This window comes from Trachypithecus francoisi, unplaced genomic scaffold (genome assembly GCF_009764315.1).
Source record: "Trachypithecus francoisi isolate TF-2019V2 unplaced genomic scaffold, Tfra_2.0 Lachesis_group5, whole genome shotgun sequence".
Lineage (NCBI taxonomy): Eukaryota > Metazoa > Chordata > Mammalia > Primates > Cercopithecidae > Trachypithecus > Trachypithecus francoisi.
The window spans coordinates 60,526,981-60,669,435 of NW_022681470.1; the positions used below are offsets into that span (position 1 = coordinate 60,526,981).

At 47.0% G+C, this 142,455-nt stretch overlaps 1 protein-coding gene, 1 long non-coding RNA gene, 1 other non-coding gene and 1 pseudogene across 11 annotated transcripts; 2 read left to right on the top strand and 2 right to left on the bottom strand.

Moving 5' to 3' along the window:
• Window positions 1–4,257: 4,257 nt before the first annotated feature.
• On the top strand, window positions 4,258–117,728 carry ATP2B4 (ATPase plasma membrane Ca2+ transporting 4). 9 transcript variants are annotated; one of them, XM_033197760.1, is made up of 22 exons: window positions 4,258–4,724; window positions 61,864–62,523; window positions 77,687–77,884; window positions 79,000–79,257; window positions 79,747–79,872; window positions 80,342–80,467; window positions 81,580–81,615; window positions 83,177–83,338; window positions 86,534–86,748; window positions 87,376–87,618; window positions 89,168–89,409; window positions 90,750–90,981; window positions 92,140–92,319; window positions 93,332–93,419; window positions 94,336–94,442; window positions 97,545–97,736; window positions 98,521–98,734; window positions 99,779–99,990; window positions 101,490–101,597; window positions 104,644–104,820; window positions 110,734–110,841; window positions 117,037–117,728. In XM_033197760.1, the coding sequence occupies exons 2-22, from the start codon at window positions 62,331–62,333 to the stop codon at window positions 117,343–117,345; spliced, it is 3,726 nt and encodes a 1,241-aa protein (XP_033053651.1). In that variant the 5' UTR covers window positions 4,258–4,724; window positions 61,864–62,330; the 3' UTR covers window positions 117,346–117,728. The 9 variants fall into 9 exon arrangements, with proteins under 9 accessions (XP_033053651.1, XP_033053649.1, XP_033053645.1 ...); XM_033197758.1 differs by having other exon boundaries at window positions 4,259–4,724; window positions 110,734–110,911; XM_033197754.1 differs by lacking the exon at window positions 110,734–110,841 and adding an exon at window positions 53,343–53,635 and having other exon boundaries at window positions 4,261–4,724.
• On the bottom strand, window positions 35,053–35,917 carry LOC117075420 (annotated as a pseudogene).
• Window positions 55,166–61,877, bottom strand: LOC117075421. Its single transcript, XR_004433994.1, has 3 exons — window positions 61,786–61,877; window positions 55,853–55,967; window positions 55,166–55,257 (listed from the first exon to the last, which is right to left on the bottom strand). It is a non-coding gene; the product is annotated as an uncharacterized LOC117075421 (long non-coding RNA).
• LOC117077072 lies at window positions 107,409–107,533 on the top strand. Its single transcript, XR_004434658.1, has one exon. It is a non-coding gene; the product is annotated as a small nucleolar RNA SNORA77 (small nucleolar RNA).
• Window positions 117,729–142,455: the final 24,727 nt, after the last annotated feature.

A 142,455-nucleotide genomic window follows, 5' to 3' on the forward strand; every position in this document is an offset into this window, starting at 1 on the left:
ACCATGCCTGGCCCAGCTTCCATCTTAACAGTGAGAAGAAAGGACATCCCAAAGAACTGGGTTCGGGCATGGGGAAAATGGCTGCTGTTCTAGCCAAGGCAAAACTGTAGATATTCACAACAGGGAGTCATGAAGTCTGCATTTGGGGAAGGTGCAGGAAATGGTGAGGAAGATTTGGAAAACTCAAGGTGGAGCCATCGAGAGGCAGAGGAACACATTCTGTTAAACACCTAAGCGAGTGACAGTGCTGACTGCATTTTCCTCAAGTGAGAGATGAGGTAGCGACAGCGTCCACAGTGATGTAAGTCCTGTAGAGACTGACCTGCTATGGGGAGGACAGGAGGCTGAGGAGAGCCAGGCTAGACCTAAAGAACAGGAACCTGTGAAGTCAAGAGGATGGCTGGGAGAAGAGGGAAACAGGACTGCTCAGAGCTGAGCAGAACATGCAGACTATGAACTTCTGATGCCAGAGGCAGTGTCCTCCTTCTTGCCCCAGCGGGGCCAACTCCATTTTCCCACATCTAGTGGTTATTTTTATGGATAGGTTTATTTTTACCCGTTCTAGACCTCAAACCTGCCGCTGCAAGAAGCGAAGCACCGAGGCTTCTAACTTTCCAGAAAACACAGGCCTTAGTGGTCAGCTCAGTGACAGAGATCAGGCTACGGTCCACTCGGCTCCTCTGGGGTCACATTGTCCTCTGGGGACAACATACCTCCCTCCTGTCTGCAGCAGAGCTGGGGTGGGAATGGAGTGGGAAGGAGGTTCCTTTTTTCTCATCCCACAACCCCACAGTCGGTCAAGGGGAGGATCTGCAGCCACCCTGAAAGTCATCATCCTGGCCTGCCCCTGAATCCTCGCCAGCCAGAGGTGGGATAGCCATCAGAGCCTCTTTTGACAGTACCTCCCAGGCAGAGCCTGTCTCGCTGGAATCCAGGAAGCTTGAGGGGAAGATCTTACCTTTCCAATAATAACCAGCTATGAAAAGGTATCATTTCCCAGTCCCCACAAAACAGGCAGCCAAAGCAGACTTCTTCTTTGATGGGACCATACATCTGGCCTAAATTGTTATTCCCCCAAGACAAGTTTACTGAACAGTTAGGCAATGCCTCCACACACAGCCACTGCAGACGAGCTTAAAATATACTTTAATACGTTTAAAGAGTCATTTCAGAGACTGGCGTTCTTATGATAAAGATGCAACTGACACTCATTGGTGCTAAAATGTCATGTTGGTGCCATCCAGCAGGGAGCCTGACAAGCCGTTAAATCTGCAGCTCTGTTCGGCTGATTCATTTCTTTTCCTTTCTTTCTCATGTCTTCCCCAACAATTGATTTGGGCTCCTGAAGCTGACATTTTTATAGGGTCTACCAAATCTAACAAAGGCACTGTGCATTGTGGGGTATGCCCGTAGTCCCAGTTTCCAGGAAGGCTGAGGTGAGAGGATCACTTGAGGTCAGGAGTTTAAGACCAACTTGGGCAACACAGGGAGATCTATAATGAAAAAAAGAAAGAAGGAAGGAAGGAAGGGAGGAAGGAAGGGAGGAAGGAAGGGAGGGAGGGAGGGAGGGAGGAGGAAGGAAGGAAGGAAGGAAGGAAGGGAGGGAGGGAGGGAGGGAGGGAAGAAGGAGGGAGGGAAGGAGGGACGGAAGGGTGAGAGAAAGGAAGAGAGGAAGGAAGGAAGGAAGGAGGGAAGGAGGGAGGGAGGAAGGAAGGAGGGAAGGGGGGAGAAAGGAAGAGAGGAAGGAAGGAAGGAAAAAAGAGAGAAAGAAAAGAAAAAGAGACAGAGAGAGGGAGGGAGGGACGGAAAGAAAGGAAGGGAAGGGAAGGGAAGGAGGGAAGGGAGATGGAAGGAAGGAAGGAAGAAAGGAAGGAAGGAAAGAAGGAAGGAAGAAAGGAAGGGAAGGGAAGGAGGGAAGGGAGATGGAAGGAAGGAAGGAAGGAAGGGAAGGGAAGGGGAGGGGAGGGAAGAGGAGGGAAGGGGAGGGGAGGGGAGGGGAGGGAAGAGGAGGGAAGGGGAGGGAAGAGAAGGGAAGGGGAGAGGGAGGGAAGAGGGAGGGAGGAAGGAAGGACTCTAACAAGGTACCAACTCTGTTCTTGAAATGCCCTGGGAAGGTGAGAGTGACCAGTGGAGTTGCAAGAGGCTGAAATGAGAACAAAGGTCACCTTTGGTCCTGTAAGTGCCTTGAGGGTGGGAGGGTCAATCACTAGGCAAAAAGGACTAAACAACCCACAGTTTCCATGGAGGGTGTCCCTAAAATCTCCCCCTACCCCTGCAACTTTCTTTGGCTGCTGGCAGGGAGAGGCACAAGCACAGGCAGGGGCTTATTTTTTTTCTCTTACTTTTTTTGTAAAGATGGGGTGGGTCTTGCTATGTTGCCCAGGCTGGTCTTGAAATCTGGCCTCAAGTGATCCTCCCGCCTCAGCCTCCCAAAGTACTGGAATTACACGGATGAGCCACTGACCCTAGCCAGGGTTATTTTGGATTGTGTTTTCAGATGACAGCAGGCAATCTCCAGCCTCACATTGAGGAACTCTGAGTTCTGAACCCAGCCCAACCAGTCTAAAAACATTACTGGCTGGGTGCGGTGACTCACACCTGTAATCCCAGTACTTTGGGTGGCCGAAGCAGGCGGATCACGAGGTCAGGAGATCGAGACCATCCTGGCTAACACGGTGAAACCCCGTCTCTACTAAAAGTACAAAAACAAAATTAGCCGGGCGTGGTGGCAGGCGTCTGTAGTCCCAGCTACTCAGGAGGCTGAGGCAGGAGAATGGCGTGAACCCGGGAGGCGGAGCTTGCAGTGAGCCGACATCATGCCACTGCACTCCAGCCTGGGCGACAGAGCAAGACTCCGTCTCAAAAAAAAAAAGAAAAAAGAAATAACAGGGTAAGAAAATGAAGAGGAAAAAGAGGACCCAAATGACAGAACACTGGGGAGGGTGCTAATTGGACACGGGGGAAACTGAACCCCTGGGTCTAATTCACAACTCTGTTTCTCCATGTGCGTGTGGCTCTGTTTCTTGGGGGCAGGGATGACAGCAAAGAAGGACAGGGGTGGTGTGAGGTGTTGGGTTAGAATGATAGGATCAAAGAGGCCTTTTCCCAACCCTCTGTTTAAAAGTTTGGGAAGTAGTGGCCAGTCACCTTCTTCACAGCATAGCTCATAGCTATAACCTGTGAGATATATGTCAATGTGCCTTCCACAAGCATATAAACATGAGTGTGTTTGCTGAGGTAGGTGTGGGAATCTGTCAGTCAATGAAGATGTGTTGTTGTGTGAACCAGCTGATGGTGCATGTTTGTGCTTGAAAGCCATAAAGTTCTATGCAAAATCTATGGGTGGCACTGTTGCACAATGCTAGTGGGTGTGTGGGTATGGGGGTGTGATTAACAGTTTACAGGCTGTGTATAAGTGTGCATGGATGTCTGAGTGTGTCCAAATTGAAAAGGAAATGTGTGCCGGAGTATGATACAAGTACAGGAAAGTACTTGGGCTTTGGAGTCCGTCTCACTTGGCCTTGAATTGTTGGCTCTGGCATGAACCAGATGTATAACCTTGGGCCAGACACTCAATCTTCAATTTCCTCAGCTAGGAAATGAGGCTAATAACAGGTACCTTTCAAGATTGCCATGAGGACTAGAAATGATATCGTATAGACAAAGCTTTTGGTGTTATAGCCCATGCATAGCAGGACTCAAAAGTAGGCAGCTATTTTCATGCACTGTCAGTATACCTCTGGTGGGTACAGGGGCAAGAGGGAACAAAATGTGACCTGTATATAAGGTGTCGGGGAGGAGGTGTGTGTGTGTGTGTATGCGTTTACAAAACAATTTATTCTCCTTCTCCAAGGAACCCCCTATTCAGACAGGAGCAGGAAGGTGGGAGGGGACATACAAGTGTCCACAGACACCGTGGGTTTCTGGGTCCTGGATGTAAGTGAGTAAGGGGTTGAGTTGAGAGGCCCATAGGAGCTGCAGGAAGCCAACCGCCTGCTGAAGCTTCCTTTTTTTTCCCCCTCCGCCCAGCAACCGTTGAATACCGCCACCCACATCCACTCCCCACCTCCACCCTCACCCCTCCTCCACCCCTACTCAGCTTTCTATTCAACAAGTGAGAGCAAGGGTGGGGAAGAAAGCCGACAGGGGAGAGGATTTCTTCCCTTTCTTTCCCCATTCCCCCTTAAGACGAACCAGGAAGCAACCGCAGGAATCGGGCCACCTTAACAGTAGAGTAATGGTTTGGCCTCATGCCAAGTCCCACCTCTGTTCCAGCTCCTGCTCCTCCCCTCTCTCTTCCCGCACTGCTTGGGGAGAGCTGGTGAGCCAGTCTGGCCCGAGTTAGCTAGAGCTGTTGCCATGACAAGCATTTTCTTAAGAAAGCTCTGCTGTTGAGATTGTCCAACGCTGGGGGCTGGGAGGGGGGCACGAACTTCCTGGGGAACCATCCTCTGAAGAGAGCAAGATCAGAGACACCCGTCCAGCTCTCCTGCACCCTTTTTCTTTCAGGAACCTGAGAGGTCCTTCCCATTGGAAGGGCAGGGGGAGGAGACCCAGCCCACTCCCCGGCCTTAGCCGGAGAGGCAAGAGAGCAAAGCCAGCGTCTCCAGCTTGGTTGCCACACTGGGGAGTCTGGTGGTTGGTCACCCCACCCAACCCCCATCCATGGAAACCCAGAGGGAGAGTCCCGCTTGGAGAAACCTGGATCTTTGCTAGAAAGAGAGGTAGGCTTGCAGAGAATGAATTGACTTGTGATTTGCAAACTTTGTTTCTTTCTTTTCTCTCAGTGGCTTCCAAAACTCCCCAATTTTCCTCTTTCTAGCATATTTCATGCGACTGGGTTTGGAGGATTTTTAAAAATATGTGTGTGTGCACAGATTTGTCAAATACTGTTTTCTGAGAAACTGTATAGTCGAGTAAGTGATTTATCTCTCTTTTCCTAGTTCTTGTCATTCCTGGGCTATGGGGTAGGGGAATGGAGGGACTCTCTTTTTGACATCAAAATTGAGCTCTTGGAAAAAACATTTATCTCCCCTCCCTCAACCCATTCCATTCCTGCCCTCCCCTTCCCCCTTGGCTTGGGAATGAGACGCAGGATGGAAAACTGTTGCAAAAATATTTTCCGTGTCTGTTCCCTTTCTCAAAAGCCCAAAAGAGAGATGGAAAAAAAAAAGGAACCAAAGAAATCTTCAGCAGGAAAGGGGGGCTGCAGCGGGAACTAGGAGAGGGGCACTTTGGGGCCATGGGGTAGAGGTGGGCTGGGAGAAGTTGGGAGGAGTGGGGAAAGGAGAGTGCACAAATTAAATTTCTTTAGCTTTGCAGAGAAACCTCAGCAGTTTCTCTGTGCTGCTTGCAAAACATCCTCAGACTTTCACATCTATAATTAGCTGTGGAAAAAGCTGGGAGTTCCCTCGTACCGCTGTTGTTTGAGAGTGTGTGAGCGTCCAGAACCAACTGTATGAGTGTCTCCGAGGGCACCGCCCCACACATCTCTGGTCCCAAAGGGGAGGAAGGAGAAGGGTGAATTGAAAAGTTTCCGATTTCAAGGCTGGAGACTGTGGGGCTGGTGAGTGTTTGGCAGATGGTGTGGGCCACAGGCATCTGTGGAAGGGTCCCTGAGCGTCTTGGGTCACTTCCTTGGTTTGCTGAAGAGCTAGGAATTAAGACTGGGATTGTCCTTCCTGCTCTCCCTTCTCTCTTTCTCTTACATACTTGGTTCGCTCTTGGTAGAGGGGGCTGCTGGCATCCTTCCCCGAGTCCAGTCTGGCCTCATACACTCCTCCACCTCCCTGAGGGTACCCGCTGCTCTTCTCCAACTGGGTGTGGAGGGTGCAGGAGTGGCAGCCACATCTTGGGAGGGGAGTGGGCACTCTGCTGGCCAGAGGCACCTCCCTCCTGGGCATTCCTGCCGGACTTACAATAACTTGCAGACATGATGCCGGCGCCTGCTGGCCGGGCAGGGGGAATGTCAGATGAAGAAATAGGCCGACACTCAACTAAGGCCCCTGTGGAGAGGGGAAAAGAGTTGGGGAGGGAAGGGAAACAAAATCCCATTCTGTAGTGCTCCCTCCTCTGGGTGAGGAGTCTGGCAGGGAGTCTAGAGACCCTCACCCTGCTCCTTAAGCCCCTCCCCAAGCTGCCCTGTCTCCAGGGCTTCTCATTGGAGGCCCTCCTGTGCCCCCTTCACTCTGGGTCCTCTACCTGGAGGAGGGAGACCAGGCTTATTCCAGGCTGGGCCAGGCCCAGGAAAGGAGCCTGGGGGTGAGGAGGGGCTGGGCCAGGAGCTTTTATGAAGAAGGGGACTGAAAGAGGCCTCCTAGCCCATGAGCTGAGTTACCCTCCTTGGCTGAGGGTGGTGGCTTGGGGAGCAGACTCTGGGAGGGGCAGGAAGGATGGTGGCAGCTTGGTAAGGCGTGTTCTGGAAGGTGGGCCCTAAACCCTGAAGCAGACAGATCTGTGGGAATCAGGCTGGGGGAGAGGAAACACCTGCCTTCAGCCCCAGGGCTTGGAGGAGTGGTAAAGGCTACAGCTGAGAAACTGGGGGAGAAGGAAGCAAAACACTTAGAGGAGAGCTCATCCCGGGGCTGAGGAAGCAACAGGAACCGATTTTCATTTTGAAGTGTTAATTGATCTGACTGCACCCCATTGGCTAGACTCTTCCCTACCTGTATTCTGGTCGATAAAGGAATGAGGCCTTCCCCAGTGGGCAGGGACCCCAAGACAGAATCAATGCCCGTGTCCTGGAGGGAGGGGATCCATTTCTTTGCTCCTCCTCGGGAGTCCCATCCTCCCTGCCACCATCTTGCTGAGGTGCAACCCCGAAAATCACGCCGCTTCCGCCGCGGCCTCCCATCGTGGGGGCCCAGAGTGTCACTGTTCCTGCAGCCGGCCTTCCTATTTTCAGTAATCTGATTAGGGGTCGATGTTGACGGGCTCAGGGACTGCCTCTCCGTGAGGTCGTTATTTAGCGCGCACTGGGTTGCCTGCTCCCGCGGCTTTGAGCCTGGGGTCGCGGCCAAAGGGGGGAATCGGCTCCCGCAGTCTCAGCCCTTCCCCCGGGGCTCCGGGCGGGATCGACTGCGCAACCCCGCGGCCCCTCTGCTTTCCGCGGCCTCTGCGACCCCGCCCCGTCAGCCTCTCCGCTGCTGGGCTCCACCCTCCCGGGCTCTGCCGTAGTCTGAGAACTCCGTGGAGAATGAGAACTGAGCTGCCAACGGAGGCTTCCTGCCTCCCAGGTCGTGCCGAGCCTCAGACCCTTCTCCCTTCCATTTACCACCAAGTCTCTGGATTGAAGGTCAAGTCAAAGGAGCACAGCCCGTCTTACCCCTGGGACTCCCAGCGCCCAGCACAGAGCCTGGGACGTTAAAGCGCTGGGTCAACGCGCATTGAGAGAAGTACGGGCAGTTTGGGGGCCCTGGAATCAGCCTGATGCCAGCGAGTTCCTAACACGCCGTCTGGCCTCCAGTTTCCCTTCTGCACAATGGAAAGCCTGCTCTCCACGGTAGAGGTGACAGGGCGTGGCTAGGCAGATTTGTCACATTGCTGTGGTCTTTGTCAGAAGAAAATCAAAATGAGAGGACCCAGTTAGGGGCAGAAGGAGAGCGGTTAGAATTTGCCGAAGGTGTGGGTGCTGGAAGAGGTAAGGTGGTGTGTAGGGGCTGGACGTCCTGGGCCAGGATATCGGGAGGCTTTACTCTTACCCACTCCCACTGACCCGAGGTCCTGAGAGGAACAGGGGCTGGACTGCTCCCTGCCACCTGTCAGCAGGTCAAGCCTTCCACTGCAAACTGCCTCTTGAAGAATTTAGCTTCTCTCCAAAACTCCGAAACCCCGATGGGCACTTTTCTCTCTCTCTCTCTTTTTTTTTTTTTTTGAGGTGGAGTCTCGCTCTGTCGCCCGGACTGGAGTGCAGTGGCCAGATCTCAGCTCACTGCAAGCTCCGCCTCCCGGGTTTTCGCCATTCTCCTGCCTCAGCCTCCGGAGTAGCTGGGACTACAGGCGCCCGCCACCTCGCCGGCTAGTTTTTTTTGTATTTTTAGTAGAGACGGGGTTTCACCGTGTTAGCCAGGATGGTCTTGATCTCCTGACCTCGTGATCCGCCTGTCTCGGCCTCCCAAAGCGCTGGGATTACAGGCTTGAGCCACCGCGCCCGGCCCTCTCTCTCTTTTTTTTTTTCAATGCTCCTGGCCTTGGACCCAGCACCCAAAGACGTGGATCAGCCCTGCCCACTAGGACAGAGCATTGCAGACCCACTAAACCTTGGAGAGAGGAAAGGATCTTGTTCATTCTTAGTCCCCAGAATGACCAAGACAAACCCTGTTAGCCACACCCCTAAAAAACTGTTTGATTTAGGTTAGATTAGCTCCAAACTCCAAGGTTAGATTAGCAATCTGACTTTGAAGGGGAACACCCCACCCAGAGTCTTAACTATCCTTCTCTGGAAGGATTCTTCAGGCAATCTGAATTCTTCCAGGCTCCCTACCCAGTCCAGCTCCCTGCTTCTTAGACATTGATTCCTGTCATCCCAGTCGGTATTTGGTGGGTAGGGCTGAGAAGGAAAGAACGATGAGAAAAGCAAGGCCTCTGCCTTGTCAGACTGGGATGACAACCTTTCTCCACTCATTTCCCCTTTTCTGTAGGTCATAGGATTAGAGCAGGCCCTGGGGCTGGAGTCCAAAATGCTTGTGTGGAATGTTTTGCCCTTGGCTTCCTCTGCCAGTATCTCTCTTTGTGTCCTCTTTCCTCTTTCCCTTGTGTGAGCCATTCTTGTTCCACTGACTTATTTCCTCTGCACATGTTAAAACAGAAATGACAGGGACTTTCTATTTCTGCCTCTACCTTAAGCCAGTCCTCTGTGTTCAGCCTACAGGAACTTGGATTGAGGAGGGAAACCAGGCAGGATCTAGTAAGAACCAGAGCCAAGGGCCCCAGGTCAGAGAAGAGGCTGTTGAGAGGCAGTCTATGTGTGAAGGGATAGTGGAGAGGCCAAAGGAAAGAAAAGGATTGAGAACATAGGTGCCAAGGGGCAGAGCCCCCATTTCTACCTTTCCTCACCCCAGTTCCTGTCTGCCTGAGATCCTCAGCCTCATCACTCACCTCTGCTCTAGTTTCCCAAGTTGCATGCACAAACCCCTGGGACAATGAACTGGGATGGGATTAATAAGACCCCCTTCCTCTTGCCTTTCTGCCACTTCACTTGGGGTGTGGCAAAGGGAGTTTGGAGCAGTGTGTTTATTGGTAGGAAGGTCAAGGACTCTCAGCTAGGTTCAAGGAAAGTCTTAGCTTAGAACACCTCATAGCAAGGTCTACCTAGGTTGCATAATCAATGCCAGGAGTACAAACCAGTAGTACACCCTCAATGGAGAGGAAGTTAGCAGTATCTAACAAAGCTACATACACATTTACCCAGCAACCCTACTTCTAGGAATTTATCCAGAAGATGCTCATTGACAAATATGAAAAGATACTTACAAGGTGTTTTTTTTTTTTTTTTTTTTTTCTTTTTGAGACAGAGTCTCGCTCTGTCGTCCAGGCTGGAGTGCAGTGGCGCGATCTTGGCTCACTTCAAGCTCCACCTTCCCAGTTCAAGCAATTCTGTCTCAGCCTCGTGAGTAGTTGGGATTACAAGTGCACGCCACCACACCAGCCAATTTTTTGTATTTTAGTAGAGATGGGATTTCACCGTGTTGCCCAGGCTGGTCTCAAACTCCTGAGCTCAGGTAGTCCACCTGCCTCAGCTTCCCAAAGTGCTGGGATTACAGGCGTGAGCCACCAAGACCAGCCACAAGGTGTTTTTTAAAGGCATATTTACAATAGGAAATCATTGGAAACTATCCAAATGCCCATTCTTAAGAAAATGGTTGAACAAACAATGGTACATCCATGCAATAGAATACTAGGCAGCCAAAAAAAAAAAAAAAAAGAATGACTAGGAGCCCTGTGAACTTACATGACATGATTGTTAGGATATATTATTAAGTGAAAAAACCAAGACATAGTACAGTATGTAGTATGCCACCTTTGGGATAAGAAAGCAGGAGAAGTAAGAAGTTTTTTTTTTTTTTCTTTTTTTTTGAGATGGAGCCTGTCGCCCAGGCTGGAGTGGGGTGGCGGGATCTCGGCTCATTGCAAGCTCCGCCTGCCAGGTTCACGCCGTTCTCCTGCCTCAGCTTCCCAAGTAGCTGGGACTACAGGCACCCGCCACCACACCTGGCTAATTTTTTGTATTTTTAGTAGAGACGGGGTTTCACTGTGTTAGCCAGGATGGTCTTGATCTCCTGACCTCATAAATCCACCCACCTCGGCCTCCTGACGTGCTGGGATTACAGGCTTGAGCCACCATGCCCGGCCTAATTCAAGTACTTTTTAAGCTTAAAACCCTGATTCTATATTCTTTGTGGAATTCATATTTTAAGTAAGAAAAAAAAACTACAAAGAAATCTTGACCTTTACTTTGTAGACATGTTATTGGTTGTAGTATTTGTGTCATAAATTGGAAACTATGTTTTGTTTATTGTATGATAGATGAAATGAGTAACTATGGTGATATTTCTGGAAATCAGGGTCTCACTATGGAAAAAGAGAGATATAAGTATGGAACCAGGGAAGGGGAAAAAGAATCTTGTGGGTTTTTTGTATATCTTGTGGGTCTGTCCACTGAAAGGACTATGGACAGGAACACACCTAGTACCTGGATTTTTATTTCTAAGTACAACTTCCCACGGGGGAGGTTGTAAGGAGCAGTGCTCCCTGAAGAAATGAGTAATTCCAAGTCTGAGACCAGGAAAGTATAAGTGAACTATGTTGTTCCAGAAACTAGAGCGTGCTCATGTCATGACATGTTGGCACAGGAGCTGGCTTAAAGGGTCTCCCGCCAGCCAGATGTGAAACGCATTGAGCATTCAAAAGGATAATGGTAATAGATTATAACACATTGAATATTAAAAGTTCCTTGAGTTTATTTTGACAGTTGACCTGGATGGGGAGGAGCAGGGAGGGAAAATTCTTACCAGAAATGCCAACGAGGTTAGACACAAGGCCTCACTCTGTAATCCTACCACATTGGGAGGCCAAGACAGGAGGATCACTGGAGCCCAGGAGTTTGAGGCTCCCATGAGCTCTGATCATGACACTGCACTCCAGAATGGGTGATAAAGCAAGACTTGGTCTCAAAAAATTAAAAAGTAAATGCCAGTTGGGCACGGTGGTGCCAGTTGGGCACGCCTGTAATCCCAGCACTTTGGGAGGCCCAGGCAGGTGCATTACTTGAGGTCAGGAGTTTGAGACCAACCTGGCTAACATGGTGAAACCCTGTCTCTACTAAAAATATAAAAATTAGCCAGAAATTGATTGAACTCAGGAGGCGGAGGTTGCAATGAGCCAAGATCATGCCACTGCACTTCCAGCCTGGGAGACAGAGCAAGACTCCGTATCAAATAAATAAATAAATAAGTAAATTCCAACTAATAAAATCTAGTGGTAATGACAACATTTTTCTTTAAATTTAATTTAATTTTATGGGAGGCTGAGGTGGGTAGATCATCTGAGATTGGGAGTTTTAGACTAGCCTGACCAACATGGAGAAACGCCATCTCTACTAAAAATAGAAAATTAGCCGGGCGTGGTGGTGCATACCTGTAATCCCAGCTACTTGGGAGGCTGAGGCAGGATAATCACTTGAACCCAGGAGGCGAAGGTTGCAGTAAGCCAAGATCACGCTATTGCAGTCCAGCGTAGGCAAGAAGAGTGAAACTCTATCTCAAAAAAAAAATTTTTTTTTAATTTTTAATAGACAAATACTAGTTTCATATATGTATGGGATGTAATGTGATGTTTTGATGTATGTATACATTATGGAATGATTCAGTCAAACTATCAACATATCCATCACCTCACACATTTATCATTGTTTTTGTAGTGTAAACATTTAAAATCTTAGCAATTCTGAAACATGCATTACATTAACTATAGTCACCATGTTGTGCAGTAAATCTCAGAAACATTCCTTCTGTCTAACTGAAACTTTGCATCTTTTAGCCAACATTATCTTTATTTATTTACCTATTTTTAGAGATAGGGTCTCACTCTGTCAGCCATGTCGGAGTGCAGTGGCCCATAGCCTTGAACTCCTAGGCTCAAGCAATGCTCTTGCCTCAGCCTCCCAAAGCACCAGAATAATGAGTGAGCCACTGTGCCAGGTTGGAACTTTAAATTGACCAGTTTGCAGCCTCTACTCTAATAGCTGATTTAGTCTAGCGTTTAATGGATACTAAATCTTTCACCCAATGGGGTGAAAGATTGGTCTTAGCATATCTTAGTTTGGGCTGCTGAAACATCATAGACTGGGTGGCTTAAGCAACAGACATGTATCTGTTTGTTTGTTTGTTTGTTTTTGAGACTGGGTCTTGCTTTGTCATCCAGCTGGAGCGCAGGGACACTGTTACAACTCACAGCAGCCTTGATCTCCTGGGCTCGAGCTATCCTCCCACCTCAGCCTCCCAAGTGGCTAGGACTACAGGCGCATGCCATCATGCCTTGCTAATTTTCATATATTTTGTAGAGACGGGGTTTCACCATGTTGTCCAGATTGGTCTCGAACTCCTGGGCTCAAGCAATCCACCTGCTTCAGCTTCCCAAAGTGTGGGGATTACAAGAATGAGCCACCATACCCGGCCCCATTTATTTATTTAATATTATTATTATTATTATTATTATTATTATTATTATTATTTTGAGATGGAGTTTTGCTCTTCTTGCCCAGGCTGGAGTGCAATGGCACGATCTCAGCTTACCGCAACCTCCACCTCCTGGGTTCAAACGATTCTCCTGCCTCAGTCTCCTGAGTAGCTGGGATTACAGGCGTGCACCACTACACCCAGCTAATTTTGTATTTTTAGTAGAGATGGGGTTTCTCCATGTTGATCAGGCTGGTCTGAAACTCCTGACCTCAGGTGATCCACCCTCCTCAGCCTCCCAAAGTGCTGGGATTACAGGTATGAGCTACCACACTCAGCCCCCATTTATTTTTGAAACAGGGCCTTGTTCTGTCACCCAGGCTGAAGTGCAGTGGTGCAGTCATAGCTCACTGCAGCCTAAAACTCCTAGGTTCAAGCAATCCTCCCACCTCAGCCTCCCAAGTAGCTGGAGCAGGTGCGTGTCACCATGGCTGGCTAATTTTGTTATTGTTGTTATTTTGTAGAGATGAATAACATAGCAAGACTCCACCTCTACAAAATAAAAAATTAGCTGGGCATGGTGGCTGTGCGCCTGTCTGTAGTCCTAGCTACTCAGCAGGCTGAGGCAGGAGGATAACTTGAACCCAACAGGTCGAGATTGCAGTGAGCTGTGATCATGACACTGTACTCCAGCCTGGTTGACAGAGTGAGACCTTGTGTCAAAAAAAAAAAAAAGATGAAACTAAGTAAAGGGTCTGCAGTTGTTTATTGTGCTATTTTTTTCAACCTTTCAGGTTTGACATTTTTCCAAACACTTAGCCAGAGAGAGAAGTCCATGCCAGAGGCACTCCTAGATTCCTGGTTTCTTCTCACCTTATCTGCAAAACTCCTGACCAATAGGAGTGTCTTTTCTAAGCTCTTGAGTGCTGCGAGTCCCCATCCACACAGAGGGATCTTCTGAGACAGTAAGGTCCCTTAGGAAGCCTTCCTTCCCACCCTCACTGCTCCCCACCCACAGCCTCTTCTGTCCAGACAGGAGCAGCTGTGCCCTGATGGGTGGGCCACAAAGGGAGGCAGGATGACAGGCATCCTCCCACCATGCCATGCGGCCAGCTGAGGGAACCTGGGGACTGAGGGCTTCCAGAGTCACCCACCTAACTTTTGAGGAAGGCAGTCCCAGGCTGTAAGAGAAGAAATTGACCAAACAGCCCAGAGATTGTTGCTGACCAACCTTTAACATCCCTTAGAATTCTCTAATTAGGTGATTGTGAAAGAAACCAGCAAGCAGGCCGGGTGCAGTGGCTCAAGCCTGTAATCCCAGCACTTTGGGAGGCCGAGACGGGTGGTTCACGAGGTCAGGAGATCGACACCATCCTGGCTAACACGGTGAAACCCCATCTCTACTAAAAAATACAAAAAACTAGCCGGGTGAGGTGGCGGGTGCCTGTAGTCCCAGCTACTCGGGAGGCTGAGGCAGGAGAATGGCGTAAACCCGGGAGGCGGAGCTTGCAGTGAGCTGAGATCCGGCCACTGCACTCCAGCCTGGGCTACAGAGCGAGACTCCGTCTCAAAAAAAAAAAAAAAAAAAAAAACCAGCAAGCAGTGCCTGCCCAGAGCCTTCATGCCTGAGCTAAGCAAGGCCTTCTAGGCAATCCCTTGGCAAGGACAGCACACCTGACTGTCCTGTCATTGACCCAAATCATTGTGCTACCCACCGCCACCTCCCCATCCTGATCCTCGCTCTGGAGAGAGATTGAGTTTCCAGGATGGCTTCTCTCTCTTTTTCTCTCCCTCTCTTCTCCTGGAAACCCCGGGGCTAGGCCCTACATGACTCAGGACTCTTTTTACGTAGGCTTATGTAGGCGAGGGCTATTAATCCTTTAGTCAATTCCCCTTCTGTGTTGGTGAGGGAGCCTGAAAGAGCGGGAGCCAGGAAGTTGGAAGGGGGCAGACAGGGAGGAGTTTGTTCTAGTGGGCTGCCAGGCTTGCCAGAAGAGCACGAGACTGGGAGTCAGAAAACTGGTAATCTAGACTCTTGTCTGCTGGGTAACCTTGATTGAAGCAGGGGATATCTCTGAGCCTTCATCAACTGCACTGTTACATGAAACCAAGTTTGAACATACAGACATTCCTGATTCAAGACCCTCCTCTTCTATAGAAGACAAAGGAGTAAAACTCTCAATGCCCAAACCAAACTCTTTTATCACAGATAGAATCTAGCACAATGTAACAACTTGCAGACATGTCCCACCCTTCTGCCCAGGATGACCAGGGGAAAAAAGGCCAAAAAGCGTATGTCTTTGGACTGCCATCATTGAGGTTTGGGAGTAGAACAGGCTCTAAGATTTCCCACCTCCACCTGCCAGGAACTTCAATTAGGAAGTACCTTCCAAGGCCATAATTCTGCTATGTCCTAGGCCAGAAACTAAGGAATATTAGCTAGAGGTAGAGAAATTCAAACTTTCACAAAGTTTCCTAGGGCACATAATCCCTCAAAAGTTATTAGACTGAACCGTATGAAAATGCCAATATACAACCGCTTTTGACCTACAAAGGCAATTCATGTAGCTCACCTACAATATTATTCAACGTTGGAATAATGTCAGTGGGATTGTAGTCAGTGTTGTGAGCTGGAGAGATTAGGTTTTCATGTGAACTATGGGTTGGATTAGAAATTCAGGCAAAGTCGCCAGCTGCTAGGCCAGCTTACCCTCCTTGCCAATCCAGACTTTCAGCCCTAGAGGTAGACATGTTGGCAGAGCCCTTGTTTGGACTCTGCCTGAGATTCTAGCATTAGCCTTCCTGGCAACTGGCCAGGGAAACTGCCCAAGGTAGAGAGGAATGTATCATCCATCTATAGTCCGCTCTTCTTGCGTCCTGAATGCCCTGCTTCCTATCTTGGGAGCTGAAGATGGAGGAAAATTTAAGAAAGGAGGAAATGGGAAATACTGGCCCTATTCGTCCTCTGTCTAGGGGGATACAAGAGCGGGAACACACACTTGAAATCTCATCTGGCATAGGGACACATGACCTAGTGATGGCTGGTAGCTGCTAATAGGATGGCTGGGGGCTGAAGGGGTGTTAGTAGGAATGGGGAGACTAGAATTTGGCAGGGCTCAACTGGAAATTATTCATGGAGGAGGTGACTGCCAAACAGGATTTTAAAGAGAAAGAATAGATTTGATGGAGGAGGGGAGGGGAGACGGGGAGGAAGGGGCATGCTGCTGCATCCCAACTGAGGACACTCAGAGCATCCTGGAGAATCGGTCTGGCAGGTAAGGGAGGCTGTCTGATCCCACTCGCTGGAAGGCCTCCAGCCTTTGTCTGAGCCAGCGCCGGTACCGTGGGCAGGATGGCATCTGGCAGCAGCAGCCTGCTGCCTGTCTGCTCTCCTGGCACTCATGGACCATTAGGATGATTTTTTGATGTTTCCTCCCTGCCATCCATGTTACAGCCTTCTTTGTGGGGAGCACTCATACGACATCTGTTAGGATGCAAGGATAGGCACAGCAAGCATCCATTCCAGGGGCTTTCTGACCTTGTACAGGGGAGGGCGGTCACCAGGCTTTGGGCTGGTCACCAGTCTCATTTTATTGAGACAGAGCATTTGAGATAGACAGAGAACTGGAACCTCGAGACTTGCCCAAAGACGCTGGGTTAGTTTGAGGCAGAGCTGGGGATACAGCCCAATTCTCCCCACTCCAAGAGTGGACCCTCGACCCCATCACTGCAACACTGTGTGACCAGATCAACACCAAACTTCCTTGGTACCCAACGTCTCTACCCACATGGCAGGGAGAACTATCCCTGTCCCTCCAAGGATGGTGTGAGGTCATGTGCTAGGAGCAATTTGGAAGACAAATTCTAGAAACCATAAAGGTGTGGTGGCATGATTGTTATTGTTGCTGTTATTATTAACAATTAAGGTCGTTAGCACTACAGAAAATGCAAAGAAGAATTTGGCACTGCCCGCATCACCGTGCAGCTCCTAATGGTCCCTCCACAGCTCCTCCTTGCACACTGGGCCTTGAGCTGAGAGAGGCAGGGTAATTGAGAGGGGAGGCAGAACTCCTGGAAAGAGGTGGGTAGAGACCTCCTCCTGCCAGGGTATTCTTGGCCCTACCCTTTCCTCAGGGTGTGGCTCCTCCAAAAGGTCAGAGGAAGTGCAGAGGGGAAGCAGTATTAACTCCATCCTTCCTTAGCAGCTGATTAAGTCAGGTTGGCCGCTGATCTCTGATTTGGGGTCTAAGAGTCAAGAGGGCGGGGTCACCATAATGTGACAGCCCAGGCTGATTTGATTGCCAGAGCCAATCTGTCATTCATTTGCTTTTTCACTTACCCATTTATTTATCCAACAGACATGAAGTGAGCACAGACCATATGCGAAGCACTATGTTAAGGGTTTGGGAAGAAGTGGTATCCAGGAGGCAAAGGAAGGGCTAAGCAGCACTGACCTTAAGCTCAGGGATGATTGTCCCGAGCCTAGGAACTCACAGCAAGCCCTGCTTGTTGGTAGTGCTCCAGGGAATTTGCATTTGTTTCCCTGGAGAGCACATTTAACCCTTGACTTCAGGGAGGTAAGATCTAGACCTGACACACAACTGAGCTGGGAGGGGCTTTAGATATAATTGCAGGGCAGCCCCTGGTGTTAGCAGTGAGACCATGGCCTGAATGGTTAAGGGCTTGCTCTTGTCCTTTGCTAAAGAAAGCCTTCTCCTGGACCGGGGCACGGTGACGAAGCTGGGTGTGGGGCCAGCCTGATTTATTCAGCCGCTCCATTGGCCTCCTGGTGTTACCTGACTTTACCATCTCCTGCTTATACCTGGAGCCTCTGCCGCTGATGGGGTGGAGATATTCTGTTGCTGGGATGCCCAGAGGAATCCAAATGGTACTGAGAAATAAAACAATACCTCTCCAGAGAAGCCCTCCAGTTTCTTCTCCAGTCTTTACCTCTCATTTCAGCCTCTTAATCCCTATTTTCAGAGGCAATGTGGTATAAAGGATAAAGGAGTGGATTTAGCTTCAATTGGTACATGCTGTACACATCTGCACCTAGCCTGAGTTTTGCCCTCTTTTTCCTTTTTCTTTTTTTGAGACGGAGTCTTGCTCTGTCGCCCAGGCTGGAGTGCAGTGGCATGATCTCGGCTCACTGCAAGCTCCGCCTCCAGGGTTCACGCCATTGTCCTGCCTCAGCCTCCCGAGTAGCTGGGACTACAGGTGCCCGCCGCCACGCCTGGCTAATTTTTGTACACTTTTAGTAGAGATGGGGTTTCACCGTGTTAGCCAGGATGGTCTCGGTCTCCTGACCTTGTGATCCACCCGCCTCGGCCTCCCAAAGTGCTGGGATTACAGGCGTGAGCCACCGCGGCCAGCCGAGTTTTGCCCTCTTTAAAGTTTGTATATCACCTTTCGTTATGTACCCCATAGAGTGTTATGACAGACAAATAAGGTATTGTAGGTAAAAGCATCCCATTAACATTAAAGTGCTAGATATACGTAAAGCTTATTATTCCAGTGACCCCCCTCTTCCTATTCCCCTTCTCCATCTCAGTTCCTTCTCTTGACTGCCCAACCCCTTGACCCCACTCCCCAGAATATCCTCCTGTTCTCTGTGTGCTCCCACTCCTGCTCTCACTGCATCCTCCCTCCTTGCCTAGATCAAGACCTAAAACAACGCTTGTTGCATCTTTTTTTGAGACAGGGTCTCACTCGCGTCACCCAGGCTGGAGTACAGCGGTGCAGGCATGGCTCACTGCAACCTTGACTTCCTGGGGTCAGGTGATTCTCCCACTTCAGCTTCCCTTGTAACTGGGACTACAGGTGCATGCCACCATGCCCAGCTTATGTATATATATATTTTTTGTATTTTTAGTAGAGATGGGGTTTCACTATGTTGCCCAGACTGGTCTCAAACTCCTGGTCTCAAGCAATCTGCCCACCTTGGCCTCCCAGAGTGCTGGGATTAGAGGTGTGAGCCACTGCACCCAGCTCTTGTCACATCTTAAATAACTATGACAATGGTAGAAGTAATAATCTGAGCTAACATTTATTATTTATTTGATAGGTATTAAACTTGAATCATCTCATTTAATATTCTCAGCGAACAGTGAGGTCGATACTAGCATTGTCTTCATTTTCCACATTGATAAAGATGTTCATAAACCATAAGGCTAAGATGCACCCTTAGTTTAGCCCATTGATAGATTTCCTCTTTCCATGGCTGAGTGACTGACTGGTTGTCAAGAACATGGGGAGTTTCAACAGCATTTATTGAATGTCGACTAAATGCCAGATGCTTCCAAATTATGTCACAACAACCACCTTCTGAGACAGGTACAGGCTTTGTCTTGGAGATCATCTGGTTGTGAGAACAGAAGCCTACTCAAAGCAGCAAAAGTAAAAGGGAGCTTTATGAGAACATTACGGGGAAATAGCACAGAACTTAGGTGTGGGAAGTGTAGCCCCTCTGTGGGCCACGCCTACATCCTGGAGCTGTAGCACTCTCTTCTTCACAGATGGGCTCCTGCTGTTTCACCCACAAGCACAGGACCCGTTGCGGGTGAACCAGGCAGTAGGTTCCATCTCTCAGCCCATGTGGCCTTCCCACTTAGCGCTCCAAAGTAAATTAACTTGGTCTCTCAGTCCAAATGCCAACAGATGCTGATTCCAGCTTAGATCTGATGTCCACTGCACTCCAGTGATCTGTGGCTTGTGGCAGGGGAGGGAGACTAATCAGGCCTATCTTTTCCATTAGGTCTAGGGGTGGGAGCAGACATTTCTAGAGGGAGAATTCACTGGCCTGAGGTTGATTCAAACCCAACTACGTTGTTCAGCACACCAGACTCTCTCTAGGATATCTTAAAGATAATGCTCTGGTTGAAGCCCTTAAATAACAGGGCATGCGAGTTGTCCCAGAATCTGTGGATTCAGCTGGGACTGGAAAAATAGTATTAACCATTTTTGAACCCTGCTCTGTGCCAGGCAATTAACATGCATTATCTGTAATCCTTACAACACTCCTACAACATGCTATGGTTCCCATTTTACAGATAAGAAAGCTAACACTCAGTGAGTTAAATAGCTTGCCCAGAGATCATCTGGCTCATTAGGGTTGGGGCTGATATCTGACCCAGGCCTGACACCAAAGCTCATGGCCTTTCTAATACACAAAGAAAGGTTATTTACTCTCCTGGAAGATATGCTCCGTGAGAGCAAGGATATTCGTCTTGCTCATTGATATATCCCAAGTGCCTAGAACAGTATTTGGCACATAGTAAGTACTCAATAAAAAAATCATCGAGTGGATTTTGCTTTGGTAACTTTTGTACTCCTAGGCTTCCCAATGTCAGAGGGAAAAAGGACTCAGACAGTGGGCCACTGAGACCAGCGGGGTAACCCTCAGGGTATGCTTCTGGTCTAACCCCCACAGCCTACTATGTTTTGTTTGTTTTTGTTTTTGTTTTTGTTTTTAGAGACAGGATTTCACTTTGTCGCCCAGGCTGGAGTGTAGTGGTGTCATCATGGCTCACCATAGCCTCCAACTCCTAGGCTCAAGGGATCCTCCCAACTCAACCTCCTGAGTAGCTGGGACTACAGGTGTGCATCACCACACCCAGCTAATTAAAAAAAATTTTTTTTTAGGAATGGGTCTTGCTGTGTTGCTCAAGCTGGTCTCAAATTTCTGGACTCAAGCAATCCACCTGCCTCTGCCTCTCAAAGTGCTGGGATTACAGGCATGAATCACTGCACCTGACCTCACAGTCTAATCTGATGGGGGACATTAGGAGCAATATAAAAAGTCTGAAAGAAAGTATGACCCTGGATTTATCTGTTTTCTGTTTGTATATCTCACCTAAGCCATTTAGCCCTGTAAGAGGAACAGTTGAAAAGAGATTTCCTTAACACTGGAAAATCCATTTACTGGGACTAGGAAACAGGATGCTGAGGTCCTATATTGATAGAGAAAAGAATGCAAATTTCCACTGGGTTTTCCGCCCTAGGGGTCAGAGCTTACCAAATGCTGAATCCATTCCTGTTCCTTTCTGTATAACAATGCTCTGTGTCCTAACTCACCCAACTGGCCTTCCAATCCCAGCAGGTGGTGTTATATAAAAGTGCAGATTTGAGGGAGTGTGATGGAACTGGGTTCAAGTCTGGCCGGCCAGCTATGTGACCATGGACCAATTATTTAGGCTGTCACACTCAATTTCCTCTGGAAAATGTGAACACACACAAATGAAGAGTGATACATGTTCTGAGTGCCTGGCTCACTGCATGAGCCAGGGTAGTCATTGAATTTTAATTTTTCCTCTTTTGTCCCTCCATTTCTCCCTTCCTTTTCCATGGAGTCTGGCACCAGCCTGCCCACCTGCTCCCTGCTAACCTTTGGACTCAGTACATTTATAAAAGGGTCATAGCCCATTGTCTCCCAGTAACAAAAGGCCCAGAGGCCTCAGCCTCCTGCAACTCTCCATCAAAGGGCTGACCAGGGGCCCCATCATTTCCATGAGACAGGTTACCCTCTTGGTGCCAGCTCTAGGGCTTTACTTGATATTTGAGCAAGAAGAGTCCTGGTGAAATAAGGCAGAGTGGAGGGTGGACAGCTGCAACCACCTCACCTTGTTTATTATTGCCCTGCGTTCCTCCCCTAGGAGTAGATGCTGTAGAAGTCAATGCTGGGAAATCTCTTGTTGATGGAGGGAGTCAGACTGGGTGACAACACTACTTGTTCTTGTAGAAGCTGTAGCCCAAGGGTGCTGTCACTATTTGGTCACCCAGATCAACTGTCAGCTGCACTGGAATTGAGCTGCCCCTGGATAAACAGGCGAGAGAGTCTCAGACTGGAATCTCCCTGCTTTTCCCAGCACACACCCACACAGAGACTTTAGCTGGCAAGAAGTGGCAGCTTGGCCAAGATAATGCGTGAACCAGAACTTGCCTTTCCTGGCTGGAAGTTGCTTGGCATTAAGTGCAGTTCTTGCTCCTGCTTCCTATAGATCACTTAAGTGCTCCAGGCTCTCTTGGAACAGGGAGAATTCTCTGGTCCCCTCCCAGTTTCTCAGGGATAGCATCCAATGATGGGAGATGGTTTCAGAGGCAGTGACTTACAGACAAGGGTGTGAATATTAGCTGAGAGTTCATGTGAACAGGCTTATGGCAGCATGGTTTCTGAGATGCAGCGACTTGTTGGTTTTGGCTGCAGCATTTTCACTGAGCCCACTCACCAGCCTGCAAGCTACTTAAAAGGAGAGTGATGCTTTAGTCATTCCTATATACTCAGTGTTTAGCACAGTCCTTGGCTCATAGAATGAGGATCAGTAACGAATGGATGGATAGGCTGGGCATGGTGGCTTATGCCTATAATCTCAGCATTTTGAAAGGCCGAGGAGGGTGGATCACCTAACGTCAGGGGTTCGAGACCAGCTTGGCCAACATGATGAAAACCCATCTCTACTAAAAGTACAAAAATCAGCCAGGTGATGTGGCATGTGCCTATAGTCTCAGCTACTCAGGAGGCTGAGGCAAGAGAATTGCTTGAACCCTGCAGGCAGAGGTTGCAGTAAGCCAAGATCGTGCCATGGTGCTCCAGCCTGGGCAGCAGAGCAAGACTCCATCTTAAAAAGGAAAAAAAAAAAAAGAATGGTTGGATGGATGGACGGATGGATGGATGGATGGATATAAAGAAATAGAAAATTGTCTCTAAACAAATAGACCACGGTGAACTTTACCTTCTTCCTTCCCAGGGCCGCCTTCCCTGCTCAAAACCTCATCTCATGCCTGAACAATTGCAAAGGTTTCTTAATGACAGGCAGGGTAGTTCTAGAGAAGTGAGTTTCAGACTGGAAATTGGGAGACCTGGAATTTGAGCCACTTAAGTTGTTCTATCACTTTTGAAAAATCACTGAACCTTTCTGGGCTTCAATTTGTTGAGATGTAAAATGAATAGTTTGGGCTAAATGTACTTCTAGGATGTTTCAACTCTAACATTCTCTGCTTCCTCCTACCCAAACAATGCTGCAGATTAATTATAGTTGGGTACCAACATTTAAAAGTAAGATCTCACTGCTGTCTTGCTCAGCTGGGCTTCGGTGACAGAGACTGGGGACATCTTCCTAGGAAGTTGGTGACTAGAATGTGGAAAGAAACAATGGCCAGTTCCCCAGGAGACTTGGCTTAAGGAACTGGTCTCCTAGAATTATTGAGCCCTTGTCTAAGGAAGTTCCACCTTTCCCTCTCCCTCTTCAAACTCATGCTAGAAGCTTGTGAGGCTCCCTGCAGCCCCACTCTGTGTGACTCTATGGGGCCACTATGCCAAGGTGGAGAGGAGGTCTGGACACCATTTGGCATCCTAGTAATGGTGGTGATTCTCTTTTTACTTCTTTCTGGTGTCCAGCATCCTCTAGTGTCACTGGCACAAAACAGGTCAGGCTGTTGGAAGGCCACACTGCTTAAGAACAATGTCAGAAGATCCAGGCTCCCAGTTATATTCAGATTAGTGAAGTGCACCTTCTCCTAACTTACTCAGCTTGTGTCCTGCACCTAGTGCTATAAGCAGTTGTGTTTCAGAGCTCCCCAGGCTGGCCAAATCCATAGTTCCAATCCCCAAAGTCCCTTGTCTAAATGCAGTCTAAATTCTGCCCCAGTTTAACCCAGGGCTGTTTCTGACTCAGCCCCTGTCATCCTGCCTGGGCCCTAGGCAACACTGCCTCTCTAACGCCCTAGCTAGACAGAGCATTCCTGCTTACCCAACCCACAGACTCTCCCTACTTTCTGGGTTACATGCTTTTCTTCTGCTTGTTGCTTTATAGCTCAGTCCATTATACTGTGATCTAATCTAGCTAGTTTCGTGAGTTTTTGTTTGTTTGTTTTTTCATTTAAAAAGCATCTATATTTTCTTTCATCAACTTTGCATTCATCACAGTCATCACTCCTCATTCAAAACCCTTCCCACCTTATATTCCCCTTTCTTTCTTTCTTCTTTTTTTTTTTTTTTTTTTCTGGAGATGGAGTCTCACTCTGTCACCCAGGCTGGAGTGCAGTGGTGCAATCTCGGCTCACTGCAACTCCGCCTCCTGAGTTCAAGTGATTTTTCTGCCTCAGCCTCCCAAGTAGCTGGAATTACAAGCACCTGCCACTGTGCCTGGCTAATTTTTGTATTTTTAGTAGCAACAGGGTTTCACCATCTTAGTCAGGATGGTCTTGAACTCCTGACCTTGTGATCCATCCGCCTCAGCCTCCCAAATTGCTGGGATTATAGGCGTGAGCCACTGCACCCAGCCGTGTATTCCCTTTTCACAGGAACGTTGACATAGTTAAACCCCTACCTTATTGTATGATCATTCTTGTTTCAGTCACTTTTAGAGACACCACATCTCCAGGAGGGCTTTTGTTTTCTTGGTGTTCTTTAATCCAAATGGCAATTTTTTAGCCAAGTGGTTATTTTTTAAGAACATTTACTTTTTTTTCCTGAGTATAAAAGTAATATGTAAAAAGGATCTCACACATACTGAGCACTTACTATATTTCAGGCACCAAAACACATGCTAAAACTGCGTGACCTCATTCCCTCCTCATGACAATCCTAATAAGGAAGGAGTCATTCTTATCTTCCCTTTCAAATAAAGAAACTAAGGCTCAGAGAGATAAAATACTTTTATCCAAGTTCCCACAACTACCAAGTGGTGGATGTGGAATTCAAACCATGGCTCTCAAACTTCAGAGTCCAAGGGTGTGGTGGCATGTGCCTGTACTCCAGCACTTTGGGAGGCTGAGGCAGAAGAATTGCTTGAGTCCAGGAGTTTGAATCCATCTTGGGTGATATAACGAGACCCTATCTCTAAAAAATTTTAAAAAATAAAAGTAAAAAAAGACTCAACCAGGTGCGGTGGCTCCCGCCTGTAATCCCAGCACCTTAGTAGGCCAAGGCGGGTGGATCATCTGAGGTCAGGTGTTCAAGACCAGCCTGGTTAACGTGCTGAAACTCCATCTCTACTAAAAGTACAAAAATTAGCTGGGCGTGGTGACAGGTGCCTGTAATCCCAGCTACTTGGGAGGCTGAGGCAGGAGAATCACTTGAACCTGGGAGGGGGAGGTTGCAGTTAGCCGAGATTGTGCCACTGCACTCCAGCCTGGCAACAGAGCGAGACTCCATCTCAAAAAAAATAAAAAATAAAAAAAGATTCTGAGCTATGCACTGCCTCTACACAGGATCATCCTAGAAAGTGTGGAATATTCAGAAATACATGAAGAGAAAACTAAAACTTTCACAAGTCCAGACATAACTGCTAACATTTTGGTGTAGTCTCTTTTAGTCTTTTATATACGCGGGTGAGTATATACATTTTTTAAACGAAATTGGGAACACATTGCATAATAAGATTTTGATTTAATTTTTTTTCCTACCTGATACTAGATCATGAGCATTTTCCCACATCATAAAGAACTGGTCACAAGTCAGCCCCAAACATAGTCCAGTGGAATCCAATGACAGCAGGCAACCAGAGGCAAAGTGTCTGTGGTTTTAGAAGGGAAGTAAAGAAGCTGAAGGACCGGGCATGGTGGCTCATGCCTGTAATCCCAGCACTTTGGGAGGCTGAGGCTTGAGGCCGGGGTTTTAAGACCAGCCTGGGCAACTTAGTGAGACTCCATCACTTAAAAAAATAAAAAATAAAAAAATTAGGCAGGTGTGGTGATGCACACCTGTAGTCCCAGCTACTCAGGAGACTGAGGCGGGAGGATCCCTTGAGTCCAGGGCTTTGAGGCTGCAGCGAGCTCTGATTGCACCACTGCACTCCAGCCTGGGTGACAGGGCAAGAGCTTCTCTCTAAAGAAACAGAAAACAAACAAAAAAAACAAATGGCTGGACACAGTGGCTCAGGTCTATAATCCCAACACTTTGGGAGGCAAAGCGGGAGACTTGATCCCAAGAGTTCGAGACCAGCCTGGGCAACCTAGACAGACCCCATCTCTACAAAATGTGTGAAAATTAGCTGAGCATAGTAGTGCATGTCTGTGGTCCCAGCTATTCGGGAGGCTGAGGTGGGAGGCTTGCTTGAGTCCAGGAGGTTGAGGCTGCAGAGAGCCAAGACTGTGCGTCTGCACTCCAGCCTACGCAACAGAGGACGACTCTGTCCCAAAAAATTTAAATATATGAATAAATGATTAGGGGGAAAAAAAGTGCTGATGGCCATAGCCTTTGCTTTGGAAGATGACCACCTGGAGCCAGCCTGGGTGGTGCACAGGGTCTGATCCTGGGATGAGAAATCAGAGAGGGGAGAAGGCTTGGAACTCTTGGGTCGCCTTTGGGAAGTACCTTCCTCTATGTGTCTGGATCGCACATGAAGGTGTGAGAAGATGGGCAGGCCAACTTGTGTTTGAAGTGGGAGTCAAAATGTAAAGTGGCTTTTACGCAGGCTCAGCTAAAGGCCAGGCTTCTAGAATAAGATGTGGAACACCCTAAATAAAGCCCCCTATAAATGTGTGAGTGGGATTACTCATTCATGGTGGAGAGGCTGGCTTCTCCTGGTGGTTTGGGTTCTCATGCTGGCCTGTGATTGGAGAGAACCATAAAGATTTCCTGCCTTCATTCTCTTAAATGTATATGTGTGAAAGAGAAGCTAAGTATATTTTATCTGCAGCTATATTTTTAAAGAAAAGAAGCCTTAAAAAAAAAAATCTAAGAATAGAGCAAGAAGGGGCAGAGAGAAAGAAAGATCTGGAGGCTGTCACCAGCCAAAAGATAATTAGCAACCGTGGGGCTGGGGACAAAGAAAATGTCTAGTGTCTGTGATGGGACACTAGATGGGAAAGTCTCTGTGCTTGTGGTGGGCCACTCGACACCCCTTGGCAGTTAGGCAGCTTTGGAGTGACAGCCCGAGGTGCCAGCCTCTTGGAGGTTGTACAGCTGACTGCTACAAGTTCAAGAGTGATAAAGAGTCCTGGTGGCCTCCAATGACAGATACAGGCTGGTCCAAGGCACCTGTTCGGTGCAGGATCCAGGGCCAGGACATGGAGTCTTGGGTTCACCCATGAGCTGGTACCACCTTTTGCCATATGACTCTGGGGAAGCCTTGGGCTACTCTGTGCTCACAGTTTGTCCCCCGGCCCATACCAAGGTTTCACCCCTCCACCTTCCTCCTACCTGGGCATCTTAAGGACAGAGATGAGAAAAATGGAGGGAGATGCTTTGGGTTTCCATTATGAATATAGAGAGTTTTTCATCATTACATTGGTTATCTCAGAACCTCAGGGGTAACCAATGTAATGCAACACATGGGAAGGAAACGGTGTATTATTGTTGAACATGCCACTTAACTGCTGCAGCCTTTTCACTCTCCTTAAAATATCAGATAATATCCTCTTGAATACCTTGCAGGGTAAGGTAAGTGACAAGAATCACTTGAGATAATGGATGTGAAAGTGCTTTGTATACCATGGAGTACCTACAAATATACAGATTCGTATTTTTGGAGATTGTTGCATGGGAAAGTCCTTCCTTAATCCCCTGAGGTTGGAGAGACCATTCATTTCTCCAGCTCCTATAAAATTTGAGTCCTCTTTCTTGAGTAGGGTGGCTTCTCTCCATGCTGTAGAGTGGGAGAGTTCCAGCAAATGTGAATGATGTGTTCAAAGTGGGCGAAAAATCTTGGAATCTTGGGGCATTAAAAAGAATTCCTTAATTTATTTCCACTCTTGACCAAGCCAGTAGCTAACAGTGTGACCTTAACCTCTTAACCTCTGAGCGAGTCACTTAACCTCTGAGCCTTACTTGTCTCGTTCATCATTTGTTTGTATCCACAAATTATAGTTATGATAATCTAAGGAGAGAGGATGGAATCTAAATGGAAGTGCTTTGAAAAGTTCAAAGTGCTGCACTTTAGGGTGGGCATGGTGGTTCACACCTATAATCCCAGTTCTTTGGGAGACTGAGGATAGCTTGAGCCCAGGAGTAACATGGGGGAAACCCCATCTCTACCAAAACCAAACCAAACCAAAACAAAACAAAATTAGCCAGGCATGGCTGTGCATACCTGTAGTCCCAGATACTCAGGAGGCTGAGGTGGGAGGATTACTGAGCCCAGGAAGATTGAGGCTGCAGTGAGCCTTGATCATGCCACTGCACTCCAGCCTGGGAAACAGAGACCCTGACTAAAGAACAAACACAAAACAAAACAAAAAAAAGTCCTGTACTTTACAGACCAGAAAAATTGAGGTCACGGAAACTCCACTGTCCCCACTCATACCCAGCTAGGCAAGTCACACTCTCCACTCTGGGGCCCACAGTCCCCATATGCTAAGTGGGGTGTGCTCCAAGTTACCTCCCCTTCTTCCAGAGCTGCGGCGCACTAATGAGAACTCTCACTTGTAGATGCTGTAATAGCCTGCGTTGAAGCATCTCAGATTTACCCCAGCCTTCCCTTCCACGGTGATGAAAACAGAGTGGCTTTCACGCACACATCCGAGAACCAGCCCAGTTTTTGCTCTTGTCCTCTGACATAATGCATGCATTGATCAATAGACATTTATTAAGCATGCCTGCCCCGTAAAGCTTGGAGCGAGGCCCTGTTCCCCTGGGTTTTGGCAGCTCAAGGACGGGAGCTCCCGGGGAAGCTGTGCTGAGAAGTCGGCTGAGCCACTGAAGCCACAAGGTTTGGTTTCAGGGAGGCCAGGTGAGGGGCGGGGTGAGAACTGGGAGGATTCCCCAGGTGTGTTTCCCAGGGTGTGGTGTGGTGTGGTGGGGGACAGGACGAGGGTCCCCGGGGAGGAAGAGAGGTGCTTGGCTGGCTGGGTCGAGTGAGTCATCGGCCCCCTCTGAGCAATCGCTGCTGCCCGGGTGGAGTCGGCCCGCCTTATTTGGCGCTTCTGTGCTGAGCCAGGCCTCCAGGGCTAAGGCGTTTGTTTCCCCAGCTGCTCCCCGGGCCGCGCTGGGAGCCAGCTGAGCCTGGCGCCTGCGGCTGAGTCGCTCCGCTCAGAGGGCGGTGGAGCTGCAGGTCCGAACTCGGCCGGCCCAGGGCGAGGGCGGGCGGGGAGCGGGGCTGGCTGGGGCGAGCGACGGCGGCAAGGCTGCCGCACCCCCGGGACTCGCTGGTGCGAGGCTCCGCGTGCGGGCCACGGAGGTCCTGCACGGGGCAGCTCCCAGGCCTCCTGTCCCTAGAGCAGTAAATGCAGATCAGCACCTCTGCCCTTCACTGTACACCCACTCTCATCTCCCTCCTCCCTCTACCACCACCAAAAAGCCAAAATTTTTAAGTTGATTGATATTTTTTTATTAGGCTAATAAAATCAGATGCAGTATATTGACTATGTTTTTTTTGTTTGTTTGTTTTGTGTTGTGTTTTTGTAGAGATGTGGTCTCACTGTGTTGCCCAGGTTACTCTCTTAATTCCTGGGCTCCAGTGATCCTCCTGCCTTAGCGTCCCAAAGTGCTGGCATTACAGGCATGAGCCACTGTGCCTGGCCTTGACTGTGTTGTTAAATGGCTATTTTAGACCATGAAATTGTCAACAAAAGTTCTTATTTAAAAGAGTCTTGATACCTTTAGGTATCTTTGATGGCTGTCTTTGATCATACGAGTTAAAAAAGGTTGCTGGTAAAAATAGGAACCTTTTTTTTTTTTCTTCTCTCTCTCTGTCTCTGCCTTTCATTTCTAGTTCTATCTCTTGTTTATTTCTCAGGTGCACAAAATTGGATGAAAAATCTATAGTTCATGACACTTTCTTGACTGGTTTATGCATGCCTCTCTTTTTCTACTTATTTATATATGCTATTAATGTTTTTTCTTAACGTAATGAACACACTTGAACCCACCACACAAAAATGAGATCACTACCATTTATTTGCATCCACCTATGAGCCCTTCCTATCCTATCCCCCACCTCATCACCCATCCCAACCACTGCCTTGTGCTATAATGTTGTATTTACCATTCTCTTGATAAACATATGTATGCCTAAAGAAACATATTATTTGTACTTGCTTTATATGCTTTATCTAAAAAATATACTAGCTGGGCACAGCAGCACACACCTGCAGTCCCAGCTACTCAGGAGGCTGAGGCAAGAAAATCACTTGAGTCCAGGAGTTCGAGGCTGCAGTGAGCTTTGATTAAACCACTGCACTCCAGCCTGGGTGACAGAGTGAGCCTGTATCTAAATATATGAACACACAGCTAGGCACGGTGGCTCATGCCTGTAATCCCAGCACTTTGAAATGCCGAGGCAGGGGGATCACCTGAGGTCAGGAGTTCGAGACCAGCTTGGCCAACATGGTGAAACCCCGTCTCTACTAAAAATAAAAAAAATTAGCCGAACATGGTGACAGGACGCCTGTAGTTCTAGCTACTCAGGAGGCTGAGGCAGGAGAATCGCTTGAACCTGGGAGGCGGACGTTGCAGTGAGCCGAGATCATGCCACTGCACTCCAGCCTGAGTGACGGAGCGAGACTCTGTCTCAAAACAAAAAAATGGGCAAAACAAAACCCTTTACCGACAAACAACAACAGAGGTTTCTACCAACAGACTCCTCCACTAAAGCAACTTCTTTTTTTTTGGACACAGAGTCTCACTCTGTCCCCCAAGCTGGAGTACAGTGGCACAATCTCAGCTCACTGCAGCCTCCATTTCCTAGGTTCAAGCGATTCTCCTGCCTCAGCCTCCCAAGTAGTTGAAATTACAGGCATGCGCCTTCACACCCAGCTAATTTTTTTTTGTATGTTTAGTAGAGACGGGGTTTCACCATGCTGGCCAGGCTAGTCTTGAACTCCTGACCTCAAGTGATCCTCCCACCTCGGCCTCCCAAAGTGCTGGGATTACAGGCATGAGCCACTGTGCCAGGCCTACTAAAGCAACTTCTAAAAGAAATAATTCAAAAGAAGAAAAATTATAGGCATACCTTATTTTATTGCACTTCAGACACTGCCTTTTTTTTTTTTAATTATTAAACAAATTGAAGGTTTGTGGCAACCCTGTGTTGAGCAAGTCTATTAACACCATTTTACCATCAGCGTGTGCTCATTTCATGTCTCTGTGTCACATCTTGGTAATTCTCATGATGTTTCAAAGTTTTTCATTATTATTATATGTGTTGTGATGGTTTGTGATCAGTGATTTTTTTGGTGTTACTAATATAATTGTTTTGGGGTGCTACAAATGGTGCCCATATAAGGCAGCAAACTTAATCAACAAATGTGTATGTTCTGACTGCCTCACTGACCAGCTGTTCTTCACCTCTCTCTTTCTCCTGCAGACTCCCTATTCCCTAAGACACAACAATATTGAAAGTAGGCCAGTTAATAACCCTACAATGGCCTCTAAGTGTTTATGTGAAAGAAAGAGTCACAGGTCTCTCACTATAAATCAAAAGCTAGAAATGATTAGGCCTACTGAGGAAGTCATGTTGAAAGCTGAGATAGGCCCAAAACTAGGCCTCTTGTGCCAGTTAGCCAAGTTGTAAATAAAGGAAAATGTTCTTGAAGGAAATTAAAAGTGCTACTCCAGTTAACACGCAAGTAATAAGAAAGCAAAACAGCTTTATTTGCTGACAGGAAGAAAGTTCAAGTGGTCTGCTTAGAAGATCAAACCAGCCACAACATTCTCTTAAGTTGAAGCCTAATCCAAGGCAAGATCCTAAATCTCTTCAATGTTGTGAAGGTTGACAGAGGGGAGGAAGCTGCAGAAGAAAAGTTAGAAGCTAGCAGAGCTTGGTTCTTGAGGTTTTACGAGAGAAGCTGTCTCCACAACATAAAGGTGAAGCAGCAAGTGCTGAAATAGAAACCACAGCAAGTTAGTCGGAAGATCTGGCTAAGATAATTGGTGACAGTGGCTATGCTAAATAACAGATTTTAATGTAGATAAAACAGCCTTCTCTTGGAAAAAGATCTAGGACTTTCATAGCTAGAGAGGAGAAGTCAATGCCTGGCTTCAAAGTTTCAAAGAACAAGCTGACTTTCTCATTAGGGGCCAGTGCAGCTGGTGACTTCAAGTTAAAGTCAATGTTTACCATTCTGAAAATCCTAGGGTCTTTATTTATTTAATGTTTACCATTCTGAAAATCCTAGGGTCTTTATTTATTTAATTGTTTGCCATTCTGAAAATCCTAGGGTCTTTATTTATTTTCCACCCCTCCAGGTTCAAATGATTCTTCTGCCTTAGCCTCCTAACTAGCTGGGATTACAGTCACCTGCCACCACGCCCTGCTAACTTTTATATTTTTAGTAGAGACGGTTTCACCATATTGGCCAGGCTGGTTTCAAACTCCTGACCTCAAGTGATCCGCCCTCCTCGGCCTCACAAAGTGTTGGGATTACAGATGTGAGCCACTGCACCAGGCCTCTAGGGTGATAATTATGCTAAATCTGTTCTGCCTGTGGTCTATCAGAGAAACAACAAAGCTTGGATGACAGCTCCTCATCTATTTACAGCATGGTTTACTGTGTATATATATATATATATATTTTTTTTTGAGACGGAGTTTCAATCTTGTTGCCCATGCTGGAGTGCAATTGTGCGGTCTCACTGCTCACTGCTCACTGCTACCTCTGCCTCCCAGGTTCAAGCAATTCTCCTGTCTCAGCCTCCCAAGTAGCTGAGATTACAGGCGCCTGCCACCATGCCTGGCTAATTTTTGTGTTTTTAATAAAGACAGGGTTACATCATATTGGTCAGGCTGGTCTCAAACTCCTGATCTCATGTGATCCGCCCACCTCAGCCTTCCAAAGTGTTGGGATTACAGGCATGAGCCACTGTGCCTGGCCAGTTTACCGAATATTTTAAGCCCACTGTTGAAACCTACTCCTTTCAAAATACTACTGCTCATTGACAATGCACCTGTTCACCCAAGAGCTCTGATGGAGACATACAAGGAGATGAATGTTGTTTTCATGCTTGCTAACACAAAATCTGTTCTGCAGCTCATGGAACAAGGAACAAATCTGACTTTCAAGTCTTATCATTTAAGAAATATATTTTGTAAAGCTATAGCTGCCATAGACAATGATTCCTCTGATGGATCTGGGCAAAATGAATTGAAAACCTCTGGAAAGAATCCACCATTCTAGATGCCATTAAGAACATTCAAGGGCTGGGAATGGTGGCTCATGCCTGTAATCGTAGCATTTTGGGAGGCTGAGGCAGGAGGATCACTTAAGCCTAGGAGTTTCAGACCAGCCTGGCAACACAGGGAGACCCTGTCTCTACAAAAAGTGAAAAAATTAGTCAGGCATGGTGGTGTTCTCTTGTGCTCTCAGTTACTCAGGGGGCTGAAGTGAGAGGATTGTTTGGACCTGAGAGGTCGAGGCTGCAGTGAGCCATGATTGTGCCACTGCACTTCAGCCTGGGTGACAGAGTGAGACCTTGTCTGGAAAAAAAACAAAAAAAAAAAAAAAGGAAAGAAACAGAATGTTCACGATTCATGGAGGAAGTCAGAATATCAACATTAACAGGAGTTTGGAAGACGTTGATTCCAACCCTCATGGCTGACTTGGAGGGGTTCAGGATTTCAGTGGAGGAAGTAACTGCAGATGTGGTGGAAATAGCAAGAGAACTAGAATTATAAGTAGAACCTGAGGATATGACTGTATTGCTACCATCTCATGTTAAAACTTGAACAGATGAGGAGTCGCTTTTTAGGAATGAGCAAAGAAAGTGGTTTCTTGAGATGAAATCTACTCCTGGTGAAGACGCTGTAAATACTGTTGAAGTGACAACAAAGGATTTAGAATATTACATAAACATAGTTGATAAAGCAGCTGCAGGGTTTGAGAGGATTGACTCCAATTTTGAAAGAAGTTCTATTGTGGGTAAAATGCTATCAAATATCAGTCCTTCATGAGGATGTAAAAAAAGAGTCTGGGCTCACACCTGTAATCCCAGCACTTTGGGAGGCCCAGGCAGGTGGATCACCTGAGGTCAAGAGTTCGAGACCAGCCTGGCCAACATGGAGAAACCCTGTCTCTACTAAAAATACAAAAATTAACCAAGTGTGGTGGTGCATTCCTGTAATCCCAACTACTTGGAAGGTTGAGGCAGGAGAATAGCTTGAACCTGGGAGGTGGAGGTTGCAGTGAGCTCAGATCATGTCACTTCACTCCAGCCTGGGCAACATAGTAAGACTCCATCTCAAATAATAATAATAATAAAATAAGAAAAGAAAGAAAAGGAAAAAATGCTGTCAAATAGCATCACATGCTATAGAGAAGTCTCACTAAAGAGTCAGTCAATGCAGCAAACTTTGTTGTTGTCTTATTTAAAGAAATTGTCACAGCTACCCCACCCATCAGTAAGCAGCCATCCACATTGAGACAAGACTCTCCACCAGCAAAAAGATTATCACTTCCTGAAGGCTCAGATGTTCATTAGCATTGGTTTTTTTGTTTTTGTTTTTTGAGACAGAGTCTCACTCTGTTGCTCAGGCTGGAGTGCAGTGGTGTGATCTCGGCTTACTGCAACCTTCGCCTCCTGGGTTCAAGCGACTCTCTCACCTCAGCCTCCCGAGTGGCTGGGATTACATGTGCCACCATGCCCGGCTTTTTTTTTTTTTTTTTTTTTTGGTGATTAATACATTAATGTAATATACAGCCATCCTTAAAGCCACAACATATCACAGATCACAAAAGTGCTTTCACCAGTAAAAAAAAACCTTACTTTTTTACATCATCTAAGTAACTACAAATAAATTTCTCCTCAGAGAATCAGTGCAGTCTTCTTTTTCCTTTGAAAACTTAGCTGGAGTTGCTTAAACTAATTCTTAATACCATTCTGAAAGTAGAAATATACTGTTTACAATACAGAAAATGCTAACAAAGTACAATGACTTTAGTATTTTTTTTCATTTTCATGATTCGAGTAGAAAATAGTGCCAAGTAGGTATTATTATACATGGTAAATGAGAGGAAAAAAATGTTTAGAATGTGAATTCACTGAACCTTTGCTGTATTCAGAAGTTAAGGATTTCACAGGTGAAAAGATTTCTCTAAGAGTTCTGAACTTTGTGTCTCCTCACATACTTTTAATATAAATATTGTAAACTTAACATCTGTATTAATGTTACCTTTTTTAGGATTAATGATTAATTAATCATTAATCATTATGGTAGAAGATACTTCAGTTAAATTCTCAGGCACATAATTAAGTGTGTATTAACTTTTTTGAAAGGCATTTTCAACGGACACTGGTGGTTTTTCAGGAAATTGCTGAATACCCACTCATAAATGCAGATATTGATGAAGTAGGATATTTGTATATTTGCTTTTTTTCAATTCAATTTTATGAACATTCAATTCAATCATTCAATTTAATGAACATGGGGTCTAAGCAGATTTCAAAATAAAGACCGTTTATAAAACTGGACCATTTGAATGTTTACAATGTAATAAATCTCTTGATTGTAGACATGTATGACTGTTTGGTAGAAACATTACAGTAATGGCAGTTTTTTCAGTTGGTGTGTAGTCCTCAATAATTATATATGAAATTGCTGTCAAACCAGTAAGACTGTATTTATGCATCCATCATTTTTAGGATTGTTGTTAACCTGAGCATATTTTCCCGAAATAACTTTGCCTCCTTGTGTCACAAGGTCCAATTCGCTCACATTTACCTCAATGACAGTACCTTTGGTAGTAACACCCAAAGCTGTGTACAGTGGGGATAAGGGATTCTTCTTTACACCAAATATTGGTAGGCAAAAGGTGGCCTTCAGTTCAGGATGTGTTACATGGGCTTTCTTGAAACGCAGATTGGCCTGATGAATCTTTCATATTTAGGTGGTTTTCTTGTAAAGCCGTCTCCAAGAAAGCAGACTTTAGTAACCATCCTCTTCCATGCCTTCTTCTTTCTCTTTCCTGTTCGAATAACTTTTAATACTTCTGTTTCTCCCTGGGCACGTACTTTAGGCAGAGGGACTTCCCATTTTCCCACCTTCTCTTTTCGTTTCTGTTTAATCATATTGGAAAGTACTTTGGCTCGAGATTGTCCCTCTCTGTCCAGCAGACAAAGCTCCCTGTGGAGTCTTTTCATCCTTCTTTTGTTTGGTGTTTCTCTTTTCATGCATCTTGATAGTCTTTTTCGTTTGTATTTTCTCAGCATGATGCTGTTTATGGTAAAGCTTAGCCTGCAGACCAATCATTTTCTTTGCCTTCTTTGAACATTCATGAGCCTCTCGACTTTCCTTCTTTCTCTTTTTCTCATGGTATTTCAAACGGTATCCATAGTGTTTACGGTGTAATTCAATATATTTGTTCTGTGGCATCCACAGAGCCACCAGGAGCAGCCCCTAGAGTGCAAAAACGCTCTCAATTTTAAGGTCTCAGAGACCCACGAACCCACACTGCAGGCCAGGACAAGAAAGGGTCACCCTTTTTAAAATATATATATACATATATATAAAACTTTCTTTTTTTTTTTTTTTTTTGAGATGGAGTCTCACTCTGTCACCCAGCCTGGAGTGCAGTGGCGCGATCTCGGCTCACTGCAAGCTCCGCCTCCCGGGTTCACGCCATCCTCCTGCCTCAGCCTCCTGAGTAGCTGGGACTACAGGTGCCCGCCACCGCGCCCGGCTAATTTTTTGTTTGGTATTTTTTTAGTAGAGATGGGGTTTCACCGTGTTAGCCAGGATGGTCTCGATCTCCTGACCTCGTGATTCGCCCGTGTTGGCCTCCCAAAGTGCTGAGATTACAAGCGTGAGCCACCGCGTCCAGCCTTAAAAAATATTTTTAGTAGAGACAGGGTTTCACCATGTTGGCCAGGCTGGCCTTGAACTCCTGACCTCAAGTGATCTGCCCCGCTCAACCTCCCAAAGTGCTAGGATTACAGGCGTGAGCCATGGCTGATCATTAGCATTTTTAACACAAAATATATTTTAATTAAGGTAGTCACATTGTGTTTTTTAACCATAAAAACACTTAATAGACTATAGTATTATGTAGACATAACTTTTATATGCATTGACAAACCAAAAAAGTAATAAATAACCAGGAACTTGCCTTATTGCAGTGGTTCTGGAACCTGCAATGTCTCTGAGGTATGTCTGTACTAAAAGGAAAGTCTAAGATTCAAGAAGGGATGATGGACTGGGCACTGTGGCTCATGCCTTATAGTCCTAGCATTCTGGGAAACCAAGATGAAAGGATCTTTTGGGCTCAGGAGTTCAAGAACAGCCTGGGCCAAATAGACCTCATCTCTAATAAAAATTTAAAAATAAATAGATAAATAAAAGCCTGGCATGATGATACAGGCCTGTAGTCCCAGCTACTTGGGAGACTGAGGTGGGAGGATCACTTGAGCCCAGGAGATTCAGTCTGCAGTGAGCTATGATGGCACCACTGCCCTCCACCCTGGGCAACAGAGGAAGACCCTGTCTCAAAAAAAAAAAAAAAAAGAAAAGATAATAATAAAATGAAGAAGGGATGATGAGCAAATAAAATGGTAAACATGGAGTGAAATCTAAATATTGATGTCAAAGACAAGAAATATAAAAATGTCTAATAGATATGAATAAAATGAAGATATAATTAAAATCCTCAGTAACTATAGCATATATATTGGAAGGCGAGGCCAGGTGCGGTGGCTCATGCCTGTAGTCCCAGCACTTTGGGAGGCTGAGGCGGGCAGATCACGAGGTCAGGAGACTGAGACCATTCTGGCTAACATGGTGAAACCCCGTCTCTACTAAAAGTATAAAAGTTAGCTGGGCGTGGTGGCGCGTGCCTGTAATCCCAGCTACTCAGGAGGCTGAGGCAGGAGAATCGCTTGAACCCAGGAGGCAGAGGTTGCAGTGAGCCTAGATGGTGCCACTGCACCACTCCAGCCTGGGTGACAGAGCGATCCTGCGTCTGAAAAGAAAAAAAAATTGGAAGGTGAATATAGTAATTGGAGTTTAAGTGTTCCAAGATCCTTATATTTTCTACAGAAAAAATTAAAGATATTGGTTATTAGAAGTCTTTATGTTAAGATTTCTAGGCTAATACATGTTAAGATTTCTAGGCTAATACTCAAAAACTTGGTATAATGTAACTTCCAAACTAGCAGAGGGGAAGAAAAATGAAAAGGAAATACACATGAAAATGACAGGAAGTGTGTCAGTTAAAAAAAAAAAAATGTTGTGATATAGAAGAAAATAATATTACCATTTCTTGAGTAGCTCTTGTATTAATCTCTTTGAATCATCAGTCTTTATAATTTCATGTAATATATGTCAGAATGACAAGCCCAAAGCAGGCATTTAAAATTATAGTTTCTGGACAGGTGCAGTGGCTCACACCCGTAATCCCAGCACTTTGGGAGGCAGAGGTGGGAGGATCACTTGAGCCCAGGAGTTTGAGACCAGCCTGGACCATATAGCAAAACCTTGTCTCTACAAAAACATTAAAAAATTAGCCAGGCATGGTGGCACACCCTGTAGTCTACAAAGGAGGCTGAGGTAGGAGGATCACTTGAGCCCAGGAGTTTGAGACAAGCCTGGACTACATAGCAAAACCTTGTCTCTACAAAAACATTTAAAAATTAGCCAGGCATGGTGGCACACCCCTGAGGTCTACAAAGGAGGCTGAGGTGTGAGGATCACTTAAGCCCAGAGTTCAAGGCTTCAGTGAGTTCTGATCATGCCACTGCATTCCAGCCTGAGTAACAGAGCAAGACCCTGGCTCAAAAAATAAAAATAAAAATTAGCTAGGCATAGTGGTGCATGCCTGTAGTTCTAGCTACTGGGGAGGCTGAAGCAGGAAGATTGCGCCATCCAGCCTGGGTGGCAGGGTGAGACCCTGTAGCTAAAAAACATATATAAATAGCAGGGCGTGGTGGCTCATGCCTGTAATCCCAGCACTTTGGGGAGGGCAAGGCGAGTGGATCACGAGGTCAGGAGTTCAAGACCAGCCTGGCCAAAATGGTGAAACCCTGTTTCTACTAAAAATACAAAAAATTAGCCAGGCGTGGTGGTGAGTGCCTGTAATCTCAGCTACTCAGGAGGCTGAGACAGGAGAATCGCTTGAACCTGGGAGGCGGAGGGTTCAGTGAGCCAAGATCATGCCACTGCACTCCAGCTTGGGTGGCAGAGCAAGACTCCATCTCAAAACAAAAAAAAAAACAGAAACTTGTCCAAGGTCACAAAGCTTGGATTCCAATCCAAATATTTGAAATTCAACCCAACCTACTTTCCCCTTTACCATGTGGTAGATTTTTTCTCTCTAATGCCAAAACGTCATGTAACAGCCAAGAACATGGGTTTTTTGGACCTGGGTTTATGGTCCAGTTTCACCACAAGTTAACTGTAGGGCTTTAGGTCTCAGTTCCTTCAATTCTTGAAAGGGGATAAAAATAGCTATCACAAAAGGTAGTAGGTTGGAAGCTTGTGAGAATGCATGCCATTGGGGTAAGAATGCATCACTTGGGGTGGTGGAAATAAAAAATGAGGTCCCAGTTCAATGTAACAGCAGATGAATAGGCTCCTAGGGAGCAGTAAGAAGAGAATGGAGGTGGAGGTGGAGGTGGGGGTGGGGGGGAGGGCTGGGCACGGTGGCTCACACCTGTAATCCCAGCACTTTGTGAGACTGAGGTGGGCAGAGCATGAGGTCAAGAGATCGAGACCAGCCTGGCCAACATGGTGAAACCCCGTCTCTACTGAAAATACAAAAATTAGCTGGGCATGGTAGTGAGCACCTATAGTCCCAGCTACTTGGGAGGCTGAGGCAGCAGAATCGCTTGAACTGGGAGACGGAGGTTGCAGTGAGCCAAGATCGCGCCACTGCACTCCAGCCTAGCAAGAGTGAGACTTTGTCTCAAAAAAAAAATAAAGAAGAAGAAGAGCATGGGGACTGGGCGCAGTGCTTCATGCCAGCACTTTGGGAGGCCGAGGTGGGCGGATCACTTGAGGTCAGGCGTTTGAGACCAACCTGGCAACATAGTGAAACCCTCTCTCTACTAAAAATACAAAAATTAGCTGGGCGTGTTGGGGTGGCCCTCTAGTTCCAGCTACTTGGGAGGCCAAGGCAGGAGAATTGCTTGAACCCAGGAGGCAGAGATTGCAGTGAGCTGAGATCACGCCACTGCACTCCAGCCAGGGCAACAAAAGAGAAACTTGGTCTTAAAAAAAAAAAAAACTTTCCCAAGGTCAAATGGATAGTGATGATGGTGGTGGATCTGGGATTTGGGCCAGATCCACAGAGCTTATGCTCTTAATCACTGTACCATACTTTAAGAGATGAATGATCACTGAGAAGGAGAGCTCTCATGTCTGGAAAGCAACTCAAAGGCAATATTGTGAAAAAAGTGTGGCTTCTGCCAAAGTTGGGTTTGGATTCTGGCTTGTCTTCGTACTGTGTGAGCCTAGACAAATTATGTAGCCAGTTTTCTCCTCTGTGGAATGGGAGTGATATGACCCATTTCCCAAGGTCGTTGAGAGGATCAGATGAGATACTAATACAGAGTGATCAAAAAGCCTGGAGACTTACTTCCCCACCTTGGGTCAGGAAAGCCTTAGCTGTACCTGCTCTAACCAGGTGCCTGTGTTCTCTGAGCTGATGATAGGGTGACTTTGGGAGAGGAGGGGATGAACACAGATGCCTCTCTCCTGCTCTTTGAAAAGATGATTTGTCTACCGTATGCCCACTACCCTCAGTGCACTCCCACCGTTGTCCCCCACCACACACAAACACACTGCATGGTATTCAGAAAGCCCAGTCTGTTTCTCTGCCCCTTTGCCTTGTCACTCAGCTTTGCCAGGTCCCTTGAGTTCTTTGATGTTGTGCCAGGCTCTCTGTGGGCTTCCAGCCCTGGGCATGTCTGTGGTGACTGACCTGTGCCCCACTGGCCTGCACCTCCATTACCACAATGGATCTGAGCCCCGCTGACAGCAGCTGCTGGTCCCACGTCTGGAACTTAGCTCTGCTCTTCCGTTCTCCACCCTTCTCACCTGTCTATACCAGCATGAGTCTTCCATCTGCTCTTCTTTCTTCTCCTATTTTTATTTATTTATTTATTTACTGTGATAAAATATACAGAACATAAAATTTGCCATCTTAACCTTTTGTTGTTGTTGTTGTTGTTGTTGAGAGAGTCTCACGCAGTCGCCCAGGCTGAAGTGATCTTGGCTCACTGCAACCTCCATCTCCCAGGTTCAAGTGATTCTTCTGCCTCAGCCTCCCGTGCAGCTAGGACTACAGTCACACTCCACCATGCCCAGCTAATATTTTTTGTTTGTTTGTTTGGAGATGGAGTCTCGCTCTGTCGCTCAGGCTGGAGTGCAGTGGCACAATCTCGGCTCACTGCAAGCTCTGCCTCCCAGGTTCATGCCATTCTCCTGCCTCAGCCTCCCGAGTAGCTGGGACTACAGGTGCCTGCCACAATGCCCAGCTAATATCTTTTTCTATTATTAGTATAGACAAGGTTTCACCGTGTTAGCCAGGATGGTCTCGATCTCCTGACCTTGTGATCTGCCCACCTCAGCCTCCCAAAGTGCTGGGATTACAGGCGTGAGCCAACATGCCCGGCCTAATTTTTATATTTTTAGTAGAGATGGGGTTTCACCATATTGGCCAGGCTGGTCTTGAACTCCTGACCTCGTGCTCCACCCGCCTCAGCCTCCCAAAGTGTTGGGATTACAGGTATGAGCCACTGCACCCAGCTTATCTTAACCATTTTTAAGTAGACCGTTCAGTGGTACTAACTACATTCCCAGTGTAGGGTTCCCATCACCATCATCCATGTCTAGAACTTCTCCTTCATCCCAAACTGAAACTCTGTACCCATTAAACAATAATGCCCATTCCTCACTCCATCCAGCCCCTGGGAACCTCCACTCTACTTCCTGTCTCTATGAATTTGCCTATTCTACATACTTCATATGAATAGAATTATACCCTATTTATTTGTGTGTGTGCAACTGGCTTATTTCACTTAGCACAATGTTTTCAAGGTTCATCCGTGTGGCAGCATGTGTCAGAACGTCCTTCCTTGAATAATAATTCCATTGTATGTCCATTCATCTGCCCATGGAGGCCCTCCTTTTTTTAATCACATTTTTGGGTATATCATCATATGCAGTAATATGAAGAGAATAGCCTACTCTTTCTTTGTAGCAGCAAACTGAGGAGGGTCACTCTCCTAGATGGTGGAAGACAGGTGGAGTTGAGTGTGCTGTTTATAAACTCTGTCCTGAGGTTTTACCCTTCCAGAGGTCTCTTTTCTCGACAAATACTTAATGCGCATGACATCATCCGAACCCAGAAGTGCTAGCTAGAGAGAAGGGATTATCTGGGGCCACAATCTTGCATTTGCTTGCCTTCCTAGGGAAAGACCCTATTGTTGACCCTAAAGATTCCCTTCTCTCAATACTGAAGGCCTTTTAAGGGTCTAAAGACTCTAGAGCAACATTTTGTTTCCCGTTTATATTTTTCGGTTTTGTGTTTGCTTTTGTTTTTTGCATTTCTTCCCCTTGTCAGTCTTTGTCCTTCCTGGTCCCGATGCGCTTCAATATTTCTGGATGTGCTGTACTATAGTCATAGGCCGCCTTAATATGGGTGTGTCCTGTCTTCTTTATTTAGAATTGTGCGGACTGGGAATTCCCTAAGGGAAAAAGCCCTCTTCCTTTCTTTCTCTAATCTCCCTCCACCCTTTTTTGTTCTCCTCCCTTTTGTACCTCAGCACCACACCAGGAGATGTACCGCCTCCATCTAGACCACAAACTGTACCCTCAAGGTGTCCATGGTCAAGAAGAATGACACACACAGACATCACGCATACGTTCAGCATGTCTCACTGTTACCTCTGAGAGGAAGTAGGAGAACCTGTGTTAATCCTCTGAGCTCATCAGGACACGAATCCCCAGCTCCAATGTCCTGGGTTGAGCCTAGAATTATCCCACTATTTTATACAGGCTACTCTCTCTCTCTCTCTCGTTTTTTTTTTTTTTTTTTTAAACCAGGTCTTGTTCTGTCACCATGCTAGAGTGCAGTGGTATGATCATAGCTTACTGCAGCTTCAAACTCCTGGGCTCAAGCAATCCTCCCTCCTCAGCCTCCTAAGTAGTGGGGACTACAGGCACATGCTACCACGCCCAGCTACTTTTTTATTTTTTGTAGAGATGGTGTCTCACTGTATTACCCAGGCTGGTCTCAAATTCCTGTCCTCAAGTGATCCTCCTGCCTCACCCTCCTGAGTCTCTGGGATTACAGGCATGAGCCACCGTGCCCAGCCTCTTCTCTCCACTTTCTTTTAGGACCTTACAGTATGGAGTAAACCTTAGCTTCTTCTATGCTCTTCCTGTGGTTGCATGGCCTTAATTGAGTGAGTCACTTCACCTTTAAGACCATATGTTATAAAATCTGTCAAAGAACAATATTGTCAGTCCTGTCTAGCTGAAAAGATTGTCGCCAAGATCAAATGTCAGAGTGCTTTGAAAACTGTGAAGCATTACCCACATGTGGGTTCTTAACACAGAGTTCTTTTACTGTCATGAACTTTTTCTGTCTTTTTACTCAGTCTTGCTGACACCACTTAAAAAGGAACCTCAGACAGATAGATTCCCCAGGTATAGCTTCAAAAATTAGAGATCCTGGAGAAGTCTGTGAATGGGGAGTACCAATGTCCTCCTGGTACACAGATCCAAGGGTCTAGACCCGGGACTGGAAAGTCCAGGAACACGGTGACCAGAGGCACGGGGAGGCTCTGGCAGAGGGGCACAGGCAGCGTGCTTCACTGTTCAATGGTTTCTTAAGATACGTGATCTTCATCCAAGGGCAAGGGCCATGGCACATGAAAAAAGGAATAATCCTTTTTTTTTTTTTTCCCCCCGCTGCTTCCCCTATTGGACTTCAGCTGTGGGCTGTCCCCAAAAGGAATAATCCTTTCAACTTTGGTATGGGGTAGATGACTTTTTGATCCCCATTTTTTTAGATGAGGAAACAAAGGCTCAGGGAGAATGGATTTGGAGGAGGATTGGCTGAGAGGCACTGGTGCTACTTGGGAAGGACTGTCATGGGAGAGCCTGTGAGCTGGGAGGGGCAGGAGACCCCACAGGGCTGCCTGCTTTGGCATCTTCAGCCCTGCCTCTGGTGCATCCCCAGGTCAAACTGGATTCACTTCTGATTTTCTTCCTGAGATATTTTTCAGGATTTGGTGACCCAAGGGAATGCCAGGTTGATGGGTAACTGCACCTGCTAGTCCTTAAGGTACTTTTAAAGATTTTAGAAAGGTGAATATAGCCCACAGGTGCAAGGCCCATCTGGCAAAACTTAGGGTGGATTTCATCTCCCAAACCACCTCCTTACCTGGTGCCCATGTTCAGGGCACATGCTACCTGACTGTATGTAGCAGCTCTGCAAAGAGAAGGTTCCCTTCTGCTCAGGCTGAAGGGGAGGCCCACGCCGCGATGAGCTCTCTCCTGTAGCAGCTTGATGACCACAAGCTGGTGGCAGGGGAAAACTTAGAGGTTTTGGGTAGGCACAGGCAAGCAGGCATGGGAGATGTTTTTGCCCTTACCTTTGACACCCAATACAGACTTCTTTGCCTCAGGTGTCTCTTCCCCTGTCCTGCTTTCCCATCAAGATTGTGTAGCCTTGGCCTGGCTCGGTGGCTCACGCCTGTAATCCCAACACTTTGGGAGGCCGAGGCAGGCGGATCGTGAGGTCAGGAGTTCGAGACCAGCCTGGCCAATATGGTGAAACCCTGTCTCTACTAAAAATACAGAAATTAGCCAAGCATAGTGGTGCATGCCTGTAGTCCCAGCTACTCAGGAGGCTGAGGCAGGAGAATCACTTGAACCTTGCAGGCGGAGGTTGCAGTGAGCCAAGATCACAGCAGTGCACTCCAACCTGGCGACAGAGCTAGACTCCATCTAAAAAAAAAGATTGTGTAGCCTTTTTATCCAGTGCTCAGCACAATATTTGACTCGTATGTGCTTAAATGTAAAATGAGGGGATTTGTTTAGACTTTTCCATCTACGTTGCTATGATTATGGGATTCTTGTTTGACGTAGTTGGTGGGTAAAGTAGGGGACCTGCTCCCTGAAAAGACCAGGAACTTATTGGCTAGTATTGTTACTGGTGATAAAATTGTGACAGGTCTGACCTGCCTCCTAGCTTGTGGTCAGCCCACCTCGGCCCCTGTCTGCTTTGAGAAGGTAGTGGAGCATACGTGGTAATTAACCTACAGTGGTGCCACAGTTGCTGCTTCTGGGTATAGCAGAGCGGTGAGCAACTCTGTCTCCTTTCCAAGCTGGCACCAGCTCAGGAGGAAGCATCCAAGGGGATTCTCATAAGCCGCAGAGAGCTGCCCATGAGTCTGAAAGGGAATTCCTGGGCCAGGTGGCCGCACTCAGCTGACAGCTCCTGCTGGGAGGAATGGTAGCATTTTGGTTTCTTACAATGTTCTCCTCCTCTGGCTCCTTTGAAATGAGAGTTGAAAGAGTCCTGACCAGGGGACCTGCAGGGGGTTGACAGCAAGGCAGGCCTCAATTCTGGAAACAGCACCTCCACACATCACTTCTGGGGATAATTTTCTCATCTGCCCTCTTGCAGGCAAAATTCAGAGTCTTTGGAGGGCCTTCGCTTTCCCAAAGCAGCTTAATTTTGGCCTCCATTCTTCCTGCCTCCTAGGTTTGGTTGGGTGGACATTTAATATAGTTGAAAGCTGACTCCTCTTCCTATTAACCTCCTAGGCTTATCTCACCCTCTGAATAGGGCCTTATAATCCTACAAATGAGGCCTCTCTCCCTATGCTCACCAGGAAAAATTGAACTCTCAAGACTGTCCATTTTCTTTGCCCTGTTATGGAAACTTCTCTTCCTTTTGCCATATCCCCCTCTCATCTTGGCTCTAGAAACTATTCCCTTAGGGAGAAAAAGGCAGTTCCCTTCCTGCCCTTCTTTTGAACCAAACTTCTGTTTGTGGTCTTGGAAACCATGACAACCTGGCCTAAGAAGCCACCTTGAGCATCTTGGAAATTAATATTTCAGAGCTGTGTACTCACAACTGTGAGCTCTCTAGCACCTTTTTGTTTGTGTTTGTTTTGTTTTGTTTTAAGATAGGGTCTCACTTTGTCATCCAGGCTGGAGTGCAGTGGTGCCATCTCCACTCACTGCAACTTCTGCCTCCAGGGTTCAGGAGATCCTCCCACCTCAGCCTTCGGAGTAGCTGGGACTGTAGGTGTGCACCACCATGCCTGGCTAATTTTTGTATATTTTGTAGAGATGGGGTTTCACCATGTTGCTCCGGCTGGTCTCGAACTCCTGGATTCAAGTGATCTGCCCACCTCAGCCTCCCACAATGCTGGGATTACACGCGTGAGTCACCGTGCCCGGCCTCTAGCACTTTTTTCCAAAGTGGGACAGAAGCCGGTGATCTGCCGAGAGGAGAAAGTTTCAAACAAAGCAACCCTAGGTAATCCTTCTACAAGTACATTAGCAAAGGAACAATGTTCTGTGTAGGTTCTAGAGAGTGGATCTGGGCAGCATTCGCTGGGAATCTGGAGTGATGTTCTGGAGTGTGGTCTATACTTATTTTTCGTGTGCTCTTTTCTTCTCTCCGCTTCTCGCAATTACTCAGTTACTCAGTAGACTAGTGTTGGAGGTAGTTATCTTTTCGCTTACACCAATTTTTTTTTCTTTCTTCTCCTCGATATGTTTGTCCTTCTTGCTTGGGTGCTACCTTTTAAAGCCCAAAGTTGGGAATCCAGGGAGCTGCGATGATTAACTGCAGGAGCCCAGTGGAAGAATTCCACAGCCTTAGACGGCAAAGTTTCCATAGCCTCACTGCCGTGGGACTTCCCCCGCATGAAGGAGAGCTCTCTTTCTTGGGCTGGCCATTGGAGGAGGGAGGGAAGAGAGCTGGCTGGCGTGTCCTCAGCTTCTCTGAGGATCTGGCTGCTTACAGAGAGAGGGCCCAGTGACAGGAACCCTAAAGGGAGGAAAGCGACCCCCTCCACCCACACTGAAAAAGATCCTTCTCCGGTAATGAAGATCTTGCTTATTTGGAACAGCTGGCCAGGGCGTGTTAGACTGGAGGAACTGGGGGAAAGCTTGCTCTGGCAGTCTTCTGCAGAAGCAAATGTTAGGCAAATAGCATGAGATGCCTACGAAAGTTTCACTTTGCTTGGATAGGATGCGTGATGCTACTCCTCCTCTGTGAATCCTTGTGTAGTGATGGGGAAAGAGAGAAGAAAGCAGCCTGTCACCAGGGGTTGGATTTTAGCGTCCATATGCCTGTTCCCCACCACGCTCTGTAGGCTCAGAGTGGAACGGAGGTGGAACAGTGGAGCCATCTTGCAGCTTGTAGTTGGGTAGGATTAGCTTATTGTGTTTTGTTCTTGAGTTGTCAGCTTCCTTGGGAACCCTGAAAGGAGCCAGGGTCAGATTGTAGCCCCAGGTGCCTTTTCAATCTGTCTAGTCTCCTGGCCACTTCCTTCAACAAGCCATTCCTCTATTCATGCTAGATTGGGAGCTTGGCTGAGCATACTACATCCTGACTTTGGTGGTTTGTTTTGTTTTTTCATTTTTTAGAAGGCTGTAGTTACTGTAACTGACTTTTGTATTTAATCCATGGGAATATTCTCCTATCCCTCCCCTTCCCCTACCTAGAGTCTTCAATGTTAGCTGTTTATCTCTACCTCCAGCGTAGTTAGTTCCTGCATAAATGTTTGACTTAGACAAGCAAGCTCCAGATGGATTGGGGAGAATGCAGATTGGCTCATGGAATCTGGTCCCACATGCCTTTGACCCATCATCTGTGACCCCAGTGACACAGAGGGGCCCTGGGTTGGTGCTGGCTGTGACAGCCCCACAAGTAACTGACTTGCTTCTCAGCACATTCCTGCTCCTTCCACTTTGTGAGCCACTGTGGACTGGGACAGGACTGATTGGTTTCAGAAAGTATCCAGGCAAGGAGAGTTAAATTCCATCCAATTAGGCTGTCCCTGGAGATGTGGGAAAAGAGAATGAGAGAGACTGAGAGACTGAAATAGACAGATAGATTGGGGAGGAAGAGGTAGGGGAAGGGATACACATAAGTACGGGATAATAAAGTTAGAAGTTTGGGAATGAAGTATAGAGAAAAATGGGGACGTGGAAATAGTTTGGTGCTAGGTATTCTTCTTATGATCTTGGTAGCTCAAGGCTTTAGAAATGAAATAATCCAGAAAATATCTTATTCTGTTACTTCCTACAAACCTCCCACCACCATCCCACCATTCTTCTAGGTTTTGCCTTGGAGGTTGAAGTGGTGTTTAAAGCGGTGTATATGGGAGTTTAGAATCAGCTGGGTTGTGTTCACCTTTGCCTCCCCCTGGAGATTAGATGGATTCCTTCAGTGATGGCTCATCCCCCTTCTATCTGGACCAGAACCTCTCTGACTGTGTCCTGGAGATCAAGGGAGATGTGCCCTCAACCATTCACTCAGTCCGCCAATTTTAAGGTGCAAAGAATGCAGGGAGATGGAGGGAGTGCTGAAGGAATGGTGCCTGGGTCTTGCTGATTATCTGTGGAGACTGGATCCCTTTCCAGGACTTTTTGTTGTTGTTGTTTGTTTGTTTGTCTTTTTTGAGATGGAATCTCGCTCTTGTTGCCCAGGCTGGAGTGCAATGGCGCAATCTCAGCTCACCACAACCTCTGCCTCCCGGGTTCAAGCGATTCTCTTGCCTCAGCCTCCAGAGTATCTGGGATTACAGGCACATGCTACCACGCCGGCTAATTTTTTTTTTCTTTTTTTTTTTTTTTGAGACGGAGTCTCACTCTGTTGCCCAGGCTGGAGTGCAGTGGCGCAATTTTGGCTCACGGCAAGCTCCGCCTCCTGGGTTCATGCCATTCTCCTGCCTCAGCCTCCCGAGTAGCTGGGACTATAGGCGCCTGCCACCACGCACAGCTAATTTTTTGTATTTTTAGTAGAGACGAGGTTTCACCGTGTTAGTCAGGGTGGTCTTGATCTCCTGACCTCATGATCTGCCTGCCTCTGCCTCCCAGAGTGCTGGGATTCCAGGCATGAGCCACTGCACCCGGCCAATTTTTTTATATTTCGTACAGACGGGGTTTTTCCATATTGGTCAGGCTGGTCTGGAACTCCTGACCTCAGGTGATCTGCCTGCCTCAGCCTCCCAAAGCGCTGGGATTACAGGCATGAGCCACCGTGCCCAGCCCCTTTCTGGGACTTTCATACTTTCCCTTCCCTTGGAAACGGAAGCACGCTGTATGGAACAGAGAGAGGTGGCTCATTCATTAATTGCACAGGTTAGGCCAGGCTCTGGAGCTGAGGTTGGGATAGAGAGGTGATGACACAACCTTTCTGCTCACTTGTAAGAAAAATACACAATACTCTCCACTTTCTCTCCCCTGAGAGACTTCCATCAACAATCACCAGCTGGGGCTGAGTCACCTATTTGCCTGCCCTTTGTCTCTTTCAACAATGAGCCCTGTGTCCATCACTGTGGATGTGAGCCCTTTGAATAGATGTTCTTTCTAGTCCATGAGTTTTGGAAGCTCACTCTACCTTGGGACACTAAAACATGTCTGCATCTCTCTTTGTCTTTTTATGTCTTCCCAAGTAATGGCCACTCTGCTTGAGTTCATACTCTTTCTTATTTTTTAATTTTTTTTTTGAAATTGAGTCTCACTCTGTCACCTAGGCTGGAGTGCAGTGGCACAATCTCAGCTCACTGCAACCTCCATCTCCCTGATTCAAGTGATTCTCCTGCCTCAGCCTCCCAAGTAGCTGGGATTACAGGCGTGTGCCACCACATCTGGCTAATTTTTGCATTTTTGGTAGAGACGGGGTTTTGCCATGTTGGCCAGGCTAGTCTCTAACTCCTGACCTCAGGTGATCCACCCGCCTTGGCCTCCCACAGTGCTGAGATTACAGGTGTGAGCCACCGTGCCCAGCCAAGTTCATACTCAAGCTTAGGAAGAGAAGCACAGCTTATCTGGAACCTTAATTCATGGTTATTGTGCCTTTCCATCAGCCTATACCCAACAGTCCAGGACTATACCTTTTTTATCTCTGAACCCTTTCCTCACCTCTCCCTTCTCTCTTCCTAACCTATAGGAACTAGGATACTGATGATAGTTGGTTTGACAGGTTTAGAAATGGTGCCTGCTCTGCTCTTTTGACCTCAAGGTGCTGCCAAGACTGATTTTTATCCCAAGTTCTGATTACTCCAACAAGAGCTTATGAGCTAATCAGGGCTGTCAGTTAGGACTTTGACCTCTCCTGGGGCACCAGAAGGATGCTTCCCTGATGGGAACATCAGTGTCTTCCCCCTTCTCCTGCCCTCTCTCCTCCCTGTGGGGAGTGTTCTCATCTATATCCTTTCTGAGCCATGGTGGCATCTGGGAGACATTCAGTTATCTTATGAGATGGAAGGAAATGGAACAGTCTATTCTATTTGTTCTTTTTAACACTGCCCTAACTTTATTTTTATCTGGTTAATATGCCTGTCAGCAGTAAGAGGTTTTTAATCTCCTAATAAGTGTATACCCATCCAAAAGAAGCTGAAATAAGGTGGGGAAAAGGGATTGATAAATTCCTGCAGCATCTTTATATTCCAACTAGCTGTTTCTGAAAGGTGACTCTTTCTCTTACTCACATGCTGTTTAGTGATTGACGACCTATAGCATATTTATTAGTCAGTTCACGCTTTCAGCTCAGTTGTGTGTGAGTGTGTGCATGCCTGTGATTAATTACCACATGGACTTGTGACTCCCACTTTCTTGACCTTCATTTTTTTTCTTTATTTTGTTTAGATTAAAAAAATAGGTCTCGCTGTGTTGCCAGTGCTGAACTCAAACTCCTGAGTTCAAGCAATCCTCCCTCCTCAGCCTCCCAAAGAGCTGGGGTTATAGGCGTAAGCCACCATGCCTGCCTCTCCTGCCCATCTTGAGCCATCTATGGCCCTTATTTCTTTTCTTCTCTGCTATTTTATTTTTGGTTGAGGGAGTCAAGGCAGAGGGCCATAGTGCTTCCATCCAATAGATGCAGACTGACCTCTGATCACTCCCTAACACCCCTCGGCCAAAAGCCTTTCCCTTGTCTCGGGTGCCTGAGACACATGTGTCTAGGGAGGAATCAGCCGCACTGTTGCTCATCCATCAGCATCTGAACCTCGCATGCTGACTCCGACTCCGTGGTGCTAAGGGTCCTCACCACCTTCACTAAAATCTTGAGTCTTGCTATGCAGAAGTAGCCCTTCACCCCAAAGCTAAGGAGAAAGGATTGGATGAAAGTTCTCTGTAGAAGTGGAGGAAACATGTGTCTCCTCAGAGGCACCTTTAGAGGTTGTTCTCTGCAGCCCTCCAGCTAGAGTGAGCAGGCTCCTTGCCTGGGTGGTGCTGCCACTCACACAGGGGTGGGGGCTTCGAAGCTCTCCTCCCACCATCCCTGGTGAATCCTCCGCATCTTCCTCCCTTGATACTGGCAGCTGGTGGGGACCGGGGGAATGGAGGAGTGCTGCTGTTAGAGCAAGAAGACAAAGTGGCTTTGTCTCTTCTCGGTAATATGAGTGCAGTGAGGTGAGAAGACTCTTGGGGTTTGGCATTTCTCCTTGAGGAGCTGAGCCAGAGGCAGGGCTTTGGTTCCTAAGTGATTAGAGGCCTGTGTGGCCAGAGGCCGCGCATTCCCTTTTGGAAGGGAGCTCTCCCATACTCCTTGCTTGCATCTTCCCCTTCCTGGCTCAAGTCATAGGCTCTATTTTCTGGCTGTCCTCTTTTTGTTCCTGAGAAAGTTGTGGTGGCTCTTTTTTTTTTTTTTTTTTAAGCTGACTTAGGGGGTTGGGAAAGGAAAACTTTAAAAGTAAAATAATAAAAAACAGACCACTCTGCCATTACAGGCACATAAATAGCTTTGCCGTCGCTGGGCTGCACACTCGCTTTGCCATAGCAACCTAAAGTGACTGTTTATAACAGCCTGTCAACTGGCCTGGAAACCAGCAGCTGCTGCTGGCCGCCTTGGCCTCGGAGCAGCAGGCAGGTACTCCCTGAGAGGTGTTATGGAGGCAGTGGGTCTGGCGCTTCTTCTGGAACCGTGGGCAGGGGAAAGGCAGCCTGGGTTCCAGAGGCGACCGGGACAGTAATGTCTTAGGAGCCAAAGTGAGCAGCGGGTGTCTTTTGTCTTCGTTTTCCCCTCACCTGCGTATGGGCCCCAGCATAGCTCATCTCCTGTGAAGATAGAAGACAGGGCTGGGAGGGCATTTGCTCCACCGGAACCTGAAAGGAGCCTGGGTGTCCCTCTGAACCTTACGAGGTGGCTTGTTTTAACTTTTGTTTTAACTTTTTTTTTTTTTTTTTGGAGATGGAGTCTCGCTCTGTCACCCAGGCTGGAGTGCAGTGGCACGATCTCGGCTCACTGCAAGCTCCGCCTCCCGGGTTTACGCCATTCTCCTGCCTCAGCCTCCCGAGTAGCTGGGACTACAGGCGCCCGCCATCTCGCCCGGCTAGTTTTTTGTATTTTTTAGTAGAGACGGGGTTTCACCGTGTTAGCCAGGATGGTCTCGATCTCCTGACCTCGTGATCCACCCGTCTCGGCCTCCCAAAGTGCTGGGATTACAGGCTTGAGCCACCGCGCCCGGCCTGTTTTAACTTTTCAAATAGACTTTGGCTTCTGTTGTAGCCTGTTGAGTGACATCCTTTCAAGTCTGTTTTCTCAAAGACTTTAAAAAAGTGGGCTTTTTTGGGGTTCTATCTGGGAAAGGGGGCTGTCTGGAGATGAATGGAAGCAGAGATTAGCAACCTGGAAGGACTAGCGGAGGGAGAGGGAAGAGCGAAGGAGATACATGGCAAGACCTTCCGGTGCCTTCCCATGTCAGCCTTGAGCTGAAGGGGTTCATGGAAATGCTTTGGAACCTCGCAGCATTTTCAAAGTGTGGTCCCCAGACCAGAAGCATCAGCTCACCCTGTTAAGGAACTTGTTAGGAATGCACCTTCCCAGGTCTCATCTCCGTTCTTCTGCACCAGAAACTCAGGAGTTGGCAGGGAGGGGGCCAATAGGGTTGCCCCAGTTCTTCAGGAGATCCTTGTGCTCATTCTGGGTTTGAGAACCACTGCTCTAAAGCATTACTCAAGTGCAAGAAAGCATGATCAGTCCACTTTCCAAAGCCTGAGGCTGACTGAATGGATCCTGTCTGTGCAATATGTGAACAAGGAAGAGTAAAACAGGAGCAGAGGGGTAGCAGGTTACTAGGGATCATTCCTGGCCCCCTTTTTTAATAAGCACTGTCTTTTCAGCATGGAGCCCTCACTCATTTGCCTGTGACTTCCAGGAAACTGGCCCAGAGAAGGCTGGAATAGGTAAAGTGGGGATGGGAGGTTCTCTGTACTCTGTACAGGTGAGACTGTCAGCGTAGAGAAAGGGAATGGGAGCAGCCAGGCCTGATGACCAGTATGGGACATGCTGACTAGTGTCTGGGCCACAGGAATGTTGTTTTGCGTCCTCTCCTGCTGAATGCCTGGGGACAGAGCAGCTGCCCCTGGTGCTCCCTTTTGGTGGCTGAGATGTGGCCTCCTCAGTCTGTGGCCAGGCAGCTTCTTCCCCTTTGTCCTGAGGGCTCCACCAGAACCTGAAGCCTGGGAACAACCAGGTCCCGACCCGGTAGCCCAGGGAGATGACCCCTCTCCATGAGCATGACATGATTCTGCTGAAATTCGTTTCTAAAAATAACCTAGGATCCGATCCAGCTGCTAAAAAGCCCCTTTGTTCCCTTGAAACCAGAATATGGAAAGCCACAGCAGCCCCAAGACAGACAGTCTATGTAGTCCAAGGGAGTGCATATACGAAATACTTGAATGCTGCTGCCGGAGGGCTGCGTCCTGTCTGTGGCCTAGAAGCTTCCTGCCGCAGCTCTGAGGAGTGAGAAGCAGTTATCCTTGCTAACTCTTATCCTGAGTGAACGGGGCCACGAGAGGCTGCCAGTACCCCTTTTGTTAAACAACAGACCTTCCAGATGGCGTTGTCGCTTCCACCCAAAGGTGGCTCTTGTCCTCCTTAAACAACTGAAGGAAATGGTGAGTGCTGCTGTTTCATCCTCTACATTTTTTTGAGCTCTAGCTTGCTGTGAACACCCCTACCTACACCCCACACACCCTCTGAGTCATTGGAGGACACAGAGGTGACCCAGGCCAGTGTGACTCACACAATTTGAAAGAGATTCGCTTTTCCAAGGCTCTGGGCCTGAGGGACTGCCCTTCTTCATCCTGATAAATTTTTTTTTGAAATGGAGTTTCACTCTGTTACCCAGATGGGAGTGCAGTGGTGCGATCTCAGCTCGCTGCAACCCCTGCCTCCTAGGTTCAAGCGATTCTCCTGCCTCAGTCTTCCGTGCAGCTGGGATCACAGGCATGTAACACCACACCTGGCTAATTTTTTTTTCTTTTTTTTTTTTTTTTTTGAGATGGGGTCTCGCTCTGTCTCCCAGGCTGGAGTGCAATGGTGCGTGCGGTCTTGGCTTACTGCAGTCTCCACCTCCCGGGTTCAAGCAACTCTGCTGCCTCAGCCTCCTGAGTAGCTGGGACTACAGGCGTGTGCCACCATACCTGGCTAATCTTTTGTATTTTTAGTAGAGACGGGGTTTCACCATGTTAGCCAGGATGGAATTTTTGTATTTTTAGTAGAGACGGGGTTTCACCATGTTGGCCATGCTGGTCTCAAACTCCTGACCTCAGGTGATCTGCCCACCTCGGCCTCCCAAAGTGCTAAGATTACAGGCGTGAGCCACTGCGCCTGGCCTCTTCTTGATAATATTGATGCCATTTCAAGATGGAGCCAGTGGACGGGGTCAGGGGGACAGCAGTACCCTCCCAGGCACATTCCTGCTTCGTCCCACCACACTGTTTCCCTACCCGTGCCCTGGAGTTTTCTGTCTTCATCTTGGTGGTTCTTAGAGCCTGTGACATGGGTTGGATCTTAGCAGACCAGGTGATCAGGATCAGGCTGTCAACCTTGGGTCCATTCTTGGTATCGCTGTTTGGAGAAAGCTTTTGCTATCTGTGGGTCCTACCTTCTCCCTGCCTTCTGAAGGCATCTGGCCAGAACTGGTAAGTTTTGCCACCATTGTCACTGCACAGCATATCCTAGACAACACAGCCACTCCAAGACTGAGAGGTGTTTTATTTTTATTTTTTGGATCTCGGATCGCCACAGATAATGCTTCAGTGAACATCCTTGCACATGCCCCCTCCAGGCCCTGGATGAGAATTTCTTTGGAAGATGTAGCCAGGACTAGATGACTGGGTCCACAGCATCCATAGATGTAGTTTGACCAAAAAGTACCAGGTGGTTCTGGGGAGGAGGGATGAATTCTGGATTCCTGAGACCCAGGGGCTAGGAGTGACACTTTGTCTCCAGATAGATGCTTTGACTCTAGCACTACATTTTTGCGGTGGAATTAAAGAAGGTGCTGTCAGAGTAGCAGTCTTGGAGAGGGGAAAGTAAGTGAGGGAGGCCCATGGATACCACCTCCTAACCAGGAAGTGGTGTTCTATCTTCAGAAAGAGAGAACTGAGCCTGCGAATGACATCCTCTCGAGTCTGGTTTCTCAAAGACTAAAAGGATGTGGGCTTTCCTTGGGTCTCTGGGATAGAGGGCTGTCCCGACATGACTGGAAGCAGAGATCAGCAACCTGGAAGGACTAGAGGAGGGAGAGGGAAGAGCAAAGGAGACATGAACCAGAACCCAGCACTTCAGGAAGGGAGTACCCCCTTCCCCCCGCAGGAGGCTAAGTTCTAGGGGCTTGCTGAAAATTAGCATCAGATTCCCTGACCAGGCCATGGTATACTATCCCATGCTGAGGCCAGAGGCCTGGCTTGGTGCACCCGCCCTCACCTGGCTTCCTGGGTTGGATGTGGCTCTTGGATGATGATGATAAGTGGTGCCACCCACCACCTGAACTTTAGCCAACACATGCTGCCTCTGACCTTGTTCCCATGCCTCCAAAGGGCTTCAGTAGGCTGAAGGAGGGCATGTGCTCTGGTCTGCTTCTGCAAACCAGTTGGCATTTAAGGAGCAATTAGGGCAGGTCAGACTTGGGGAGGGAAGGAAGAACCCGGGATTGTGATGAGGATGGCTGTCAGACCTGAGGGATGGGAAGTGGCCAGGGTAAACTAGAATCTGGGTCATGGAAATAAGGAGCCTGTGATGAGGAGGCGGGCAGAACAGCCTCTGCCCGAGACTCACACCTCTGGAGAGAAGGGCTAGCCAGGGATGTTTTAGGCTAGGCAGCCTACCATGGTCAGGTTCTTGCCAGCTTTCTTGATAGGGCACTGTCCTTTTGGAAGTGTCAGAGTGCCAGAGAGGAGTAGAGCTTAAACCCTCCCAGGTGGTACACAGGAAACAGCCCTGCTGGAAAAAAGACAGAGAATGCAGAGGAGGATCTCCCTCTGTGCTGCTTCTCCCAGATCACCATGGGGAGCAAGGCCAAGGGCATGAGATGACTGAGTGGAGGAAGCCCTCATCCCCACCACGGGGCTCTCCAGGTGGGAAATGGATATGCTTGGACTCACAGCAATCTAGAGCCCAGCGCTTTCTGGCTTGGGGTGGGGGTGGGGTGAGGAGAGGCGAGGAAAAAGGGGAGGAGAGGGTATCTGCTCCCAGAAAGCTTTGGGTCTGTCTCTATGCCTTCCCAGAAAGTTCACAAGAGGTAGATATTTCCCTGACCTATTTCAGAGCCTTTTAGGAGCCAGGAACAAGGGACAGATGGGTTTATGTGAGCCTTCTTTTCAAGGTTTAGGAAGTAAGTTCATAGCTTTGTTTCCATTTTTTTATAGCATTGTTCTCGTACTTGAGGCAAGGTGGCTTTGGATTCAGATTAGGGCACCAATCCTGGCTCTCTGAATCTGTATTTCCCTGCTATAAGATGGAGAGGTCCTTCTTATAGGGTTGTTGGTGAGAATTCAGTGAAACAGTATATGTAAGACTGATAATAGCTACAGTGTGTGGACCAGCCACTATACCAGGCACTACCTAATACATAGGGGTATATATATAATTTCTCATTTTCATATCAAGTCCCTAGTATGGCCCCTAGCACATGGAAGGTGCTCAACAAATCTTTTTTCCCTCCCTTCCAACCTCTCCAATCCCACATCCCTGTTCCTGAGTATAGGGAGAAGTAGAGCCTCACTTGGAATGAGGGAGACTGATTCGAAGTCAGAAAAAAAGACTACGGATTTTCTGAGGGGCTCCTAAAGCGTGCGCGCGCACGCGTGTGTGTGTGTGTGTGTGTGTGTGTGTGTGTTTTCTGAAGCAGAGTCTCGCTGTGGCCCAGGCTGGAATGCAGTGGCACAATCTCAGCTCACTGTAACCTCCGCCTCCCAGGTTCAAGCGATTCTCCTGTCTCAGCCTCCCAAGTAGTTGGGATTATAGGCATTCACCACCACGCCCAGCTGATTTTTTCTATTTTTAGTAGAGACAGGGTTTCGCCTTGTTGGCCAGGCTAGTCTCAAACTCCTGATCTCAGTTGATCCAACTGCCTCAGCCTCCCAAAGTGCTGAGATTATAGGCATGAGCCACCGGTCCCAGCCCTGAAGCAGGTTTTATATTGTAGTTGGGTGCATTCTAAAGTGGGACCAGGCTGCTTCCCCTCTCCAGAGGTCTGCCCTTCCTCACCCCTCAAGTCATGCCTGGTAGTGATGCTGGCATCCCTGCCAGAGTGTCTCCAAGTGCTACCAGCTTGCTCCTGAGCAGAGGCTGTCAGCCCATTGGGGAGGACAGAGTAGGGCAGGGCAGGGAAGTGTCTGCTCCACTGAACAGCCCCCGCCTGTAGCCCAGAAGCCAGAGTGGACCAGAGCCTCTTGTTATTCCAGGCAGGTCTATCTGCAGTGCTGCAGCAGCCTGCGCCCTAGCCCCTGGCCCCTCCTGTTTCCTTTCTCCCATTTTTATGCATCATATCACATTCAATAGGAGCATTTAGTAGTGGGGAGACTCGGGGTGAGTTCCTTTCATATTTTCAAATACACCCACTCTATAACCTATACGAGGTGTCATTCTTTTTCCTCATAGTTTGGGGATGTATTTCTTCTTTAGCATCCTGGGAAAGCTAAGAGTGAAAGATTCCTTGGACAAAATTGGAGGAAAGTGTGTCTGATTAGTGTTTACAGTTTGGTGACTTAGAACATAAGGTTCTTGTCTCTGGCAGCTCCTCATTTCTAGAGGCTTTTTTTTTTTTTTCGGAAGTCAGGGTCCCACTCGGTTTGCCCAGGCTGAAATTAAGTGATATGAATACAGCTCACTGCACACTGCAGCTTCCACCTCCTGGGCTCAAATGACCCTCCCACCTCAGCCTTCCAACTTGCTAAGACCACAGGCGTGCACCATCATGCCCAGCTAATTTTTGTATTTTTTGTAGAGACAGGGTTTCACCATGTTACCTAGGCTGGTCTCGAACTCCTGAGTTCAAGTGATTCTCCTGCCTCAACCTTCCAAAGTGCTGGGATTAAAGGCAGGAGCCACCGCACCTGGCAGATGCCTGCCTTTTAGAGGGCCTCTTAGAAGTTTGCCAGAAAATGAGGTTTAGGCTCAAGAGAAGGAGTAAAGTGTAACAAAAAGAGCACCAAGCAGTCAAGACCACTGACTTGCTAAGACCAAACCACTTTTTTATCTCCCTGGACCTTTGTATCTTCATTTGTAAGGCGAGGGTCACAGCTGTCTTACCTAGAGTTGATATGACCAATGCTTTCACATGTCATCTACAAATTATAGAACAGATGTTATAGGACTTTAGGAGGAAAAAAGTAAAATGTTGTCTTAATGATCATGTAAAGCATTGTGATTTCTTGCCCTAGGAGGAAGAGATGAGAGAGTTCGCTCTTCTAGCCTATCATCTCAGGCTTGCAAAATACTGGAAAACAGGAGGGAGTGCATACCTTACTCAGAATGCCCCAAGCCGAATGACTAACCCTTACCTAACAAGAGGTAGTACCTTCCAGGTGTCTGAGCAGCGCATTTGATGCTGAGATGGTGTGAGCACCTTCAGATTATTCTTTGGCAGTTGCCTAATCAGATTAGGGGCCAGGCAATCTCAGCAGCTGCAAAGAGCTCATACTCCAGAGAGCTCAAAACTCAGAAGTGTGGACGTCATGATATGCTTCCTAATATTATAGAGATCCCACCTTAAACCTCGGCCTCCAACTCTGCACTGCCCTTTTGACTTTGTGCCAGCAGCTTAGTGCTTGACTTACTGTGTGTTTCTCTAGATCAGCCTGTGGCAAAAAAACCTTTTCATTCTTTTCCACATGTGTTCTTCAGCCCCATGTGTTCTAATCTTACATGAACTTTTCCATCAGTTGCCTGTGGAAGTGGAAGAATCTCTCCTCTTTGGTACTCTGAAAAGAGGTTCAAAGTAAGGAAGGAATTCTGCCAGGTGTGGTAGCTCATGTCTGTAATTCTAGCACTTTCGGAGGCTGGGGTAGGAAGATCACTTGAGATCAGGAATTCCAGACCAGCCTGGCCAACAGAGTGAATCCCTGTCTCTACTAAAAATACAAAAAATTGGCTGGGTGCAGTGGCTCACCCCTGTAATCCCAGCACTTTGGGAGGCTGAGGCGGGTGGATCACAAGGTCAAGAGATCGAGACCATCCTGGCCAACATGGTGAAACGCCATCTCTACTAAAATACAAAAATGAGCTGGGCATGGTGGCATGCAACTGTAGTCCCAGCTACTTGGGAGGCTGAGGCAGGAGAATCACTCGAACCCAGGAGGTGGAGGTTGCAATGAGCTGAGATCACACCACTGCACTCCATCCTGGCAACAGAGCGAGACTCCATCTCAAAAACAAACAAAAAATGAGCTGGGCATGGTGGTGGGTGCCTGTAATCCCAGTTACTCAGGAAGCTGAGGCAGGAGAATCACTTGAACCTGGGAGGCGGAAGTTACAGTGAGCCAAGGTCATGCCACTGCATTCCAGCCTGGGTGACAGAGTGAGACTCTTTCTCCAAAAAAAAAAAAAAAAAAAGGAAGGAATTCTGACTCAGACTGTCTTTTCTAATTCTCAGGAGACTCAAGAACCTATATGCTGGTGGTTATTGCTAATGGTTATAACCTAGCTAATGGTTTTTGTTAATGAAGCTGCCCTAGAATATTCCATTCTTTTTGTGCGGTGGGGGGTTCCCTGGCAAGGAAAGATGGAAGGGCACATGGAGATTATTTTTCTTCTACTTAAAGGGCTTGATAACAAAATTTCATTAAGATCAAATTAGGCTTTCTCCTATCACTTAAGTGTCCTATTCTGGACACTGGACAGCTTTCATCTAAGATTTCCAAGGACTATTTCTATAATTCCATTCCTTTATCACTTTCTTAGGGTGGTGCAAAAAGACAGGCCCCATTCTCTACCCAACTAAAGGTGGAAAGAACCGAGTCCTGAAAAGGCTAAGTAACATCCCTATCTTCATGGAGCAAACATTGTATTGGGTGAAGACAGAAAAGGTAAAATCCTCTGATTCCTAGTTCAACACTATCAGCATTGTTCCCAACATCCTCTTGAAAGGTGAAGTTCTACTTAAGGGTCAAGATGGGTTTCTTGCTGCTATAGCTCTTCCCATTTCTTCCAGGCTTGGAGAAGCTGAACTGGGGTGAAAACTCTGTGGTCCTGCCTGTTCCTACACCAGTCTGAATGAAGGGAGTTTGACACATTGCCTTAGGTTCTTTGTGGATCTTCTTATTTCCCAGATAAGAAGGTGTTATGATATTTTAAAACAAATGGAACCCTGCTTTCTTAACTCTTTGTAAGTCAGAGTAGTGCTAAAAATCTATGGGAGGAAGAGGAGACAAGGGGCAAATTGGGAGAGGGAGGAGTATAAATCAACCTGCATCCTTGTGGAAGCTTCTGGGAAGAAGATTGTCAGAAATTGGCAAAGACTTTGGCTACATGTGACTTTGGAGGAGATCACTGATAAAAGAATCAAGTCCCTTATCTGATGGTTCTTGTGTTTCTTTGTTCACTTTCTAGAAGTAAGGGTGGCATCTATTTATTACAGAGAGGTTGGCCAGAGCTCCTTGCTACCCCCTGGTAACTGAAGTCATCAGTGGGGACTATGTAACCGGGGCTGGGGTCCCATGTTCTGGTGCTGTGCTAAGAGCCCCTTCACATTTGAAAAGCTGATGTGTGGCAGTGACACCTGTCAGTGGCATGACACACAGCGGCCCCACTTTAAAACTGAGAAGGGGCCTCAGGATAAGTTCTCTTCCCACCTTCAGCCCTCTGTATCCTCACCTACACATAGCTCCACCACACCCCCTAGTTAGCATGCATGAGAGCTAATGCATCTTTCTGAGGGGAGAAATGCTGGCCTCTCTCTGGTGCCTTTATTGAGATGATGTGAGACTCTGGTGCTCACTCACAGTCTAGCTTGTCTTCCCTGCTGACCTTGCTGTGGCCCTATCCTCTATCTGAATTGAGAGGTGTCTTATCGCTCCCACTCCAGAGAAACTTTAATGCTCAGGCTTCAAACTCCCTATCTTTCCTCCTCAGAGGTCCTTCTGTCCCCCTTACTAAAAAAAAAAAAAAAAGTTCACCCTGTATCACCAACTGACAAAGCATTTTACTCTCCTCTTCTCCCCAAAAGCCTCTTGGAGTAGGGTAGAGCTTAGCCTCCAGACCAAAACTTGGTGCCTGCCAGGTTGACACCTGCAACAGGCTACAGAATTTCCATACACCTGGAAGCTGAGTACTCTAAGGGGCTTTGGAGGATTTTGACATCTTCTATCAGGTTGTCTTCCTTATGTGTAAATGTGTGTGTTGGGAGTGGGAAGAGTGTGGGGTGTGGGAGAGGAAGGCCGACTGACAGGCAACCCTTCAGATCATTTAGATCTGAACTCCTTTTTCTGACCTCTTCTCATCTTTTATAGATAATGTCAGACTAAAGGATCCTGTCACAGGTCCCTCAAATAGACAGGGAAAACATTAGAGCCATTAGAGGTTGTAACCATTTATTTCCAAGTTTCTGAAGCTGTGGGTTTTATGTTGCTTGGTTGGGAGAGGTGAGATATAAAGACTGGGGTATATTGAAATTACTCCTCTACATTGGAGTTTGCAGTCTGCGGGGGCCTCCCAGGGAGGAACGGGCCTCTCCTGAGTCAGCTCCCTAAGCTCAGGCCTCAGCTATCAGTTCAGCTCAGACCTCAACTGTCACTTAAACCCTTGTACTTAGACTGGGTACCTCTTGCCCTTGCAGATGCTGGATACTCATGGCTGCTCTAATGGTTTCTTTTTGTCTATCTTTGAACCTTTATTCCAGAGATCCAGTTGTCATCAGTATCCAGGAAGCTCTCCTCTTCCTCCTCCTGACGCCTCTCTACCACTACAGTTGCTGGTTGTTGCTAAGGTTGCTGCCATGGTAACATGCACATCCTGTTTACACCTTCATCTGGGCAAGTTGGTCTAAGTAGGAACCTACCTACCCTGGACAACCACTATCATCACCACCTGGGGACACCAATCAACGTGACACGGAGTCCACCTTCCACTCAGTTCCCCCATCCTCTTCCTCCTCTCACTGCCAGATTTCATACAGAAGAAAGGATCTAGACTTCGGACAGCTACTCGGGAGCTTATTGCACAAAATACATTCGATCTGTTCCCTCACTGGGCCCCCAGAGAAGCAGGAAGTAGGAAGAAGTTGAGACAGGAAGGCAGGAGACACTGGTCAATTGAAGGGAAACACTACATCTTCTCTGGTTGAAGGGCTTGGTAACAGCAGGCAAAATGACGAACCCATCAGACCGTGTCTTGCCTGCCAACTCGATGGCCGAGAGCCGTGAAGGGGACTTTGGCTGCACAGTAATGGAACTGAGGAAGCTCATGGAGCTGCGTTCGAGGGATGCTCTGACCCAGATTAACGTCCACTATGGAGGTGTACAGAATCTCTGCAGTAGACTGAAAACCTCCCCTGTGGAAGGTAAAGGCCATATCAGGGGTGGGGAGTTGGAGGAAGGTGGCTAGTGTTTCAAAATATTCTTTTCCCAGCTTCTAGAGAAGGCACATTTCGGGAGGCCCAACTGGTATATTTTTGTCAGGTGGGAAAGGTGTGGCATCTGAAGCACTGAAAGGAGGTGAGGCCATGAAGAGCCGTATCTTTCACAGAGATGATGTTTAGAAACTGCTATTCTCTGAAGATTATTCTTTTCTTCTTTTTATTTTCTTTCTTTCTCTTTCTTTCTTCTTCTTTTGTTTCTTTCTTTTCCTTTGGTTTCTTTCTTTTTCTTTTCTTTCTTTCTTTCTTTTTGTGTGTGTGTGTGTGTGTGTGTGTGTGTGGTGTGTGTGTGTGTGTGTGTGTGTGAAACAGGGTCTTGCTCTTTTACCCAGGCTGGAGTGCAGTGGCGTGATCATGGCTCACTGCAGCCTCAACCTCCTGGGCTGAAGCCATCCTCCCACCTCAGCCTCCTGGGTAGCTGGGACCACAGGCATGTGCCACCACACCCAGCTAGCTTTTTTGATTTCTTTGTAGAAGTGAGGTCTCAGTATCTTGCCTAGACTCATCTCAAACTCCTGGGCTCAAATGATCCTCCCACCTTGGCCTCCCAAAGTGTTGGGATTACAGGCGCAGTGAACCATTGCTCCTGATGCCTCTTTTCTCCTTTTTCTGTATCAGTGTCCATTTATTTTTAAAATGTTTATGATATAAATGTTGTTGTCAGTAAATAATCAAGTCCCTTCTTCTATATGTCTGATTATAAAATACTTTAATTCTTCCCTACACTGAGCTTACAGTTTAATGAATGGAGGAAGGAAGGGTACAGAAAAGTGAGTAAGTCCAGCTGCCCAGTTGAGCACTTCTCTATTATATACCGTTAGAAATGGGATCTCAGCTTATTGCAACCTCCATCATGGGATGATAGGCCAAGCAGGGTGGGTGGCTCACATCTGTAATCCCAGCATTTTGGCAGGCTGAGGTGGGAGGATCACTGGAGCCCAGGAGTTCCAGACCAGCCTGGGCAACACAATGACACCCCATCTCTTTTTTTTTTTTTTTTTGGAGACAAGAGTCTTGCTGTGTCACCCAGGCTAGAATACAGTGGCATGATCTCAGCTAACGGCAACCTCCGCCTCCCAGATTCAAGCAATTCTCAGCCTCCCAGGCAGCTGGGACTACAGGTGTGCACTACCATGCCCAGCTAATTTTTTTGTATTTTAGTAGAGATGGGATTTCACCATGTTGGTCAGGCTGGTCTCGAACTCCTGACCTCAGGTGATCTGCCTGCCTTGGCCTCCCAAAGTGTTGGGATGAGGCTTACAGGCATACACCACGCCCAGCCTCTATTTATTTTAAATAAAAAGGAAAAAGAAGGAAATGGGATGCTAAATCACAAGGTATATAATTGTACCCATCATATCTTTGGATCACTCACTGTTTTGTGTCAGGGAATTATAAGTGATTTTTTCAACTCTGCTGGATACACTTTTAATGTAGTTCTTCTTAATCTTTTTGTTGTTGTTGTTTGTTTGGGTTTTTGGGGTTTTTGGGGTTTTTTTTTTTTAGGTGGAGTCTCACTCTTGTGGCCCAGGCAGGCTGGAGTGCAATGGTTCATTCCCGGCTCACTGCAACCTCTGCCTCTTGGATTCAAGCAGTTATCCTGCCTCAGCCTCCCGAGTAGCTGGGATTACAGGCATGTGCCATCACACCTGGCTAATTTTGTCTTTTTAGTAGAGATGGAGTTTCACCATCTTGGGCAGGCTGGTCTCAAACTCCTGACCTCAGGTGATCCGCCCGCCTCAGCCTCCCAAAGTGCTGGGATTACAGGTATGAGCCACTGCGCCCGGTCTTAATCTCTTCTTAAAACATAAAAAAATGTTCAAAGATAATGAAAAATCCAGCTTTGGGCTTTCCTGGCCCAGCCCAGTTGCCCAGTGTGCCATGGTGTGATGAAATTCTGCCTCATCAAAATGTAGAAAGAACAAAAGGAAACTTGCTTTTTCACTTTTGCCTGGTTTTAGAATCTCCGTAGCAGATACTTATTTGGCCCTGTACGTCTGGCAGTTCATAGTTGAGTAGTGTGAGATGGAGCAAAGATCTTTTCCATTAGGGGCTTTCAGTCTCATGTGGTCTTCTATTTCTGAATCTTCCTCAGAGGCCACAGCATATTTCTCACAAATTCTAAGAAGCTGTTATCGTTTGCCAGTGCTGTATTATAAGTTAGTGACTTGGAGCCTAGACTCTTTAGGATGAAAAAAGAGAAAGAGATTTTTACATAGATAGCTATACCTAGTTTATGTCTTATTTTCTTTACAACCTAAGGAAGCTTCCTTCTTTACTTCTAGAATTTGGTTTCCTATCTCACAGGCTTTGAGTTCAAACACTAGTTCCACTATTTACTAGCTAAGTAGCCCTCCATAGTTTACTCAGCCTCCCTGAGTCTGTTTCTTCTTTGAAAATAGAGTTGATAACACCTAGCCCATAGAGTTACTGAGATTAAATAATATATGTACAGTGCTCATACTTATAATTAGGTGTTCAATAGATAAGTTTTCTCAGATTAAAACAGAGTCCATGTGTCTGTAGATACTTGCCAGAATATGGGTGCCTATGGAGTGCAATGTTTTGTCATATCTGGAGAGGTTACTGTATGTGTAACTGCAACTACTGTCCATTTCATTTGCTCACTTCTTTTTTTTTTTTTTTTTTTTTTTGAGACGGAGTCTTGCTCCGTCGCCCAGTCTGGAGTGCAGTGGCCGGATCTCAGCTCACTGCAAGCTCCGCCTCCCGGTTTACGCCATTCTCCTGCCTCAGCCTCCCGAGTAGCTGGGACCACAGGCGCCCGCCACCTCGCCCGGCTAGTTTTTTGTATTTTTAGTAGAGACGGGGTTTCACCGTGTTAGCCAGGATGGTCTCGATCTCCTGACCTCGTGATCCGCCTGTCTCGGCCTCCCAAAGTGCTGGGATTACAGGCTTGAGCCACCGCGCCCGGCCGCTCACTTCTTAATCACAAAAAAAAAAAAAAAAAAAAAAAAAAAACACCTGGGTAAGGTGACAATATCTAATTGCTTTCGTGTGGCTCAGTCTCTGCCTTCTAATGGTAGCCCTTAATCATAGCCCTTTGGGCTCTGTCTACTTCTTGCCAGCTAGATTTCTTTATTTGGTCACTTTTACAGCCGTAGTGACTGCTGAGGGTCTGTTCTTAGTTTATCTTCACTGAGATCATGCAGTACTTTACAAACACCCATCAGAATTTAAACAGGATCTTTCTTTTTCCCTCCTATGCTGTTTTTGATCCCTTTGGTCAGCTGTCTCTCTCACAAACAGGCACTCGGGAGTCCAAAGAAGCTGGAACCTAGAGAGCTCCTGACAACAGGATTCCGGCTTTCCTCCAATTTTCCAGATCCCTTCCCAGAGCTGCAACTGTTTACTTTCTGATTCCCAGAGAGCTTCCATTCCCAAAGGCCAACATACATTCTACTTTCTGTCAACATTGAATATCAAATGTTACAGACATAGCTAATGCTCTTGGATCCTTTCCCAGTCCTGGTTTCAGCCCCTTCCAATGGCAAGTGTTTTCCTCATTACAGCCCCTGGCCATGCTGTAGCCTAGGACTCCTACCACTGGCACAGTTGTCTACTGCCATGTACTGCTTCCTTAGATCACAAGTATGCGTCCTGGTGTTTTTCTTTTTTTCTTTTTTTTTGAGAAGGAGTTTTGCTCTTGTTGCCCAAGCTGGAGTGCAATGGCGCCATCTTGGCTCACTCACTGCAACCTCCGCCTCCCAGGTTCAAGTGATTCTCCTGCTTCAGACTCCCAAGTAGCTGGGATTACAGGTGCACGCCACCACTCCCGGCTAGTTTTTTGTATTTTTAGTAGAGATGGGGTTTCACCATGTTGGCCAGGCTGGTCTCGAACTCCTGACCTCAGGTGATCCACTCACCTCGGCCTTCCAAAGTGCTGGGATTACAGGCGTGAGTCACCGCATCTGGCCTTTTTTTTCTTTATAAGAGATGGGATCTTGCTATGTTGCCCAGGCTGGTCTCGAACTCCTAGACTGAAGCAGTTCTTCTGCCTCATCAGTTTGTATTAATGTAGGAGTTACCATAAGGTTTGCTCTGGAACTGGGGAGACAGGGTGTTGGAAAACAACCTTTCCATTAGTAATTTTTAGTCCCCAATACCAACAGTGACCTCCTAGTGTGTGAGAGGAATAAAGAGATAAAAAAAAGTAGGAAAAAAAAAAAGAAAGAAAAGGAGATATAGAACAGCTAAGACATAGGAGTATCTACCCAGGCAAGGGTAATGCTCACCTGTTTAGTTAGGGTAGGCAGAGAAAAGATCCCCAATACGCCGATGCTATAAAAAGCCAGCCTGTTCATGGAAGGCCACATAGCCTGACAGCCTAACATAATTTTGTCATTGTGGGAGGTCCCAGTGGACCAATAAGAAGAATAAAGAAATTTACCTGGTGCTTGAATTCTGCTAGTTGGGAACCAAGGTGAAAGTGAAGGTCAGAGAGATTGATTCCTAGAATATAACCCTTTTCCTTTATTTTCTATGACCTGATAGCATCTTTAGTATAGACTGACAGAATTTTTTTTTAAACTATAGCTTTTAAGGGGACTTATGGAACTTGGGGTTTATTACATTTCTGACACTAACGTGGTTTTATTATCATAGATTTACACAATTCTAAAGGCAGGTGGGACTTCATTATCTCTTTTGGCTGGCCGCAGTAGCTCATGCCTGTAGTCCCAGCACTATCTGTGCTTCTAAGATTCTCTGTGTGACTGCTCTAGCATAAGAAGCAGCAGAGCATTAATGGAGTGTAAGTCAGAAGGCATGAAATATTCCATCCCATTCTACCTGGTAGTAAGACCTTAGACAGGTCATTTAAACCCTTTAGCCTGAAGAGAGGGAGAGAGTAAGAGAGTATTATTATTATTATTTTGGGATGGATTCTCACTCTGTCACCCAGGCTGGAGTGCAGTGGCACAATCTCAGCTCACTGCAACCTCCGCCTCCTGGGCTCAACTGATCCTTCCGCCTCAGCCTCCCAAGTAGCTGGGACCACAGATGCGCACCACCATGCCCGGTTAATTTTTGTATTTTTTGGTAGAGATGGGGTTTTGCCACCTCTGTGTCAGCCTCCCAAAGTGCTGGGATTACAGGCATGAGCTGCCACCAACCCAATATTTTTTTGTTGTTGTTTTCAATTTTATTTTTATGTTTTGAAACAGGGTCTTGCTCTGTCACTGAGGCTGGAGTGCAGTGGTGAAATCAGGCTCACTGCAACCTCCACCTAATAGGCCAAAGCAGTCCTCCCACCTGAGCCTCCTGGTTAGCTGGGACTACAGGTGTCCACCACCACGCCCAGCTAATTTTTGTATATTTTGTAGAGACAGGGTCTCTCCATGTTGCCCAGGGTGGTCTTGAACTCCTGGGCTCAAGTGATCTGCCCACCTTGGCCTCCTAAAGCGCTAGGATTACAGGCATGAGCCCTCGCGCCCTGCCTCAGCCCAATGTTTGGATACTGGCTTGTGTTCCTTGAGCATACATTAGCTAGTTAGAGTAAGAGGAGTTGCCCCCGTGGCCAAGAGTTGGTTAGACTTAAGAAGGCTTGGAGATGTTTAGCTACATGGCCTTCATCAACAACCAGAAATAAGGCTGACAGTATGAGCCAAAAAGAAGAGAAAATTTAGGGCAACAAGAAAGGGTAGGGGGAGACACAAAGGAGAATACATGTTTACATCGAGGTAACTAAAGATTTCACTGTTTATGGCTGTATATAAACAAAAGCAAAGATGCGGGGGTGAGGCTGGAGCTCCTGGGCAAGCTGTGTTGCCTTGGGTTTATCAGGAGGGACAATCTGAGCATTTTGCACAATGGAATCCTTTTCGTTTGCTTGCTTTGTTCCCCATTCCAGTTTTTTTTCCCCTCCTTTTATTGTCTCTTCTTCTTTCCCTATCCCATTCCCACCTCAACCAATCTTTCCAATCCCCAAAGAACAGAGCAGTTTCGTTGGTATAGGCTGGAAGATAGCCTTTCACCTTCTGAGTGGTTTCCTGTGGAATCTCATGGCCTCGTAAGTGGAAGAAGCCTTTGGTGAATCTGGGATGAAAATTACCTGTGGCTTAAGGGGAAGAAGGAAGAGGTATTTTCCTTAGTCTCAATACCCTTTTGTGTGTAGGAAAAACGGAGGGTCCTAGGTGAGAGATTCTTTGACCTAGGTAGAAGTTATACGTATTCTTTTTTCCCTATAGAATTTTGCACATTGGTCCTTAGCTATGCTATCCTTTTTAGGAGGAAGAATGGTGTTTTCTGAGGAAGAGTTAGGCCATTCCTTGGAGGCAAGGTCTGGGCTCATACCAGAATGGGAGAGAAGGGGAGCCTTGAATAAACAGTAAATTATTAACTGTAGGCCTTCTTTCAAAAGACTGAAGACTATTTTGGTTGAATTTGGATCTAAAAGATAGTTGGTAGAACTTTCTGTTTTATGTTCCTTCTGTACCCTTTTACTTCCTTTCTCCTCTGCAGAGTTGAAGGTGTGACAGTGAGATATTGAGGTCCTCCAATTCTTTTTCAACAACATTCAACTAATACTTAATAACTGCTAGGTGCTAGGGACACAAGGGTGAACAAGACAGGTGCAGTCCCCCCTTCCACAGAGCTTACAGGCTAAAAGAAGATGCATATGAATGAAGACAATTTCAGGAATCTTGCCATAGGGCTTTGATGAGGAAGAGCAGGGTCTATGGGAACACAGTATGGGGACTTAAGCTGAAGGCATTGCAGGGGATGGGAGGGGGGCTTAGAAGCTGGAGATGGTACACCTGTGTCATCTAGGGATCACCCAGGGAAGCTCTAGCATGGCCACACTCTATGATAATTGCTGCCACCTGCTGAATATTCCTGGCATAAGATGGAAGCATTTTTGCCTTCCTTAATTACTGGGTAGTTACTAGGTTTAGGGAGCTGAGATTCCTTGGGGAGTAAATGGCAGGAGGGGAAAAAAATGTGTTTTAAGACGGCCAGCCCAAATTACAATTTTGTTTTATTAGCTTGAGGATTTAGATAAACATCTCCTATCACCTTAAGATCTCTGGGGCTTAACTGTGTTCCTGTCACTCTGCCTTTTGAGGGCAGTGGCATGTTTTACCAAGAATTGTCCATTTTGCCACAAGCTGAGATATACTGGGATTGGGCTCTTTCTCAGTGTGGCAGATTGAAATTTCTAGTAGTATTGTCAATCTGGAAAAAATTGAGTACATATCCCAAGTAAATGTTCACCTACAAAACTACTGCCTTACTATTAATACATCTAACACTTTTATTTACATAATAAGATAGGCAAACATAGAAATGGACGAGGTGATACAGAATGGTCTGATATTTTCCTCACACTCTAACAGATGGATGCATGCCCCTGACTTAGAGACTGCTGCTCTAAAGCATAGTGGTGTTAGGGGGATGCGGAGGACTAGGCGAGTGAAGATGGGATGGAACAGATGTGAGAGGAAGATGGGCAACTGGCTTCCCTATCTTTAGAGCTTATAGTCTGTTCAGGAATATCAATTTTTAGGAGGTCCTCCATTTGAGATTAGAAGCATAACCGCTATTTTTCCTATTTCTTTGTGCCCTCTGCCCTGCAGCCGTCATTTCTTGCCCCAACTCTGCTAAGGGTGGCATATAAGTGACCCTAATAACAGTGATCTGGGGATGGCCTCAAAGATTAACATTCTGTGGTCCACTCTGCCTACCAAACTTTGGGCAGATGGATTATCACTAACTAGTTCAAGATGTGAGAGAGACTCGAGCCTCAAGCCAAAAGTGTCCTCCCTCTGTCCCTCCCCATTCCCCACCACAGGGAATTCCACTTTGCATCCTGGGAATTCCCTGTCTGGTTTGAGTTTCATGCCTAGGGCTGAATTAGGCCTCTTGAAGGCTGTGGGCTCTCTCTTCCTAGCCCAGCCCAGGCTCTGCCAGTTCTTTTCTACTTAGCCCTCCTTGCCTGGAGCTGGGCTTCTTGGTTCACTGGCTTAATGCTGCCCAGCTGGGGTCAGAGGGATCTTCACAAGGAGAGTGGCTAAGTCTTCCCCAACCTGGAAGCAGGAAGCTTCCCCTTCCTGCGTTCTCTCCTGGAGCCTTTTATGCTCCATTCCTTTGACAATTCAGCAGCAACATTTGCAAGTTTTTGAGGCATCTGGTTTGGTTTTTAAGCTTGCCTTGCATTGAACCATTAGCTGTTGGTGGGAAGAAAAATAGCATTCCCTCGTTGGGTGAAGCAGATACTGCATCTACCAAAAGTGGGGCTTTCATTCTTACTGTTTAGCTCCAAGGTGGGAATATGACACCAGACGGAAGCACATTCATGAAGTACAGAAGATGGCAGAGTGGCAGAGCAGAAAGCTAAGCAGAGAGCTATCTAGGGAGCCTTTTTTCCCTGGGCCACAGTTGCTGTTTTCAAAAAAAGGCGAAGAGCAGGGGGCGGGATAAAGGGAAGCATGCCCTGAGGAAGTGGCCCACCTTGGGAAGGGTTTTGCTGGCCAGAGTGAGGAAAGCAGCATTGTACTCCAAGTTCATCATCCTCTGGCTGTGACCTTGAATCGATGGCTTTAAAGAAGTCTAGCCGATGGCCGGGCGCGGTGGCTCAAGCCTGTAATCCCAGCACTTTGGGAGGCCGAGACGGGCGGATCACAAGGTCAGGATATCGAGACCATCCTGGCTAACATGGTGAAACCCCGACTCTACTAAAAAATACAAAAAACTAGCCGGGCGACGTAGCGAGCGCCTGTAGTCCCAGCTACTCGGGAGGCTGAGGCAGGAGAATGGCGTAAAAACCCAGGAGGCGGAGCTTGCAGTGAGCTGAGATCCGGCCACTGCACTCCAGCCTGGGTGACAGAGCAAGACTCCGTCTCAAAAAAAAAAAAAAAAGAAGTCTAGCCGATAGGGAGCAAATCTCCAAGCTGTGGGTGTGTTAAACTGGAGATGCTGAAGCAGGGAAACTGCGGTATACTCGAAAGAGTGGCATTTGGTTATTAGCCAGAGATGGCTAGATCTTGCATGGCCCTATTTTGATTTTAAGCTACTCCTCCCCCTCAGTCCCCAAATCCAGGGTTGTTGGGGTTTTTTTTTAATTAATTTTAACTTTTTTTTTCTTTTTTTGAGACAGGGTCTTGCTCTGTTGCCCAGGCTGGAATGCAGTGGCAAAATCACAGTTTACTGTAGCCTCAACCTCCTGGACTCAGGCAATCCTCCTGCCTCAGCCTCCTGAGTAGATGGGACCACAGGTGCACGCCATCATGTCCAGCTATTTTTTTTTTATTATTTGTAGAGACAGAATCTTTTTGTGTTGCCCAGGCTGGTCTTGAACTCCTGAGCCCAAGCTCTCCTCCCACTTGGGCCCCCCAAAGTTCTGGGATTACAGGCATGAGCCACCAAACGAAGCCCAAATCCAGGGTTTTTAAGGAAAGACTTAAAAGGTTTTCTGCTGCTGTTCTTCTCAAGTACCAAAAGAGGACTGCCTTCAAATCAACCCAGAGAAAATTCTCCCTGGTACTATATGTGTGGGAGAAGATTCTGCTGCCTCCTTTGGCAAGGTATCATAACTCAGACAGCTGGGAAGTCCCTCCTGAGGTCTACCCTAGCCCCACCCTTTCTGGGGCTGAGCTGGTTCTGATAAGTGGTGCCTCTGCCGATGTCATTGGCCCTTCCCTGCTGGAGCTAAGCCACTGAGGGCTGGACTGCATTTCTCCTCCCAGGCCCTAGGTCCTGCACGCTCATGGCAGACACAAATGTTCCACTGCTGTTTATTCCATGTTCCCACCCAGCCTGGGCAGGGGCTGTGCAATTCCCCAGCATGGGGTGGGAGTGATGACTTCATAGCTGAACATTCTGTTTGCCTCTCCCAGCTCATGTGTTCAGTCTGGTTCACAGGGCCAGAAGTACTCCCACTCTAGATGGAGCCTTCTCTTTCATGTTCTTGAGGACAAGATTTCCCCCTCAGTTTCCTGAGGAATTTCTAGGGGAAACCCTTTTCCTGTGTTTCCAGCATTCTCTCCCTGCCAATTTTTCCTTCCCGTCTCCAGGAGATTGTGTGAGTATCTGAGAAACCACTGCAGAGATCAGGGCCTTTTAGAGCCTTTTCCCGGGCTGGACAAGTATTTGTGTGAAATTACAGCTGCTGAGATCAGGGCCTGAAAGACTCTCTAGGGCAGAAAGAATTGGAATGGAAAACCCAAAACTGGGGATTGGCCGATCTCCCAGTCCCACATGGCTTTCCCATGCCTTACCACATGTCAGAGAGGATTCCCAAGACTACTACAGCTAAGATCCTTGACCTGCCCCGCCCTGCTGCAGGGCATACTGGGAACTGAGACAGCCACTTGACTTCTTAAGGTTGCTATTGTATGAGCTCAGGGTGACTTAAGGTGGAACACAAAGATGAGTAGAAAATGGCAAAAAAAGAAGCAAGCAAGTGACTTTGAGGGCAGTTAGGTCGCTTCATTTGCTTGGGTCCAAAAAAGGGCATAAGAAACGTTTTATTGAGTACAAAATTCATAGGTTTGGACTCTGATGAACCTGATGGCAATGTTACCATCCCTGAGGCCAGGAAGGAAGAAGACAGGACTAATCCACCCCAATTGTAGACAATGGGAACAGCGCTGGCTTGCTTAGAGGTACAGAGGAAAGCAGCATGCAACCCTGCCCTGTGGTGAAGGAAGTAGGGTGGCCAACCATCCCTGATTGCCTGGGACTGAGTGGGGTTCCCAGGAGGCAGGAACTTCAATGCTAAAACCTGGCAAGTCCTGGGCAAACTGGGACAAGTTAGTCATACTAGATTGAAGCCTCAGCTGAATGCAGCTGCCTCCATGCCCCAGTGTCCTCTGTGTCTAAGTTGGCATCCAGTGGCCCACTGTGGGGTGGCATAGACTCTGCCACTTACTAAACTCAAGTAGTTATACCCCTGCCAGGCCTTGGTTTGCTTCTACGTCAAATCGGGTTAATAGTAGCTACCATGTAGGGGTTTGTGATGCTTGAATGAGAAGGCATGAATGTGCCTGGTGAGGCATCTGGCATATAGTAATCACTTAAATGTTAGCAATCTTAGTTATCAGTCATTCTTTCAGTTCATTCTACAAATTTGCATGTGTACGATGTGCCAGGCAATGCTGTAGGCCTGATGAACAATGACAAAAATCCTGCCCTTGTGGAGGAGGTGAACAAACAATAAATGAATGCATCCTATTATATGCTAGGTAAGAAGACCTGTGGAGGGAAATGAGTGAGCAGGATGAGGGGCATCAAGAGTGCCGGGTAAATACAGTGGTCAGGGTAGGACTCACTAAAAAGAAGACATTTGTACAAAGACCTGAAGGAGGTGAGGAAGTGAGCCCTCTCCAGCGAAGAGGAATCTGGGCAGAGGGAACAGCTTGTGCAGAGGCCCTGATGTAGACACATGTCTAGTGCGTTCAGAGAACAGTAGGCAGTCTGGCTGGGCCAGATCTCAGTGAACATGGAGAAACTAGTAGGAGATAAGGACTGGGGGACTGGGGGAGTCATAAGGGGCCTGGAAGCCCATCAAGTCCTTGGTGCCTAGTTTTACTCTAAGTAAAAGCCAGAGGGTTTTGAGCAGATGAATCGCATGTACTGCCTTAGATCTTAAAAAAGATCATTCTGGCTGATACATTGAGAAGAGACTGAGAACAGGAAAGCGAGGGTGGAGGCAAGGAGACCAGTTGGAAGACGATTGCTATAATCCAGATGAGGGAGGATGGTTTAGACCAGGATGATAACAGTGAAAATGGAAACTGATTGGACTTTAGATATATTTTGAAGCTGATAGGATTTCTCGACTATATGATATAGGAGATGGGGGGCTGGGCATCACGGATGATTACGGGGTACTAGCATGAGAGCAGAGAGGAACGGTAGCCCTGTTCTCTGCCCCTCGTATGTCCCACTTTTTGGGAGGGAGGGTTTCATTAGGCTGTTGGGGTGCACCTTATGATCTTTAATATCTGATATCTTGGTTTGCCCTCATAACCATCTACTAAACCATGGTAAGGAGGAAAGGGCATCTCCTTCCTTTACATTGTGAATCCTGCTTCTTTGAGAAGCATCCCAGGTAGGTTAACAAATTACCAGCACTCCTGCTTCCCTTCAGCAAGCCTGGCTCTCCAGCACAGCAGGTCCAACTTGGCACAGCCTTGCCATCTCTGGTCCCTGGGGAGAAAGGACCAGCAAGACCCTGCCCCCTGGCAAGTCTGCCTCTGCCTGTCTGGGGCTAAAGATGCCCTACCCAGAACACTCCTTTCCCAGGCCCTGGCTTTCCCTTCTACTAGGAACCTGACTTCTCAGGCTGGTGGGGGCAGGGAGCCTCTGGGGAGCAACTCAATTTGCTTCTGGAGGTTTAGCCAAACCTCACAACTCTGCGGGGCTCAGCTGTGCCACTGAACTGGAGGCCAGGGTGATGTGCTTGGGCACTGGGAATCAGGAGACCCTGAGTAAGACATCAGGCACCACTTCCCTAACCAGCTCCTGTGTCTCTCTCCTAAGCACTAGCAAGTGCATGTGGTCTCAAAAGAGGGCCCTCACACCCCTGACTGCACAGGTGTGGATGCCAGTTCTTCCCCTGCCCCTAACTTTCATCTCCCACCCCCCACATGTACCTTCCCAGACAGATGAGTATCTTGAGTATGTCTCCTGATGCTTTTTGTTTTATAGCATAGGGAAATGGAGGCCATCCCAAGCTCTGCAAATAATACTCCCTTGGGTACCTATTTTCCCATTTTCAAAATCTTCATCTGTTCAGATGTCTTCCTCAGGTCCTAACCCAAATCTCTCCTCTTGACACTTAAGGTAACACTCCTGGGTTTGTTTGTTTGTTTGTTGTTGTTGTTGTTTGTTTGTTTGTTTTTTGAGACAGAGTCGTCTCTCTCTCGCCCAGGCTGGAGTGCAGTTGCGTGATCTCGGCTCACTGCAACCTCTGCCTCCCAGATTTAAACAATTCTCCTGCCTCAGCCTCCCTGGTAGCTGGGATTACAGACATACGCCACCATGCCCGGCTAATTTTTTTGTATTTTTAATAGAGACGAGGTTTCACCATGTTGGCCAGGCTGGTTTCAAACTCCTGATCTCAAGTGATAACGCCCATCTCGGCCTCCCAGAGTGCTGGGGATTACAGACATGAGCCACCATGCCTGGCCCACTCTTGGGTTCTATTCAGTGAAGATTTTCAGTGAAGAGCAGACATTTGCCCTTATATCACACCTGCATTCCTTCCTCAGCAACAGAATAGCCCTTCCCGTTGACTAAAGTGTGAGGAAGGCCTCTGGCATCCAAGTCCTTTGCCTATTTTGTCCCTGCAGCCCCCGTCATCCACTTCGTCTTGTTCTCTCTGTGAAGCTCAGTTGAAGTTCCCTTCCTCTGATTCTGACCCTCCTCAGCTGCTAACCTTTTTTCAAGACAAAAGCCACCCCACCCTGCCTGTGGAAAACCCTTCAAACCAGCAGCCAACAGCTTCCAGTGTCAAAACCAGTAATAATTTGCATCAGCGTGTAAACAACTTGATGAATACCAACTGGCATTAATCACCACGGTAGGATTTCCCCTCTTCCCTTCAAGAGTAGCCCTACCTGGGGACCCGTGAAAGGACCCAACTATAAGGAAAGCACTGAGAATAATTCTGCCTGTCTCTTGTCCTTCTGAGAAAATGTCTAGAGAGTAGGTGTGGTATGTATGTGGTACGTGGTCTGTGTGTGTGTGTGTGTGTCGTATATCTGTGTGGTATGTACTGTGTGTGTGGTTTGTGTTTGGTGTGTATGTGTCTGTATATTGTGCATATGGTGTGTGATGTGAGTGATGTATGTGGTTTGTGGTGTGTATGTGTCTGTATGGTATGTGTGGTATGTGGTCTGTGTACACAGAGGTATGTAAGCAAACATATGTTGGTGGGGAGGATGCTGGTGATCAAGTACTGTGTAGTATCTGAAAACTTTGTGGCCTCACCTTTCTTGTTCGCGTTTTATTCAATCTGAGTAGTAGTACATCCCTTAGTACCTACTTAGTCTTTAGTAGAATGGTAGTACCTCTCAGTGGTGTGTGTTTGTGCCTCTGTGAGTGTGTGTGCATGCACACACATAGGCACACAGGTGTGTATATGTGTGTGACAGAAAAGGAGGGGCGCATGTGCTTAAAGGGAATGCCCACAAGTTATGGTCTCAAAGACTCTGCTCTGATGCTTCCCTAAAGTTCCTGGATCTTAGAATCAGGACACGTATGTGGGCTCTGCCTCCGTCCTGCATGACCTTGAGCAAGGAGCTTGCTCTTCCCGGCCTTTGTGTGTGAGCCAATGGATGGCAGCTCACTCTGCATTTAAATCACCACAGCATTTACCTGTTCATATGACATAAAAGTTCTATGTGAATCCTAAGAACCACTTTAATATTTATATTCTCAGAGCTGGAGCCTGGGGCATACTCAATCAGTAGCAGATAAGATGTTATGTCTGGTTAGGAATTTATCCAGACTATACTTGTCACTAAGATAAGTGAGTGGTCCCGTGGCTGACCAGTTTCATTTTGCCCATTTTTAGCCTGAAAGTTCCACCCTCTCTGAGTCCTGGGTAGATTAGGATGGTTGTCTCTAACTGGATCTCATACTTGAGCAAATCAGGAAGCAGGGGGTCTTTTTTATTTATTTTATTTTAGAGACAAGGTCTCACTTTGTTGCCCAGGCAGGAGTGCAGTGACATGATCACTGCTGCTCACTGCAGCCTCAAACTCCTGAGGTCAGAAGAGTCCTCCCACCTCGGCCTCCTGAGTAGCTGTGACTACAGGTGCACCACACCATGCCTGGCTAATATTTGTCTTTTTTGTGGACACGGTTTCACAATGTTGCCCAGGCTGGTCCTGAAGTCCTAAATGTAAGCAATCCACCCATCTTGGCCTCCCAAAGTGCTGGGATTACAGGTGTGAGCCACCATGCCTGGCTCTTTATTTTATTTATTTTTGAGACAGTGTCTCTCTCTGTTGCCCAGGCTAAAGTGTAATAGCATGATCATGACTCATCGCCACTTCAAAACTGTCTTTTATCATTTTCTTTTTTTTCTACATTCATTCATCGACTCCTATCTCCTTTTCAGGTCTATCTGGGAACCCTGCAGATCTGGAGAAACGTAGGCAGGTGTTCGGACACAACGTGATCCCCCCCAAAAAGCCCAAGACCTTCTTAGAATTAGTGTGGGAAGCCCTTCAAGATGTCACACTCATCATCCTGGAGATTGCAGCCATCATCTCCCTGGTCCTGTCCTTTTATCGCCCTGCTGGCGAAGAAAATGAACGTGAGTGTCCTAAACAACTCAGCCTGACTCTTATCTGGGTGCTTTCCACCACCACCAAAAAGCACTTAGTATTGGTGGCTGACAGGTTATAGCTTAAAACATTCCCCCCATTATCCAGAGTGGACTTTCCAAAGGAAACCAGCAGTAGTACTAAGCTATTCTTCCAACTCATCCTTATTCCAAGGGTTCCTCCCCACCCCACCCCCACCTTCTTTCTTCCATTAAATCCTTTTTCAGAATGTCAGGAATCCTCTACCCTTTTAAGACATTTTATTTATTTATTTATTCATTTAATTGTTTGTTTATTTATTATTTTTTTAATGGATTCTTGCTCTGTCACCCAGGCTGGGTGCAGCAGCTTGATCTGGGCTCACCGCAACCTCCTGGGTTCAAGCGATTCTCATGCCTCAGCCTCCTGAGTAGCTGGGATTACAGGTGTGTGCCATCACGCCTGGCTAATTTTTGTATTTTTAGTAGAGACAGGGCCTTACCATGTTGACCAGACCAGTATCAAACTCCTGACCTCAGGTGATCCACCTGCCTTGGCCTCCTCAAGTGCTGGGATTACAGGTGTGACCCACTTGCCCGGCCTATTTAGTAATTTTTATAACATAGAGACAAGGTCTCACTATGTTGCCCAGGTTGGTCTCAAACCTCTGGGGTCAAGCGATCTGCCTGCCTTGGCCTCCCAGAGTGCTGGGATTACAGGTGTGAACCAACATCCCCAGCCAGGAATTCTCTACTCTTATCCAACCAACAAAACCCTGCATCTCAAAGTGCCCCCTGCCACCAATTGTCTCGCATTATGGGAAACAGTAGTGAAAGCCTGACCATGTTGGGAACCATAAGTGTGTCCTTACATGTGACTTGCCTAAATTTGATAGTTTGTACTGTTTAGTCATTGACCTCTTTTGGATTAACATAAATAGTTATACTCGTGATAAGATAATACTCAATCCTACTATCCTCTGATATCCTCTTCCAGTCAACAGTTGTATTTGCTATTATTGACTTTTCCTGACTTTCTATCTTGGGGGAATTGTGGAAGCACTACTCCCATTTCTTATTGTCAACAAAAGCCCTTCAGTGATTATTTCTCTCCCTTCCTGGGATAGTGTGTGGTCAAGTCGCAACTACCCCAGAAGATGAAAATGAGGCACAAGCTGGCTGGATTGAGGGGGCAGCCATCCTTTTCTCAGTGATCATCGTGGTGTTAGTGACTGCCTTTAATGATTGGAGCAAAGAGAAGCAATTCCGTGGGCTGCAGAACCGCATTGAACAGGAGCAAAAGTTCTCCATCATCCGAAATGGTCAACTCATCCAGCTCCCCGTGGCTGAGATTGTGGTTGGTGATATTGCCCAAGTCAAATACGGTGAGACCTCCATATTTCTTTTGCTTACCCCACCACAACCCCCATTTAAGGGATAGATCCTTTGGCATGAGGGGGCTGGGAATTGCTGAAAACCCAAAAAGATAAGATCCAAAATTGTATTCACTTCTAGGTTAGAGTTTAAAGAGGTTGTGGGAAGGAATTTCAGAAAGGAGTAGCTGAAACTCTGCCGCAAGATTGTCAGACTTGTACTCTGTGTGTCTTAGGGTCAACAGTGTGTAATATTCAGGCCATGGAAAGGTGTTGGGGGATGAATAAGAGTTGGAATTTATAATGCCTGGAAAGCTACCTTCTCCCAGGTTGTACAGAGCTGAAGTCTTGTAAAGACTCTCCATGTACTCACGACCATTGCCCTCCAGATAGGGCCCACGGGAGCAGCCGTGAGATGGGGTTGAAGGAGTTGGAGGTCCCTACCCTCAGCCAGTCTCTTACTATCTCCTTCACTGTCCCTCCTTCCCCTTTGTGCTCTAGGTGATCTGCTGCCTGCAGATGGGATCCTGATCCAAGGGAATGATCTGAAGATTGATGAGAGCTCTCTGACAGGGGAATCTGACCATGTCAAGAAGTCCCTGGACAAAGACCCCATGTTGCTCTCAGGTATAGGCCCTGGCTACCCAAGTTCCCATTTACCTCCCTGCAAACACCCAGGCCACAGGTTCCAGACCATGTTCTCTCTTCTGACTGTGTCCCATCTCCTTCCCTGGGATTCAACTGGGGCAGCAGCATTTTAGTGGGTGGAATACAAGGATATCAGGCAGCCTAAATGAAGTTTTCCGTGAAACAAGTGTTACAAGGGCCTTGAAGGGGCTCTGCTGGTCGCAGGGGTGGGAGTGGGGGCAGGAGGGAGGGCTTACCCTAAAGCGGTTAGACACATTTTCCTCCTTACTCCCAATTTGTCTGGTCTGTTTTAAATGTGCCCAGCTCTTGACCTTTTCCTACTGTGCTAAACACATCATTATCCATGGGGTAGGGAGGACTATTTTTTCTTCTAAATTTGTGTTTCATATCAAATCATGTCTAGGTATTAAAAAAACCATTCCTTCCCATCTTCTCCTTTCCCATGTAGGGACCCATGTCATGGAAGGTTCTGGCCGGATGGTGGTGACGGCTGTTGGTGTCAACTCTCAGACTGGAATCATCCTTACTCTCTTGGGGGTCAATGAGGATGACGAAGGGGAGAAGAAGAAGAAAGGTAAGGGGCGTCTGGAATGAAATTCTCCTTCCTCTCATCCCCACGGACAAACAGGGAAGCGAGGGAGCAGGTCTGGATAGAAAGCATGGTTAGAAGACTGCTGCGATGAAGAAAGCAGATATCCACTCCTTGCTAAGATAAAGATATAAATCCTTGGCTCCAGGGGGCTCTGATGAAAACCAGAACCTGGCTCTAGGCTCCCAAATCAGGTTGAATTTGAGCCTTGATTTTTGTGTCTATTGGTGGCTTGTAAAGGGGTAAGTTATAAAGCCTGCCCTAAATAAACTGGCTAGGTGCTGTAGCCCCAAATGCCTTCCATGTACTCCTCCTCCCCCAACTTTCTTCCTCAAAGATGGGGGATTAAACGAACCATCAAGACTAAGAGAAAATTGACCAGAAGAATAAAATAGATTTCTGCCGAAACTGTGGGCTCTCAGTGGAAGAGACACACAACTAAAAGAGTAGGAACAGTTAGTTCAGTCTTTGCCCCTCAGTTATTCCTGAAGGAAAGAATAAGAGGGAGAAAGAGGAAAAGATACTAAAACCAAGTCTACACGTTTCCCTAAGCATTCCTTCTTCCCTTAGGGGAGAGAAGGTTTCTACCACATGGCTGGAGAATCATCTTGAGCTGTTTAGTGGAGGACAGTTTATGAAAAGGAAACAAAACACATTCTCTCAGGAACTAAACAATTCGTTTCTGCAGCTGCCTGCAGAAGAATAAGGAGGAAGCTTGCCTGGTGCTATTGAAGTAACACGGAGACACCTTTCAGAGTCTTTGCCATCGGGCAGAAACAGTTCAAACCTCTCACTTCCTAATCCCCACCCTATTTTTCCAAGCAATGTGACTCAGGCCAGGAGCAAGAGAAAGCACCTCAGGTGTGAGTATGCACTCACCTACATGAGCGTTTTGGTGGCTATCCCGAGGATTCATGAGAGCCTCTAGCAAGAATGAGTGAAAGCAGAGATGTGAGCTTCCTTTACATTTATGTCCCTTCCCTGCAACCCGACCACTTAACTGTCGCCCTTCTGGGCTCTGAGCAGGACCAACAAATTGGATCTCTTGATAGTCACTTTGGGTTTCGACCCCACTTTTTTCTTTCTTGTTCAAACAGGTAAAAAGCAAGGAGTCCCTGAAAATCGCAACAAAGGTAACCTCTCCAACCACTCATTTGCCATCTCTACCTGCCCACGCTCAAACCAGACCTTTCCAGGCCATCTGCCTTCTCCCTTTTCCTCTCCATAAATCTGTTATCTCCTGCTGTGGCTCAGATGCCTCATCCTGAGGAAGGTGCAGAGATTTTTGGGGTGGTCTCAAGGGCCTGATCCCAATCTAAGATGGGACAACAGCACCCTCTGCTGTTGGCTCACAGAATGTCATGTCAAGGTTTCTCTTGGGGAGTGTGTAGGATTGATCTGCTCTTCCCAGGGAGCTGAACTCTGCTTCATTGCCCTCAGCCTGATTTAAACACCAACAGTCATCAGTTCCTGGGTTGGAAGACTTCAGGGTCCTCATGGTGGAGGGAGGTGGGGTGGGCAGTCCCTGCACCCTCCTCTTGATAGCTTCCTCATCAGTGTCCTCTTCTGGTCTGGATCCCTTCTCTGCTGGTCTTCTCAGGGGTGCTTGGAGAGAGCCCTTTCTCTGTACCTCTCTCCCCACCTCCCTTCTTTGTTCTCGCCACAGTCTGTTTTCTTCCTCCTGATCTGATGTGTGTTTCTCTTTTGGTGGCTGTGTTCACATTCTGTCTCTGTCTTCTTGTTTGTGAGTCTGACAGCAGGGACTACTCAGGAAGGGTATCCTAAGCAAGGGGCTGAGCCCTGCAGGGGTGAAAATGGAGTGGTGCTGGGAGCCGGCAAGAACTGCTCTCTTGTGACACTCCTAGAGATTTGTTTCTACTTTGTAACCCGCATCACAGCAGTCTTTAGAAATAAAATCATCACATTAGAAAACCAGAGCTAAACAGAAATAATTCCTTAATTTTAGGTCTTTAACTCTTCTTTTAAAAGCAAAATGGATTTATATGTCTCTCTTTATCCCTGCTTTCTCTTATTACAGGAGGTCCCTCACACCAGCTTCTTCCCTCTTCCCCAAAAGACTTAACCCTAGGTCCCACTCTGTATCTCTCTACCTTTGTCAGGCAGGGAAGAAAGGGAATTTTCTTTTCCTATCCTTCAACTGCTAGAAGGAGCTGGAAAATGCCCTGGGTCTGGGGGTATGTGTTTCTTCCCTGACAATAGAGAGAGAGAGAGAGAGAGAGATAAACCATTTAACAGAGCAATCTTGTGCTCTAGAAACATCTGCCAACCCTCTCCTTCAGCCCCTTTCTGCAGTAAAGATTCACTCTTTTAAGCACTGAGTTCCAGGAAGGATGGTTGTTTTAATAGTGCTTAGTGACATGATTAATCCCCTTGCTGGAATAAATCTGGCTTGGGACTCTGAGGTCGTGCCAGGAAGCTGCCACTGAAGAAGAAATCCATACCCTAAAAGCACCCCAGTTTCATCTGAAGTCATTAGAATATTATTCCAAAGGCCCTAATAGAGTGTTGAAGGCAAGTTCCATGTCTAGCATGGGTTGCGAGTGGTCGGGACTGATATCAGGGTCCAAGGTATATTCTGGGAAAGAGACAGGAAGGTTTTTTGGTTTCCACCTGCCTGCCACTCAGTGCTACCACCTTGCCTGCTCACCTGTCCTATTTCTCTGTACACTCTAGCAAAGACCCAAGATGGAGTGGCCCTGGAAATCCAGCCACTCAATAGCCAGGAGGGAATCGACAATGAGGAAAAAGACAAGAAGGCAGTCAAGGTGCCTAAAAAGGAGAAGTCAGTGCTGCAGGGCAAGCTGACTCGCCTGGCTGTTCAGATTGGGAAAGCTGGTGAGTAGGGTACAGCCTCATTGTGGTTATCAGTATTATCCTGGATCCTCATCACTTTTATCCCCTTCTTTCTGCACCAACTGAGACTGGCAGAAAGAAGGTGAAACTTCAGGATGGCTAGTTGGGGCTAGGCAACTCTGTCCCTATCTCCACCACTGTTTGGTTGCTCCCTAGGCTTTTTCAGAGAGAAATGTTTTCCTGTGTGTAAGGGTTAATGGCCGTGAGATCTCTTAATCCAAATGAATGAGAAGTAAAGAGCATATATTACAGTAGGGGAGATTTACATTAGCAAGAAGGAAGACTTTAATAACTACTTACCTGTCTCTTGTTTTGGGTTGTAGATTCCTTAAAGATAGAGAAAGCTGCAGCTTGCTAGAGGCAATTCCCTAGCATAGTAGTAGGATCTGGCCAAGCACAGAGCAATAAATACCAAGTAAGGACTGGAGGAAGAAGGAAGGCTGTGGTTAGACAGGCCCTCTCTAAATGCACTCTGCATATGAGAAAGTGGCTTCTCCATCACTTGCCTCTGCATTTTCCTGTCTTACCACCTTCTTTCAATGGAGGGGGAGAATGGGGAGTGGGAAGAAGAAATAGAAGATTGCTACTTCAGTGGACATATCCCTCAAGGAATAGTTTTTTTGTTTTTTGTTTTTTGTTTTTGAGATGGAGTCTTTCTCTGTTGCCCAGGCTAGAGTGCAGTGGCACCATCTCAACTCACTGCAGACTCCACCTCCTGGGTTCAAGCGATTCTCCTGCCTCAGCCACCCAAGTAGTGGGGACTACAGGTACACACCACCACGCCAATCTAATTCTTGTATTTTTAGTAGAGATGGGGTTTCACCATGTTGGCCAGGCTGGTCTCAAACTCCTGGCCTCAAGTGATCCGCCCACCTTGGCCTCCCAAAGTGCTAGGATTACAGGCTTGAGCCACCGTGCCCTGCCAGAGAATAGTCTTTTACCACTGTTTATTCTCTGATTCCACCTTTCTGTTTACCACAATCATAATCAGCATATTTCTGCACTTTATATAGCTGTATACAACTTACCTGGGGGTCTTGTTAAAGTGCAGATTCAGTTCAGGGGATCTGGTGTGGAGCCTGAGATTCTGCATTCCTAACAAACCCCCACAGGATGCCAACACTGCTGATTCAATTTGCACACACTGGATGGCGGGATCCATGCTGTCCACCATAGCAGCCGCTCACCACATGTGACTGCTGCAATTTAAATTAATTACAAGTAAATAAAGTTAAAAATCCAGTTGCTGGGGCACATTTTAGTTGGTCACGAGCCACATGTGCTAGCAGTGGCTGTCATATTGGACAGCACAGATAGAGAACTTCTTAAGTTTCACAGAAAGATCTACTGGACTGAGTTGGCCTAACCTCTTCGTGTCCATTCTAGTACCTAGCTAATTTTAACTATGGTGAAATCTCTTGCATATGAACTATACATGGATGAGATGAGTTGCAGGTGCAGGATCAAACACACAGGTCTGAAACGTTAAATATACCCCACCTAACCCTTGTACTATTCTCCTAATCCTTGCCTTGTTTTTTTATTGTTGTTTTTGCTTGTTTGTTCATTTGTTTGTGAGAAAGCCTCACTCTGTCATCCAAGCTGGAATGCAGTGATGCAATCTTGGCTCACTGCAACCTCCACCTCAGGGGTTCCAGTGAGTCTCCCGAGTAGCTGGGATTACAGGCGTGTACCACCATGCCTGGCTAATTTTTAGTAAAGACTGGGTTTCGCCATGTTGGGCAGGCCAGTCTTGAACTCCTGTCCTCGAGTGATCTGCCCCTGGCCTCAAGTGATCCCATGGCCTCAAGTGATCTGCCGGCCTCAGCCTCCCAAAGTGCTGGGATTACAGGCGTGAGCCACTGCACCTGGCCCCTGCCTTATTCTTCTTAGAGAGTACAAGCTACCTGATGGCTGGCCACTAGTCTCCTTTGTTGCTTTATTTTATATATTAGGCCAGTCCAGGAATAGGGTGAGGCAAGTCAGATGCCTTCCACCACCTAAAGAGTGAGTTCCTTCTTAAATTTGCACCCTTGGTGGCTTGCTTCTCCACCTGAGTCCTGGCTCTAATCAAGTAAAGTACAGAAGAATTTGCTTTCATTGATATCATCATCTCTAGCCTTGCTTGGAGGCCCCCGAATCATCTGGCCCTTGGGAAAAGCAAAAACCAAAACCAGACAATGATTTAAAGCAGAGCTTTTCCCAAATATTGTGCCACAGTTAGGGACAGTTGTCCCCAGATATTGATTCCATCAGCCCTCAAAGCATCCAGGCAGCACCCATGGCAATCAGAATCCCTAGGCCAGTCGGTTTTGACCTTCAGCAGATTCTTTCACGTACTGTAATGTGTAGGGTCACCAACCGTCCCCGTTTGCTTGGGATTTTCTCAATTTTAGCAAAGCCCCACATCCCTGAAAACTGTTCAGTAGTCTCAGGATGGTTTGGTCACTCTACCAATGAACGATACCAAAGACCTCTCACTACTTTCATTTCATCATCTTTAAAAAGGGAATGATAATAGTAACTTATCTCACAGGGTTGTTGTGAAGTGCTTGCCTGGCCCACAGTAGGTGCCCACATAAATATTTACTATTATTGGCATCTTCTATGTGTGCCATGATAAGAGAAAGGTTGGGAAGCGCTGTTCTAAGAGTTAGTCACGCAGGTGACACACTAGCACCATAGAGGCATTGCTGTAAACAAGGTGTGAATTGAATTGTCCAGCATTCGGAGGTTAGTAGGGGAGAAGTCAAAATTGATAAACTACTAAGAAATGGACAAGTACAGTCATGACATTATGAATCATAGGGAGAGGGTGGGTGTGGAATAGGATCATAGAATGCTGTTTCAGGAAACAGATCAACCCCCTGATTTATGAATGAGGAATTTGATCTAGGAAACAGGCCCAGAGAGGGTCAATGACTTTTCCAAAGCCACAAGTCAAGTTAGTACAGTGCTGAGAATAGAACCTGTGTCTTTGAAATATGAAACCAGTGTTTGTTCCTTATGCCATAATGTATAAGCAACAGAGACTGGGTGGGGATTTTAGTAAGTCTTCCTGGAGATGGTGGTTTTAACAATTGGCAACAAAGGCTACAACTGATGCCATTCTATCTCTGGCTAGGGCCCTAGGAATGCCCTCAGGCCTGGGTTCATGTGACTTGTTTCTCTGGACAGGTCTACTCATGTCTGCTCTCACAGTTTTCATCCTGATTCTATACTTCGTGATTGACAACTTTGTGATAAATCGCAGACCATGGCTCCCTGAGTGTACTCCGATCTACATCCAGTACTTTGTCAAGTTCTTCATCATCGGCGTCACTGTACTGGTGGTGGCTGTGCCAGAGGGGCTGCCTCTGGCTGTCACCATCTCACTGGCCTACTCTGTGAAGGTGAGACTGGAACAATCCTATCTCTTCCTTTAGGATAGAGATGGGAGGGAAGGGTACCATGTAACCCTTAGTGAAAAGATAAGCCATTCTGTCATATGTAAACTTTGGCTGGTGCCTCACAAGAGCAGAAGTCCTTGGTGTTATGGAAGGACTATCTCTGTCAGATGCATCAATGTTGAAATGACCCTGTAGAACCTTCAGAGAATGACAAAAATGGTATCTTGGATTTTTTTTTTTTTTAAGACAGAGTCTCTGTCACCCAGGCTGGAGTGCAATGGTGCAACCTCAGCCTCCCAGGTTCAAGTGATTCTCGTGCCTCAGCCTCCCAAGTAGCTGGGATTACAGGTGTGCACCACCACGCCCAGCTACTTTTTGTATCTTTTGTAGAGACAGGGTTTCACCATGTTGGCCAGTCTGGTCTTGAACTCCTGACCTCAGGTGATCTGCCCACCTCAGCCTCCCAAAGTGCTGAGATTACAGGCATGAATCACCGCACCCAGCCAGTATCTTGGATTTTTGTGTGGGACTGGAAGATGAAATATGGAGAGATATTGGCTAGGAAGTGGCTTTGACCTATATTTAGGAGAGTCCAGTTAGTCCCCCTCTCAAGTCTTTTCTCCTTTGTAGAAAATGATGAAAGACAATAACCTGGTGCGGCACTTGGATGCTTGTGAGACCATGGGCAATGCCACCGCCATCTGCTCTGATAAGACAGGCACGTTGACCATGAACCGCATGACTGTGGTACAGGCTTATATTGGGGGCATCCATTACCGTCAAATCCCAAGCCCTGATGTCTTCCTGCCCAAAGTCCTGGACCTCATTGTCAATGGCATTTCTATCAACAGCGCTTATACCTCCAAGATTCTGGTAAGCATCTCCTTTGCCTAGACACTCAGAATGGGTGGTTGGTTGGAAGGGAACATCCATTTTCTCTGAAATGAACCCGCTTATTGTTCACACTGCCTAAATTGCCATCCCTAAATTCTCATCCCAGGTGAGAGTGAGCACCATTTCTCACTCTGGAGTGAACATGTTTGGGTGAGACTATGGAAAAGTACCTGGGAGTCAATGGAGGGTTTGGGGCAAGGGCCTGTAAAAATCTATGGCCAGGAAATACCCTCCCGATTAGCATGTAAAGGCAATGTCTCTAAGGAGGGCAAGTAGAAAGTAGCCCAAAGTAGAATTGGGCTTATCAGAAGGAAATTACTCACTTTCCAGAAACAAGCACAGAGTATTAGAATAAGACCACACAAGGCGAGACACCAGCACTACCACTAGAGCAAACTACAAAATCCCTAAGCCCTGGATGGCACAAGGATCACAGTTACCACTGACCACTCTCTGCCTATCCTTGAAAAAAAACAGGCTGGGCATAGTGGCTCACGTCTGTAATCCCAGCACTTTGGGAAGCCAAAGTGGGAGGATCGCTTGAGCCCAGGGGTTTGAGACCAGCCTGAGCGATATTGTGAGACCTCATCTCTACAAAAATAAACAAAATTAGCCAGGCATGCCGGGCGCGGTGGCTCAAGCCTGTAATCCCAGCACTTTGGGAGGCCGAGGCGGGCGGATCACGAGGTCAGGAGATCGAGACCATCCTGGCTAACACGGTGAAACCCCGTCTCTACTAAAAAAATGCAAAAAACTAGCCGGGCGAGGTGGCGGGCACCTGTAGTCCCAGCTACTCGGGAGGCTGAGGCAGGAGAATGGCGTAAACTCAGGAGGCGGAGCTTGCAGTGAGCTGAGATCCGGCCACTACACTCCAGCCCGGCCACAGAGCGAGACTCCGTCTCAAAAAAAAAAAAAAAAAATTAGCCAGGCATGATTACGCACCTGTAGTCCCAGCTACTCAGGAAGCTGAGGTGGGAGGATCACTTGAGCCTAAAAGGTCAAGGCTGCAGTGAGCTGAGATCACGCCACTGCAGTCAAGCCTGGGCAGCAGAGCAAGATGCTATGTCAAAAAGAAAAAGAAAAAAGATGCCAGGTGCAGTGGCTCACGCCTGTAATCCCAACACTTTGGGAGGTCAAGGTGGGCAGATCCCCTGAGGTCAGGAGTTTGAGACCAGCCTGACCAACATGGTGAAACCCCATCTCTACTAAAAATACAAAAATTAGGCAGGCATGGTGGCAGGTACCTGTAGACCCAGCTACTCGGGAGGCTGAGGCAGGAGAATCACTTGAACCCAGGAGGTAGAGGTTGCAGTGAGCCGAGATCATGCCACTGCACTCCAGGCTGGGCAACAGAGCGAGACTCCATCTCCAAAAAAGAAAAGAAAAAAAAACAAAAAACAAATGTTATTTCCCCCATGAGCTCTAGGTATATAATGTGAAGGCTTTGTAAATGAGTTCGTTCCTCCCTAAGTTCTCTGCCTTGTCAAGGCATCTTACTCACTAGTGCTGTGTATATTTCTTCTCCTAGCCTCCAGAGAAGGAGGGAGGCCTGCCTCGGCAGGTGGGCAACAAGACCGAGTGTGCCCTGCTAGGCTTTGTCACAGATCTGAAGCAGGATTACCAGGCTGTGCGTAATGAAGTGCCCGAGGAGAAGCTCTACAAGGTGTACACCTTCAACTCAGTGCGCAAGTCAATGAGCACCGTCATCAGGAATCCCAGCGGTGGCTTCCGTATGTACAGCAAGGGCGCCTCTGAGATCATCTTGCGCAAGTGAGCACCCCTGACCGCTCTGCTTCCCTTCAAGAGCCTCTCCTCAGGAAGGCATGGGTGCACACCCCACACTGAACCCATGCCGATGAGGGAGCCCTCCAGCCAGGTGGTGCCATAATAACTAATATCCAAGTGTCTACTCAGGCCACGCATGTTTTTTAAGTGCTTACGGTGGCTTGTTGTATTTAATCCTCACAACTCAGTAAGGTGGATACTGTGATGATCCCAGTTTTACAGATGAGAAAACAGAGATTTAAGGAAGTTAAGTATCTCACTCAAGGTGATACAGCTAACAGTGGCACAGCCAGGATTCAGACCTGGACGATCCTCAGTTTCCATTTCCTAATCTGAAAACAGAGAGAGCAGTACTCAGCTCCTAAAAGCACTATCGCCTCACTGTAACTAAATGATTCAATGTATGTAAAATGCCTTGTACATAACAAGTACTAGAAATGTTTGTTCTGTGTTCTCTTTTCCTTCTCTTTCCTTCCCGTTCCCATTTCTGATTACAGGGAATTTACGTAACTTTAAAAGTGACTATTCGGCCAGGCGCAGTGGCTCACGCCTGTAATCCCAGCACTTTGGGAGGCCGAGGCAGGCAGATCATGAGGTCAGGAGTTCGAAACCAGCCCGAACAACATGGTGAAACCCTGTCTCTACTAAAAAAAAATACAAAAATTAGCCAGGCATAGTGGTGCGCGCTGTAATCCCAGCTACTCAGGAGGCTGAGGCAGGAGAATCGCTTGAACCCAGAAGGTGGAGGGTGCAGTGAGCCAAGATTGCACCACTGCACTCCAGCCCGGGTGACAGAGTGAGACTCTGTCTCACAAAAAAAAAAAGTGACTATTAATAGATTACCCATAGATCATCAAAAGTTGACCCTACTTAGGTATAGGGCCAGTAGGGCTGAATTAACCAGTGCTCCAACTTGGCTTTAGCCACCTTCTTTTAATCAGCACATTCTTGTATAGGAAATCTCCCCCTAAACCACCACCACACAGTGAGCACTATTCTGAATACTCGGATTGAAAAAGTTTCTCTGCCTTCAAGAAGTTCAAAAGAGCAGGTGATTCACAAATGACTCGCATTGCATTCACATATGGGTAAGAACAGATGACATAGGAGAATCCTACTCTCTACCTACCTAGACCTTACTCCATCCACAGCCCACCCACCTTGGAAAGAGGGACTCAGCTGGCTAATGGATGAAGGAAATGTTTGGCCACGCTTGGAGCAATGTCTTTAGGAATAATACAGAGTGGTCAAAATGTCTGTCAATGATTATAGAAATGTATTGAGTGGGAAGGGAGACACCGCGTTCTTACTGTGCGCCTCCCCAGGTGTAATCGAATCCTGGACCGGAAAGGGGAAGCAGTGCCATTCAGGAATAAAGACAGAGATGATATGATACGCACTGTCATCGAGCCCATGGCCTGTGACGGACTCCGGACTATCTGCATAGCTTACCGGGATTTCAATGACGCAGAGCCCTCTTGGGACAATGAGAATGAGATCCTCACTGAACTGACCTGTATCGCAGTGGTGGGCATTGAGGACCCTGTGCGCCCAGAGGTGAGAGGGTGGGAAGCCACCCAGGAGTCTCAGGAAATGGAGTACTAGTTCTCTTTCTAGTTGTGACCCCAGGCAGGTAATCTAACTGCTTCTCACAGGGATAGATGTTTCTGTGCTTCCTGCTTCACAGGACTGCTGTGGAGTACCAGTTTGATAGAATGTGGCATTACTAGGGTTAATGCTGTCTGAGTGTTCAGAAGCAAAGGGCTTATTGGGCTCATTATTTGACACTTAAGTATTGTCAGGAGATTGATTTAATCAGGACACCAACTTTGTCTTTAGCTCCCTCCTTTCAATCAACACATTCTTTTTGAGTAACTGCTGTGTGCTGATAACTATTCTAGACACTAGGGGATTGAAAAGTCTCTGCTTCTAAGAAGTGTAGACAGATGGACTATTAACTGTCAAGGCCCAGAGGCATGAGAGGGTGTCATGCATGTGGGAAATTACAAAGAGCTGATATGGTTGGAGCATGGGCCAGGTGGGTGGAGAGTGGCAGAAGCTTCTGCTAGAAAAGAAAGCAGTGTCGGCCGGGCGCGGTGGCTCAAGCCTGTAATCCCAGCACTTTGGGAGGCCGAGACGGGCGGATCACGAGGTCAGGAGATCGAGACCATCCTGGCTAACATGGTGAAACCCCGTCTCTACTAAAAAATACAAAAAACTAGCCGGGCGACATGGCGGGCGCCTGTAGTCCCAGCTGCTTGGGAGGCTGAGGCAGGAGGATGGCGTAAACCCAGGAGGCGGAGCTTGCAGTGAGCTGAGACCCGGCCACTGCACTCCAGCCTGGGCGGCAGAGCGAGACTCCGTCTCAAAAAAAAAAAAAAAAAAGAAAGCAGTGGCCAGATCACAAAATGCCATCCATGCCCTGCCAAGGAGTCTCAACTGTAAGTGGAAGAGCAAGTTTTTACACCTGGCTCCCAAAGCAAATTTCCCCTTCAACTCGTGGTGCAGTAGGCAAATTCAAATGTGACTGCTGTGGGTAGGACAGAAGTGAGGTGGCACCTAACAATATCAACATGACCAGACCTAGCCCATGCCACATGGCACCACTTCTAGGGTGCCTGTCTCCTGTCTGCCACAAAGGGACAGACATACAGGGACAGCTTACCAGGGTCACCACCCTCATCTGCACCTTTCCCCTTTCTTCACTCTCTGAAGGTGCCAGATGCTATTGCCAAATGCAAACAAGCTGGCATTACTGTCAGAATGGTGACAGGTGACAACATCAACACAGCCCGGGCCATTGCCACCAAATGTGGCATTCTGACACCTGGGGATGACTTCCTGTGCTTAGAAGGCAAAGAATTCAACCGGCTCATCCGCAACGAGAAAGGCGAGGTGGGTCCTGGGTAGGGGGATCCAGGACCTCCCCTGATGAGGAAAAGGCGGGTTCCAGCATAAGGCATCTGGGTCATGTGCGGGAAAGTGGGTGTTTTCTAAAGTGAAAGCTATTCATAGTGAAACATCTCCTTGTACCAAAGCTGCTCATATGGTAACATTGGGAGTTGCTGGCCGGGCGCGGTGGCTTATGCCTGTAATCCCAGCACTTTGGGAGGCCGAGGTGGGTGGATCACAAGGTCAAGAGATCGAGACCATCCTGGCCAACATGGTGAAACTCTGTCTCTACTAAAAATACAAAAATTAGCGGGGTATGGTGGCATGCACCTGTATTCCTAGCTACTGGGGAGGCTGAGGCAAGAGAATCGCTTGAACCTGGGAGGTGGAGGGTGCAGTGAGCCGAGATCGCGCCACTGTACTCCAGCCTGGGCAACAGAGCGAAATTCCGTCTCAAAAAAAAAAAAAAATAGGAGTTGCTTGTGAATGAAGCTAGTGAGCTCACTAGCTATCCTTTGAGACAGTGTCACTAATTTTTCATGTCTTTCTGCTTTTTCAGTTTTTTTTACGGACTTCCCCCTAGCCCATCCCTCCTGTGTCCCTGCCCTTTGGCTAACAGTGGCTAAAGGAGAATGTGGTCTGGCAGTGGCACAGATCCAAGCTTCCTGAGCTACATAGAAATCATACCTAAGACCTCAGAAGCACCACTTTACCCACCCGAGCCAACAGCCAACCCTGGCCCACCTCCCGTTAAAGGTCTGGGAAATGGGGGATTGGCTCCCAGGTAGGGACTTGGGAGGAAAAAGAAAAAAAGTAGGGCCTGAATAGTCATCATCCATGAATCTACCCTTGGTGACTGGTTGGCTGTTTAATCTCTGCTGAAGCCAGAATAACACTATCATGTGGGACTGTGGCGTACCCAATCTCCCAGTGGCTCCAAGTATGTGGAGAAGTAAGACTTTCCTGGATAGCTTTTCTGAGTTTGACTGATCCAGGTGTGGTCTGGTGTTGGCAGGTAGAGCAAGAAAAGCTGGACAAGATCTGGCCTAAGCTTCGGGTCCTGGCGCGATCTTCTCCCACTGACAAGCACACCCTGGTGAAAGGTGAGGTTGGCTTCCAAATAGGTGCCTGCAACAGCTGAAGGCAGGCCAGGGCGAAGACAGATAAGAACCACCAGCCAAAGTCACTCTCCTGTCCAAATAGGGAGGTCCTAGGAGATCTCCCAGGCTATTTGGGGAAAACATACAGTTAGCAAACATCCGAGCCCTTGGTGAGTATGACACACAATAAAGTTGTTGGGTTTTTTTTTTTATTTTTTGTTTTTGTTTTTGGAGACAGAGTCTTGCTCTGTCACCCAGGCTGGAGTGCAGTGGTGCAGTCTCGGCTCACCGCAACCTCCGCCTCCTGAGTTCAAATGATTCTCCTGCCTCAGCCTCCTGAGTAGCTGGGACTACAGGCACCCGCCACCATGCCTGGCTAATTTTTGTATTCTTAGTAGAGACAGGGTTTCGCCATGTTGGCCAGGCTGGTCTCGAACTCCTGACCTCAGGTGATCCGCCCACCTCAGCCTCCCAAAGTGCTGGGATTACAGGCGTGAGCCACTGCACCTGGCAAGTTGTTGGGTTCTTAAAAACATGATCATGTCTTATTTACCAATAGTACTGTGAACTAGGCAGGGCAGGTATTCCCATTTTACAAATGAGGAAGTTTGAGGCTGAGAAGACAAGTAACTTACCCAAATTGCCCAGCTGGTAGGTGGAAATGGTGCAATTTGACCCCTGGGTCTCTGCCTTGAAATCCATCCAATGTGTTATTCATAGCTGCCTTAGGGTACCAGATGAGGACAAACTTAGTTCAGTGCTACCCATGAAACAACTTACTGCCCTTTGGTGGTTCCTATAGAACCTCTAGGAAAGGGAAAAGGGAAGGAAAGAGGAAAGTAGAAGGAGTGGCGGGTGGTAGGAACTGAGAGGTGAGGGAGACCAGAAAACCTCACTGTGGTGTGTCTGTTTCTCCCAGGCATCATTGACAGCACTGTTGGGGAACAGCGGCAGGTCGTGGCTGTCACTGGTGATGGCACAAATGACGGACCTGCTCTGAAGAAAGCAGATGTCGGTTTTGCCATGGTAAGCTCAGCACAGTGTCTCTCTGATTGCATGCTGCCTTCTCCATCAGAAAGCCAAGTCCGGCTTCTGGTTGCCTGCTGCTTGCTACACCAGCATAGCCCACGGGATGGTTTTTTGTCCAACTCCATATCTCCTATCTACCTGGTCAATCATATATGTAATTGGGGACCCATCGAGTATGAAGAGTAGATCAGAGGGAGGGAAGTCATGAAGGATCATATGCAAGAAAGCCAGACCAACATAAACTTGCCCATAAACATGTGATGTTGTCGACTAGGCAAACTCTAGAAGATTCATGTTTCCTATGGGAAGCGCACTGTGTGGCTGGCACCACTGGGTACTCTGCTTTTCATTTCTGAGGCCAAGAGCATCAGAATCACTTGGAAAGTTCATTTAAAATCACACATTCCAAGGCTCCATATTTCTGTTTTTCATTTAACTTTAGAATTATGTATTTCTTTTTATTCCACTTTTAGAAGAAATAATAAATAATAATTTTTAAAAGAATTATAGATGTCTAACTTCCTAATTTATAACTTTCGAATTTTATTTTATTTTATTTATTTATATATTTATTTATTTATTTTGAGACAGAGTCTCACTCTGTCGCCCAGGCTGGAGTGCAGTGGCATAATCTTGGGTCACTGCAACCTCTGCCTCCCGGGTTCAAGCAATTCTCCTGCTTCAGCCTCCTGAGTAGCTGGGATTACAGGCGTGCGCCACCACACCCTGCTAATTTTTGTATATTTTAGTAGAGATGGGGTTTCACCATTTTGGCCGGGGGGGTCTCGAACTCCTGCCCTCAAGTGATCTGCCCACCTTGGCCTCCCAAAATGCTGGGATTACAGGCATGAGCCACCACACCCAGCTTCTAATTGTATTTAACTTCCCTGATTTTATGTTTGTATCCCTTAAGCTGAAAATTTTGATTCCTAATGGCATTAACATGATTATTTTTTGTTTTATTCTAAAATATTTCAAGTAGTTACAAAATATCAATAGTATTAATAATATAATTACTCTGCCAAAAACAATTCTATATTTTTCTTATAGTTCCTTTTATCCATAGGTATAGGCTACCAGGAATGTGCCATCAAATTATTGTTTTTAAGGCATTTGTAACATTTTTTTGTGTGCAGTTATGCTACCAAGTGGCGACCAGATCATTTATATCATGTTACTTTCCATTTTAGAGATTGCTTTTTAGGCCAGTGTGGTGGCTCATACCTGTAATCAATCCCAACACTTTGGGAAGCCAAGGGGGAAGGAGCACTAGAAGCCAGGATTTCGAGGCAGGCAATATAGTGAGACTCCCATCTCTAAAAAAAATTAAAAATTGGCTGAGCGCAGTGGCTCAAGCCTGTAATCCCAGCACTTTGGGAGGCCGAGACGGGCGGATCACAAGGTCAGGAGATCGAGACCCTCCTGGCTAATACGGTGAAACCCCACCTCTACTAAAGAATACAAAAAACTAGCCAGGCGACGAGGCGGGCGCCTGTAGTCCCAGCTACTTGGGAGGCGGAGGCAGGAGAATGGCGTGAACCTGGGAGGCAGAGCTTGCAGTGAGCTGAGATCCAGCCACCGCACTCCAGCCTGGGCGACAGAGCCAGACTCCGTCTCAAAAAAAAAAAAAAAAAATTAAAAATTAGCCAAGTGTGCTGGCACATACCTGTAGTCCCAGCTACTCGGGAGGCTGAGGTGGGAGGATTGCTTGAGCCCAGGAGTTCAAGGCTGCAGTGAGCCAAGATCACACCTCTGCACTCCAGCCCGGACAACAGAGCAAGACCCTGTCTCAAAAAAAAAAAAAAAAAGGAGCGAGAGAAATAAAATACATGATTCTAAAGTCAAATGTGCAAAACAAGGTATATTCATAGAAATCTGGCTTCTACCCTCGTTGCCTTTGCCTTGTTGCTTACCTCTTAATTCACTAGGTAATTTTTTTCTATCATTTTTGGTTTGTTCTTCTGTTTGCTCCTTTAAAATATAATCAAATGCTGACCTGGCATGGTGGCACATGCCTGTAATCCCAGCACTTTGGGAGGCCAAGGCGGGTGGATCACCTCAGGTCAGGAGTTCAAGACCAGCCTGGCCAACATGATGAAACCCCTGTCTCTACTAAAAATACAAAATTAGCCCAGCATGGTGGTACATGCCTATAATCCCAGCCACTCAGGAGGCTGAGGCAGGAGAGGAGATTCACTTGAACCCAGGAGTCGGAGGTAGCAGTGAGCTGAGATCACACCACTGCACTCCAGCCTGGGCAACAGAGCAAGACTCTGTCTCAAATAATATAAATAAATAAATAAATGTAATATATTTATGACCTGCCCCCTTAGATAAGTGATACCATACCATAAACTCTTTTTTCTACCTTTCTTTCTCCACTTCACAACATAACTTGGAGATTATTTCATAATAGTAATTATAAAGCTGGGCGATATAGAGAGACCCCCATGTCTACAAAAAATTTAAAAATTAACCAAGCAGGATGAGCAAATGCCTGTAGTCTCGTTACTCAGACTACAGAGTAACAGGAGGGTCACTGGAGCCCCAGATGCAGAGCTTGCATTGAGCTGAGTGCCACTGCACTCCAGCCTGGACAAGAAAGCAAGACCCTGTCTCGAATGTTTTTTTAATTTAATTTAAAAAGAAAATTTTGAACAAAGATGAAACTTCGGAACTGTGCTGCCATACTACTGCTCCTAGAACAAATGCAGAGTTTCTCAAAGGTGTCGGAATGACATGAGCTTAAATGAGATACTGGCAGTGGCAACAGAAATGTAAGAATTTGGAGGTAGAATAGACAGGATTTGCTCTCTACCTTTTAATTAGTTTCTAAGGTTGAGGGAGTAGGAGGGGAGGGTGCAAGGGATATCACAGATGACTGTAATTCCCAGTCTGGGCTCAACAGTAAGGTTGGTGACATCAGGCCCCAGCCATCCTTTCTATAGAGTGACAGTGACACATTTGCTCTTTGTTTTCTTTTGTGTGGCTAGTGTGCCCTGTGGTATTTACAACGAAGTCTAAAGCTTCCTGGAGGTCAGGAAATGGAGCCTGGGCTTTATCCACTCCCTCACTATTTTCCCTCCCATCTTACCTCAGGGCATCGCAGGCACAGATGTAGCAAAGGAGGCTTCAGACATCATCCTAACAGATGACAACTTCACCAGCATTGTGAAGGCAGTGATGTGGGGACGAAACGTCTATGACAGCATCTCCAAGTTCCTGCAGTTCCAACTCACTGTCAACGTGGTGGCCGTGATTGTAGCCTTCACTGGAGCCTGTATCACTCAGGTGAAGGGGTGTAGGTGGGCTGAGACGGGAGGGATGAGTCAGGGGCTAAGGAATATGGAGTGGAGGGTATGGTGTATTTACTGAAGAGTAAAGACAGGGTTTCCCCGTGACGTTGGGACAGGAGTTAGCTCTTCTAAGTCTGCTGTCTTCATCTGCTTATGTGGAATGATGGTAACTTACAGGCCTTCACTTAGCACTTATGTGTCAGCCACTATAATAAGCATTTATATGCACTATCTGTGTTCTTCAAAAATGACCTTGTGAAGTAGGTATTATTATCCCCTTTTTACGGGTGAGGAACTTGAGGCTCAAGGAAGTTAAGTAAGTTTATCACAGTTGGCCGGGCGCGGTGGCTCAAGCCTGTAATCCCAGCACTTTGGGAGGCCGAGACAGGCGGATCACGAGGTCAGGAGATCGAGACCATCCTGGCTGACACGGTGAAACCCCGTCTCTACTAAAAATACAAAAAACTAGCCGGGCGAGGTGGCGGGCGCCTGTAGTCCCAGCTACTCCGGAGGCTGAGGCAGGAGAATGGCGTAAAAACCCGGGAGGCGGAGCTTGCAGTGAGCTGAGATCCGGCCACTGCACTCCAGCCCGGGCGAAAGAGCAAGACTCCGTCTCAAAAAAAAAAAAAAAAAAAAAAAAAAAAAGTTTATCACAGTCACTCAGCTAGGAAGTGGCCAGATTCCAAGTCTAGGTGGGTCGTGGGAGCTGGGCCTTCAAAAGGGCAAAGGTGGGCTGGTTTCTGAGAAAAGCTAAAAGGACTGGTTCTTCTTCCCACCAGGATTCCCCACTGAAAGCTGTGCAGATGTTGTGGGTTAATCTAATCATGGACACTTTTGCTTCATTGGCCCTGGCCACAGAGCCCCCTACGGAATCTCTGTTGAAGCGGCGCCCCTATGGCCGAAATAAGCCTCTGATATCGCGCACTATGATGAAGAACATCTTGGGCCATGCATTCTATCAGCTCCTTGTCATCTTTATCCTTGTCTTTGCGGGTGAGCCACTTTGGGGGTGGGCTAGCAGCTGGGGTGCTGGTTGGAGGTGGAGGCAGAGAAAGAAGGTAGCGTGAGAGCAAGCACACAGACCAGGAATAAGTGCAGCTTCACCTCCCAGTGCTTCCTGTGCTCTGCTACATGGTGCATTATGCTACTATATGTACTCATACAGTACTCTCGAATACAGACAGTACTGTGTGTACTGTCTGTACTCGATAATAATTTTACAAGGTAGGCTTTATTCTTTTTTTTTTTTTTTTTGGAGATGGAGTCTTGCTGGAGTGCAGTGGCGCTAACTCAGGTCACTGCAACCTCCGCCTCCCAGGTTCAAGCGGTTTTCCTGCCTCAGCCTCCCGAGTAGCTGGGATTACAGTCATGCGCCACCACACCTGGCTAATTTTTGTATTTTTAGTAGAGACAGGGTTTCACCATGTTGGCCAGGATGGTCTTGATCTCCTGACCTTGTGATCTGCCCGCCTCGGCCTCCCAAAGTGCTGGGATTACAGGCATGCGCCACCACACCCGGCCTATTTCTTTCTTATAGATGCAAAAAATTAAGCTCAGGTCCCATAATGAGTACATAGTTGCACTAAAATTCAAACCTGTGATTGCCTGACTCCAACGCACATAGTCTTACTACCGTGCTGCACTACATGAGAGCAGGTATCAATGCAGCAAACTGAGAGGGAAGGTAAAATAAGTGAAGACCAGAACTAACATTTGAAATATGTAATAACTAGTACAACAATAAATTAGTCAGGCATGGTGGTGCACGCCTGTAGTCCCAGCTATTTGGGAGGCTGAGGTGGAAGGATCACTTGAGCAGGAAGGTCCAGGCTGCAGTGAACCGTGATCACACCACTGCACTCCAGCCTGGGCAACAGAGTGAGACCCTGTGTCAAAAAAATAAATAACTAGTACAGCTCAGATATTGATCAATTAGAATGGACACCAGCCATAAGCAAGCAGTATAGCTGTACCAACACATTCTGACTTTTAGTTCAGACCACACTTAACCTCCAGTGCTTCTCCTCTCCCCACTAGGTGAGAAATTCTTTGATATTGATAGTGGGAGGAAGGCACCTCTACATTCACCACCCACCCAGCACTATACCATTGTTTTTAACACCTTCGTGCTGATGCAGCTCTTCAATGAAATCAACTCCCGAAAGATCCATGGAGAGAAGAACGTCTTTTCAGGCATCTACCGCAACATTATCTTCTGCTCTGTAGTCTTGGGCACATTCATCTGCCAGGTGTGATTCTATCTGCAGTTGGGGCAGGAGATCTAGGATGATAAAGGGCAGAAGCTGGGAGCCAGGGTTGCCTACATACCTGAGAAAAGGAATGAGGGAATTATGGGGACTGGGACAGGGCTCCCTACATACCTAAGAAAAGGAATGAGGGAACTGGGGGACTTTGGGATTCCCAATTTGCTTTCTTTTGCATATTGCTCTAGAATTAGAGCCCAGTGTGTCAAGAGCTCCAGTGCAGGGCAGCATGTTGACTGGAAATAAAATAATACTTCTAAAATCCTTTCATGATCTTTCTAAACACACAGAAATTTCACAGAGTGACCAGAAGAAGTGTCATTCTCTTCTAGTCCCTTTCTGTGGCTCCTGTCAGCCTATATGAAATGTGCATGCACATCTAGTATAGACTCTCCCTGTCCCTGCCCCTTTGTTCTGAAGGGCTTATGATAAAAAGTGTTGTGCAACTCAGAGAAAGAGAAGTAATGGGATACACATATGTTACATAGTCAGCCCAGCTTGCACTCCTCCGACACGAGACTATGAGCTGACTATGTAACAGAAGAGCTCCTGTCCCATCCCTCAGCAGGGTACCTCCCTTTATTTATCCCCATCCTCAATTCCTTTTTTTAAATTTAATTTTAAAAATGGAGATGGGATCTCACTCTGTTGCCCAGGCTGGTTTCAAACTCCTGGCCTCAAGCAATCCTCCTGCCTCCCAAAGTGTTACTGTGCCTGGCCTTTTTTTCTTTTTCTTTTTCTTTTTCTTTTTCTTTTTTTTTTTTTTGTTGAGACGGAGTCTCGCTCTGTCGCCCAGGCTGGAGTGCAGTGGCCGGATCTCAGCTCACTGCAAGCTCCGCCTCCCGGGTTCATGCCATTCTCTTGCCTCAGCCTCCCGCGTAGCTGGGACTACAGGCGCCGCCACGTCGCCCGGCTCGTTTTTTGTAGTTTTTAGTAGAGACGGGGTTTCACCGTGTTAGCCAGGATGGTCTCGATCTCCTGACCTCGTGATCCGCCCGTCTCGGCCTCCCAAAGTGCTGGGATTACAGGCTTGAGCCACCGCACCCGGCCTTTTTTTTGGTTTGTTTGAGACAGGATCTCTCTGTCTCTCTGTCACCCAGGCTGGAGTGCAGCCTCAATCACCCAGGTTCAGGCAATCCTCCCACCTCATCCTCAGTTCCTCACTCCACCACTGTACCTTCTCCTTGTCACTAACTGGCTTTTAGTCACAGGAAGCCTCCAGCTCCCCTACCTCCTCCAGATCGTCTGTGAATCATAGTCACAGTAACTATGTCTGTCTCCCCGTCACAGTGCTCTGTAAAGGCTGTTTTTGTCTGTCTCCCCTTTGAGATTTCTTCTTTTCCCTTCCCCTGCAAGCAAATCAGGACTTGCACCCAAGGATCCTGAGGCAGTGGGATGATGTGGCTTTGGGGGCCTTGGCTGGAGGGCCAGCTGCCTATTAGTCTTATTTCCTTGATGGCGGGCTGCTCCTTTCTCTGTTCTAGATTTTCATCGTGGAATTTGGGGGTAAACCCTTCAGTTGTACGAGCCTCAGCCTGTCCCAGTGGTTGTGGTGCCTCTTCATTGGGCTTGGAGAACTTCTGTGGGGCCAGGTGAGTACCGGCACACCCTCCTGGTGCATTCTCGCAGCCTGCAGACCTCCCCTCCTCTACAGGAGATGGATCAAGCAACTGTGGAGACCCCCCCAGCTCCTCCTCTTCATCTTCTCTTCTTTCCTCCCCACCCCCACTCAAGTTTTTAAGTTCTTGCCATCTCATAGGATCTCAAGGTGGAGTGATCACTTCAGAGGTTTCAGAATTCTTCTCTAACCATACCTGGAGATAGAAAAATCCCTTAGCTTCTCTGAGACAGAAACGAAACTTTTCAATGGAATTTTGCTACAAAAAAGTAAATATAATAAGGGTCTTAGAAATAGAAGAGTTTACAAGACATGTATCTTTATTCTCCTGAGGCAGCAACCTGGCTGTGGGCTGCCAGGCTGACATAATTCAGGGCTCCCAGCCTCTTCTGTTTCTTGCCATGGCTTTATCTGGGTGGAATGCTTAACTTTTATCTGAGATAAATTCAGATTTACAAGATCTCTAGAGTAGCAATGTGGCCTGCGGTTGGACTCTGGGAATGACTGTCTGGGTTTGAATCCAGCTCTCTCTTTTTTTTTTTTTCCTGAGACAGAGTCTTGCTCTGTCACCCAGGCTGGAGTGCAGTGGTGTGATCTTGGCTCATTGCAAACTCTGCCTCCTGGGTTCAAGCAATTCTCTTGCCTCAGCCTCCCAAGTAGCTGGGATTACAGGCACCCACCACTGCACCTGGCTAATTTTTATATTTTTAGTAGATACAGAGTTTCACCTTGTTGGCCAGGCTAGTCTCAAACTCCTGACCTCATGATCTGCCTGCCTTGGCCTCCCAAAGTGCTGGGATTATAGGCGTGAACCACCGCACCCAGCCCAGTTCCCTTTTATTTTTTTTTGAGACGGAGTTTCATTCTTATTGCCGATGCTGAAGTGCAGTGGCACGATATTGGCTCACGGCAACCTCCCACCTCCCGGGTCCACGCCATTCTCCTGCCTCAACCTCCCAAGTAGCTGGGATTACAGGCGCCTGCCACCACGCCCAGCTAATTTTTTGTATTTTATTAGAGACAGGGTTACACTATGTTGGCCAGGCGGGTCTCAGACTCTTGACCTCAGGCGATCCACCCGCCGTGGCCTCCTAAAAGTGCTGGGATTACAGGCCTGAGCCATTGTGCCCGGCCTCAGCTCTCCTTTTTATAAACTGAATCATCTTGGGCAAGTTACATAACCAATCTGTGTCTCAGTGTCTTCAACTTAGGAAAACAAGGTCATTGTTAATTAGTGAATCAGTTACTATACAGAAAAGACTTAGAATAATGTCTAATACCTTATAAATACTCATTCAAATTTTAAGCTATTAAGATTATAATAGTATCATTAAGTCTAATAGTTGCGCTTCTTCCTTAATACCACTTTACAAACCTCCCTCATCCTCCACTCTGGCCTGGGCTATGCCTCTCTTTACAGACCCCAGGTCTTTGCAAACAATCCCTTAGTGCCCAGCCACCCAGGTAATAGACACTTTGCCCTAACTGGCCTCGAAGAGCTCTTTCTGGAGCTTCAGGCCTCCCCCTCTAAACCTGCTAGTTATTTATTTTACACCTAGATGCCTCCCTGATTAATTTCTTCTTCTTTTCTTTTCTTTTCTTTTTTTTTTTTAAAGAGATGAGGGTCTCAAGCCAGGCACAGTGATTCATGCCTGTAATCCCAACACTTTCAGAGGCCAAGGCGAGCAGATCACCTGAGGTCAGGAGTTTCAGACCAGCCTGGCCAATATGGTGAAACCCTGTCTCTACTAAAAATACAAAAAAAATTAGCCAAGTACAGTGGCACGTGCCTGTAATCCCAACTACTTGGAAGGCTGAGGCAGAATTGCTTGAACCCAGGAGGCAGAGTGCAATGAGCCGAAATCATGACACTCCACTCCAGCCTGGGTGACAAGAGTGAGACTCTATCTCAAAAAACAAAAAATAAAGAGATGGGGGTCTCACTGTGTTGCCCAGGGTGATCTCAAACTCCTGGGCTCAAGGAATCCTCCTGCCTCAGCCTCCCAAAGTGCTGGGATTACAGGCATGAACCACTGCACCCAGCCCTCCCTATATATATTTTTTAAATCAGTGAGTTCCTAAAGCAGTTTTATGCTTTGGTAAAGCTTGGTTGTTTCACCTGTTGTTTGAAACTCTGTTCTGGCTCTTGCCTCACATGTGGCCATGGGGCCTTGACGCCAGACAGCAGCCTTCCTTCTGTATCACAACAGCTCTTTCCACATCCGGAAGCAGAGCTCTGGCATTCTTCCCATTTCAAAACACTTGACTCCATATCAGATTGCCCATACAGTCCCTCTTCCCCACGTGAGCCCTGGCTGCTCCTCATCTTGTCTGGAAAGAAATGACTGAGAGGTGCTGAGCTCACCGGGAAATTTATTTTGAATTTCAAGCCCAATGTACTGCTCCTTGTCTTGTGATAATACTCATGTGTCCCTTCCTCCATGGACTATCCCATCCACTTCCTCACCTCAAGCCCAAGAAAACTTTCGGTATCCTTTCATGAGAGTTTGTAACACAGAAACTACTTTGCATGTGGCAACTAAGAAAGGGGCCATTCATTTCCAATACCCTTCTCAACCCCTTGCCCATACATATATGATATCACCGTCTTCTCCCCAGACTGTTTTCCCCCAGGTCCTGGTCTCTGTCCCTTCCTACTGCCTACCATGCAGTATAGTTCTGTTAACCTTAAAAGACAGATTGCAAAATGGAACAGAAGAAATGAGACAGAAAGAGAAAAATGAAGTATATGACCAGGCAGATGGCTGGTCGATTACTAGAATATAAGCTCTCTTTTGTGTGGGTTCATAAAGACAGAAAACCTTCCTAAGAGCCTGACCACTGGTGGGCACTTGGAGAATGCTTGCCTGGATGGATTCGTACTTCTGTCCACTGCTCTTCCAATGGGAAGAATGGTAGGACAAAGAGTAACCTGCCCAAGGGCCTGGCTCATGTAAGTTGACTGACAGCTCTTCTCACACTGATTCTGATGTCTCCCTCTTCACTGCACTTGTTTTCAGTTCATCTCCGCAATACCTACCCGATCCCTGAAGTTCCTGAAGGAGGCTGGGCATGGCACCACCAAAGAGGAGATCACCAAGGATGCTGAGGGGCTGGATGAGATTGACCATGCTGAGATGGAGCTGCGCCGAGGCCAGATCCTCTGGTTCCGGGGCCTGAACCGTATCCAGACTCAGGTATTCTGATACTGGTCTGTCCTTCCCTTGGGAGAAGAAGCTTCCCATTTTGGAAGGTGTTGGGAGGGCAGCAGTTCTTGTTGGCCAGCATCTCTTCCCTTCCAAAGGCTCACTACTGATGGGCAGCCCTAGATCCTCAGCTTCAGGACAGATGGGCAAAGGGATCTGTGTGGGGTCCTCTGAGAGGAGAGGAGTCAAATGACCTAGACCATGGGAGGCCATTAGCATAGTCCTTTAGCTCTGGGTTGACCCTAAAGCCCACCCTGCTATCCTCTGTCAAATGGGCAAGCTTCAGCATAAGATCTCTTATGCTGAAGGTCTCAGGTCTCTTATGTTCAGTTTTTCCCTCCCTTCAGAAGGAAGGAGTTAGACAATAACAATATGCCAACATACCCAGCATTCACTTAATCTAGCTTCCACACACTGCCATTATAGGAATAGATGCTATCTGGAAGGGTCTTTGTAAAAGAAACTCACCTTGTTATATCTCCCCCATTCAAAGTGTAAGGCCATGGTGGGGAATCTGATGGTTTCATGTGTAAAAATGACAGTAGTCTGTTGATGTCTGAGCATCTTTTGCAGGATTCAAACTTGCTTCCTGACAAGGAGGAAGCAATAATTTCTTCAAGCCTCTTCCCTTCTTGCAATTTCTGAAATGGGATAGAAGCCACCCCTGCCTATAGCCCCACAATAACTTTTTTTTTTTTCCCACTTTCCATGCATCAATTATAACTACTTTCCCCTGGGTGAATGGGCTGGTCTAGGCATTGATAATTCTGTCTTCCCCTGCTCTCACCCCACATAGCTTTATTGTTTTAATCCTGAGATTTTCCATCTGAAAAACACTGTAAATTCCAAGATCTCAAGGGTGGTCTCCAGAGAACAGGCGTATTTCTCTCTGCCGATTGGCTGGAGATCTTCTAAATAAGTTAATAAGTTTCACTGTCTAAAACTGGCCTTGCAAATGTTTTAGAAAGTTCCTCAGTCAGCCAGGCGTGGTAGCTCACACCTGTAATCCCAGCACTTTGGGAGGCCGAGGTGAGTGGATCACCTGAGGTCAGGAGTTCGAGACCAGCCTGACCAACATGGAAAAACTGCGTCTCTACTAAAAATACAAAATTAGCTGGGCGTAGTGGCACATACCTGTAATCCCAGCTACTCAGGAGGCTGAGGCAAGAGAATTGCTTGAACCCGGGAGGCAGAGGTTGTAGTGAGCCAAGATCATGCCATTGTACTCCAGCCTGGACAACAAGAGCTAAACTCTGTCTCAAAAAAACAAAAGGCCAGGTGCAGTGGCTCACACCTGTAATCCAGCACTTTGGGAGGCAGAGGCAGGTGGATCACCTGAGGTCGCAAGTTCAAGACCAGTTTGGCCAAGATGGTGAAACCCTGTCTCTACTAAGAATACAAGCCAGGCACGGTGGCACATGCCTGTAGTACCAGCTACTTGGGAGACTGAGGCAGGAAAATCACTTGAACCCGGGAGGCAGAGGTTGTAGTGAGCCAAGATCATGCCATTGTACTCCAGCCTGGCCAACAAGAGCTAAACTCTGTCTCAAAAAAACAAAAGGCCAGGTGTAGTGGCTCACACCTGCAATCCAGCACTTTGGGAGGCAGAGGCAGGTGGATCACCTGAGGTCGCAAGTTCAAGACCAGTTTGGCCAAGATGGTGAAACCCTGTCTCTACTAAGAATACAAGCCAGGCACGGTGGCACATGCCTGTAGTACCAGCTACTTGGGAGACTGAGGCAGGAAAATCACTTGAACCCGGGAGGCGGAGGTTGTAGTGACCTGAGACCATGCCATTGCACTCCAGCCTGGGTGACAGAGTGAGACTCGTCTCAAAAAAAAAAAAAAAGAAAGAAAGTTCTCCAGTCAACCCCACCTCCTTAGTGTATACGAGAGATAGATGAAGTGAATATTCTAAACTACATACCTGGTAGGAACTTATCTCGTATAAGCAAGACAACAGATAGAAAAGTGGAAAAGAGGCCGGGTGTGGTGGCTCACGCCTGTAATCCCAGCACTTTGGGAGGCTGAGGCAGGCAGATCACGAGGTCAGGAGTTCAAGACCAGCCTGGACAACATAGTGAAACCTCGGCTCTCCTAAAAATACAAAAATCGGCCGGGTGCAGTGGCTCAAGCCTGTAAACCCAGCACTTTGGGAGGCCGAGACGGGCGGATCACGAGGTCAGGAGATCAAGACCATCCTGGCTAACACAGTGAAACCCTGTCTCTACTAAAAAAATACAAAAAACTAGCCCGGCGAGGTGGCGGGTGCCTGTAGTCCCAGCTACTTGGGAGGCTAAGGCAGGAGAATGGTGTAAACCCGGGAGGCGGAGCTTGCAGTGAGCTGAGATCCAGCCATTGCACTCCAGCCTGGGTGACAGAGCAAGACTCCATCTCAACAACAACAAAAAATCAGCTGGGCGTGGTGGTGGGCGCCTGTAATCCCAGCTATTCGGGAGGCTGAGGCAGGAGAATCACTTGAACCCAGGAGGCTGAGGTTGCAGTGAGCCAAGATTGTGCCATTACACACCAGCCTGGGCAACAAGGCAAGACTCTGTCAAGAAAAAGAAAAATGGATTGCAGACTCACTCTGCACCTGACTATACTTCCAGGCGGGTGCTTTTTCTGTCTGCCAGATAAACATTCCAGGGTGCTGTGGCTGCCTCACCTATCCAGGGCGATGCAGCTCCCTAGGGACACAGGTGCTTCCTGGGGAGCCCTGAGCACTTCTCCATGTTGCTGGCCTCACATCCAATTGGGCAGGCATTGGAGTCCGGGCACTGCCTGGAGCTCACCAGAAGGTGCTTTACAGTGGTCCTCGGTTTGTCTCTCAGAGGGCTTGGTCACCTCTGCCGTGAGGCTGGACTGCAGCTGTGGTGGCAAGTGACCAGATGTCACTGAGCAGCCTGACCATGGTCTAGGCGGTGCTTGAATGCATCCACTTGGCTTCCTTTGGTCATTGAGTTTCAAGAAGACAGACTCCAGGAGGCGACTTGGCCAGGATCAGGCAAAAACAATCATGCCGAAAAAGTGGCGGAAAAGCTAGAAGTTCTCTCAGTGAAGGAGGAGACCAAGGAGGATGCTGAGGAGAAGCAATAAATTATCTTATTTTATTTCCTTTTCCTCTCTTTCCTTTCCTTTAAAAAAAAAAAAAATTTACCCTGCCTCTCTTTTTTAGTTTGTTTTTGTTCTTTCATTTTTACAAGGGACATTATATAAAGAGCTGAATTTAAAAAAAAAGAAAAGAAAAAGAAAAGTGGAAAAGGGCTAGGTAGGGAAACACTAGGGTTCCTTTTCCCTCTCTCGAGTTCCTCCTCCCAGAAAGAAAAATTCCAGCGGGACCTGCACAAAGTGCCTCGTGGCATCCAGAGTCCCCATGCCCACTGCCTACCCCACCCCACTGTCCAGGCCGCTGAGTCCGAGTACCCATAGAACCTGGCGCCTTTGGCTCCCATCTCTAAAGCCCCCAGTGCTTTCCTGTGGGTCTGCTCTTTCCAAAATAACCTGTCTTTGCTTTTCTTTTCTCCAGGATCAAGCGCTGCTTCTACTACATGATTTCTTTTCTCCTAGCCACGATTCCCTCAGTCCAGTGCCTCCTTGCTCCTTTCCAGTCTTCTGTCCTGGGAGGCTGAGATTTATGGGTCTTCCTTCCCCTCCACTACCAATTTCTATTTCCTTGACTATGCACCTCTCTATAAGGTCTTTTTGGTTTCACTGCCTATATAGCTTTAGGTATACTACCTTTCCCCATTGTTGGAGCATGAGGCAGTTGGGCCACAATGGCATTAAAGCCTAAAGTGAGGCTTGTTCAAGATGCCACCGTGACCAAATTCACACCATCCCAGGATGCACCTGACTCCGGAAGTTGATGAGGCTAATGATGCTAACGTGTACCTGGATCCCTGAGGTCCGCTCCCAACATCAGCCCTTCAACCTCAGCTGGGTTCTAACAAAACCCCCTGTCATCTGCACGTTGATCTTTGTTGTCATTCTCATCACAGTGCTTTGGTATGGGAGGTGTTAGGAAACTTAGAGACTAGAATTGTGAGGGTTGGGACCTTGTAACTCCAACAAGCACCGAAGAAGGTATCTCTACAGTCCCTTCTTCTATGGAGCTGGAACCGCCACCCACGCCCCCCCAACCCCAAGTGTAAACCCTCTCCTCCTGCAGGTTCAAGCTCCTCAGTCCCAGGGAACTAAAACTGAATAATGTGAGGAAGCAGAGGAAGCAGTGGTGTTTCAGCTCAAACTGTAATCTGGATCCAGAAACTAGCCCTAAACAGCTCATGGCTTCTCAGGAAGCTTTATAAAAGAACTATCTCACTCACATTCTGCCTGCTTTCTCATCTTCCCTCCTGGGAAAATGAAGTCCAGTTAATGGAATCAGCACCTTTCCTACATTCCTGGTAGATTAACCCTTGGCATTAAGCAGATAGATATTTCTAAGATTATTCTACCAGTTTCATGAAGGTTAAAGGAAATTCCTTTTGATTTCATCCTTGTTACTTAGGGGTCAGGGATAAGGATGGTAGAGTTGATTGAGGCCCTAGATCAGGACCATTGTCAGAAAATGAATGGCATGGCCGGGCGCAGTGGCTCACACCTGTAATTCCAGCACTTTGGGAGGCCGAGGAGGGTGGATCACAAGGTCAGGAGTTCGAGACCAGCCTGACTGGCATGGTGAAACTCCATCTCTACTAAAAATTTAAAAATTAGCTGGGCGTGGTGGTGCGCACCTGTAGTCCCAGCTACTCAGGAGGCTGAGGCGGGAGAATGGCTTGAACCCAGCAGGCGGAGGTTGCAGTGAGCCAAGATTGTGCCATTGCACTCCAGCCTGGGTGACAGAGCAAGACTCTGTCTGAAAAAAAAAAGAAAGCAAGAAAATGTAATTGCCTCTGTCTCTGAGGAACAGCGCACTGAAAACCAGAGACTACTTGTGTAAGTCTCAAACTGTAGCTATTTCAACAACTGCTAACCAAAACCTATTCCTCCCCCTCCCTCAGTCTAATTGCCGAGTTACTGTCAGCATTTCTGCCAGACATTTCAGAATCTCTAATGCATTAATGCACTTAGTAGCATGCTCTATAGTGGGCTTGGCCACTGGGTTCTTGAGCTCCATTCTCAGGGACCTTGCCTACTTCAGCACAGGGAAGGGATAACTCAGACAAGATACCCAGAGGAGGATGAGCCCCCAGCAACTCATGGCCCAGGGGCCTTTCCATCATGGCCACTTGTATATTGGCTACTACACGGCCCCTGTTTTTTATTTAAACACATGAGTTAGTTATTTTCCTGGAAAATCTGCAAAAATAGGTAGTCGATTGAATTGATTAAGAAGTTCCTGAGCCTTGAAATTCAGTAATACATAATTTGCCTTCAGAATCTTAAATTGTTTACCTTATTTTTAAGAGTACAGGTAAAAATGGGCCTGTAGGTGGAGGTTGCAGTGAGCCAAGATCACGGCACTGCACTCCAGCCTGGGCAACAGAGTGAGACTCCATCTCAAAAAAAAAAAATAAGAGTACAGGTAAAAACAATGAACAATCTGTCTAGCTGTTAGGGGTGATGGAGTAGGGAAAAGTCCCTTCAAATTTTAAATACTCTTGGCCCCCTCTACACCTCAAATGCCCACCATGGATTCAAAGGGAAGAGAAAACTAGATTCTGGCTGGGCGTTTGGGACTCCCTGGCAAATTATTCCCTAAATGAAGTATGATACGCAATTAACGTTTTTCCCCTTCTCACCATTGCTTTGTGTGGGAGGGAAGCTCTCTCTAGCTGTCTTCTGTCCCCTTTTCCCATCTACTTCCATCCCCACTTCCCAAACCTTCCATGACCCTCCCTTCCTATTTCTTCACCTCTCCAACTGTGGAGCAAAGCTGTCTCACTCTCTGATTCTTTGCAGATCGACGTAATTAACACATTCCAGACGGGAGCCTCTTTTAAGGGAGTCCTAAGGCGACAGAACATGGGTCAACACCTTGATGTAAAACTTGTTCCTAGTTCATCCTATGTAGCAGTTGCACCAGTCAAATCTTCCCCCACCACTTCTGTTCCTGCTGTTTCATCTCCTCCTATGGGCAGTGAGTGATAGTCTATTATGATGCATGATTTGCTAAAATGACCACAAGACAGCACGTGGCATCCACTTTAACCAACCATGGTTATCTTTTCTTTCGGTTTTTCCTTTTGATATTTTGATTTAAGGGAAGAAAAGACAAAAATCCTACTCTAAAACCAGCCTGTGTGCCCTTGTATTTTATTTTTGTAATGTAGAAAAGCTATTAAATCTTAACTGTTTTAAAGACAATAATTCTGTTTTCTGATTGTTCCCCTGCATTGCTCGTTTCTTCCTTTTCTTGAGTTTTGTTTTGTTTTGCCTTTTTTGTTTGTCTGTTTGTTTGTTGCTTTGCTGGGATATGCTGTTGTTTCTCTCCTCTCCTCCTGCTCCTTTGAGTCTGAACTCTATGTCCTATGCTTAGAAGTGAGATTAGGCCAAATGAAAACCCAGGAATTTTCTTTACGTGGGGTCAAGGTTTGGGATCTTTTGAGGAAAGGTGGAAGGGAGCTAATGTGCCCGTGGGTGTGTTTTGACTAGTGGACCTGTCATAATTGAGCCAATATTAAACTTGGTCAACAATAATAGTCCATTTGGCTACCATTGTATTGCCGCCTGGCAATTTTAGCATAAAAGTTGTAGCTGGCCAGGCACGGTAGCTCACCCCTGTAATCCCAGCACTTTGGGAGGCCAAAGCGGATCATGAGGTCAGGAAATCAAGACCATCCTGGTTAACACGGTGAAACCCCATCTCTACTAAAAATACAAAAAAATTAGCCAGGCGTGGTGGCAGGTGCCTGTAGTCCCAACTACTCAGGAGGCTGAGACAGGAGAATCAACTTGAACTCAGGAGGCAGAGGTTGCAGTGAGCCGAGATTGTGCCACTGCACTCCAACCTGGGCAACAGAGCAAGACTCTGTCTCAAAAAAAAAAAAAAAAAAAAAAAAAAAATTGTAGCTATAGGTGAAGAAAAGAAGATAGGTCACTTCAAAATGTATATGGTTAAATATCTCCATTTTTTTACTTTTCAGGGACTCCAGTTTAAAAATCAGTTAATCTTGGCTGGGCGCAGTGGCTCATGCCTATAATCCCAACACTTTGGGAGGCTGAGGTGGGCAGATCACCTGAGGTCAGGAGTTCAAGACCAACCTGGCCAACATGGCGAAACCCTGTCTCTACAAAAATGCAAAAATTAGCCGGCCAATATGGTGTGTGCCTGTAATCCCAGCTACTTGGGAGGCTGAGGCAGGAGAATCACTTGAACCCAGGAGGCGGAGGTTGCAGTGAGCCGAGATCATACCATTGCACTCCAACCTGGGTGACAGAGTGAGGCTCCGTCTCAAAAAAAAAAAAAAGGCCAAGCACGGTGGTTCACGCCTGTAATCCCAGCACTCTGGGAGGCCAAAGTGGGTGGATCACATGAGGTCAGGAGTTCAAGACCAGCCTGGCCAATATGGTGAAACCCTGTCTCTACTAAAAAAAAATACAAATATTAGCCGGGCATGGCGGTATGCGCCTGTAGTCCCAGCTACTCAGGAGGCTGAGGCAGGAGAATCGCTGGAACCCAGGAGGTGGAGGTTGCAGTGAGTCAAGATTGCATTACTGCACTCCAGCCTGGGTCACAGAGCAAGACTCTGTCTCAAGAAACAAAAAATCAGTTAATTCACATCAAGGTAGGAGAAATATATAAAGTAGTCAAAATAACGTTTTTTCTTCATTTACTAAACTTTTAGGAGTTTCTAAAGAGGAGTCCCTTTTATTTTGCTTCTCCTTTTCTCTAGTTTGATTGTTTCACCAATAGCCAGCACTTTTTTCGCACATAAAGTTTCAGGAACCCCTTTCTCAGCCCGACTTTCCATTGGAATGTTATCAACTCACAACCTAAGATCTGGTGTTCCCATTGGTAGATTCTTGGATTCTTGCTAATGCTTATGCCCTCCTATTCTTGGTCATTTTCCCTTCCCCAAATGGGACTCAGAGAGGAGAGAGAAGGTAGCCAGCTCTTTGCTGATAATGTGGGAAGGAGTTTATCTGTATTAAATATAATGTGGGTTTCAAATATCTGAGTGGTCAGTCTGTTCCTTCCTCCCACATTCCCAACCTCACCCACTCCCACCTCTGGAAAGGGGCTGAAGAAAGAACAGTCGCCTTGTCTGTGGTTCACATGATCACGGACTGTGTGGGTTGACCAGACTTAGATTTGTTTTGTCTCTTTAGCCAAAGTGTTCTGATGGGGGTGGGACTTGATAGAGATACATACGATTTCTTTAGGTCAGAAAAACAGGCAAGAAAGAACTAACAAAGTCTTGCTCTGCAAATATCCAGGAACCTCTCGCACCCGTTCTTTCATATTCCTCTCTTAATTCCTTTTTTCCTTCTAGTTCTGCCATCCCCTTCTAACTAGCTTCTGTTCTGTTTTAATCATCGCTTTCTGGTAGGAAGAGTTAGTGTCAGATATCCTGATGGTTTGATGGTGGAAGGAGACTAAGCAGAAGACTGAGCCTACTGGGATCATATAGAGGAGCTGGTAGAGGGTGTGCTCCAAACCCTCAAAGACCAGAAGATCAGAGGAGAGACAGGCCACACCTGCTCTTTCTCCAGCTGTCCTTTTTTAGTTGGAGCTCCTAGAAGTTATAGCCATACATTTTAAAACCCTCTTTCCCATTCCAGATCTCCAAATGAAACCAACTGTTTGTCCAACCTTCTTTAGATAGATCTCTAAGATTTCCCTGCATAGGGAGGCCCTAATCCTTTTCTCCCGGTTTCTGATAAGAGCAGAAAACTGCCCGGTGTGTTGGCTCACGCCTGTAATTCCAGCACTTTGGGAGGCCGAGGCGGGTGGATCACTTGAGGTCACGAGTTCGAGACCAGCCTGGCCAACATGACATGGTGACACGTTTCTACTAAAAATACAAAAAATATGGCTGGGCATGGTGGCAGGTGCCTGTAATCCCAGCTACTCTGGAGGCTGAGGCAGGAGAATCGCTTGAACTCAGGAGGCAGAGGTTGCAGTGAGCTGAGATCATGCCATTGCACTCCGGCTTGGGCAACAAGAGCAAAACTCCATGTCAAAAAAAACAAGAGCAGAAAACTACAGAATATTCTGGCTGAGGAAATGGAGTCTTCACCTGCCCACTCATTGAGCTGCAGAGAGTAGCCCTCAGCACTCATACCCAGTCTCCTGAGTCACGAAAAGAGTTGCCCTTCAACCAGCCACTTCCACCTGTAGGCCAGGGCCCCAGAAGAGACATTTCCCCAAGGTTTTGAGAAATAATGACCAGGGAAGGAAGGGTTGGTGTGGAGAGTGCTCAAAGCTTTCCCTGCACCTGCTTCTCTAGCCCTGTCTTGTCCCCATACACTGCTCATGCACCAGGCATCATGCTCCAGGAAAGGGAGATGCCAGCCCTGGGTGGATTGGTGGTGATATGGTGTGTGGTTGTTCATCAGCATGTGTTCTCTGAGGCCAGTACCAGAGTTGGGGCATCCTGGCGCAGCCCCATGCCCTCTCCTCCCTCCCCCTTCTCTCCACCCAGCAAGCCAGCTGGTCACCCCTAGCTCTCTGACCCCTCTTCACATGAGCTTCCTTACAGGTGGCTGGTTTCTGTTTAGATTCCAGAAGTCCTGCAGTCTAGCTGGATGACTGTTTCTTGCTCCCCAAAAGACGTTTCCCGTATTTTTTCCATCTACTCATCCCCAATTCACTTTTATCTCCCTCATTGTTTACCTGTAACAGTATTATTGGTCACCGCAACAGGTGAGAGGAAAAGCTAACAAACAGGGCTCCAGACCCTCACTCCAATCCCAATTGTTACAAATTTATTTTCTATAGTGGACTTCACATGTAATTTTTTCAATAAAGTATTCAATTGAATGGAAGCAGGAAGTTGAAACACTGATATTGAAGATGATGTACTGGTGGATAAAGGCACCTGCCCTCCTGTGATAGCCGGTAGAAATTTTGAGATCTTGAAAGCATATGAAAAATGTGAGCTATGTCATCACTCCTGACAGTGACGGCTTTGATGGGGTGGGATGGCTTTGGACCCATCTCTTGGCCAGTGTATCTGTGCCAGGGCCAAAGGAGAAGGCATTGGGTTTGGACTCACTTAATCCAAATTGCCTTGCTCTGAGATTTTATGTAGATCAATGAAAACTTGAGGCTTCCTGAAGACCAGATGGAGCCTCCATTCCATCTGATCTCACCTAGATCTGGAGGAAAGGCAACATGACAGGTAAAATTCTCCCATCAGATGGTCAAATAGGAATCAGATAATAAAAACGTGGTCCTCACTTTCTGTTCAGCATGGTGAGTGTGTGCCTATGCTCCCTGATTCTTCTTAGCTGAGGTATTGAGCTGATGCTATTGAGTGGCAAGGAGTCCTTTGCCTTCTGAGCTTTGAGCACCCTCAGTCTCGGGTGGGTCTGCAGGCTTTAGTAGAGTGGGGCAAGATAAAGAAAGACTTAGCCAGCAAAGACACATTCTCCTCCAGAGAAAACAGACCAACAGTATTGATAGTGAACCACCTTTGATTGGTATTTATGAAAGTTCTGTATGGTGGTAGGAAGCACTGAAACAGGTGATCCAAAGAGTTTATTTGGCTGACTCTTTGTATCCTCTGCTGTCTCCAAATTCTTGCCTATTCTCCTGGAATATACTTTTTGCTTATACAGCAGAGGAATGAAAGAGGTACCTTACTCCCACCTTCATCACTCCTACCGCCCCCCCAACCTCAACAATTTCCCCCACATTACTCCCATTTCTTTTCTGAGTGAAGATTTTTGGGACAAGACTAGGATCAGCCACCTTCCAACAACTAAAACTGTCCTATAACCGTTTACCTTTCCCCTGGCCCCTATCTCCAACTTCTTGGAGCTCCAACCCTCTCCCTCTACCCCAATTCTACCACCCCCGATTCTAAGCCACGCCTCAGAGAGACCTACAGTTTGGAAATGCAGAGCTGCCAAAATTGCTGGTGCCTGTGGACAAGCAAAAGCTGTTCACAGGAATCAATTATTGTCAGTTTTTTCTTCATGACTCTGAACTGACCGAATCCCTTCCTTTTTGCACAGTAGGACAGAGACTATGACACTGGGCAATGCATCTCCTTTTGCCCAGTAAAACCGCACAAACTGCACATGGTTTCCTTTCCTTCATCCTCTTCATCCACCCCATCAGAAAGGCCACTTGTTTGTAGCACCGCCTCCTGAATTAGGTTTCTCTCACTGGTCCCTTTCATTCCCTTCTCCACGTAAGACTATGCTCCTCTTCACAATTTGGAAACAGCTGGAGAAAGCAGCATGATTGGGCACAGTTGCTGTGTATCAGAGACATGAACGTGCATTTGAATCATGAGAGCCAGGTCTTTTCTCAGTAGGCAGGAGGAAAGCATCTTTTGATACCTGTATTTTATCCACTTCTAGGGAAGGGGCTGAAGGAGTGAAGTTCTGTGTTATTTGCTGGGAGGGGACACAGTGGTGGTCGTGGGATGTAAAAATATGCATGTTTCCTGGCTGAAAGGGCAAATTATTACTGGAGAGTTTTAAGTTCCTGCATGCTGCTGACACAAATGAAGATTGGTTTGTCTGCCTGGCTGCACAGTATTCGTGGTCACTCGTCACCCAACGTGTATTATGTGCAGATTGGTGTATGCTAGCTCTTTGAGGTCCTTAAACAGATAACTAAACCTCAATGTAGAATTTCATATTCACAAAATGTTTGGCCTCAGCACAGAAATCCACATGTCTGAATCATCTTTTTAAGTTTGGCTATCAATTTGCATCTAGTTCCCATGCCCTTGCCCTCCATCTGAAAGAACTAATGAAACTTCTTGTTTTCTGTTTCATTTTAAAAGTAGATTGTTTGGGAATGCTAACGTTGCTTTGGGTTTTCTACTTTTTTAAATGCAGCTTTCAAAATGTCCTAATTGTTTGCCATCACTCACCCCAGCCCACTCCACTGCTTGACAGTTGAGCCGTGTGATGTTTCTAGTGCCCCATGATCTCCTCTGATATGTGTTTGGTTTCGGTTGCTGAGCAGTCATGTTCTATAGTTTGGGTTTTGTTTCTCTCCTAAAACCACCATCTCCTTGTTCTGCCAGCCAATTCTCACCTCCCTATTTTCTCATCCTCCTTTTCCTTCCCCTGGTATAGATCAAAGTGGTCAAAGCGTTCCATAGTTCCCTCCATGAAACCATTCAGAAACCCTACAACCAAAACTCCATCCACAACTTCATGACCCACCCTGAATTCGCCATAGATGAGGAGTTGCCGCGAACACCACTCCTGGATGAGGAAGAGGAGGAAAATCCTGACAAGGCTTCTAAGTTTGGGACTGGGGTGCTCCTGTTGGATGGTGATGTCACTCCATACGCCAATACAAACAACAATGCGGTGGATTGCAACCAAGCGCAGCTCCCACAGTCGGACAGCTCTCTTCAGAGCCTAGAGACATCGGTTTGAATTTTCTTTCTCTGACTCTCATCCCTGTTTTCCCTATTTCCATTTTCGCCTGTCGCATCTATGAGGTGATGATGGGACTTTTCATCGTCATGTCAACTGCTGTGTAAACAGCAGTGTGTGTGAACCCCCACCTGACCACGAAGAGCACAGACTTGCAAGGATTTCAACTTAAGTTTGACTTGGGGTTTGTAGTGGGGCCCAGTCAAACCCCAGGCAGGTCATGGTAGAATTTACTCCTTGATAGTCACTTGCCATTTTTAAAGAAATGATGACAATCCTCTTGGCATCACCCCACCCCACATTCTCCCCTGATGTTCATCTCCTGAATTCTGGATTTAATCCTATAAGTCTGTGCCATTTATAAGCTAAGTTGAGGGTTCAGAGGGAGACAAATATCCCCAAGTGAAATATGTTGAGGTAGAGATGGAATGTATAAAATCCGCCAGTATGGGCCGGGCGCGGTGGCTCAAGCCTGTAATCCCAGCACTTTGGGAGGCCGAGACGGGTGGATCACGAGGTCAGGAGATCGAGACCATCCTGGCTAACACCATGAAACCCCGTCTCTACTAAAAAAAAAAAATACAAAAAACTAGCCGGGCGAGGTGGCGGGCGCCTGTAGTCCCAGCTACTCGGGAGGCTGAGGCAGGAGAATGGCGTAAACCCAGGAGGCGGAGCTTGCAGTGAGCTGAGATCCGGCCATTGCACTCCAGCCTGGGTGACAGAGCAAGACTCCATCTCAAAAAAAAAAAAAAAAAAAATCCGCCAGTAGTGTGATTGTTTTTCAATTCTCCCACTTTGAAAACTTACACCTAAAGGCCTGTAGGCCTCTAACTCTTTCTGCCCTTCCAGTCAAACCTCTCCAAGATTCTTTTTTGTCTTTTGCCTTCCCTTCCTTTCCTTTTTTTTTTTCTTTTTAAATGATGATTAAGAAAATGGAAAGGATATGGGTGAATTGCATAAACTTTGATCCTTCTCCCTTTTGGCCCAAAAGAACCCTTGATTTAGTTCTAGAATCCAACCAGTTTCTTTGTTAAAAGGGTCCCTTTGAAGCAATTAAGTGCTGGTAAGAATATTTCTCAGTTGTTGCCAGGTTACCTTCTGCTTTTAAACTGCCATCTTGTCAGGTATATGTGGTTCTTAAGTGCCAGGGAGATCAGCCTTGCCCATGGAGGTTGCATATGTGTGGTATATAGTTTTCACCATACGCCTGAGCTTTGTCTTTTCCTAAAGTGGTGGCAAAAGAATGAACTGGGTACGACCCCGCCTCCTTACTGGGCTTGGATATTGAGGTCCAGCGGCTGCCAAATCGAGGACAAGACAGACCATCAAAGCAGACTTTTGTGGGTTCCTCTTTGGGGTGACCACTGCTTTCAAAGCCATCTGCCAAGGCTCTCCAGGGCAGGACCTGACAGGTGGGCAATGAGTGTTCAGAAGCCTTGGGAGAGGCCAAAGAGCCATTCTAGTATGATCTGAGAAAATCTTCCTGCAGGGGCCAGAAACCTTGAGCTTAGGTGCCTGGGGACCAACTTTGACATTCTCTCCAGTTTCTAATTCTAGTTTTTGCACGTGTCACAACTTTTCCAGTATCTGAGAAGGTCCCAGCCTTTCTCAAATATTCTGATTTTGAAAATATATATCCAAAGTGGGAGGCCCCTGTGACATTTTGCTGACTTAAAGGAGCAAAAGACCCCCCAGCACACTCCCCCTTCCTCCAACCCCTTTAGCCACATGCTGCAGCTGCTGCCCAGTAAGCCCTGTGCCTTTTTTTTTCCCTCAATACTGCCCAAAGCATCCGCTTCCCCTCTGCCTCTCAGGAGGTGGGGACTTTGCTAGGAGATTTTTTAAGTGTTCCTTACTGGGACAAGGTGGAGCCCCATTTGCAGGAGCTCCATTTGTATCCCTGCTGGTGTTGACTTCTGTGCAGGGGCCAGTTCGTGTTCCTGACTCTCACCTCCCGTTAGATAAATTAAGCCCACCCACATCTTTCTAGAGGGATGAGAGTCAAGAAGAGGGGACATGTGAACAACCAAATTCCCATGTGAGAGGAAGATGACCTGATCCACCTAGCCTTTTCTTCCGGATCTGTCCTCCCTCACCCCTTTCACCTGAGCTGCCCACAGTAGGAAACATAGAGAAACAATACCCCCTGCATATCCCATGACTACATAATCCATCATCATAGGAAATAGGAAAGCAAATTTGATTCTGGTTTTGTAAAACGTACGTGCTTCAATAATTCTTCTTTGTGTCTTCAATACTCATAGGGAAAAAAAACAGCTCACCCAAGGTGTTAGGTGTTAACATATATATTCATCAACTACTTTAGAAGATTTAATTCTATCAAGTCTTGTATTACCTCAGATCATTTTAAATAGCAAGCCAATAACGAGGTTTGAAGGCTATTTTACCATTCCTGTTTGCAAAAGACTCTCATGGTGCCTGACAGGTTACTCTTGAGGGCTTGTGTCTACTTTTTAAAAGTCAATGGTTTTTTTCTTGTGTTCTAGTTTCCATAATAGGAGAGAAAATATAGAAATATATGCAAAAATATATAGTTTTCTTTAGATCAGAAACTGATATTTTTGAGTCAGCCATATGTATTTTGTTTAAAGGATTTAAAATAAAGTGCCGTCATGTAGCTCTGTGGAAGGGAGCACATAACCAGCTGTTTGGCATGACAGGTGACTTAGTATATTTGTAATTGGTTTTAAAACCAATACACCATACTTTCTTTCTGCAAACAGCCATCTTTATACTTAGGGAAAAAAATTGTTGGGTTCTAGACTTTTTTAATATAAATTTTGTTGATAATGGAATTAAGTAAGTTTAAGTGTCTATGTGCATATGTTTTTTATATAAGTTTTTTCTATTCAGTTTCACTGATCCAACTGGCAGTGGGTAAATACGGCATAAGTTAATAACACTTTTCCCCAAAATGGTGCTTTGGATTTGAAAAGGGTCTGATGGGGAGAAGGAGAACGTATCATCCTAGCTTCCTCTCTTAATAAACCTAGAAAAACGGGTAGTAAACCGTGGATAGTCAGGAAAACACCCAGCAAGGGACACAGCTGTTAGGAAATGAATCCCCCCCACCGCGCCCCCTCCCCATGCAGATGGATAGACAGACTCTTTCCTGACTTGTCATTAGGATTAGGGGCCTCCACTGGATTTGTGTTTCTTGAAGAATAGCTGGCAGAATGGTACCAAAGACACGAATATCTCCTGGTCTGTAGGGATACTCTGATTTGGGGTTTGCATTTTTCATAGTTTTCATTTCCGGTTCCCCTGGGGTTTTCCATTAGTGAGTTTTTGTGCAAGGATCTTATTTATGATGGCTTCCCTCCCCTAGAAAGATTTTGTGCAATATATTAAATGGGGACAGAATTCTAAATGATAAAACAATGGCTGGTTCTAGCTCTGAGTGACAGTCTTAAAGCTAGGTCCTTCCCATAGTATCATCTGTCCTCTGGAATGACTCTCCTATCCCTAAAGGGGTTAAGAGAGAGATCACCTAGAAATCCCTCTTGTGGGTTCTTTAGGGTTTGTGTTTCATCTTCCCCTTGAGCTTCAGAGAGGAGAATTGGCACGGTTAAATCTGAATGGTTACCTCACTGCTGAAAACCCAGAGGGACATGGCACACTCGCTTGTGCGGAAAAACCTCTAAATGCATCCCTTCCTTTCTTTCCTGCTTCCTTGCCTTACGATTGAAGCAGCCTGTGGTACCATCACAATATGCAGAGACTTCCTCACCTTTCTTATCTAGGGACCACCCCCACTGCACTGGTGAGGGTGGGCACTTATAAATGCCTGCTATTGTTAAGCCATTCCAACCTCTTCCTCTGAATAGACCAGACGCCCTTTCACTTAGTTCAGTGCCAGTCCTTTCGCCTTCCCAACCCTGCTGTTAGGCCTGCTGTTCCCTTTGCTCTTGATTAGGAGAGACGGAAGGAGATGAGCTCCCATAACTGAATTGGCCTTTGGTTCATGTTTTCTCCCCATATGTATATATGCCATATGTGAATATGCCATATATATGTGCCAACAAATCTATCTATGTTGTTCTTTTCAAATTAGCACGCAGATAGGAATTTTGAGTTTCTTCTTTTAGTAACTAGTATAACAAGCACCGGTATTTTTGTACAAAAAAGAAAAACAAAACAAGATTGACTATTGTGGTCTGCATGACATAAACAAACAAATTGTGATATCAAAGCAATGTATACCCCAGTGTGTGTTGCCATAATTTGCAATTCAGCTTAACAGCGCACCCAATCTATATTTGCATTTTGATATGATTTAAGCTCTATGTACAAGGTTTTGCATGTATTTATATGGTTCTTAGGAAAAAAAAATGCTATAAACTGTCAAATCTAAAATTCAAATGTGTTGTTCCACTGAAACCAGAAGAAGAAGGGGAGTTTTAAAAGGGATAATTTTTTGGAACCAATAAAGCTTTTTGCTGATGAACAGAAACCAATACTGCTGTGCACTGAGACTAAAAACTCATGCCCACTTGTAACGGTGCTGTCCGCCATGCGTCTCCACTTTTGAGTAATGCTGCTGATTGTCTGTTGAAGTTGAGAAGGGAAATGCCAGAACCACAAGGCCAACCCCATTTAAACAGGCACAGAATTCAGCTCACCACCAGACTCTGACAATGCTTCCCTTACCTCTGGGCCCTTGCATTGGCTTCATTCCCTTGTAGTACAAGCTTTGCTCCACCCACCTTGGTTAGAATCCACAATTCAGGAGCTGGAGCTTTTGGAAGAATAAGAGGCAGTCTTGGCAGTCCTTGCTTTTTTTTTTCTTTCCTTTTTTTTTTTTTTTTTTTTGGTTTTGGTTTTGATTTGTTTTATATGAAATGTCTTTTAGAAGAAGTAGTTTCCCTTATATTAGCTGCCTTTCCCTCGGGTTTTCCACCCTCCCCCTCCCTTCCCTATAGTTTAAAAAATGTCTTCCATTAATTGAGTCTTGCTAGAGACTCATATTAAGCCCAGTTTCAGGTCAAAACAGCTCCCTGGCAGGTCATTTACATTCTGAGCTTTCATATCTGAGTCAACTCCTTCCTGCAGCTCTCATCCAGGTGCACAAGGAAGTTCCCTAACCCTCTTTTAAAATATCACAGAGCGGAGCCAGGCACAGTGGTGCACACCTGTTGTCCCACCTACTGGGGAGGTGAAGGGGCTGAGGCGGGAAGATCGCTTGAGCCCAGGAGTTCAAGTCCAGCCTGGGCAACATAGCAAGACGCCATCTCCAAACACACACACACACACACACACACACACACATACACATCGTAGGGAAGAAAGAACCTTGTCCACTCCCCAAATTCCTTTAGGAAAAGTGTCACACACATTGAAGAACATCCCAAACTCTCCTGGCTATTCTAATAGGCTGCTTCTGAAGGAGGAGCTAGCCCTGGTTGAAAAAGACTTATGGCCGCCGGGCGCGGTGGCTCAAGCCTGTAATCCCAGCACTTTGGGAGGCCGAGACGGGCGGATCACGAGGTCAGGAGATCAAGACCATCCTGGCTAACACGGTGAAACCCCGTCTCTACTAAAAAATACAAAAACTAGACGGGCGAGGTGGCGGGCGCCTGTAGTCCCAGCTACTCGGGAGGCTGAGGCAGGAGAATGGCGTAAACCCGGGAGGCGGAGCTTGCAGTGAGCTGAGATCCGGCCGCTGCACTCCAGCCCGGGCGACAGAGCGAGACTCCGTCTCAAAAAAAAAAAAAGAAAAAGAAAAAGACTTATGGCCGGGTGCAGTGGCTCATGCCTATAATCCCAACAGTTTGGGAGGCCAAGGCGGGCAGATCACCTGAGGTCGGGAGTTCAAGACCAGCCTGACCAACATGGATAAACCCCATCTCTACTAAACATACAAAAATTAGCCAGGCGTGGTTGTGCATGCCTGTAATCCCAGCTACTCGGAGGCTGAGGCAGGAGAATCACTTGAACCTGGGTGGCAGAGGTTGCGGTGAGCCAAGATCGCGCCATTGCGCTTCAGCCTAGGCAACAAAAGCGCAACTCCATTTCAAAAAAAAAAAAAAGTCCAGGCGCGGTGGCTCGTGCCTATAATCCCAGCACTTCGGGAGGCTGAGGCAGGCGGATCACTTGAGGTCAGGAGTTTGAGACCAGCCTGACCAACATGGAAAAACCCTGTCTGTACTAAAAAAATATAGCACGTTTTTAAAATGTTTTTGGGCCAAGCACAGTGGCTCACGCCTGTAATCCCAGCACTTTGGGAGGCTGAGGCGGGCAGATCACGAGGTCAGGAGATCGAGACCATCCTGGCTAACACGGTGAAACGCCGTCTCCACTAAAAAATACAAAAAATTAGCTGGGCATGCTGGCAGGCGCCTGTGGTCCCAGCTACTTTGGGAGGCTGAGGCAGGAGAATGGCATGAACCCAGGAGGCGGAGCTTGCAGTGAGCCGAGATTGCGCCACTGCACTCCAGCCTGGAGGACAGAGCAAGACTCCATCTCAAAAAACAAAACAAGCAAACAAACAAAAAAATACAAAAATTAGCCGGGATTGGTGGTGAATGCCTGTAATTCCAACTACTCAGGAGGCTGAAGCAGGAGAATCACTTGAACCTGGGAGGAGGAGGTTGCGGTGAACCGAAGTCGCGCCATTGCACTCCAGCCTGGGCAACAAGAGCGAAACTCCATCTCAAGAAAAGGAAAACACTTACATGATCTGAGATCTTATCCCCACTTTTCTTTTCTGTCCTAGGTTGCTCTCCACAGGCATGAACACATTGCCCGCTTAGTTTCTTTAAAATAGGGGATGGAGAATAAGTAATAACAAACAAAAATGAAAATAGGCTGGGTGTAGTGACTCACATCTGTAATCCCAGCATTTTGGGAGGCTGAGGTGGGTGGATCACAAACTCAAGAGATTGAGACCATCCTGGCCAACATGGTGAAACCCTGTCTCTACTAAAAATATAAAAATTAGCTGGGCGTGGTGCCATGCACCTGTAGTCCCAGCTACTCGGGAGGCTGAGGCAGGAGAAGCGCTTGAACCTGGGAGGTGGAGGTTGCAGTGAGCCAAGATAGCGCCACCGCACTCCAACCTGGCAACAGCAAGACTCCGTCTCAAAAAAACAAAGAAGAGAAAAGAATATCTGCTTTTTCCATTGTAGTTTCCCTCCTAAATACTCTTGCTGAAAAGGATGTAACACATATGAACCCCTATACAGTCTTTTCTAAAGCTTGGCCCTCTATTTCTTCTCTCACCTCCACTTTGTCTTTGTTGGACCGTAGATCTGTGACTCTCTGCCATGCCAAACAGAGGTTCTTAAGGATCCGCACTTCGCAACCGCAGGATGTGGTAAGGAATGGTGAAGAATGAACCTCCTATGTATCATTCTGGCAGAGACCACTATATCCTAAGGCGTTGGCTCAAGAGAATGTAAAGGCCAGCTCAGCTCCTTGGACCTAGGTCACTGTATGGAAAAGAGCATACTCTGTTCTTCCTTTCTTTTCCCTTACCCCAGTTCTAGAAAAGAATAATAGCTTTGCCCTCCATCTTTTTTTTCTTTTTTTTTTGAGACAGAGTTTCGCTCTTGCTGCCCAAGCTGGAGTACAATGGTGTGATCTCGGCTCACTGCAACCTCTGTCTCCCAGGTTCAAGTGGTTCTCCTGCCTCAGCCTCACGAGTAGCTGGGATTACAGGCTTGCGCCACTACGCCTGGCTAATTTTTTGTATTTTTAGAAGAAACGGGGTTTCACCATGTTAGCCAGGCTGGTCTCGAGCTCCTGACCTCAGGTGATCCACCCACTTCAGCTCGGCAAAGTGCTGGGATTACAGGCGTGAGCCACAGCACCCAGCCTGCCCTCCATCTTTAATAATGGTTTGTGAGTCTCCCCTTTCTCCACTACCATATCATCTCCCTGTGATCATCAGTTTGAAGCTCTCTACCAAGCCCACCCGGTTCCCCCAAAGTATACACATGACCAGGCAACTCCTTGACCTACTCTGTGGTGAATCTAGAGAAGATGACTCCTTGGGTTCCAGTGAGATATTTACCAACCCCTGACCTGGGTTTGTTAAGGCGTGACCTTCTTGTCACTACAAGCAGGAAGGAGAATGAGAATGGCATGTCCTTCACCAACAAATAATTTTGAAGCTCTGTTGTAAATAAAACATGTAAACATGTTACCATTTCTATGCAGGATCATTAACATCCAGTTACCTCCACCATGAACCTAAGCCATGAGAGGTACTGACCTGTTAGATTCATAGACAGAAGACTTTCAGCTTGAAAGGTAGCAGCTTCTGGGTTCTGACCTTGCCTGTGTCCTGATGTAGAACCAATCATAAACAAGTCTTTACTTTTCTGAAACTCTTTTCAAATAATACTTTACTGGCCCAGCATCATCTCCCTGTCCTCAGAAGACATGCGCATAACAGAGAGCAGTCTCTTTAGAATGGCCTCCTGCTGCCTTCTAAAAGGTTGGTGTCAAAACAAGAATGCCAGCTCAGAAGGCAGTGGCTCACGCATGTAATCCCAGCACTTTGGGAGGCCGAGGTGGGCGGATCACCTGAGGTCAGAAATTCAAGACCAGCCTGGCCAACATGGTGAAACCCTGTCTCTACTAAAAATACAAAAATTAGCTGGGTGTGGTGGTGTGCACCTATAATCCCAGCTACTTGGGAGGCTGAGGCAGGAGAATCCCTTGAACCTGGGAGGCAGAGGTTGAGCCAAGATCACGCCACTGCACTCCAGTCTTCCAGCACAGGTGACAGAGCAAGACTGCATCTCAAAAAAAAAAAAAAAAAGAAAGAAGATGACGAAGAATTGAAATGATCTACATATTTGGAAAGCCAGATTACAGTCAGAAATTTAACTTCTGCTCATGAACTCTAAGCAAGGGAAAATAATAGAACTTGAGTGGCTAGTGCTGTTACACTCACAGGGGATGATATATCTGTCCCTACTCTTTTTTTTTGTTTTTGAGACAGGGTCTTGCTCTGTCACCCAGGCTGGAGAGCAGTGGCACGACCAAGGCTTACTGCAGCCTTAGACTTGGCTCAAGTTATCCTTCCATCTCTGCCTCGCAAGTAACTGAGACTACAGGCATGCACCACCATGCCTATAATTTTTTTAGGAGATGGTGTCTCACTATGTTGCCCAAGCTGGTGTCAAACATCTGGCCCAAACTATCCTCCCACCTCAGCCTCCCAAATGTTGGAATTACAGGCATGAGCCACCATGCCAGGCCTGTCTCTACTCTAGAATAGAACTGGGCCCTGTGTTCAAGCTTAAGCATCACTTGATTCCTCTGGTGTCTCCTATCACAGAGGACATATAGACCATCTCCTTTTAGCACATTATTTTTCCAAACACAGCACAATTGATTTAAGCTTTCTTGCTATGCTAGACCCAGGAACACTGCATTGAAAGACTGATTTGTGTTTTATAACTCCAGATCTTCATGTCTTGGCCTATTTAAAGCAAGTATATACGATAACACATTTGAAAGAGGGAGTACGGCTGGGAAGAGCCGAACTGGTACCTAGAGATTGCCTTCAACCATGGTTAAGAGGAAGAACAAATATATCCATGACCATCCAAAACTGTTTGAGTAAAGAATTCCTGCATCTAACCAGTCTGGCCAACATGGTGAAACCTCATCTCTACTAAAAATACAAAAATCAGCTGGGCATGATGGCTCATGCCTGTAATCCCAACTTCTCTGAAAGTGACAGGATCACTTGAACCCAGGAGGCGGAGGTTGCAGCGAGCTGAGATTGCACAACTGCACTCCAGCCTGGGTTACAGAGCTAGGTCCTGTCTTAAAAAAAAAAAAAAAAAAAAGAATTCCTGCTGGGCGCAGTGGCTCACGCCTGTAATCACAGCAATTTTTGAGGCAGATTGCCTGAGTTCAGAAGGTCCAAACCAGCCTGGGCAACATGGAGAAACCCCGTATCTACTAAAAATACAAAAAATTAGCCAATCTTGGTGACGGGCGCCTGTAATCCCAGCTACGCAGGAGGCTGAGGCAGCAGAATCACTTGAATGCGGGAGGTGGAGGTTGCAGTGAGCTGAGATCGTGCCACTGCACTCCGGCCTGGGCGACACAGCAAGACTCTGTCCCAAAAAAAAAAAAAAATTCCTACGTCTTTCTATCAAACCGTTTGAATTGAGCTGCTGCTGCTGACCAAGTAGGAAAGGGAATGGGGTTTGAATGTTTTTCTGCTTACTCTTTGATGGAGGAGCTAAAATGGCAAAATTAAGAGTAAGATTCTGACGTGCAGCTGATTGGAAGGCAGGAGACACATGCTCTGACCTCAACTCTGCTTCTTGACCAGCTTGGTTTCCCATCTCTACAGGAGATCATTAAAGTGCATCAGTGATTTCCAAATTATATTTTGAAGATCAGAAAGGAACTCCTGAGAGAGAATTTAGGGTCGACAGGCCTTCAACAAAAATAGCACGTTTTTAAAATGTTTTTGGGCCAAGCACGGTGGCTCACACCTATAATCCCAGCTCTTTGGGAGGCCGAGGCGGGTGGATCACTTGAGGTCAGGAGTTTGAGGTCAGCCTGGCCAACAAAACCTTGTCTCTACTAAAAATACTAAAAATTAGCCAGGCGTGGTGGCACATGCCTGCAGTCCCAGCTACTTGGGAGGCTGAGGCTGGATGATTGCTTGAACCCAGGAGGCAGAGGTTGCAGTGAGCTGAGATTGCATCACTGTACCCCATCCTGGAAGACAGAGTGAGACTCCATCTCAAAAAAAAGAAAAGAAAAAAGAAAAAATGTTATTAGCTTCCAGGTCAGCTGTAGGTTTTAAAAGATGACTTTAAAACACTGACCAGCTGGGTGCAATGGCTCAGGCCTATCATCCCAGCACTTTGAGAGGTCAAAGCAGGAACATGGCTTTAGGCCAGAAGTTCAAGACCAGCCTAGGCAACATAGTGAAATCTCATCTCTATTAAAAATTTTGGCCAGGCATTGTGGCTCACACCTGTAATCCCAGCACTTTGGGAGGCAAAGGTGGGCAGATCAACTGAGGTCAGGAGTTAAAGTCCAGCCTGGCCAACATGGCAAAACCCCGTCTCTACTAAAAATACAAAAATTAGCCGGGCATGGTGGTAGATGCCTATAATCCCAGCTACTCAGGAGGCTGAGCAGGAGAATTGCTTGAACCTGAAAGGTGGAGGTTGGAGTGAGCTGAGATCATGCCGCTAAACTCCAACCTGGGAGACAAAGCGAGACTCCATCTCAAAAAAAAATTAATTAATTAAAAAAATTAGCCAAGCATGGTGGTACACACCTATAGTTGCAGCTACTCAGAAGGCTGAGGTGGGAGGATCACTTGAACCCAGAAGGTTGAGGCAGCAGAGAGCTATGATGATGCCACTCCAGCCAGGGTAACAGAACAAGATCCCATTTCAAAAAAACTAAAACAAAAAATACTGACCTAGTTCATCCTTAAGGTCCCTGCCAACTCTGAAATGCTATGATATTAATTAACAAAACAAATAGTCCAAAGTTGGGTGGTAAAGTAACAAATTGTGTTTAAACAAACAAGGAAGCCTAACTTGGATCCTGTCTCAAATTATCTCCCATTACAATTATCAATGCATGCACAAATAAAATTCAGCAAATCTTAATGACTGTAGTCTAGCCTACTGAGACTATTATCTAGCTGATTCTGCAGTGGAATGATAACCTTCTGCTTTGAAATTTACTATGGAAAGAGCAGTTTTTTGGGAATGCAGAGATTTAACGCAGTGGAATGGCATAAAATTAGAGAGAAGTGAGACGTCTCATCCAAGGCGTGGTGGAAAGAACTTGGTCTGGGAACTAGAAGGCCTGTGTTGTAATGTTGACCCTGAACCTCGTTTGCTCGGGAACCTAAGGGTCTTTCCAACTCTGACACTCTTTCCATTCTTGCTCTCACATCTAATTGCCATTAATAACCGCTGGAGAATGTCTGCATGGAATTTCTCTTTCATTGCTTTATCTCCCTGGAATGTAGCATTATTGTGTGTGTATTGAACGCGTACTGCATACCGGGCATGTGCAGGCAGGCTTCACATCAGGCTCAGTCACTTGTAACTGCAATAAAGACAAATTTATCCACACCCCTAAAGTGCAAATATGTTTCTTTTTCTATGTTTCTTTTTTTTTTTCCCTAGGGAGGGGAGTTTCGCTCTTGTTGCTCAGGCTGGAGTGCAATGGCTCAATCTCGGCTCACTGCAACCTCTGCCTCCCAGTTTCACACGATTCTCCTGCCTCAGCCTCCTGAGTAACTGGCATTACAGGCATGTGTCACCACACCCAGCTAATTTTTGTACTTTTAGTAGAGATGGAATTTCTCCATGTTGGTCAGGCTGGTCTTGAACTTCTGACCTCAGGTGGTCCACCCACTTTGGCCTCCCAATGTGCTGGAATTACAAACATGAGTCACAGTGTCCGGCCTCTTTTTTTTTTGAGATGGTGTTTCACTCTTGTCGCCCAGGCTGGAATGCAATGGTGGGATCTTGGCTCACTGCAACCTCCACCTCCCAGGTTCAAGCGATTCTCCTGTCTCAGCCTCCAGAGTAGCTGGGATTACAGTTGTGGGCTACCAAGCCCAGCTAATTTTTTTTCTTTTTTCTTTTTTCTTTTTCTTTTTTTTGTATTTTTAGTAGAGATGGGGTTTCACCATGTTGGTCAGGCTGGTCTTGAACTCCTGACCTCAGGGGATCCGCCCACCTGAGCCTCCCAAAGTGCTGGGATTACAGGCGTGAGCCACCACACTGAGCCTCCTTATTTTTTTCTAAATCAAATCTATCACTGAACTAGCCTGCAGTCACCAAGATCAGTGAGAGGTCTCTCTTTAGTCATTTTTTGTCATCTTGTCTCCTCTCCCTTGGATATTGATCTACTCACTCACTCATTTAACAAGTATTGATGGTGCCAGGCACTGCAGATAAACAAAATAAAGTCCCTTACCTCTTAGAATGTAGTCTTGTGGAGGAGAAACAAACAAGTAAGCCAGGCATGGTGGTGCGTACCTGCTGTCCCAGCTACTCAGGAGGCTGAGGCAGGAAGATCACTTGAGCCCAGGAGTTTGAGGCTGCAGTGAGCTATGATCACATCACTGCACTCCAGCCTGAGTGACAGAATGAGACCCTATTGCTAAAAAATTAAAATAAGCTAAATTTTAAAATTTAAAAAAACAAGTAAATATATAGCATGTCAAGTGGTGATAAGAACCAGGGAGCAGGCCGGGCGCGGTGGCTCATGCCTGTAATCCCAGCACTTTGGGAGGCCGAGGTGGGTGGATCACCTGAGGTCAGGAGTTCGAGACCCACCTGGCCAACATAGTGAAACCCCGTCTCTACTAAAAATACAAAAATTAGCCGGGCATGGTGGCAGGTAATCCCAGCTACTCAGGAGGCTGAGGCGGGAGAATCACTTAAACCCAGGAGGTGGAGTTGCAGTGAGCCGAGATCATGCAACTGCACTCAAGCCTGGGCAACAGAGCAAGACTCCATCTCAAAAAAAAGAAAAAAGAAAAAGAAATAACACCCTAGTTAGTAAGTGAAATGTTCTACTCACTCAAGACGGGTTCTACTCACTCAAGACGGGTACCAAAAAGAACGCCTTCACCTGTGCCTTCCCTATTCTGGTTCCCCACACCTGTTGTCACATTCACTGCCTGGTCCCCAGGCAGGCCCTCCACCCTCCTCACCTCCACGGAGACACGCTGTGCCCTCATCTAATTCCTGATGTGACTAATGACCCTGCCCCCTCTGCTGAGGAGTGCCCGCTTTCTGCACAGCTCTGGGTCAGAATCTTTCTGTGTGTGCGCTTGAAAGAGAGGCCGGCTCACTCACAATGGGCTGTTTGCACTCACTTCCTCTGGGCTAAGGGACGGTGTGGGGCTGTTTGCAGGTATTTGCTCATCCCTACCCACCTCACAGCTACCTCTGCTTTGTGGCTATGCAGCTGGTAGGTCTCAAGGGACACTGGGGAGGCTGCTAAATAGAGAACCCCAGAAGGAACAAGGAGGCAGGGGCCTGCTTTGCTCTCAGGGCACCAGACTTAAGAAAAGGGTTCTAGGCTGAGTGCAGTGGCTCACACCTGTAATCCCAGCACTTTGGGAGGCCGAGGAGGGCAGATCACCTGAGATTGGGAGTTCGAGACCAGCCTGGCCAAGATGGCGAAACCCCATCTCTACTAAAAATACAAAAGTTAGCCAGGCTTGGTGGCAGGCGCTTGTAATCCCAGCTACATGGGAGGCTGAGGCAGGAGAATCACCTGAACCCAGGAGGCAGAGGTTGCGGTGAGCCGAGATCGCGCCATTGCACTCCACCCTGGGCAACAACAGCGAAACTCCATCTCAAAAAAAAAAAAAAAGAAAAAAGAAAAAAAAAAGAAAAGGGTTCTCAGGCCGGGCGTGGTGGCTCATGTCTGTAATCTCAGCACTTTGGGAGGCTGAAGCAGGCGGATCACCTGAGGTCAGGACTTCAAGACCAGCCTGGCCAACATGGTAAAACCCTGTCTCTACCTAAAGTACAAAAATTAGCCGGGCATGGTGGTACATGCCTGTCCCATCTCCTTGGGAGGCTGAGGCAGGAGAATCGCTGGAATCTGGGAGGTGGAGGTTGCAGTGAGCTGAGATCGCATTGCTGCACTCCAGCCTGGGCAAAAAAGTGAGACTCCATCTCAAAAAGAAAAAAAAAAATGAAAAAGAAAAGGAAAAGAGTTCTCTTACCCATTAGCAGTACCAACCCACCTCTTCCATTAGAGTTTGGCCTAAGCAGGGGAGCAGAAACTTCCCCTAGTCTGCTCACACACTCTTTGCTTGCAAGTACATACTCCTCACTCTTCTCAAGGGTCTCGGGTAGAGTGGAGGCAGGGAGCAGAGACCTGTTTCTGTACTTTTCTAAATCTTTCTTTCCTAACCCCAGGTTCTCACAACTTTAACTTCAAAAGGAGGCATTTGCTGCCTTTGTTTTCTGTTTCAGACTTGTCTGGACTGGAGAGGCCTCCAGGATATATGCAAATACAGGAGGAAGGGTAGGTGGGGGTTGCCACCATTAAGGCTTCCTGTGTCTTCATACCATGGTTGTCCCAGTCCTCAAACCAAAAACAAAGCCTAATTGGGATTGTCTTTCACACAGGACAATTTTGGCATTTGTTCTTTCTTTTTTTTTTTCTTCAAGACAGAGTCTTGCTCTGTTGCCCAGGCTGGAGTGCAATGGCGTGATCTCAGCTCACTGCAACCTCTGCCTCCCAGGTTCAAGCAGTTCTCCTGCCTCAGCCTCCCAGGTAGCTGGGACTACAGGCACGCACCACCATGCCCGGCTAATTTTTGTATTTTTGGTAGAGACAGGGTTTCACCACGTTGGCCAGGCTAGTCGCCAACTCTTGACCTTGTGATCCACCTGCCTCGGCTTCCCACAGTGCTGGGATTACAGGCGCAAGCTACCACGCCCGGCCCAATTTTGGCATTTGGAAGCACAGAAATGCCAGGTGTGGTGGCTCATACCTGTAATCCTAGCACTTTGGGAGGCCGAGGCAGGCGGATCACGAGGTCAGGAGATGGAGACCATCCTGGATAACATGGTGAAACCTCGTCTCTACTAAAAATGCAAAAATTAGCCAGGCGTGGTGGCTCATGCCGGTAATCCCAGCTACTCAGGAGGCTGAAGCAGGAGAATCACTTGAACCCAGTAAGCAGAAGGCTGCAGTGAGCTGAGATCATGCCATTGCACTTCAGCTTGGGCAACAAGAGTGAAACTCGGTCTCAAAAAAAAAAAAAAAAAAAAAAAAAAGGAAGCACATAAATACAAAAGCTACTAGGTTTTTTTTGTTTTTTGAGGCAGGGTCTTGCTATGTTGCCCAGGCTGGTCTTGAACTCAGGCTCAAAGTGATCTTCCCACCTCAACCTCCCAAAGTGCTGGGATTACAGGCATGGACCACCATTCCTGGCCTCAAAAGCTACTTACTGTTAACACTTTGGTAGGGCAAATGAGACCCAACACAGGGCACAGGTTACCCTTCCTATGAGAATAGAGAGAACAGTCTTTTTTCTTTGGCTAACGAGCGCACAGCAGGAAAAAACACTAGCTGCTGATTTTTTCCTCCATGGCCCACCCTATTGTTCCTGGAAAGGGGTCCCGATCCACACCCAGGAAGAGGGTTCTTGGATCTTGCACAAGAAAAAATTCGGGGTGAGTCCATAAAGTGAAAGTAAGTTTATTAAGAAAGTAAAGGAAAAAAGAATGACTACTCCATAGGCAGAGCAGCCTCCGAGGGCTGCTGGTTGGCTATATTTTTTATGATTATTTCTTGATTATGTGCTAAACAAGGTGTGGATTATTCATGAGTTTTCTGGGAAAGGGGTAGCCAATCCCCAGAATTGAGGATTCCTCTCCTTTTTAAACCAAATAGGGTCTGATGTTGCCATGGCATTTGTAAACTGTCATGGCACTTGTAGGAGAGTCTTTTAGCATGCTTATAAATTTTAACTAGTATATAATAAACAGTGAGGATGACCAGACGTTGCCACCTTGGTTTTGGTGGGATTTGGCTGGCTTCTTTACCACATGCTGTTTGCGTTTTTTGTTGGTGGTGGTTGTTGTTTTTTTGTTTATTTGTTTGTTTTCTTTTTTGAGATGAAGTCTCGCTCTGTTGCCAGCCTGGAGTGCAGTGGCATGATCTCAGCTCACTGCGACCTCCGCCTCCCAGGTTCAAGCGATTCTCTTGCCTCAGCCTCTTGAGTAGCTGGGACTACAGGCATGTGCCACCACGCCCAGCAAATTTTTTTGTATTTTTAGTATAGATGGGGTTTCACCGTGTTAGCCAGGATGACCTCGATCTCCTGACCTCATGATCTGCCCATCTCAGCCTCCCAAAGTGCTGGGTTTACAAGTGTGAACCGCCGCACCCAGCTACATTCTGTTTTATCAGCAAGGTTTTTGTGACCTGTATCTTGTGCTGACCTCCTATCTCATCCTGTGACTAAGAATGCCTTAACCTCCTAAAAATGTAGCCCAGTAGGTCTCAGCCTTATTTTACCCCTTCCCTATTCAAGATGGAGTCGCTGTGGTTCTAACACCTCTGACACCATCACACACTTATGTCCCAAATTCACAGCAGCAAGAAGCACCTAAGAGACGTTTTCAGATGGCCCAATCAACTCCTTTGGTCAGGCACTGTGCTAAGTGCCAGAGATGCAATAAATAAAACATAGCCCCTGCCCTCAGGTTCTCAAAGTCTACTTGGAGAGACAAACATTTCAACAAATAACCCCAGTGGCTTGAGAGATGCTTTCACAAAGATTCATGCATAGTGCAATGGGGGCACAGAAGAGGAAACCCAAGTCTCAGAAGGGAAAGGCTCGCAGAGGTGGTGGCACTTGGGGCACATTTTTTAAAAATAATAATTTTGGTTTATTTTTGTTGTTGTTTCAGAGACAGAGTCTTGCTCTGTCACCCAGGCTAGAGTGCAGTGGTGCAATCATAGTTCACTACAGCCTCAAACTCCTGGATTTGAACAAACCTCTTGCCTTAACCTCCCCAGTGGCTGAGACTATAGGTGTTTGCCACCATGCCTGGCTAAATTTTTTAAAAAAATTTTTTTAGGGCCGGGCGCGGTGGCTCAAGCCTGTAATCCCAGCACTTTGGGAGGCTGAGACGGGCGGATCACGAGGTCAGGAGATCGAGACCATCCTGGCGAACACGGTGAAACCCCGTCTCTACTAAAAATACAAAAACTAGCCGGGCGAGGCGGCGGGCGCCTGTAGTCCCAGCTACTCGGGAGGCTGAGGCAGGAGAATGGCGTAAACCCGGGAGGCGGAGCTTGCAGTGAGCTGAGATCCGGCCACTGCACTCCAGTCCGGGCGACAGAGCGAGACTCCACCTCAAAAAAAAAAAAAAAAAAAAAAAATTTTTTTAGGCCAAGCACAGTGGCTCACGCCTGTAATCCCAGCACTTTGGGAGTCTCAGGTGGGCGGATCACAAGGTCAGGAGTTCAAGACCAGCCTGGCCAACATGGTGAAACCCCATCTCTACTAAAAATACAAAAAAAAAAAAAAAAGTTAGCTGGGCGTGGTGGTGTGCACCTGTAATCCCAGCTACTCAGGAGGCTGAGGCAGGAGAATCGCTTGAACCCAGGAGGCAGAAGTTGCACTGAGCCGAGGTTGTGCCACTGCACTCCAGCCTGGGAGACAGAGCAAGATTCCATCTCAAAAAAAAGAAAAAAAAAATTTTTTTTTTAGGGCAAGGGTCTTACCATGTTGTCTAGGTGCAATAGTTTTTGTCTATAAAAATGACACTCGGCTGGGCGCAGTGGCTCACACCTGTAATCCCAGCACTTTGGGAGGCGGAGGTGGGCGAATCACCTGAGGTCAGGAGTTCGAGACCAGGCCAGCCAACGTGGAGAAACTCTGTCTCTACTAAAAATACAAAATTAGCTGGACATGGTGGCACATGCCTGTAATCCCAGCTACACAGGAGACTGAGGGAAGAGAATCACTTTAACCCAGGAGGCAGAGGTTGTGGTGAGCTGAGATTGTGCCATTGCACTCCGGCTTGGGCAGCAAGAGGGAAACTCCGTCTCAAAAAAAAAAAAAAAAAACTTTGTAAAAATTCAAGCAGTAAGAGTCCAAAGAAGAAAGTAACAAAACACCTCAGCCACATAATTGAGAAACAGCCAGTATAAAGTTTTAAAGTGTGACTTTACCGGAATTTTACATGAGAAAAAGAAGCTGCTGTTAAAATGAAGGAACTCAGGCCCAGCACAGTGGCTTACGCCTGTAATCTCAACACTTTGGAAGGCCGAGGCGAGCAGATCACTTTAATTCAGGAGTTCGAGACCAGCCTGGCCAAGATAGCGAAACCCCGTCTCTACTAAAATATACAAAAAATATAGCCGGGTATGGTGGCACACACCTGCAATCCCAGCTACTTGGTAGGCTCAGGCATGAGAATTGCTTTAACCCTAGAGGCAGAGGTTGCACTGAGCCGAGATCGTGCCACTGCATTCCAGCCTGTGTGACAGAGTGAGACTCTGTCTCAAAAAAAAAATTAACAGGCCGGGTGGGGTGGCTCACGCCTGTAATCCCAGCACTTTGGAAGACTGAGGCGGGTGGAACACCTGTGGCCAGGAGTTTGAGACCAGCCTGACCAATGTGGAGAAACCCCGTCTCTACTAAAAATACAAAAATTAGTCAGGCATGGTGGCACATGCCCATAATCCCAGCTACTTGGGAGGCTGAGGCAGGAGAATCACTTGAACCTGGTAGGCAGAGGTTGCGGTGAGCTAAGACAGTGCCGTTGCACTCCAGCCTGGGCAACAAGAGTGAAACTCCATCTCAAAAAAAAAAAAAAATTAACTAAATTAAATTAAGGAACTCAGTGGGGCGCGGTGGCTCATGCCTGTAACCCCAGCACTTTGGGAGCCTGAAGCATTTGAACCAGGGCAACTTCATCTTGAATAGGAGCTGGGTAAAATGAGGCTGAGACCTATTGGGCTGCATTCCGAGTCAGTTAAGACACTCTAAGTCACAGGATGAGATAGGAGGTCAGCAACAGATACACGTCATAAAGATCTTGCTGATAAAAGAGACTACAGTAAAGAAGCCGGCCAAAACCCACCAAAACAAGATGGTGACAAGAGTGACCTCTGGTCGTCTTCACTGCTATACTCCCACCAGTGCCACAACAGTTTACCAATGTCATGGCAATGTCAGGAAGTCACCCTGTATGGTCTAAAAGGGGAGGCATGAATAATCCATCCCTTGTTTAGCATATAATCAAGAAATGACTATAAAAATGGGCAACCAGTAGCCCTCAGGGCTGCTCTATTGAGTAGCCGTTCTTTATTCCTTTACTTTCACTTTACTCTATGGACTCTCCCTGAATACTTTTTTCTTTCCTTTTTTTTTTCTTGAGACAGAGTTTTGCTCTTGTTACCCAGGCTGGAGTGCAGTGGTGCAATCTAGGCTCACTGCAGTCTCTATCTCCTGGGTTCAAGTGATTCTCCTGCCTCAGTCTCCCAAGTAGCCGGAATTACAGGCACACGCCATTATACTCAGCTTTGTATTTTTGGTAGAGATGGAGTTTCACCATGTTGGCCACAGTGGTCTGGAATTCCTGACCTCAAATGATCCGCCTGCCTCAGCCTCCCAAAGGGCTGGGATTATAGGCATGAGCCACTGCACCAGGCCTGTCCTGAATACTTTCTTGTGTGAGATCCAAGAACCCTCTCTTGGGGTCTGGATCCAGGACTCCTTTCCGATATCAAAGTGGGTGGATTGCTTGAGCCTAGGAGTTCGAGACCAACCTGGGCAACATGACGAAACCTTGTCTCTGCAAAAAAAGACAAAAATTAGCCAGGCATGATGGCACATGCCTGTAGTCCTAGCTATTTAGGAGGCAGTGGTGACTGCTCCACTGCACTCCAGCCTGGGTGACACAGTGAGACTCTGAAAAAAAAGAGAGAGAGAGAGAGAGGAAAGAAAGAAGAAAGAGAAAGAAAGAAAGAAAGAAAGAGAGAGAGAGAGAAATAAAGAAAGAAAGGGAGAGAGAAAGAGAGAAAAAGAGAAGAGAAAGAGAAGAGAAGAGAAGGGAAGGGAAGGGAAGGGAAGGGAAGGGAAGGGAAGGGAAGGGAAGGGAAGGGAGAAAACAGAAGGAACTTGCGTAAAGGCCCAGAATACAAAAGTAACAAGGAACTGGGTCTGCTTGGAATGCAGTGTGCAGCTGCAAGACGGCAGTATGCCAGACTGGCCACTTCGCAGTAAGGACTGTCTGTTTCATGTACAAATCCAATGCCTAGTGCAATGTCGTGGGAGATGTCCCATCAATATGTATTTAAAGCATAAAGTAACACCTGAAAGGCAGGCAAGTAAACATCAAGAAAAAAAGAGAAAGGCCAAAGGGGGGCATTAAGAATAAAGAAATGAGCTAGTGTCATAACAGTAACCCCACTGAATGAGCTCTTAAATACGCCTAGTCCTGCATCAAGCACTTTTCGTTGTTGGCCTAATTAATTCTCACAACAGCATTAAATAAGTAGTATTATTATTGTCATTTTACATCCAAGGAAACACCCAAAAAGATTAAATGAACTGCTAAGGTCAGCCAGGAAGTTATTTAGAACTTGAACTCACGTTGATGCTTTTAACATGTGCTTTCTGCCTTCACAAAGAGAACTTCTGCAAAGTTTCTGGTGTTAGCAACATCATGAAAATAACACGTAGTTCCCCCATCCCCACCAAGGGACTTTGTGGACTTAGATACATAAGTTATTTCTATTTAAAACCAATCTTAAGCCAAGTACTGTGGCTCATGCCTGTAATCCCAGCACTTTGGGAGGCCTAGGCAGCTGGATCACTTGAGCTCAGGAGTTGAAGACTAGCCTAGCCAACAAGGCGAAACCCTGTCTCTACAAAAAATACAAAAATTAGCCGGGCATGGTGGCATGGCCTGTAATGCCGGCTACTTAGGAGACTGAAGAAGGAGAATTGCTGGAATCCAGAAAGTGGAGTTTGCAGGGAGTCTAGATCATGCTACTGCATTCCAGACCAGGCGACACAACGAGACTCTGTCTCAAACAAATAAATAAATAAAACCAGTTTAGGGCCCGGGGCGGTGGCTCACACCTGTAATCCCAGCACTTTGGGAGGCTGAAGCAGGCGGATCACCTGAGGTTGGGAGTTTGAGACCAGCCTGGCAAACATGGTGAAACTCCATCTCTACTAAAAATACAAAATTAACTGAGTGTGGTGGCACTTGACTGTAATCCCAACTACTCAGGAGGCTGAGGCAGGAGAATCACTTGAATCTGGGAGGCGGAGGTTGCAATGAACTGAGATTGTGCCATTGCACTCCAGCCTGATTGACAGAGCAAGACTCCGTTGCAAAAAAAAAAAAAAAAAAAAACCCACAAAAATAAGAGTCTAGGCCAGACACAGTGGCTCACGCCTGTAATCCCAGCAAGCTGGGAGACTGAGGCAGGTGGATCACGAGGTCAGGAGTTTGAGACCAGCCTGGCCAACATGGCAAAACCCCGTCTCTACAAAAAATAAAAAATTTAGCCAGGCGTGGTGGTGAGTGCTTGTAATCCCAGCTACTCGGGAGGTTGAGGCAGGAGAATCACTTGAACCCGGGAGATGGAGGTTGCAGTGAGCCAAGATCGTGCCATTGCACTCTGGCCTGGGCGACAAGAGCAAGACTGTCTCAAAAAGTAAATAAATAGGCCGGGCGCAGTAGCTCACACCTGTAATCCCAACACTTTGGGAGGCCGAGGCAGGTGCATCACAAGGTCAGGAGTTGGAGACCAGCCTGGTCAATATGGTAAAACCCTATCTCTACTAAAAAAAGATACAAAAATTAGCCAAGTGTGGTGGCGCATGCCCGTAGTCCCAGCTACTCGGGAGGCTGAGGCAGAAGAATCACTTGAACCTGAGAGGCAGAGGTTACAGTGAGCCAAGATCACGCCACTGCACTCTAGCTTGGGCGAGAGAGCAAGACACCTTCTCAAAAAAACCCAAAAAATATATATTTTTAATATATATATAATACATATAAAACTCCCCTCAAAAATATACATATATTTTATATATATATATATATATATATATTTTTTTTTTTTTTTTGAGACGGAGTCTTGCTCTGTCACCCAGGCTGGAGTGCAGTGGCCAGATCTCAGCTCACTGCAAGCTCCGCCTCCCGGGTTTACGCCATTCTCCTGCCTCAGCCTCCCAAGTAGCTGGGACTATAGGTGCCCGCCACCTCGCCCGGCTAGTTTTTTTTTTTTTTTTTGTATTTTTAGTAGAGATGGGGTTTCACCGTGTTAGCCAGGATGGTCTCGATCTCCTGACCTCGTGATCCACCCGTCTCGGCCTCCCAAAGTGCTGGGATTACAGGCTTGAGTCACCGCGCCCGGCTATATTTGTTTTTTTTGAGGGGAGTTTTGTTCTTGTTGCCCAGATTGGAGTGCAATGGCGCAACCTTGGCTCACCGGAGTTTTGTTCTTGTTGCCCAGGTTGGAGTGCAATGGCGCAACCTTGGCTCACTGCAACCTCCGCCTCCCGGATTCAAGCAATTCTCCTACTTCAGCCTCCTGAGTAGCTGGGATTACAGTCATGTGCCACCACGGCCAACTAATTTTTTGTATTTTTAGTAGAGACGGGGTTTCTCCATGTTGGTCAGGCTGGTCTCAAACTCTTGACCTCAGGTGATTCACCTGCCTCAGCCTCCCAACTTGCAGGGATTACAGGTGTCAGCCACCGTGCCTGGCCAAAAACCAGTCTTAACACTTTAGAATCCTGTCAGAGGCATGTGAACCAGAGCAACTCCATCTTGAATAGGGGCTGGATAAAATGAGGCTGAGACCTATTGGGCTGCATTCCCACACAGCTAAGGCATTCTAAGTCACAGAATGAGATAGGAGATTGGCACAAGATATAGGACATAAAGACTTTGCTGATAAAACAGGTTGCAGTCAAGAAGCCAGCTGAAACCCACCAAAACCAACATGGCCATGAGAGTAACCTCTGGTCATCCTCACTGCCACACTCCCACCAGCACCATGACAGTTTACAAATGCCATAGCTCCAACAGGAAGTTACCCTATATGGTCTAAAAAGGAGAGGCATGAATAATCCAGCCCTTGTTTAGCATATCATCAAGAAATAACCATAAAAATGAGCAACCAAGGCCGGGCACGGTGGCTCAAGCCTGTAATCCCAGCACTTTGGGAGGCCGAGACGGGCGGATCACGAGGTCAGGAGATCGAGACCATCCTGGCTAATACGGTGAAACCCTGTCTCTACTTAAAAAATACAAAAAACTAGCCGGGCGACGAGGCGGGCGCCTGTAGTCCCAGCTACTTGGGAGGCTGAGGCAGGAGAATGGCGTAAACCCGGGAGGCGGAGCTTGCAGTGAGCTGAGATCCGGCCACTGCACTCCAGCCTGGGTGGCAGAGCAAGACTCCATCTCAAAAAAAAAAAAAAAAAAAAAAAAAAGAGCAACCAGTAGCCCTTGAGGCCGTTCTGTCTATGGAGTAGACATTCTTTTATTCCTTTACTTTCCTAATAAAGTTGCTTTCCCTTTACTCTATGGACTCACCCTGAATACTTCCTTGGGTGAGATCCAAGAACCCTCTCTTGGGGTCTGCATCAGGACCCCTTTCCTGTAATACCTTTCTGGCAACCACTGAAAGGACTATAATGCAGAAACCCACAACCCAAAGGCTAACTTTGGGTAAGCATTGGGGTCTGGTAACAATCATATGTAACGTCCGACCCCAGAATATCATGAAAAGTGGTCAAAACACTAGAGCAGACTGGGTGCAGTGGCTCACACCTGTAATGCCAGAATTTTGGGAGGCGAGTTGGGCAGATCACTTGAGCCCAGGAGTTTGGACCAGCCTGGCTAACATGTTGAAACCTCATTTCTACTAAAAATACAAAAATTAACCATGTATGGTGGCGTGTGCCTGTAGTCCCAGCTACTTGGGAGGCTGAGGCAGGAGAATGGCTTGAGCCTGGGAGGCGGAGGTTGTAGCGAGCAAGAGCATGTCCCTGTACTCCGGCCTGGGCAACAAGAATGAAACCCTGTCTCAGAAAAAAACAACATCAACACCACTAGAGCAATCGGATTTAAAACATACACTGCTTGGCCGGGAGCGGTGGTTCATGCCTGTAATCCCAGCACTTTGGGAGGCCGAGTTGGGCGATCACCTGAGGTCAGGAGTTCGAGACCAGCCTGATCAGCATGGAGAAACCCCGTCTCTACTAAAAATACAAAATTAGCTGGGTGTGGTGGTGCATGCCTATAATCCCAGCTACTCTAGAGGCTGAGACAGGAGAATTGCTTGAACCAAGGAGGCAGAGGTTGCAGTGAGTCAAGATCACACCATTGCACTCCAGCCTGGGCAACAAGAGCAAAACTCCATCTCAAAAAAAAAAAAAAAAAACCACCCCATTTCCCAGTGTTTTGTTTTGTTTTTTCCCCGCTATTATGATGAATCATTTCAGCTACCTACTTTTTGTTTTAGTTTGTCAGTTTGATTGGATTTTGCCCCATGGGGAAGGAAAGGAGAGCAGGATGAGGGGCACAGCCGGGGCCTGGAAACCTGGCACTCACCTGC

Excerpts from the sequence above, each read along its gene's own strand:
- ATP2B4 (XM_033197760.1), top strand. The coding sequence starts at position 62,331 with ATGACGAACCCATCAGACCGTGTCTTGCCTGCCAACTCGATGGCCGAG. Across the intron at positions 83,339-86,533 it reads TGTTCAGATTGGGAAAGCTG|GTCTACTCATGTCTGCTCTC; the intron begins GTGAGTAGGGTA and ends TTCTCTGGACAG. Across the intron at positions 86,749-87,375 it reads CACTGGCCTACTCTGTGAAG|AAAATGATGAAAGACAATAA; the intron begins GTGAGACTGGAA and ends TCTCCTTTGTAG.